We start from the raw sequence: 129,580 nt of genomic DNA on the forward strand, positions 1-129,580 counted from the left end.
CAGTCTCATTGTCAATATTAACAGCAACCAAGTTAAAGATCTAGAAAGGAGCCATGCAAAACAGAATAAATAATATCATAATATGAACACACATGTTCCCGAACCCAAGTCTGTCCATATTCCACCCAAATACATAAAAGCTACAGAACAGCGATACATAAGCAAGAGAAATAGAAAAAAGAGTGAACACAATGAACTGCTGGGTACGAATAGAAAAAAGAGTTTCAAACTTTATGGTTTTTTTTGTTTTTATCTTTAATTATCATGACTATTATTGTCATTTTGTACGAGAATATAACTGGTTTTTCATGCAAAATTAATTTGCTCGGTCTAAATAGATATTTGCTGGGTACATTTAGAAAGACCCATAAGAAAGCGTAGGATTCTAGTATTGTAACCCAGCCCAAATGTGTCTTGGGGGTTTCTTCTTGAAAGTTTATGTACTGATCCATCACGCTTTCTTGTTTACGACTTACGTTGTGTGTTGAGAAACAATTATGCATTCTCATGATATCATGCTTATGAAGTAAATACGTTCTAGCTTTGTCCATGGAGGTTAATCATTAAGTGTTTATTGTTCGTTTATTTTCCATTTTGTTGTGCCCAAGTAGTAGTAGTGTAACCCATGCCAGCGTGGGACTGTTGCACTCTTATCTTGGGTTTTGGGCTTTTACACTCTAACTCGGATTGTAGGTGCTTTTAGGGAAATCTCCTAGAAGTATTAAGAATAAATTGGGCTGGAATTTGGCCTGATCCGGTTTCCTTCCTGATAGTGTAATGTTCTTTTAGTTACTTGGTTTCAGTTGCTATCAAAGACATCTTTACGTAGGGTTCTAGTTTCTAGGGCTCTTAGCAGTAGCTCATTTCTGACGGCCCTTATAGAACGGGTTATTGTATAATGTTTGTCTCTTACTATTTTTAATGAATTGACACCCAGTTTGATATAAAAAGTATATATCTAAATATTTTAGTCTAGACAAATAAAATATTGACATGCACATATACTATTTATTCTGATGTGTATGTTTGAGGGTTAATAAGAAGTTCTCTTACCAAAAGACTTGTCCGAGTCCGACTAAGAGGATTTCGCCAAGCAAGGGTATTTTGATTTTTCTTGTGTGCAAAACAATAGGCCATTTTGGACATCAGGCTCTTTCTATTTGCATCCATATCAAGAATTTATTAAAAGATGAATAATTTTAGTGATCTAACCAATTTATTATTAGACCATCTTAGTGATCTCACGGTCGTAGTAAACAGATGAGACGTTTGTAGAGAAAATAATGTAATTTGTTAATATATTTTTCTTTTGCTTGAGAGAGGAGGAGAGTGTAGGATAGAAAGAGTGTAAGGACTTGGAGAAGTCTTTCAAACATTCAAAACGTCCAATGTGTTTAGACCCAAAATGAACATTTTGGCCTGACAAGGCATGTGTTGGAGAAATTGAGCCAATGTCAGTGGCTCAAGCTATATATTGTCGACAAGCTCGAAATATATATTTAGAGGCTAAATAAAGCCTACTATGGAAGCATGGAAGCATGAAAAGTTAACTTTAGCACATTTTCCTACTTCGGCTAGGAGAAACCGAGCTAAACAAGGAAGGAGGGGCGGCAGACTAACCAAATGAAATCTAAATGAGCTAAAACTTTCCAGATTAATACTAGACATCCCAAGGATAATTTCTTATGAAGAGTGACAGAGCTAGTTTTGAGTGGAAGGCCTTCAAACAATCAGTCCAATTTTCTACAGAAGCAAAACTGGAAAACTGGACCTGTAAGAGGTCCAGCAGCATTTCCGGCCCAACAACATGGAATAAAGCTCTGAAAATTTGTCAAGATGATCTACACTCATAGTGGAACATTTTTTATGAAGAAGTCGAAGGCTCATTCGGAAGTATTTGTGGAGAAATAATTGAAGGAATAAAGGGGCAGAAACTGACCTAAAACCAGCTCAACATTCATCATGTTCATGTTTCCTACCCACATGAAGAAAGCTAGATGCTTTTCTCTTTTTCCTTGGATATATTTTTCTTCTACAATCTCTTTAATAGATCATCATCACTTCCATGTTTCTGCACCTTCATGCTTTGCTTTCATTTCATCATTTCTCTATCTTTTCCATATTTTACAAATCACTTCCATACTCCACTTTCATTATTTTTCTTCCACTCATCATTTCACTCTTCTTTTTCTTCCCTATATAAACACATTCTCCTCTCATTCTAAAACACACATTCACAACATCAAAACATCTCTAAGATGATCTAAGTTCTCTCTAGAGCAACCTCTCTAAGAGCAACTCCTCTCCTTCTCTTTCTCTTACCGGTGATCACACTCCTAGTCCTAGTCTTCTCAGAAGCCGACTTTCAGTGCCGCCAAACCCTCTGTCAACGTACTTCGGTCCTAGTCTCCTCGAGAGCCGATTGTAGTACCACGACCAAACACCAACACCAACACACATTCACAACATCAAAACATCTCTAAGATGATCTAAGTTCTCTCTAGAGCAACCTCTCTAAGAGCAACTCCTCTCCTTCTCTTTCTCTTACCGGTGATCACACTCCTAGTCCTAGTCTTCTCAGAAGCCGACTTTCAGTGCCGCCAAACCCTCTGTCAACGTACTTCGGTCCTAGTCTCCTCGAGAGCCGATTGTAGTACCGCGACCAAACACCAACACCAAGACACACATTCACAACATCAAAACATCTCTAAGATGATCTAAGTTCTCTCTAGAGCAACCTCTCTAAGAGCAACTCCTCTCCTTCTCTTTCTCTTACCGGTGATCACACTCCTAGTCCTAGTCTTCTCAGAAGCCGACTTTCAGTGCCACCAAACCCTCTGTCAACGTACTTCGGTCCTAGTCTCCTCGGGAGCCGACGGTAGTGCCGCGACCACAACGGTTACAGAACCAGCCAAGCAAGGGTAACGCCCTAGCAACCCAGCCAAGCTAAAGTCACGCTTTAGCAAGATCTCAATACTTCCCGGTGATTTCGCTCTGCTCAATCTGCAATATTGAGTATCGACTTGTGAACAAGAAGAAACTTCAGCAAAAGTCCTCGCCACGAGGCATAAAGAATCCCACGACGAGGTTGGTGCTCTCCTCGTCTACAATTGCTTGAAAGAAGTCAGGTCAAGGGACACCCCCGACGACCGCACCCGAACGGTGCTGGCACGCCCGCGCAGAAAAGAGACTGTTGACCAGCTGCAACAAAATTGGAGCCAAACACAATGTTCTTTCAAAACCTCTAAAATCAATTCGTTAATGAAGAAATGAATGGAAATTTCATAAAGCATACAAAGTTCAAAATCGTATAACTCCAAAATTCAATGTGGAATTTGGTAAATTATGGTCGGTGCTCGTAGAAAACGCCACATTAATTTGTGTAAAAGATTTAGTATGTATCATACAACGCCAGTGTCACAATTTAAATAATATATTAAGCATAGCTGCGTAGGATTGAAGTATTGTAACCCGGCCCGAATGTGTCTTGGGCTTTCTTCTTGAAAGTTTATGCTACTTATGTTACTGTGTGTCTTGGGCTTCCATACACTTTCTTCTCGGTGCATGTGTCTCGTGTGTTTAGAAACAATTTGTGCATGTGTCTCGTGTGTTTAGAAACACTTTCTTCATGATTTTTTGATGTAAGACTTATTGTGGACTGTCGATATTCATCAAGTATTACAATAACTAAGCTGCATACTTACTAAACAAGCAAATAGACATTTCTAGTGTTCATTGGTTCATGTTAGATTTTCTATTGATATCAATACTGATTTAAGAGGTTACTTTGCTAAGGAGGTATATCTAATTGAATATGGAACTGGAAATAGGTTGGCCTAAATATAATAGGATTAGGGAACCTTTATGGGAGGTACCTAATCCTCAATGCCTATTTACAGACCTTGATCCCTGTTCTAACAATCACTTACAAGCAATCAAGTTCTTTGCCCCATTAGTGAGATTGCCTTCATCAAATTGTTCAGAGGAGAAGATCAAGCATGTCTTTTTCAGGTTAGTTTTGTTACTCATGAATTTACATCACATGTGTTCTTGTCTTAAGTACAATATATAACTGCATATATGTTTCTTAATATTCTTACATTTGAAGCAACACATCTACAGGTAAATTAGCTTTTCTTTGTTCATGGAGATTAATTAGTAACTTAATTTTGTTGTGCCCAAGTAGTAGTACTGTTACCACGGGACTGTTGGTCAATCACAATTCATCTAAATCCAAAGGTGAAAAGAAAAAAATAATAAACTCTAATGTAAAATTATTCACTTTCAACTTACAATTAATATATATTCAAAGAGGATTGATCAAAGATTAAGAGAATAAAGCTGAAATATTTGTCAAATAAATAGTATGATTACAAACCCAATACTAGTGTATATACTAAAACCCAAATCCAAACAAGTCTTTTTTATTCTTTTGGGCTAAGGGTAGCTTCTTCCTCTATTATTTAAACTTTGAAAAAATATGATGAGTCGAAATATAGCTGTTACACCAAAATGAAGCACTAGCAAGTAGCAACCATGACCAAGTCCGAACAATAACTGTTACACCAAAATTGGCGCAAATAACCAACCAAACTGACCTTGTCCAAAAGAGGAAAGAACAAAGTGCTTGGATTAAATTTTGGACCAGTAGCTAATTGTACTAGTGTATTACGTTGTTGTTTGACCATTCTGTTGTTCATTTTTAGGACAGAGGTAAGTGCAAATCATGATTGTAAACCAGAAGAGAGCATAGAGGAAGCAGATAGTTGATTTGAACCACAGAGGGAATGGAATAGTGACGGATATGAAGAAAGCGGTTACTCCGAAAAAGAGGCCAAATCGCTGGAGCACCGCAGCCACTCTGGGGAAGCTGGAATGAATGAAATTGCTTGCAAAGAAGCAAGCAAAGGCAAATAAGATAGCAAGCACCAGAAAGTAGAAGATGGTAGGAAGCTGTGTGTGTGAGTGGATTATAAGTTGGACGGATAGTAAAGCTATGTTTACTGCTGATGCTAAACAGAACACCACGATAATGTTTGCCCAATCCAAGTTAACGTTGTGGTTGTACTGTGAAACTTGACCCTCGATCTGCTGCTTCTGGGTCAGGAGGACCATCAAAGGGGTTAATTTCCCCAAGCAGTTGGATCATTTTTGTGATAGCTGCAGCGAAGCTCATGTTCCTATGTTTTTACGAGGACCAATATGTAGATATGGATTAAAGAAGAAACCAGTGATGAGAGAGAGGATTGGTTTTGGGTATATATGGAAGGAAGAAAGTGCTGCATCCTTTTATATAGTGATTAATTTAGGAGGCAGGTGGTACTCTTTCAAAAGTCTACACGCTACAATAACAGAAATAGAAAATGAACGGTCCCATTCCCAATACAGTTTCTATAGGGGATTCCATGATACAGTCGAGAAGGGTGCTCTTTCACATTTTGGATCCTAATATCATAATCAGTATATGTTAGCTTCAGACTCGCAGGAAGTGTCCCTTGAGCTAAATCAGTATCAGGTCAGAAGTTTACTTGTGGTTGCTTCCTTGTTTTACTCCCCTTTATTCAAAAAAAAAAAAAAAAAAAAATCCTTACAATTTATTTTCCCTTTATAACCCTGCACGTGATGGTCTTCTACTAATTTCTTCATTCTCTTCCCGCTGTGCTCCCCTGTCTTCCCACTTCCCAATAAGAGCTAATCCACCGCAGGGTATATAGGCGGGACGGCTGGTCACCAACTGCGATTTGTTTCCACCCATGAAATGGAGGCGGAGGTTTTTTGCGACGGACCAAACATGTAATTTCGAATGAGAGTCGTTATATGTAATTTCATTAATCAATGAAATGAGTTGATATTTTCTCTAAAAAACAAAAAAAAAAACAAAAAAGTGACGCATACACATTTTAAAAATAGTCAAATATAGTTTTTTAGCTATTTTAATTAAAATTTGACTAAAATAATTAAAAATGGTTTCGCTCGCTAAATTGAACGGGTCAATTCCTAGCCCAAAACTAAGTGCAAACTCATATTGGCCCAGCCCACTCCTCATCTTTCCCTCCACAAGTCCATATGGATCGTGTGGGTGACACTCCTGCAACTTTACTTCAGCTTCTCAAAAAGATCAAAAGAATGGCCTCTGTGGCACCACCACCACTCCCATTCTCATATCATCATCATCATCCCCTGCTTCCCAAACCAAACCCCAAACACTCCATTTTCACACCAAAATCTTCACTTTCTTTCTCTCCCGCTCAAACCACCTCTCTCCCTCCAACCAAAACCAACTCACTCCAAGACCTCAACCACCTCTGCAACTCCGGCAACCTCTCCGCCGCCCTCACCCTCCTCCAAACCAATGCCTTCCCCACCTCACAGCACCTCAAAGACGCCATCGGCGCCCTCCTCCAGGCCTGTGGCCGCCACAAGGACATCGAAACCGGCCGCAAACTCCACCACCTCGTCTCCCAATCCACCCACTTCACCCACGACTTCGTCCTCAACACCCGCATCATCACCATGTACTCAATGTGCAACTCTCCTTCCGATTCCCGCCTCGTTTTCGAAGGGTTACAGAGGAGGAACTTGTTCCAGTGGAATGCTCTGGTTAGTGGGTACTCAAGAAACGAGCTTTATGAGGAAGCAATTGGTGCCTTTATTAAGTTGATAAGCGCCGCGGAGTTTAAACCCGATAATTTCACAATGCCTTGTGTGATCAAGGCCTGTGGTGGGCTTTTGGATGTGGGTTTGGGGCAGGGGGTTCATGGGATGGTTGTGAAGATGGGTTTGGTTTCGGATGTGTTTGTGGGGAATGCATTGATTGCGGTGTACGGCAAATTTGGGTTTGTTGGGGATTCAGTTAAGGTGTTTGAGAAAATGAGTGCGAGGAACTTGGTGTCTTGGAATTCGATGATTGGGGTGTTTTCGGAGAATGGGATGTGTGAAGAGAGTTGTAGGTTGTTGGTGAGGTTTTTGGAGGGTGAGGAAGGGTTTGTTCCGGATGAGGCGACGTTGGTGACTATATTACCTGTTTGTGCTGGGAAAGGGGATGTTAGAATGGGGATGGAGATTCATGGTTTGGCGGTGAAGTTGGGGCTGGATAAGGAGTTGATGTTGAGTAATGCCTTGATGGGCATGTATTTGAAATGTGGGTACTTGACGGAAGCTCGAGTTTCGTTTGAGAGAAATGAGAGGAAGAATGTGGTGTCTTGGAATGCTTTCGTAGGAGGTTATTCTAGACAAGGGGATGTTAGTGGAGCATTTGATCTTTTGCGAAAAATGCAGATGAAGGAGAAGGTGAATGAGGTCACCGTCTTAAATGTGTTACCGGTTTTTTTAGAGGAGTCGGAACTTTTGAGCTTGAAAGAGCTTCATGGTTACTCATTCAGTCATGGGTTTCAAGATGATGAGCTGGTAGCCAATGCTTTTGTTGCAGCCTATGCGAAGTGTGGGTCGCTGAGTTCTGCTGAGCAGGTGTTTTATGGTATTGAGACGAAGACAGTGAGCTCCTGGAATGCAGTTATTGGTGGCCATGCCCAGAATGGAGATCCACAAAAGGCTTTAGATTTGTACCTTCAAATGAAACAATCAGGTTTGGATCCTGACAAGTTTAGCATCGGTAGCCTCCTTTTAGCTTGTGCCCACCTCAAATTTCTTCAATATGGTAAAGAGATTCATGGGTTTGTGCTACGTAATGGGTTAGAGTTGGATTCATTTATTGGTATTTCATTACTATCCTTTTACATCCAATGTGGTAAACTATCGAAGGCAAGAGCATTATTTGATAGGATGGAAGATAAAATTCCAGTGTCATGGAATGCAATAATCTCTGGTTACTCTCAGATTGGACTTCCTGATGAAGCCCTCGATCTCTTTCGACTAATGCTGTCTAATGGAATCCTACCTGGTGAAATAGCCACAATGAGTGCACTGGGGGCTTGTTCACAACTGTCAGCTCTGCGTCTAGGGAAAGAACTGCATTGTTTTGCTTTGAAAGCACGCCTAACAGAAGACCTGTTTGTTGGTTGTTCTCTCATAGATATGTATGCAAAAAGTGGCTGCATAGAACAATCTTACAGGGCATTTGACAGTTTAACAAAGAAAGATGTGGCATCATGGAATGTTATAATTGCAGGGTATGGAATTCATGGACATGGAAACAAGGCTTTAGAGCTATTTGGAGAAATGATAAGTTTGGGGCATAAGCCTGATGTCTTTACATTTCTTGGAATTCTAACTGCATGTAACCATGCTGGGCTTGTTAAAAATGGGCTAAAATATTTCAAAGAGATGCAAAGATTATATGGAATAGAGCCGAAGTTAGAGCATTATGCATGTGTAGTAGACATGCTGGGTAGGGCTGGTCAATTGGAGGAAGCTTTAAACCTGATAGATAGCATGCCTGAAGAACCAGATACTAGAATTTGGAGTTCATTGCTTAGTTCCTGTAGGAATTATAATGATTTGGGAATAGGACAGAAAATTGCTGAAAAATTACTAGAATTGGAGCCCGGAAAGGCAGAGAATTATGTCCTACTGTCGAACTTATATGCTGCATCAGGGAATTGGGATGATGTGAGATGGGTCCGGCAAAGGATGAAGGAGATTGGCCTTCAGAAAGAAGCTGGCCGCAGTTGGATTGAAATTGGAGGGCAAGTGTATAACTTTGTTGCTGGTGACAATTCTCTGCCAGAGTCGGCGGAGATTAGGAAGATGTGGACAAAAGTAGAGGAAAGAATAAGTAAACTCGGATATACACCCAACACAGATTCTGTGCTTCATGAACTGGACTATACAGAGAAGATTGAAATATTGAGGGGGCATAGTGAAAAGCTTGCAATTTCATTTGGATTGTTAAAGATGAATAAAGGTGCTACACTGAGAGTCTGTAAAAATCTGCGCATCTGCATTGATTGTCACAATGCTGCTAAGTTGATATCAAAGGCTGTTGAAACGGAGATAATTGTGAGAGACAACAAGCGCTTCCATCATTTCAAAGATGGCCTCTGTTCTTGTGGAGATTATTGGTAAATCAACAAGGAGTTCAGAAGTTCTTAGGGCAGATCATATCAAAGGTATCAGAGCATTCGAACTGATTGCTGCAGCCTGCAGCTTTCTAACATCTCTTTACATATATATGTACATCATGTAAGTGAAAACTATTTCCGATTTGAAATAGAAGCCACTACACTTTTTGTTACTGCTTAGTTCTGATCACTTGTCTCTGTGTTTAACTGTGACTTAAAATAAATGAATCACATAGAAAATTGGTCTTCGTCTGACAATAGTAAGTAGAAAAGTTCACATCAGTAGAAATGGCAATCAACAAAAGGGAGTGTTACAAAGGATTTGAGGTTCTGAGGAGAATCCACAGAGCTAACATTATTGTACTATACACTTATTCTCATAATTCGTCATTACTTTCTTCTTTATTTGCTCTGCTTTGGTTTTTATTATTATTTTTCGTCTTCTTTAAGCATAGAAGTAGTTACAAAATATTATTACAAGCCAGGACAGTGCATAGATGAAGCAGGTAGTACATTTGAACCAGACAGGAAATGGGACTGAAATAGATATGAAGACCGCAGTCACTCCGAAGAAGACACCACATTGCTGGAGCACCTGAGCTATTTCTGGACAGCTGGAATGAATGAATATGCTTATGAAAACAGAAGTAAATGCAAATAAGATTGCAAGCGCGAGAAAGTAAAAGACCATAGGGAGCGGGGAGAGAAGCTGGGCAGATATGAGAGCTATATCAATGGCTGATGCCGAGCAAAATACCACAATTATCTTTGCAGAATCTAAGTTGTGGTGCTTAGCTACTTCAACAATTGCTTCTTGGTCAGGGCCAGCAATGTGCCCAATCTTCTGGAGTAGTGGGATCATTTTTGTAAGGAATGACTTTGCAGAGTTCATTGTTCCTAATTTATGCCAAAATGATAAAACTTTAGGCTGCTTGCTGGTGTTAGTCAAAGCGATCGCGAGAGAGGATGGACAAATTCCTGTGCTACTGAATGTTTGCAATTGTAAGGAGAAGATGTATATATAGGTAATGATTAATTAAACATATGCCGTCTTTGAGCGGCCGATGTTTCCAATGGTTCTAATGTACATGCTTTCGATGGGGCCAACATAGTATCAGACGATGACGATTGTCCTTTTAAGTCGAGGTGAAAGCAGTATAGACAGATGGGAAGTGAGTATCTGAGCTAAATCCAAACACACTCCTTCAGTACTCCTGCTCCATGTGTACGTGGATTTTTTTCTTCTTACATTTTCATTAATTCAGCTCAATCAAGAATTTTCCTTTTATCCTTTATAGAGTTCTCTCTCTTATTTTCAAACATTTCTTATTGATTGTTTCATTAAAATTCAGCTCAAAACGTAGGTAGGGGCTGTACATCAAAGTATCATCCTCGTCTTCGATGTTATTTTCTATTCCAACTATGCGTCTCAATTTTCGTTATAATATATTGATCGAGGATGTTCCGTTTCTGTATCATCTAAGAATAAAGTTCCCAAAACAAAGACCGGAAACATTGAAGCAGCTAAATTTAGTTAGTCTTTCTCTTGAAGCAGCTACTCTTTACTATTTTACTTTAGATATGAATTTGTAGCATATATATTACGGTACATCTGTTTATAATCTGCATAGTAATATATTCTGAACTCTTGCTCTGTTATTTAACTGTGAGCTAAATTCAATCAAATCACTCCATTAAAGAAAATTGGTGTTTTGTTTGACTTTGATTGTGAAGAAGTCCACATGATCATTACATACAAATAGCAATGAACAAAAAAAGGTGTCTTACAACGGGCGAATCTGATAAGATCCAGAGAGCTAGTACCCTTGTATTTCAACACTTAATTACTTGTGTAATTCATTATCACTTTCTTTATTTAATTTGCTGATCGATATCCATCAGTATCCTTTTTTGAGCATAGAAGTACCTACCTACAAAATATTATTACAAGGAAGGACACTACATAGATGAATTAGCAGGTAGCTAGTGTATTTAAACCAGCAGGGGAATGGGATTGTAATTCTTACGAAGAAGGCACTCACTCCAAAGAAGACGCCAATTCTGTGGAGTGCCACTGCTATTTGTCGACAGTTGGAATAAATTAATGTACTTAATTACGAAAAAAGAAGTAAATGCAAACAAGATTGCAAGCGCCAAGAAAGTAAAAGACTACAGGATATGTCATCGTTGTTGATGATGGAATGATAGGTAAGAATCAGACACAACGATTTAACGATTGTGTTTAGACTTTAGATGATGTTGTTTGGAGACTTGAATGTGTTAAAAGTTTTGTGACTCCATATAAGTTAACAATGTAAATAAGTCTCACATTATAAAAGCAACATAACAAATATGTAGATGCGAGTGTTTCACATGTGGTGATTATATTTAGCATGTGATCAATTGGATTACTTCATAAATCCTCTTGTGAGAGATCAAAAGACATTACTTTTAATTTGCAGTAATTGTCTTACTTAATTACACAAACTTATAAATTGACTTACTGTGAAGTTTACATGTCAATCTAAAATCTTTGTTATTAATTAACTTATTAAATTTTATCAATTTTAATTTCCATTTTAAAGTTTTAAGAAAAACTTATTATGTTTCGGAATAAGTAATGTTGTAGATTATTACTCGTTAAGTTTTTTTTATCATCAAATCTAATGATTAAGATATTTGAAACTTCACATGAGTTTGTGATATTTGTAAACGAACAAAAAAACCTAATATTTATTTTGTTCTGTAGAACCTGCTTAACTTTTTAAATAAAGTTATAAAGTAATTTTTTAAATATTGATCTAGCCAAATAACTCTCTCTTTCATAACCGGAGATTCTTATTAAAGTCGAGGTTTTAAGTTCGAATCTCGTAATCGTCTATATTATTTACATAAAAAATAAAATCATAAAAAAAAGAAAAGGATAATGATTTTTCTTTTTATACTTTGTTTGCATAAATTGAAGCAGCAGCTAACTTTAGTTGTCTCGTTCTTGTCTAAACTCCAAATCCTCGATTCTTCTTCTTCATTTTTGTTGAGAGGCCTAGTCTTTGTTAGCAGCTCAAATTCTAGAATGGCCAGTCGGCCGTCTCCGTCGTCTCCACCGTCGTCTGCTTCCAACTCCGACCACTCCCCCACTCAACCCCCCTCTCTCACTCCCACAAATCCGCACCCACAGGTTCTCTCTCTCTCTCTCTCTCTCTCTATATATATATATATATATATATATATATATATAGATATATATAATGGTCTGTGTAATGATATGTTTATGGGATTTTCTTTTTCATTTCATCTTCCTAATATGTCAAAGGCCGAGGCTGGAATCAACAATGGGGTTCTCAATGTCGACGAGAAAAAGCCTGCATCTTTTGAGTGAGTTCTTCTTTCCTTTTCTTATATTCAATTTTCTTTTTCTTATTTTTGAACATGTCTCACTTCCATGTTTAAGCTCAAAGTGGATGAAATCGATTGCAATACGCGAATACCATTAGTTTTTGTTGATGCTGTTATGAGATTGTTTTTGGTAGTTATGTATGTTATTAGATGAGGATTTTTGTGAGCAAGATGAAGACTTTGAGAAGAAATAGTGTGTTAAGGAGTGGACTTTTGGACATAAGCTTATTTATGTGTTTGTTATATTTTTGGCTAAGCGCGTATAATTTTGGGTAGAAATAGAAGGAGGAACTAGATCAAAGTGGATGGGTCCATTAAAGTTTGCACCTTTGACAATTTTGGCGTACTCCACTGAAAATTAGCCAAACATTTGAGTAACTTCATGAAAATTGATGGATTGTATTGGAACAGCTTTTTAATCTTTGTTCATAGAGCACCATAAATAATGTTGAGTTAAATACTGTTAAATACAAAGATTTTCAAGATTCATCAGAGAATGGGAATATCTTGTGTGAAGTGGTTGAATTTTAGAAAGTAGTTGTACTAAGAATGGTAATTCAAGCTGTTTCATACACTTCCAAAATTCAGCTGGAAACTCTAGTCTTCTCTCATCTTCTGCCCTCCAATTTTTTCTTCTGTGCAAGAGTTTTGAAATGCCTTCATCTGGTTTTCATGAGTTATTGCTTTGCATTTTCAGCATTTTTTTTTCTGGCCTTATACTAACTTAGACATTTATGCCTTCTTCTCTCCTTTGTATATGCACGCACATACAGAAATGGTACTGTTTTGTCTTAACCAGAACAAAGTTTTCTAGTTTGGACTAGGGACGGGGGAGTAGTCTTCCAAATTACATCTTAAATGGGAGTCTCTAGTGGTAGCCACTTAGCCGTTTCAAGTCTCAATCAGCATAATTAAACCACTCATCTTAAGTTGACTGAGGAGTATCCTCGGATGCAGTATGTAATTATACCTCATGTCCCAGATCCTCAGATCTCCATTGTAAACACATTCAGATTGACGAAACTTGTCAGTAGGCTTGAACTCTCAGTCAATTATTCTTGTTTTGCTGTGATCTAGAGAGGTCAGACACTTTGGCTTATCACCTGGTAATATGGATATTACTATGAACTTATAATTAGAATTACAGCGACTGTGTGTCATCACTACTTGTTTGTAGACCACCCATGGTCTAGATTTGCGGTTCCTATCACTGTTACAACTGTGATCCATTTGATGCCTTTTTCTGTATCTGTTGTTCTCTGTGTGAACTTAGCAGAAAGGTTTTCTGGTGCTGCCGTCTTTAACTTTATATTATTAATCTAAAACTAGACTGAATTATCTCCTATGTTCTTTGTTTGTGTTAGTGAGCTTCATACCGCAGACCACATCCAGAAGTTCAAGAAGTATGAAGCTGACTACACTCGTTGGTTGACTGCAAAATACTTCTCCAAGAAAACTCTTTATGGAGGTGTGCAACAATTTTTTCAAATCTAAAACAGCTTTAATAAGTAAATGTAATTTACAATGAATGTAAATCACTCCACTATTCAGAACTTGATCTACTTCGTTCTTGCAGGCAACATATTTGATGAAAATATGATAATACAGGATGAGGTTATAAAGTCAAGCAGGTACAGATTCATAAAAGCATGCAGTTTTTAATTGGAATTTCCAATACTGTTGCAGAAGCTAATGGTTTTAGTTGTTCTCTGTATAGGTGGCCTTGTACCAGGTCATATGCAGACCCAGTGCAGGGCTTTGAAGACCAGACCAGCAGCTGCTCACCTTCTACAACTACAGCCGAAACCTCACCTAACTTATCAAATGGGAAGCATCCAGTAAAGTAGAGAAGTTTGTTTCATGGTTGTGTTCTTACATTTTTGAGGATCTATTCATAGGATTTTGTACATGGACAAATATGTTTTGCATGCTAACTGAAGGACATGGCCCACAAAATACTGAATATCTCTAATCCAGTTATTAGAAATTTCTCTCATCTGTTATTATTTTTATTGATGCTTTTCCATGAGTATAACTAGAAATCTCTATGCTTTTCATTATATAGTCTAGTTAAAAGGTTACATCAATGAGATCAGCAAAGGTGACTTGAAGGGAAGAAACTCTCTCTTTTAGCTGAGCATTCCCCTGAAGAATCTGCTGGTTTACCTCTAACATTTGGATAAGCTTCCCAGATAGCTGATTATTTGCAACATAGAGCTGCTCCACCTCATGCTGGAGCTCTTGAATCTGCTTCTTCTTACGCATTCGCGACCTTCGTGCAGATTCCCTGTTGGAAGTCAGTCTCTTGAGCCTTCTTTCATGGTTAAGGCTTTGCTCCGCTGCGGCAGTTTTATCAAAACCAGTGTAGGTGTATGGTGACAAGTCATTGAATTGTGACATGGGGAAAATCTGAGTATGAGAAATTGTGGAGAGGAGTTGAGATGGAATAGTTTGATTAGCTAAGTAGTGGTGTGGCTTTGATTCATTTGGATCCATGAACAACTTTTAGGTGAATAAGCTATGAGGGAAGGAGAATAAGAGAGAAGTATTCAGAATGGGTTTTTAGAGGAAGAACCAAAGTAATTCTTATAGTGAGATTCTAGCAGCTATATACATACAAAGAGTCAAAGACGCAATCATATCAAGAGTTTTGTCGTTACATGAAGATCATGAACATCAGAAGGCATTTCCTGCAAGATTGCATGATGTTACCAACAAGAAACAAAAAAACAAACCTTTGCAGTAAATAGAGGAAATGGAAGATAATATGCAGAAATATGGGAACCATTTTGCTCATAGTGCTAAAAGTGTTAGGTAAAGTAGGTTTTTATTTTATTTTTGTAGTTGGAAATTTTAGTATATACCTTCAGACTTATCCAATGCTTAGACCATCATTAAACAGCTAGCACCAAGTGTTGTCGTCAGTTCTCATAACTTCTGGGAAATGTGGGGACTGGGAAGCCTCTTTCTTGAGGGAAAGAATTCAATTTCAGATTCCGGGTCTCTGTTTGGACCTCGATTTCTAATGATATTCAGCCTGTATCATTTTTCTTTACTCGATTTGTTTTAGATGCTTAATGATTTTGTTAGTTGATTTTAATACATTGTTTTGTTTCTGGGGAATGCTTGTTCGGTTTTGACAAACCATGATCAAACCTATGAATCCAGATAGCAGTTTATTCTGTCTCCGGGAATAGGTAAAACGCTTCTGATACAAAAAGAGTATAAAAGCTACTTGCCATTGATCAAAACAAAAACCAACTCACAAAGAAAAAAAGAATAAAGACAACAATTTGACTACACCGCCATTTTATTACATCATATGCTTGAACATTATAAGGAATCATCTTCCAGCAAAAACAAGCATAATAAATGTCTAAATGTTCAAAAGTAGTTAACATGATAACCATGAAAAATTACTCGAGTCATTGAACAATCTTACGCTATGACCAAAACAAATAAAGCATCACGAATCATATAATCCTCACAAAGAAAGGTAAACTCTATCTCTCTTTAACCCAAAGAGAGATACACTCTTCACCACATCAGTATCTACATTTTAAAAAACCTAATGCTTCAAGAAAGATTTCAAAATCATATCTGCCCAAAGTTCAGTCCATGAGCTGTCCTCTGGCTCCTCCCACGCTCATAAGCAGCATCATCGGTAGGTAACTCATATCGACAAACTGGACAGGTATTCCTAATGCGCAGCCAGGGCACAATGCAATCGCCATGGTACCTATGTGCACAAGGCAGCTTCTTTCCTTGTTCCCCGAGAGTAATATCATCCTTGCATACCGCACAGAGTGCATTACCCTTCTCCACATCCTCCTGAGTCACAACCACTGAAGGAAGAGTCTCGACAAAAGAATTAGCAGCCGGAGGCCTGCCCATCACCACATTCTCATTCTCGGAAAACTGCCCAAACAACATATCATATTCGGCAGTGTAGATGTAGTCATCGTGATCACCAGGGAAATGTTCAGCGTCATGGTCCAGCTCCTGATTCGGCTCCCAATTGCGGGAATTCAACAACACTTCCCATTCCAAATTCCCCAGAGCTTCAACTCTCTCCACACTCACTTCCTCCTCAGGAGCAGCCATTGCCGAGAGAGAAACCGAAACAGACCCCGCTTCCTCCTCATTATCAGGATCAACCAACATTCCGAAAACCTCTTCCACCCTACCATCAACTTCTTCCCACTCAAACTCCTCATTACTCTCCCTCTGCTCCTCCAATCGAAGCGAATCCCAGCACAGAGGAACCCCCGTTTCGTCATCGAAATCACCATGAACATGGTCCTCACCATACTCCTCCTCCGAATGCAAATCAAGCCCAATAACCCCATTATCATCCTCATCAGACTCGGATCCAAACCCAACGAGCCTCACGCAGCTCTCAAACGGCTCCACCCTACCTACAGAAGACGTCGCCTCACCGGATTCCGACCCGGAAACCCTCCTTCCCACAAAGAAGTCATCTTCATCAGGATCATCAAAACAATTCCTAAAATCTAACCCTAAACTCAAATCCAGATCCAACCCATCATCCATATCGCAGTTCCCCTCCACAACCCCAAAATCGGAGTCGCCGGAGACCACAACGGAACGGGCCGTTACCTGAGACTGCTCGACGCGCTGCTGGAACAGATCCATGACGAAACTGACCTGGTTCTCGCGGTCCGACGACAAGTCGTCGGTGTTGGAAATGGAATTGGGCTCCGAAACGACGTCGTCGTCGCGGTTGTTCCGCTCGGCGTGGATTGTGGAATGGTACTGGGAAAAGATGTCGTCTTCGCCGTCGAAGTCTTCGTCGTCTTCTTCGTGGACGGTGATGAACTGGGCCGGCGGGAAAACGGGATCGGAGGAGATGTAGAGGTCGAAGTCGTTGGAGGACCAGTAGGGGAGGGATTCGAAGGCTGGGTTTTCTTCAAGGTCGTGGATTTGAAGGTAGGTGACTTCCGCCATTGGTGAAATTTGGAGTTTGGGGTTTTTTTTGGGGAATTGGGTTTTCTTCTCAGGCGGCTTGTGAATCAGAGATTTGTGAAGCGAAGCACATTTTCTGGGAAGGTTTTAACGGAGCGGGAGGGGAAATGACGGAAATGTCCATCTGGTTTTTGTGGTAATAGGCTTTGCGTGTTTTGGTTGGTGGATTTGAGTGCGCCGTCTTTTTCACCACTTCCGGGAACGAGGGGAACTAGAGATGTTTCCTTTTTTGTCACTACATTTGCCGACGGTGGGGACGTCCGGAAAATGTGCTCTATCATATTTTGCTTTTTCTTCATCGTTATTTCGGCCAACAACAACCGTTGATCTAAAAGTTCTCGTAGAGTACCTTAACATTAAGAGTCTTCATCAAAGACTATCCCTTACTGTATGAAACTGTCTTGCAAAGCAATTGCTTGAGGTGAAAAGTGTTCCGACGACAGTGTTATCATCAACAAAAAGTAAGCCCGATGCAAAGTGTGGTCTTTGTTTGGCTTGCGAAAGGAAAATCAATTCTTTTAATTTTTACATGCAACTGGTCCGGCACATAAGACATTTGTGAGTGCCGAATTAGACCTCAGGGTGTGCTTTTTTCTTTCTAGAAGGGCGTTGTATTTGTAAGTTTATTTGCTTAGACCTTAACATACTTGCTCTATACTTGACAACAATGACCAATCATTTTCTTTTCAATAAGCCAAAAAAAGAAGTGTGTATTACAATCTTATATATTAACAAGCTTGACGATTACATAATTCAATGTCCTCTTCAGTGCTCCGTTCATTAGCCTACATCTCACCTCTTCTATTGGCATACATGCAACTCTCATAAAAATAAAAAATAAAAAATTGAAAAATAGAAATAAAACTGATAAATCTTTGTCTGGGAGGGATTACTTAGAATGCTAACCTATGTTTATAATCTACTCACTTGACCGATTTCTTGAAGAACGGATTCGATGGGCGGTGAGCTTTCACCTGATCTACTTCTTCCTTCTTCTCTATGTCTTGACTGTTTGATCGCTTTAGAAATGGATTAGACGGGCGATGTGACTGTTGTGCCTTAGGCATTTCCCCTACCTTCTTCATGTCACCTGCTGCATTATTCACCTCTGCACCAGCAGTTTCCCTCTCAGTCGTCGTCGACTTCTCAAGATCAGTTTGTTTTTCTTGTGTTTTCGCTGTTCCAACATTAGCTTCTTGTGTTTTGGCTTTCTTTAGAAACGTAGGAGCTGACAATTTTGGTGCTGGTAATGGAATATCATTCCCTGATAACTTGCTTTTCTCGGTAGAGGATGATGCATTGTAGTTTGGGTTTGGGACAGTTGTTTGCAATGGTTCTTTACTATCATTGAGCAACCTTTCCTGTTTGAAGGCCAAGAGCATAAGAAACTGAAGAATGAATATGGAAACACACAGTTTCCAATGTGGCTAACTTTGGTGGAGATATGGAGCAGACTCATAGTTGGAATTGAAAGCTTACCTCCAATATGCTATTGAACCTTTCAGCCAAGTTAGGTAGCTTCAGAGAAGTAACAATCTTAATTGCACCCCTAACTGATTTTTCCAGGGATAGATGCTTCACAAGTTCAGTAGCCCTCACAAGCTTATCTCCTGAAAACAGCCACCAGAAGCAAAACCATAACTTTAAATAATTTTCTTTTTTTTTTCACTTTGTTGGAATCAAGATTATTGCTAGAGGTTAAATTGTAAAACAAAGCAAACACTCACCATGGCAGCAGGATCCAATAAGCCTCAATATACATTGATCTTGAGCTGTTTCCAATTTAAAAGCTTCATCATCAAGTGAACTGGTGTCTAAACCTGCAGCATCCATTTCTTCTATTTGCTTTTGAATCTGTAATTTAAATAAATGCAATCATCTCAGCCAGTGAACAGCAGTAGGTAAAATATGTATTATACCAAGCTAACGAATTGAAAAAAAAAATGTCATGCCAGCCTGATGAGTTCTGGAGGGAGAAAAGGACAAACCTGTACGAGATGCATGTCGTTTAGTATAAATGCATTTTCAAGGGCTTCTGCTCCTAGATCAGAGGATGCAAGAGGAATTGAAAAATTTAGTAGAGTGAGCACTGGTTTGGGCAACACCTGAAAAAGGAGGATTGTCAAGATATGATTTACAAAAGAAAAAATTTGAGACGACTAAGGTAGTGGCTATCTCTACCTGTGGATATAACTCGGGGCTTTTGCAAACTATACAAAATAGTTGTCTTGCATTCAAACCGATCACCCAATAGTTTTCATCTGACTTCTTGTCTTTACTAGCACTGCCAATCAGATATTTTCTGTTAGATCAAATGCCAAAATACAATACTGTCTGGGAGATTCATATATAAAGAATCATTCCATATAAGTTCTTTAGCTGAAGAATTGTAAACCTGAAGAGCGGGAACCAACTGCCACCATATTCACTTGTAAAAACTCTCAGCACACCCTGTGAACAAAAGAAAAAACAGTCATATTCAAGTTTAAAAAGCAATATATTAGTCATAGTAATAGCACAATTTAAAGGTAGAGTGAAAATACCTTGGAGTCATAGGAGCTTAATTTCCCTTCTTCACTAAAGCCAAACCATGTTAAACTTGAACCAGGAGTCAGAGGCAGACGTCCTCTAAGAGGCTGGCTACTATTATTTATGTTAAGTACCCTAAATTCAAGCACCTGCATGTTTCAGAAGATAAGAATTTTATATCAGAAATGAAAGTACAGTGAGAAAATAAGTGCAAACCATAAGCCAGTAAAAATGTATCTTCCTACTGCAGACAGCTCTTTAACAAGAGGATAGTTGTACTTAAAGGTTATGAATTATGGAAATGGAATCAACAACTTCAGGACTCAATAATGTTGGAATTTGCCTACATATCTTGGTAAAAAATGGTGACTAGAGTCAGCAGTCTAATAAACTGAAATGGAGTATCACTTGAAAATTAAACCTGTTCATTTGAGGGAAGACTGTCTGAAGCATGAGTGACAATGGCAAGCTCATCCATGAAGCCTGATGCAGTCACCACAGGTCCATCGAGGGAGAGAACATGTCTCTGCATTGAAATGCATTCAGCAAAATAGAATGTTGAGAAACTAAAATTACGACCATTAACAATTTCTTTCCCCCAAAATGAGCTTAATTAACTGTGGACTGAAATATGAGTATAAGTTTGTCAGCAAACCTGCAAACCACCAATGGTGAAGATGCGGATCAAGTTAAGACTAGTAATTGCTGCCACCCAAGTTGTACCAAGTGCCACAACCTTCACTTCTTCCCCTTCCAATCGCATAGACCACTAATTTCACATCACATATCAAAAGTCAGCATATACAAAAATTCTAACATTCATCATGGCAACGGTCAATACTTGGATAGGCCATCTGCATGTTTAAACTACCAGAATATTGCATGAAGAATACTTTTTGAATTTAAATGAAAGTATCTAACCTCGCTATTGTTTGCCCAGCTACTAAATGGGCGATACATGAGAGTGCTCATGTTCTTTTCACCCTTGCAGGGATTTGCAAAAACACTTCCATTCTCATTCAGTGAAGCCATTGTAAAACCAAAATGGTCTGTCATTGATGGAACTCGTGGACCTCGGCTTGTATCATGAAAATCTATCTGTATCCACATAATAAAACATCAGTATGAGATAAGGCACTTGGGCACTCCTAGTCCTGAAGTCCTGGCTAACAAAACAATTTTCACTGAAAGTGGCTGTGTTGGGAGGGAGAGAGTTTATCAAACTTAAGGCATAGGTTACCTCAATATGGGAGTACCCATCGTATTCAATCGTAGTTATAGCTCCAAGCATGTTGTAGCACAAAAAGCGCCTTTTTCCAGGCTGCACAGGAGTGGCCCCTGGCTGAAATGCCTCCTGCATTTTTGGCCTGGCAGATGACAGTCTGCTTCTTAATCCCTCATTCCCATTGTCAGTGCTTTCACTATGATTCCGACGTGCTTTTTTATGGGATTCAACTTTAGGGGACAGACCAAAGTCATCATTATCATCCTCATCTAAATCTCTCAGAGAGTCAGACTGCTTGCTTAGTCTTTTCCGGCTAGGTGGCTTAGACTCCTCATATGTATCTTCACCAAGATCACTTAAACTACCAGATGTACTAATATCCTGACCCTCGTCTTCGTCTTCATCAAACAAAAGTAGACCATTATTAGATTGATTCGGAACATCTTCAGTGGGAGATTTCATTGATGAAGGAATCACTGCTTCCCACACACCATACCTGCCCATACAATCAATTACAGCTAGGACATTGTCAATTGGCTTCCACGCCAAGCAAGTTATCCTCTCATCAAATTTATGCCTGCCAATATCCTGCTTCCGATCAACATCCCAGATGAGAACCTGCTTATCCAAGCCAGAGGTAGCCAAGTATTTTCCATTAGGAGACCAAGCCAAGGCACAAATAGACTGTGTATGTTCACCTCTCAATGTAAAGAGCTTCTCAGCAGTGTCTTTATCATACACCACAACATCATTTCTCACTCCTGGAACAGCTAACATCCGTCCATCAGGACTCCAGCTCAGTACATTCAACACAGAAAGGTCTAAACCAGAGTTAGGAGCTACGCTTTTAAGGGTGTGCAATGTGCTTCCAGATTGGAGTTCCCAGTATACTACAGTCCCAGTTGAATCGATGGATGCCATGTATTCACTTTGGGGATCAAAACCTAAGCCGGTTACAGGTCCTTTGTGTGCTTTGAGAACCTTTGAAATTGTACCGTCTACTGTGTTAATAAGTTTAATGCCATCATCATCACCAGCAGCGGCCAAGAGTGTCCCTGACTTATTGAACGCAAGGGCACGTATTGGCAGCGTGAATCTGGTAATATTAGTCTCAAACTCTCCACCTGACAGTAAAAAAACAATCCAACCAAAAATTCAAACAATCATAAGATGATTAGACATTGCCACAGAGTATGCAGAACCCCATTTCATCAAACAAATAAAACCCGAATTTTGTAGAACTTGGAAATTTATTCCTCTAACATTCACATCCAAGAGTGACACAGAGATTTTTAACAGTAAAATGCTTGCAATGAGCTTCAATTTTTTGAAAGATTTATGTACTGAGCTATTTAACCCAACAAATCCATGCAATTCCAAACAATTCACACATCAAATTAAATCTACCAAGTCTAATTTGACAACAAAAACTTCCAACACAAACCCTAAACCCTAAAATAGCCCCAATTTCTAAATATCCGTCAAGCACAAAATTGGCCAGAAATGGAAGAAAGTTGAAATTACTGACTAGGAAACTTGTAGAGCTTGACGGAGTGGTCGACGGAGCCGGAGGCGAGGCAGGTGGCGTTGGGGCTCATAGCGAGCGCCGTGACGCCGTCGCGGTGGTTGCGGAGGAGCTTCGGCGGACATGTGGAGAGTAGAGCGTTGTGGACGGCGATTGAGGCGTCGGAGGAGGAGGCGGTGACGGAATGGAAGCCTTGCTGGTCCCACACGACGGAGCAGAAGGACGGCTTTCCGGCGCTGCTCGCCGATTTGTGGATCTCGCGGAGTTTCACTTGCCGGACCTTCATGATTGGGCTTTCTGATGGATCTCGGAAATTTGGGGTTTGATGGCCTTCTCTTAGTTCGTAAATTCTTTTTTCGATTTTTGGTTTAGGGAAGCTAGTTGACACTTGACAGAGAAAGGTCAGTGTGGGTTTTGGCGGGAAAATGGGGTTGGGATTGCGCGGGTTTCTTTCGGAAATTTTCTTTGTTTTTTTATGGGCTGTAATGGGCTTTTGGAATTGTAGATCACTACAATGTTCCATGATCCAAAAGTAAGTGAGTCTACGTTCACAGAAAAAATGTGGTGTGATTTTTCAACACTCTTAACAATCGACGTTAGAACTTTTTAACAAAAATTGTTTTCTGTCAAAACTCATGATTTCACCCAAAATTGTGGATTATAGCACACAGTTTTTAGGCCAAAATTTTATCTTCTTATTTTCTCATCAAAATATTCTCATTAATAAATTATATTTTTTAAGTAATTCTATAATTGACGGATCTCAAAAATCTTAACCCGATTTTCATTTACAATTTTATAAAGACAGAAAACCAGAAAAGCCATTAAAAATAATTGAGACGAGATTTTTGAGGTCTGCTGCTTGGAGAAACTCATAAAAATCTTGTTTTACCAATTGTGATATTATGGCATAGGAGAATTTCAATAAATAAAAAGGGTGTTACAAGATTTGACGTGTTTTTGATATACCACGACATGTCCAAACGCGTAAAAACATGTCAAGACCATAATGGCACTAAACATGCGACCTCAATCTTAATAACAAGACCAAACCAACGTATTTTGGTTAATGCAATCCACTAGCTACATTGGATGATAGGAGCAACAATCTTCCAAAAGACGACTGCTACAATAGTGCAATATACTTTCCGACCAAAAACAAATGCCAGTTTCTCAGTGTTTTTTAGTGGAATAAAGCTCATAATTGTCGGTGGCAACAAAATATGCATCAGACCGGTTAGGTTTCTTAGTTTCCTACCATGCCTTTCTTTTTCTTTTCTTTTTTTTATAAGACTATGTTCTTATGTCAAACCATGCATTGGTACACACATTCGTCTAATTTCAAAACATTATAGCCCATATATTAAAGTTAATTGGTTCCATGTGACAGTGTTGTTACAAAGGCAAACCAACTTCTTCATTTGAATCCCTATGTCTGAACGCCAAACTCGCAAACCAAGCCAAAATGCTATTTCCCATTGAAATTTATGGTGCAAACTTTTCACATCCACATAACATTCAGAATCCCTACATACTTATAATTAAAACAATCTTACCGTACTTTCCATGTACAGTAAGATTGTTTACCAAGTCATGGCATATATTGGTATCGGAATGCGACTGAAGTTTACCAAGTCAAGTCTAGCAAGCACTGTAAGATCAAGAAGCTTGATGAATAGTTAAAAAAAAACACAAGTTGTAGAATTTTAAACAAAACACATGAAATTTGCAGCTCACACGAGGCAATTCAGTCAAATGTAGAATATGATAGCTAGCAGCCTTTTATAAAAGTTAACAAATAAACCAGAATAATCAACCTTTTTACACTTAAATATACCACCTCAAGCCTAAGATCGAGGACTACTGTGTTAAGGTGTGGCGCATGTGATTCTTTATGTCTAGTTAAACTCACTTTTACCTGTTCATTTTACACGCACCTTATATATTATATATGTGTATATAATATATGTATATATGTGGGTATAAATATTATATATCTACCCTAACTGGGTTTCTGTACGCGGTAACCAAAAGAAAAAGCGCAGACCCCGGCGGTTGCATGCATGGCGGCAAATCGACAGGCGCTGAACACCGTATCTTCCACATTCCACGCGATCGCAACCCTTTTTAACCAAACAAATAGTTATAAACTCAGAGAAGCCAATCGATTAACAGTATGCAATTTCAACTCGTCAATTTGAATGCGGCTTTGTTCTTGTGTTTTTGAACTAGCTATTTCGGGTCACTGTGTTCGACCCTTGTCCCCAGGTAACCACACTGGCCTGCCATAACATATATATTATAACCAGACACGGAGAAAAAGGCCGGTGTTGATAACTGTAACTTTGACCTGGGTTTTGGCGTCGATGAGACGATGACTCTATATATAAACAGAGGAGGCTCCTCTTGCCCTTCATACAATTCCTCTCCCTTTTGAAGTTAAACTGGCTAGGCGTGGCTCAAGCTCATAGAGGAAAATCATATATATATATCAACACAAAGATGGTGTCTTTAAGCTTCAATATTATCACCTTTCTAGTACTAATGGCGCTCCCCCTGCTACATGTAACTCAGTCAGCTAGCACTGCAGGTACGTACTTAATATAACAATATGCTTATTCATGCATCAGTTGTGTATATCTCTTGGTAGCTTAACTTTGCGTTTTAGTGTTGGTGGTGGTTCATTAGTAGGAGAGCTAGTGGTATATTACTAGTGTACGATGGTTTTAACTTCATGTGCTAATTAATTTACATTTCTATGCACATAATGCATATATGTAGCGATTTTTATTTATGCATTGACCGGTTGAATTATTACTCATCTCTAGAATAAACTGAAATTACTTCTCTACTTTGTAGATATGAGTGAAGTACCGGCTTCTGGTGATCATGAAACTATTAAACCAGTAGTTGTGCCAAGAATGGGCACCCTGAATATGAATCAACAGGTACCATTTATTGCTAATATTGCTGCTGATTTTAACATGTGGTCCTTGCTAGCTTGTGCGTGAGTTTTTGTATTTAGCTAATCCATCAACAATTCTGTAATAAATATCGACCCATTTGCAGGAAACCTATGAAGTTTCAAACAGGAGATTTCTTGGGAGGAAGATGATGTTTAAAAGGATTTTGGGAACGGTAAAAGAGGAAGCAGGATACTTAAATGGAGGACAATCTTCCAAGAGTACTGCTACTTCATCAGGTTCTGCGCATCCTGTCAAAAACAGTATCAATATCGATGTACGACCACAAAGATTGAGAAACATTAGTAGAGGACGTCCTCATACTCATCGCCGTGTGAAGGTGAAAATAGCTGGTAACTTTATACCTTTGAATGCTGATTATCATGTTCCGAGACCTCACCCGCCCAAGAATAACTAACTAACAGCCAGTAGTCCTCAGCAGTACGTAGTTGTATGAAGACTACCGAAAATTTTGTCACACACTTCATCTCATATCGTAGGTTTTTGGCAATGTTTTGCTACGTATGATTATCAAGAGTTTTGACATACGTACGTACTTAGGTTTTGGATGTCATACTTGTATGTATGGAGTAGCTAGCGGTTTCATGTTAATCAAAGATATTTTATTCTAAGTTCATTTTGTTTTAGGTCAAACTTCGACGGGTACAACCGTACAAGAGAAAAAATAATAATAAGCATGTGCTTTGGCTAGTCACCGGAAAAGTGAACCTCGTCCAAAGAATGGTCATCAAATGAAACAAGAAAAAAAAAATAGCATGGCCACAATTGCATAATTTGCATCAGTACAATTAGCGTGATAATATTGGTACAACCTTGCCGGCGAATTGCAATTACCTTAAGCACAACAAACGTAGAAGATAGGTTCTTTAGCTATCAGCTAGACATAGCCCCATAGGCACAGGATCAATGATTTGATGGCATATTAATCAGTTTTGATTGAAACCACTCATTATCAATGTTTTTTATGCAAATTTTAGTAACCGAAGTTTTAGTCACACCTACCGCTTTTCAAATTTTCTAGCCTACGAACACTCCCAAGCTCAGATTTCTCGCTTCGCAGGCTGCTGGTAGTTGTTCATTAGTTATTCGACAGAAAGGGACATACAATTGTTGTCGTTGGTCTCAATAAGTTCTTAACAGCACCGTTCCCTCTATTTTGAGACATACAAATTGCGTGCGAAAGAGACAAACGACTGGTTTTCTGTGAATTTAAATATAGGAATTAATATTGCACGTAAAACATGCGCATCAGATACGAAATTAAGTGACTGTGACCCTTCACTCACTTTCTTCTTTTCTCACCATCAAGTTGGAAGCTGTGAATTCCCTAAAACAGTCTTACTGTAGCGTGCTTTCGAATTTTCGAATTTTTACGAGAAGAAGAATATAAGTCAAGGAAAAAGTCTCAAATATTGAAAAGAAAAGAAAGGAAGGCCCACATAAATTATAGTACTGTTGTTATGAGATTTGAATTATTATATTAATCGAAATAAACTTTTCCTTCAATTTCCATTTTGTTTGGATTGCAAGTTATTACTTAACGCTGGTTGATTTGATCCACCAACCCGTCCAACTCCTTCACTGAACTTCCGCCCTCTCTGACGGTCTCCAATGCCGCTTCACGCAGCGCCTTCACTCGCTCCCTGATCCCGACATGCTTCTCACTCACCGAATCCGCCACAGCTCGTGCCAACGCATTTGCGTCGGGCACAGTCCGTGCACCCTCGCAAACCCTAATCCCTACTTTTAATTGTTCCACCAACAATGTGGCGTTGCTAAATTGGTCCGCCCCCATCGGCCAACACAGCAACGCCACGCCCGCCACGACCCCCTCGAGCACAGAGTTCCACCCGCAATGTGTCAGGAATGCACCGACGGCCCTGTGCTTCAAAATCACCACTTGAGGCGCCCACCCTCGGATTACGAGCCCCCTTCCCGCTACTCGATCTTCAAACCCTTGCGGCATCGCGCAATCCCCACCCTCCACGTGTCCTCCCTTGGTGGGCTCCTTCACACACAAGACGAAATGGACCCCACTATTCTCCATCCCCAACGCCAGCTCCCTCACCTGATCGTTGGTCAACACCGCCTGACTCCCAAAGCAAACGTAAACCACCGTCCGATCCTCCCGCGCGTCCAGCCACGACTTTATCTCCTCCACCGAAACCGAACCGGACCCGCCCCTCTGTACGGGCCCTGACGGGTCATCATTTTCCGGAGGGAGCAACGGCCCGACGGCCCAAACCCGATCGTGCCCCAAATCCTTCCTCAAATACTCCAAATAAACTCGCTCCAGCTCGGTGAACGAGTTCACCACCAGCCCCCAGCTCTCCATATTCCCCCAAAACCCTTCTTTGATAAATTCCGAAACCGGGTCTCCCGCCACGTACGACCTGTACACGGTGGAGAGCTGCCACCAGGGGTATTTCGGACAATTCGGAACCTCCGGGAACGAGACCACCTGGCTCTCATCATTAGGGTCGTCTTTTTTAGGCATGTTCCGCCACAGACCGTAAATAACGGAGAGCGCGAGCGCCCCGGACGGCGAGAACTCAAACCTTTTAATCCCGAGTTCTTGAGCGAGGTGGTGGGTCCAGCCGAGGAACATGTCGGAGATGATTGCGGAGGGAGGGTCGGGGTGGGACCTGAACCACTCGACTATGGGGCGGTGGAGATCATGCAAGGCGCACATCATGGAAACGAAGGCGTGGATGGGGAGGTCTTTTACGTTTTCGAAGCCGGGAGGGATGGAGGGGTGGGGAGGGAAAGGGAGAACTAGGGTTTTGATTGAGGGGTGTTTGGAGAGGATGGGGTTGAGGATGGGGAGGTTTTTGGGGGTGACGAGGATGGTGATGGAGACGCCGCGGGTGGCGAGTTGGTGGGTTAGATCGAGGAGAGGGAGCATGTGACCTTGTGCAGGGTAGGGGAACACCAGGACGTGGACTTTGGCGGTGGTGGTCATGGCGGTGATCGGAGTTTCTGTGGTTTTTGGTTCTGAAATATTGTAATGAAATGAGAGAGACAGGGAAGTTGGTTTGGGCTTTGGTGAAAGGGAAGGTGCTGGTTGTTGTTTATGAGAGAGGAGACACGTTGATGCTGGAAGAGTAGCAATCGGTCGTTATATTCGGTGGGTGTCGGCCGTGTCGTTGTCGATCACCTATCAATTTTGTCAGAAAAAAAAAAAAAAAAACTGATGTAGATATTTCGTTTCTTTTATCGAGTAAGTAATTAAGTCTAAGATTTGACTTGCCACAGAAAACAGATCTTGACAAAAAAGGGAAAAATCCTGGGATTTAATTCCTTTCTAGGTATATTAATTAGCCGATTGATGCATGACCATTACTAGGATTAGTAACTAACACATTTGTAATCACATCGATATGCTGGACTTGTGCGAAAACGAAAAGCTATGTTGGACAAAACGTTCTTGATTTACCATTATTAGATTACTATAAAGGTACCGTTTGATTTGCAAAAATAAAATTAATTTTTTAGTCTTTTTCATGGAAAAGAAAATTAAAGAAAGTTATTGAGAAAGTTGTGAAAAAAATTATAATTAATGCAATAAAAATTATGGAAAGTAAGTACTAAATGCAAGAAAATAAAAGGTGAAAATGAATAGTTCCCCCATATTTTCCCTTCCTTCGGGAAAATATTTCATTTTCTTTTGCATCCCAAAAACAAAAAATGATTGAGTTTCTTTTCTCAATGCTCCAATTCCATTAACCAAATGAGGTCTAGATATTGTAGGTGAAGGAATTTCTTGGTCTCCGTCGTTATTTCTTGATTCAATAGTAGTAAAAAATGAGGGACTGTTTGCCATTCAAAGCACCACTAAGTCTCCTAAAAAAATAAAAATAAATACACCACCAAGTCCAAAACACTTGAGTTGAGCATGTACATTCATGCCACCTGACGTTGTCGGCATAACAACTAGAAAAACAGGTCTTTTCACACGGATTGATTATGTGTAAATACATTGAAATACACATGGAAATCTGTGTGTATAGGTAGTTTCACACAGTACAATCACGGATTCACAATTTGTACATGTTGCGAGCGTTGCTAAATCACTTTCACACGGAAAGCTTATCTGTGTGAGCTATATTAGGTGGTCCCATATGAATCAATTATATTAATTTTCAAATTTACAAACATTTAATCATTAATTTGCAATTTCCAGGTTACATATAATTCATCAATTTATTGAATTGTTCAAATATTTTGATATTTATTTTTAGGTCCTCCATTTATTTTCATGTTGTTTTGGGTCCTTCATTGAGATTTTGCAAATCTGGGATCTTTCCTTCATCGTTCTTCATTGAGATTTGCAAATCTGGGATCTTATGGTAGTCAATCATACACAAGTGTTGTTGCAAATAAGATCCACTTTCAGAATTCATCTCGGCTACTCAATCGATCTCTGACGCAATATGGATCAGTAAGTTTGAATCCAAACAAACAACAAACCAAAAGTGATTATATATACCTTTATGAATCTCGATCTATTTGCCGAGGTCGATGGTGTCGATCTGTCTGAGGCGAGAAAGAATCACAAGAAAGAGCAAAGTTGATCACGAGCTCGAGACATCAATTGAAAACCCATAAATTAATGACAGAGTAAGATGATAACATAACACCCATGGATCTACAAGCTTGAATCTTAAGCAAGATGAAGAAGATGAAGATGAAGTTGCAGAGAGAAAAGGCTCCAGAAAATATCTTCAGGTCTTTTTGTATTAGAAAACCATAAAAGAAAATTATTTCACGCCACCCTATTTATATGCACTAGTAGAGTCCAAGCCAACTAACTTTCCTAACCAGTAAGCAATATTACAGCCTGTAAAGAGAGCAAAACACACAGTAAGTAAGTCCAGGGGAAAGCACTAGGCTTGGTTCTGTTAACACCTCCCCTCAATCTCAGTGGGGGTGAGCACACTGAGATTGCAACAATGCTCAATAGTTGCCGGAACATTCATGGCAGTGAATGAAGGTGGAGGAGCAGCACAGTGAAAAGAGCTGTTGGATTTCTGATGACAAATAGAAGCAACGTGCCCTCTTTTCCCACAAATTTGACAATCAACAATAGAGGTTGAAGCATTATTGTCAGTCCTCCAGTAGCAAATGACAGCTGTATGTCCTCTCTTGCGACAAATCTGGCACACTGGTATAACATTGTTTCCACTACTGTAACCACTAGAAACATTGTTACCATAATTCCTTCCTCTATCATCTCTCCTTTTATTATCACCAAAGCTTCTGTTGCCTTTGTTACCAGAGTTCCTACAGGTGAATTTACCATTGAAAGTCTCACTGTGGTAATTCCCATTGTTGCTCAAATTCTTATTTTGAATGTTACACCTGCCATGAGAGAATGAAGTATTTGGTCCCTGAGAGAAAGAACCTTGTTGCATTGGTGCATTACTGTATGTGCCACTGTTATTAGAGAATCCTTGCTTCTGAGAATAATTGTGCTGAGGAACAGAAACATAGCCACCATTTTGAACCATTTGACCACCATTTTGAATCATAGAATGACCATTCTGTGTTGCATAACCACAAGGTGGAGCAGATGCTGAAAATAAATTTCCATTTCCAACATTGTTGCTCAACAAATATCCAGAATTAGGTGCATATTGTGAAATACCAATACTTTGGGTGAATGGAACCATTTCTTGACAGTTTGGGGCAGCAGTAGGCACATTATGAATTGAGCTTGATATCATTTTGTTCTGTGGGATCCCAAAATGTGTAGTGGAAACAGGTGATGGAGCATAATAATGATGAACATTGGAACCAGAAGATGATGTGGTGAAACGATTATAAGTAGGTATACCAGATAGCACACTAGTATTGGTAACATTAGGCAAGAAACCTGACATTCCATATTGCACACTTCGAGAGAAACAGTTACTGAAATTGCCAGCATTGGAAGAGTTCTCGTTGAACCTTTGAGCAGACTGTGCAGTATGAGCAACCATAGTAGAAATGGTATTTTGAGTTGTTTGAAGCACCATTTTCTCAAAATCTCTCTCAACAGCCAACAATTGAGAACGAAACTCTTCCATAGAGACAGATCTGTCCATGGCTTTAATGACCACTCTGATGTTGTTATACTCGGGAGGCAAGCCGTTGAGAGCAATGATCGTAATGTCTTCATCAGCAAAGTGCACACCTATAAAAGCCAACTCATCTCTAGCATATTTGACACGTTGAAGATACTTGTCTATAGAATCATCATTTTTCTGTAATGTATGTAGATTTGTCTTGAGTTGCATGACATCAAATCTTGAAACTGCAGAATATTTGTTCCTCAAATTGAGCCAAGCCTCCCTTGAATTTCTACTGCCAACTAAAGAGGACAATACTTCATCAGATATAGTGGCAGAGATAAAACATAGCACTGCCTTATCATTCTTGTTCCATTCCTTAAATTCCCTAGTAATTTCAGTAGTTATCCCATCATCAGTAATCAAGAACTGAGGTGGAGGTGGACATGTACCATCAACGTATCCCATTAAATCAAGACTCTGGAGCAAATTTTCCATTTGAAAGAACCATGAAATGTAATTATTGTGATCAAGCCTCAGAGTAATCAAATTCTGCATACTGGAAAGAAGATAAATGACGGGCACTTGAATATCTCTGTTCATGATGAAAATGAGGACGAGCCAAGATGAAAAATGCAGGGATAGACTTCAGTTTTTCAATATATGTTTAAGATGAAATTTCTTCAAGAAACAAGTGACTCTTTGAGATCGAGATAAATGTCAATATTCAGTATCAATAATATCTTCAGCAACAAGATGGCATAAGGCATTTGACCTCAAGAAATACAAGAGGAGTGACCCTTTGTGGGATTGTGCTCCAAACTTTCACACTGAATCATCAAGAGAATCTACCCTTTGTGGGATGAGAATAATACGCCGGAAAGATCACCAAACTTATTATCCCAGACTAGCATTTATCAACAGTAATGTGATTTCATCTACTCAAACCTTTGTGAGATTAGCCTCAAAGAAATCAATTCTGCCAATCAACAATAGCAAGTACCTTCCTGCACTTATATTGCAAACATACCAAGGCTAGCACCACTTCAAGAAAACCTTCAATTATCTCAAGTTGTCTTGGCACTGAAATAGTATCACTTGTACAGCAAAACTATCAATGAAAACTGCCAGTTGCAGAATTATCACTTGGACACCAATACTGATAAGAATTGTTGCACTCCAATACTGTAATTACTTCAAACCAATACTTCAAGCTTCAATAGGAGTCACCAATTATGTCTAAACAAATAGTGAAGAGGAACCATCCTTTGTGCAATTTCAGAACATGTGTAGATGTCTCACTATGATATAGCATACCCTTCGTGGGATTTCTTAAATGGAGAACAACAATCATACTGAGAGTGAATTGATTTCAAATTGTGAAACTGTCACGGCTTCAAAACTTGTTATAAATCAACATATTATCCAGATTATACTCTTCCAGATGCACAACACACACAATCATGTTATCAGAATCTCACAACAGTATATGAATCAAATCAAATCATCCTTCAACAATCTCAATATCAGATATCACGAGCTATAGACCCAATAGTCCAGCAAACTTCAAAAAATAGAGAGAATCGATAAACCTGGAAGTAGAATCAGTTGTAGAGTCGTGTGTGATATGTAGAAGAAACTAGACATGAAGCACGAAATCTTGATTTGCAGAGGTGCAGTGAAATTGATAAATCGGAAGCAAATTGAGCTTCATAGAAGTAACTCGAACACAGGAGAAGCAGAGAATGAACCTCACAAGCTTGCGTTACAGAGAAGTAGCATGAATTGCAAATCTAGTGTTTCATTTCATCAAATCATGAAGAACTAGAGATGCGGAAGCGAGACGACGAAGCAAGAGCAGCAAAAGCAGAAGATGAAGCCCAGGATCAAGAGCCGAAGCTCTGATACCATGATAACATAACACCCATGGATCTACAAGCTTGAATCTTAAGCAAGATGAAGAAGATGAAGATGAAGTTGCAGAGAGAAAAGGCTCCAGAAAATATCTTCAGGTCTTTTTGTATTAGAAAACCATAAAAGAAAATTATTTCACGCCACCCTATTTATATGGACTAGTAGAGTCCAAGCCAACTAACTTTCCTAACCAGTAAGCAATATTACAGCCTGTAAAGAGAGCAAAACACACAGTAAGTAAGTCCAGGGGAAAGCACTAGGCTTGGTTCTGTTAACATAAGAGACAGATCGATTTAGGCATCAACTGAAAACCCAGACATTAAGGGAAAGTCGTTTTCAACGAGAATCACAGTTCAACCTCTGAGGAATTTCCACATTCGTTTAACCAAATTGCACCTTCCAACCATGTCAGACCCAAAACCCAGACTAGTCTGTTGCATCGGCGACGTCCACGGCTTCCACACCAAGCTCCAAAATCTCTGGTCCAATCTCGAAATCTCCATCCCTTCTTCAGACTTCGCCACCGCCCTCGTCATCTTCCTCGGCGACTACTGCGGCCGCGACCCTGACACCAACGAAGTCCTTGACTTCTTCGTCGCTCTCCCCTCCAGATACCCACGTCAGAAAGACGTCTTCATCGCCGGAAACCATGACTTCGCCTTCGCCGCCTTATTGAGAGTCCTGCCTCTGCTGCCGGACGGGTCCGAGTTCCGCGGGGGGTGGAAGGAGTTCGAGGACAAGGAGGAGAGAGAAAAAGATCTGGAGACAGAGAGAGGGCAAGAAGATGTAAAAAGAAAGAGAGACAAAAGAAAATAACAAAGAGGAAATGGGAGAAAGATATGTGAGAAAGAGAGAGCGATGGAGAGAATAAAACACAGAAATCTGTGTGAAAACAAAAATAAGAAAAGGATTCACACGGTAATCTGTGTGTAAACTGAAAAGAAAAATATTAGAATCATATGCTTTTACATATTCACACGGAACACTGTGTGTAAATTAAATTTACACTTATTTGACATGGCTAAAAACATGTACCGAAATCTTATTATTCATATTTTTACACAGATATCCGTGTGAAACAATATTTCACACGGAAAACAGTGTGAATTTTTAGTTTACCCTCTGACAAATTTACAAGATTCTCTGAATTGTACTTTATTTCACACGGACTCCGTGTGTAAATTGACTTGAAAAATATTGGGTCCCAGTTTGAACCTTATGTGGCCACAATAGTCTGTGTTGAAAATATATGCACACGGATTTCCGTGTGTACTATAGCACTTTATACACGGATAATCGTCCGTGTGAACCTCTGTGACAACATATCCGTGTGAAATGACCTATTTTTCTAGTAGTGCATGCAACAGAATTAGGTGATCCATTCGTATAAGGTGAGTGGTGTTTAATTAGGAGACTTCACCAAAGGTGGATTAGGAGAATTGTGTAGACCTTGATCTTAATTTTGTTGTCAATTTTCATCTTATTTATACTATTATTAAGAGAAGAGGGTTTGTTAGCCAAAATCAAAAATTAATTTTGACAAAAATGACTCTAAAAGATTAAAAAACTTTGAGAGCTAATTAAATTACAAGGACAATTATGACATTTACAAAATATATTTTTATTAAAAAATAAATATAAAAAAAGTCACAATCCAGTTTTCGCTCCCATGATCTTATGTCTGCAATAACCATTTTCTTTATTATTTTATGTAAAAAAAAAAAAAAAAACAATACTTGCATATGCAGAACATGTGTAGAGAAATTCTAGTTGTCCACTAATTAATTAAGTATGAACTTGACTCAATACAGAAAGTATATTGACAAATCTGTTTTTTTTTGTTTTCCTGCAATATTATTTGGAGTCAAATTTTTGACCCGACACTTCATTGTACACCCAATTTCTAAAAGAAATAGTAGGAAAAACTCACCCATATATTCTTTTCAATATACACTTAAAATATACCAATTAGGATACATATTATATCCTCATTTTTTTCAATAATACACAAATTGCCACTAATAGTCAAACTCATCTATGCTGAAATAGAGCGTCCAATTAGATTCACCTTATTTTGGGATGAACAAAAATTAGCTTATTTCGTGTATTGAGTAAGATTGGGCTTTCCTAATCAAATTTTTAGTTTGAGATTGTTATTGTGGTTTGGTTGTATCCTGTTTACCATAGGAATTGCAGCTTTGGAAATGGGTAAAAGTTATGTAAACATAAAAGATTTGAAAACACAACAATAGTTCATTCAGATAACGCAACGCAAGACCCAATTCATCGGGCCATAAAATTTTGGGTCCAGCCCATTGCTTATAGCCTTATATATCAAATCTCAATTTGGATTTTGGCGCAGGAAGAGAGAGAGAGGAATGACTGAGCTCCCAATGGCGCGTGAAACAGACGACTCGTCCTCTCCCCCAAGCAAACGCCTGAAAACCCTAAATCCCCAAATCGAATCCCAATCGGATCCAAATCAACCCGAAACCCCGCCGGAAACCGATGATTCACCGCCCGAACGCTGCGCTATTTGCTTCTTGGACGACGGCAAAGCCGCCCGAGGCAAAATCGACTGCTGCGACCACTACTTCTGCTTCTTGTGCATCAAAGAATGGGCCAACACCGAGTCACGGTGCCCAATGTGCCGGCGGCGGTTCAACACCATCCGTCGACCGCCGAAAGTCGGCGTCTTTGTCCGTGAGCGCGTCGTTAAGGTCCCGGTTCGAGATCAGGTCAGTATCAATTATGGTATTAATAAAATTATGTTTCTGATTTGGGTTTTTTGATTGCTGAATTGGGTTTGTGCTTTTTTGTTATTATGTTTACTGTAATGGTTTTTTTTTTTTTTTGTGTTTGCTGAATTGGGTTTATGGTTAGCTTAGAGTGTTCAATTTTAATCTGCAGGGGAATAAAATTGGGCATGTTGATGCTTATGAAGAAGTTGCGTGTAATGTGTGTAGCTCTATGGCAGATGATCATTTTATGTTGCTCTGTGATCTTTGCGATGGAGCGGCTCATACTTACTGTGTTGGGCTTGGTTATACTGTGCCTGAAGGTGATTGGTTTTGCAATGACTGCATTGCTTCTAGGCCTGATCTTGCTAATGTGAATGGTGGCGATGATGAATGTGGTATGATCCCAACAGAAGCTGTGCCTGTGCCTTGTGTCTCGGTATGTGATATTGTAAGAGAATCGAATAGCTCAGCTGTTGAAAGACCTATAAGAATCACTCCAAATCCAAATCAGTGTTCGGTTGCTCCTCAAGTTGCTAGGCCGGCAAAAGCGCCACCAAGGGTGGCCAGTATATCAGCTGAATCGGCTGCAAGAACATTGGATAGGTGTCGAAATGTGCAGACTCGCATACACACACTTCGTGAGAATTGGAATGGCTTCCGGAGTGGCGCATTGAGCTTCCCTGCCAGTTCATCGAAATTGAAAGCTAGCTGCAGCAGTAGTCAAGAACATAAAAATGGTGTAATGTCTCATGAAAGATCAGGCCAAACAGAATCTTCATCTTCTCCAACTCGTCAGCAACTAGAAAATCGAGATGGTTGTGACCCCCATGATATTGACAAGGCATGGAAAATGCTGGAAAAGGCAAAGTCAAAACAGTGTATACAGAAAAAGAACAGCAGTGGGGTTCAGTTGTTGCAGTTCTCGAAACTTCCTTCTAGCAGAACAAGTGCTTCGAAGGAACCAAATCCATGTCTTGATATATCAGGTCAACCACAATCCTCGTCTTTCACAGGTTGTCAGCAGCAGCAAAATCAAGTTGGTTGTGGTTCGCGTGATATTGACAAGGCATGGAAAATGATGGATAGGGTAAAGTTGAAACAACATGTTCACGAAAACACCAGCAGTGCCCTGAAGCTTCCTTCTAGAAAAGCAAATGCTTCAGAAGAAGCAAGTAATGTGAATTCAAGTTTCGATACAATGAAAAGCCAGCAACTTGGAGCTCTGAATCAGGGAAGACCGGGAATGGAGAAGGTGTACAAAGGTAAGGAAAGGCAGTCTAGGGTCACAACTCAGGAGGCTGTAGAGTCAATCCTGGGCATTTCATGTAGTAATTCTTCACCAGGATTATTTATACCTCCATTTCCTAGGAACATAAATAGGTCAGCTTCATTACAGAAAAATCAAGCTGCCCTAGGTATGGTTACTGAGCAAAACGGTTCTGCTTCTTCAATGATGGAAGGAACTTCAAATTCTTATTGTGGCAAACCTGAGCTCAGTACATCTTCTTCCGGAAACTTAGAAGAGGTCTGTGTGGAAAGCAGCAGAGCAAGAAAAGTTGACGATGAAGCCAAAAGTGAGATCCAGTCTCTTGTCAAGATGAACTTGAAGCTTTTAAGCAAAGACCAGCGCATAGGAATTGATGCATTTAAACAAATTGCAAGGGCTGCCACACATACCGTCTTGGCTGCATGTGGTTTAGAACATCATCACAAGTCCGCCGTGCATTCCTTCCCAAGCTTAGTATGCTGCCACACCGAGCAGCTTCAGCTGCCGCATAAATCAAATTTGATGCGTAAGGCCTGCCGAGATTGCTTTTATGGGTTTGTGAAAGATGTTGTCAGTTCGATTCTGCAAAATCATGATGGGTTCCAACGGCGGCATTCAAGTCACAAACAGAAATTATAGCCAAGTTTAATTTTGTTTATTTCTTAGGAGCACAATGTAACTGACTTGACCATTTTTTCTGTTCATAAACTTCACAAGCATGAATAAGATAGGACTGGTTTCCTACTTGTATATGTGCCGTTTCCTTGTGTAGCACACTACCCATAAAATATAATGTTTGAGGAAAAACGTAAATTAACAGGAATGTAGAGAGAGTAATATTGCAGAGAGAATGGAGATTCATGTGTGTTTATTTATCTCATACAAGAGGGTATTTATAGGAATACATTACAAGTGTGAAAGCTCAAAGATAATCTCAAGCTTGGTATCAACTTGATTTACAGCTGCAGCTCAATCATGGTAGCTGTGATGATGATAATTGTCATGCTTGTTACCCTTTGGCATAAAGCTTGTCACACAAGTCTCTATACCTATATTATACACTCAAGTACCTTATCTATACACTCAAGTGCCTATTTATACATGATATAGACATTTATACTATGACTCATATATACTACAATATGATTCATGTATACTACAACACTCCCCCTTGGATATTTCATGTTTAATAGCATTGTCTAGGCCGTGCGCTTCGAAATTGCCTCGTTAAAAACCTTGCCAAGTAATAAAACCATGTGGGAAAAAACAACCTTGGTCGAAGGAGAAAAAGAGCACAACGCGCGTTGAGTGTGGAGTATGTTTCTGGATACTCCCCCTGATTTAGATACTCCTCCTTGTGTCTCCCAAACGTGGTGTTTCTCTCGTTGCCTCATTAAAAACCTTGTCGAGTAATAAAAACCCTATGGGACAAAATAACCTCGGTCGAAAGGGAAAAAAGAGCACAACACACTCTTCACGTTTCGAGACAATATATGTAGACATCTCCCCCTCTGTTTGATCTTTTAGGAGAGTCTGTTGTTGCTGATTTTATGCTTGATGTTGTCGCTTTTGATGCAGCCTTGCTTCATTTGTTTCAAAACAAGCAGCATTATCTTAAATGCTTGTAGGCTCATCTGTGGTAGACTTCAAACCACAACTGTTCGAACATGCGTAACTATGGATCCAGTCCATATACATTCACGAACTACTTCGTGAAGAGCAATAATCTCTGCATTGTTCGAGGATATAGCGACTAAGGTCTATTCTGTAGACCTTCAAGGTATCGCGGTCTTACCCATAGTGAACACTTTACCAGTCTGGGAAGGCCTTTGTATGGGTCAACAGATACCAAATATCAGCAAAACTTTCCAAAACACTTCTGTCGTTTTGGGGTAGGAATAGAAAACGCAGGCCAGCGTTTGGCGGCGTTTCTGGTGTGTGATGGGTCTGATTCCATCATTTCTTTGTAGGGATAGAATAAGCCCATATCGATCGTACATCTCAAGTTATCGAAAGATATCTTTTTATACCAATCTAATGGCATTGCGTTGGCGCAGAGCTATACCTTTAGCTAACAAGTTTATGGCAAAGTGAGATGTCCAGTCTTGTGCATTGAGCTAAGTACAATAATGCGCTTTATTGTACTTGAGTAAGGCACTTCAGCCTCTCTAGCACATCTTCGTCCGATCATCCATTCAGACGAAGAGGATCCTTTTCAGGATCAAGACTACGAATGATCATGGGGTGCTTGAAGGCTTGACCTTGTCAAAATGCCTAAGCATCTATCAACACGGTGCTCAAGTTCAAAAACGAGGCTTAATCGTGTTTCCCCAAAAATCCTTCATCTCAAACTCGGATTTCAAGTGTTCAACGGTTTCCCTTAACTCTTTAAGGGCTTCTAATGAAGATCATGTTTAACATGAAAACCGTGATAGAATCCGAAACTTGTTATGGAAACGCAAGGGCATATCCCTTCCCAATCAAGTAGTCACTTTAGTGAGCGTTTCAATTCTATTGCAAACGCGCTCCGTGGTCTAGAGCCACTTGATTTGGGTAAATAAAATTTCACTATGAACTTTCATGTATATTCCGTATCTAGATCCCCATAGAGATACGTAGTGACCATATTTATAAGCTGCATGTTCAGTTATTTGGAAACTACCAAACTGAAAGGGTAGTGGATGTAATGTCATCCATTACGTGAGAATATGTCTCATCGTAGTCAATTCCAGGGCGTTTTGTGAGAAGCCTTGCGCCATAAGGCGAGATTGCCATCTCGTTTTCTCAACACGCTTTCTAACGAAGACCCATTTAATCAATAGGTTTTATGTAAGGAGGTGTTGGCATCATTGGCTCAAAGACCTTCCTCTTCGTTTAATCTAGATCGCATCTTTCCATTTAGGCTAAATTTCTCTACGTTGGTATTCATGCTTCAACGGAGCGTGGTTCGATATCATCAATCTCAACAAACTCATGCGCATCAAAATGCGCATCTACATCATCAATTATGATGGAGTTTCTATTCCACGTCTCATGTACACTAGTGTAATTTTCATAAAGCTCTATATTCTCAGGAATAGGTTCTGACGTTGAGGCGTCCCCCAACGATAACCATAATCCAGAAGATACTCATGAGACGGATGTTGAGTGTCGATGATCTAAGGATGCCAAAATATCCTTCGAATCCACGGGCTTCCCACGCATCCTAGCTGGGGCCATGGCCTGTAACGCCAGAGTGCCACTTTCTATGGCGTTAGCGCCTTGCCTACCTCTGTGTAGGGTGGCGCTACGTCCTTTTGTAGGGACATCCTTCCTTGCAGGCATTTTTGCAGCAAATGTGTGTGATCTCGTCACTTTAATAGGGATCGAGATGAGACATAGTGGGGACAGACCACGACAATTCCTGTCGTTCCTGCTGAACATTCGTGTTCTTATCTCCCCCTAACGACGGGAAGACTGTCTCATCAAAGTGACATCCGTAAATCAAACGGGAAAGAGATCGCCTTTCAAGGGCATTAAGTGGTGGACGATTGTTGGAGTCTCAATTCCAACTAAGTTGCTCACTTGTTTTTAAGGACCTACCATAGGCGCTGTGGCGTCGCAATTGGCACATAAATGGCTCACATTGGCACATAAATGACTCACTCGAATGTGCGTAAGTACAAAATATTTGTACCTAGTCACTAGCTGTAACGCAGGGATACATTGAGTGGCGGTAGGTCATAGAGGAATTAGCATAGTTGTATGCGATATTGCATCACCCTAAGCGGATATAAAGAGATTGGTGCGCATTGCCAATGTCTGAACTACCATCGTAGTTATTTCCATGAGACCATTTAGGTGTGTATATGGGAATGTGATGTCCAACATCACTCCCTTTGCAATAACCATCGAAAATCTTCGATGTATACTCACTAGCATAGTCAAAATCCAAATGACTAAATAGGATGATCCGGGAAGTGAGCCCGTTGTCATATTATATGTGCTATGAGTATAGCATAAGCAGCTTTTATAGATGGACAATGGCACAACACGTGATTAGTGTGTTTGCGTGTCAACCAACATCATGAGATATTTAAACGTCCGCAAGTTGGTTGAATAGGTCCACAAATATCACCTTGAATTCTTTGCAAGAATGACATATTTTCTTTAGTGTCCTTTTCATAGGATGGTCTCAATCCTATTTTTGCTAAAATAGCAAGCTTTGCAAAACGAATGATATCTTTTAGAAGTAACTCTTTGGACCAATCTTTGGTTCGTACTTCTTTTCGTTGTGAAGAATGGATGTCCGTGTGAAGTCTTTAATATACGGAGCATCATATCACAACCTGGATATCTCAAACGTTCTTGCCAAAGCCTATATGTGTCAGAATCCCATAAGTCATCTCTTATGACATGGTTTGATTCAATGGCTCGAATAGTGGTTGCATACAACCCACTAGAGTGACACATAAGTTTCTCTAATACTCGTTTATGTCCGTAGTTATTAGAGGTAATGCAAAGGAATTCTTGTCCATTCTCACAATGTGTTTCCACATGAAAACTATTGGCTCTTTATATAAAGTTCGGAATTTAACACATGTCCATGACATTGAATAATAATGCGACACTTTATTAATAAGGAAAATAGTCAATGATTACATCAAAGTTTTCCAAAGTCTATTCCATAATAAAATCAAACTTTAGACAAATTGTAGTTACTCAATCCGTTTGGTAACTCCAATGAATATGACCAGGAAAGTAGAGAGATGTTGGTGGAGCGAGGCTCGCTTAAGTACCCCGATCTCAATTACTTTCCTAGACATCATACTACATTGGATGCGCCACATGAGAAAAAGTTTTAATACAATTGTCATTTGACTAAGGCACATTTGCCATTCTTGGAAAATAGAAAGGACTATTCTAATCAAAGTCTGCGGCATCCTCGTGCTCTTTATCTGCAGCTTTGAAGTCCTCAGTGGTGAGAGTGATATCTTCACCATCTTCATCTTCAGCAAGATTGATATCTTTACCTTCAGCAAGATTTATATCTTCATCTTCAGCAAGATTGGTTTCTTGCTCTCTCAATTGCCTATACTCCTTGTAGCTTGCAGCTAGTTGGGTACTTGCATGGCATTGCTTGAACCAATGCTCAATTGATCCACATCGATGACACATGTCATTGTGGTTATATCCCTCCATTTGAGGTGCAGGTTGTGCACGTTGTGGATATTGCCTAGGAGGGTTGTTGTTACCACCATGTCTCATGGTGCGACCTCCACGGCCCATGGTGTTGCCATATCCACCTCTCCTACGTGTGGAATTGCCACCACGTGTGTCCGCTCTAAAGTTGCGGTTTCCTTCTTTATTGGGGCGGTTATATGGACCCATATGTCCTTCATGTCCCCTGTTATTAGGGTACCGCTCCTTGCGCCCTCTTTTGGGTGCATTATAATTCGCCTCACGAACGCTCTTGGTTTCAATGGGCCTTGGATTATAATTCTTTACAAGGATGTTGTCGTGCTTCTCAGCTACTGACAAAATATTGATGAGTTCATTGAACCTTGTAAGTCGTCCAGCATTAAATTCAGTGCGATGCTGCTTTGATAGTATAATTGCTTGGACGGGGAAGGTGGAGAGAGTTTTCTCAATTAGCTCTTCTTCTGTGAGAGGTTTTTCACAGAACTTCAGCATGGCCTTTAGGCGAAGAGCTTCTGAATTGTATTCAGCAACAGACTTGAAGTCTGAGAATCGTATATTGTTCCACTGAACCTTCAAGTCAGGGAGGAGGGAATCTTGGATATTACCAAAGCGCTCTTCTAGCGCTGCCCATAGGTCTCTTGCATCTTTGATTGACATGTATTCCAATCTGAGTGCTTTATCCATATGGTGTCACATCAAGATAATAGCTTGTGCGTGCTTTGTGGGTGTTCGTTGGAACACAAGACCCTCGTTAGGTGCCTGGATTATGGGTAATATCCCTCTCGCAATGAGATGGTTCTCAACGTCGGTTACCCAGCCATGGTATTCCGAGCCTGTTGAGTCAAGTATTGAAAAGTCGAGTCTAGGTTCATTCGACATTCTGAAAAATAAGAAGAGAATATATATTAGTTTCGGAGTTTAAACTTCCACGAAAACTAAAATAATAAGATTTCCGAGCTATGCTACCAAGAAATCAATTTCCAAGAATATTTGGATTAGACCAAAACAATGATGTTTGCGGACGCTCTTAGTCCGAATATTATGAACACTCTTAGTTCATTGATTACGAACGCTCTTAGTTCGTTTAGCGTGAATCCCCACGATTCCGCTTTTAGTTCAAAAATCGATGCTTGCGGACGCTCTTAGTCCGAATATTATGAACACTCTTAGTTCATAGATTACGAACGCTCTTAGTTCGTTTAGCGTGAATTTCTATAATTCCGCCTTTTTGATTACAAGTCCCTGAAAAGAAGAGAAAAGTAATACAAACTCAAAAAACAGGAACTTTTAATAAGAAATACCTTGAAATAGTGTCGCCGGAAAATTTGTCCGGAAAAGGTTGTCGGAGGTGACTTAAAAGTCGCTGGAAAAAATCGAGAAAATTGTCCGAAAAGTCACCGGAAAAGTGTCCGGAAAGTCGCCGGAAAAGTGTCCCGAAAGTCGCCGGAAAAGTGCCCGACAGATCTGTCGACAGATGTGTCGACAGATGTGTCGACAGCTGCTCGGCAGCAGCTCGGCAGCTGCTGCGCAGCTGCTAGGCAGGGGCTCGGCAGCAGCTCGGCAGATTCTTTCGGCAGCTCTCGGCAGGTGCTGTCGACAGCTTCTGCGCAGCTGCTCGGCAGGTCTCGGCAGATGCGCTCGGCAGCTTCTCGGCAGATCTCGGCAGGACTCGGCAGGGCTTCTCGGCAGCTTCTGCGCAGCTGCTCGGCAGGTCTCGGCAGCGGTCCGGCAGCACTCCAAATTTTCCGGTGGCCGGTTCAGGTAGTTTCCGGCCGGTTCTTGAGATTCTGAGGCCGGTTCTGAGCTTCTTGAATCAGGGGCTTTGATATTTGCTAGGGTTTGGAGGTTTTTTGTAGGTTTGGAAAAATGACTTTGATTGGATTATGAACTTCCTCTACTCTTGTCAATTTCGATTCTAATTCTAGAGCAATTTCGTGCTGATAACGTGTTTGAGGAAAAACGTAAATTAACAGGAATGTAGAGAGAGTAATATTGCAGAGAGAATGGAGATTCATGTGTGTTTATTTATCTCATACAAGAGGGTATTTATAGGAATACATTACAAGTGTGAAAGCTCAAAGATAATCTCAAGCTTGGTATCAACTTGATTTACAGCTGCAGCTCAATCATGGTAGCTGTGATGATAATAATTGCCATGCTTGTTGCCCTTTGGCATAAAGCTTGTCACACAAGTCTCTATACCTATATTATACACTCAAGTACCTTATCTATACACTCAAGTGCCTATTTATACATGATATAGACATTTATACTATGACTCATATATACTACAATATGATTCATGTATACTACAACAAATAATCAATTAAAATCAAAAGGATAATTAAGAATCCCTTGCCTACTAGAACATTCCTTCGTACTGCAATTTGGAGTTGACTTGTTCAGGTTGGAATATATACTTGAAACTTATACAAAAGACATGCCCTGGTTATATATTCTTCTCTTCAATTTAAGTCCCTCCCAAACCTGTGAAATCGAAATTCTGACTCTGTTTTCCAAGAGAATGGGAATCGGAGTAAGCAAACTAGTAAGAAGGAGAGATTCTTCTACCAGCAAACAAGTAATAGTACCATCTTCTGTGGCCGAGAATCAAGATCTCGTAAGAGAAATCCTCTCAAAATTACCTGTCAAATCTCTAGTTAGGTTTAGATGCGTATCAAAAGAGTGGTTTGCTCTCCTAAACCAAGAGTTTATTCTGAAGATCAACCGAAATTACCTTCCCAATCTTTGTTTACTCCGGTCAGAATGTTGAAAGTGGACATCTTCATCATCAGTTCTCATTGCTTGGCAGAAAAGTCGACACACTTTCGAGACTAGAGTTACCTGCATTTGTCCTGGATGAGTCGTTTGAGAAGATATATATTGTGGGATCTGGTAATGGTTTAGTCTGCCTTCATCTTCTTGGAGATGGAATTCAAACGGAGTTAATCGTCGTATGGAACCCAGTAACAAAGCAACATAAGAAACTTCCCAAGCCATTGTCTTTTGAAGAGGAGAATAAGATGATGAAACCGCTTGTAGGTTTTGGATTCATTCGGGACCATGGCATCAATAGTACCGATTACAAAGTGGCGAGGATTTCACGAAGCAAATTAAGGTCAAGGAAGACTTGGTTATGTAACCCAAGTCTTCACCCGAAGTGCAAAATCATGGAGAGTAGTTAAAGACTGTAACCCATCAGGTTATCTGTTTTATCAACCGTACGTCTTCCATTACTTTGAATGGAATGTTGTATTCCTTGGCATGGAATAGGATGGGATGGAGCGTTTTCTCATTCAATCTGCATGATGAGGTATTTCATAACATACAGTTACCGCAGTCTAATATATGTGTTGGCAGACACTCTGTATGGAATAATTTGGTTGCCTATTCGACATGGACCTATCATATTCCCCAGTATGATGTTTGGGTGATGACAACAGAATCTAGAGATGATACACAAATGCCAGCTAACTGGAATTGGACTAAACAAGTTACAATTAAACCTCTGGATGGATGGTATTATGGACATCCCTATGGAGTTTGGAATGATCAATTTATTTTTAACAAAAGCAGTACTAGAATTCACCGAGGATCCAAGTACTACCTATGTACGTATGACCTTGCAAATCAGAAAGAGATGATGCTTTTCGGACCATAAACTGTTTACTGTTTACTATTGCCGTCAAGTGGTAGATTACGTGGAGAGCCTAGTTCCAATCTAAGCAAATACTAGATTAGTATAGTAGTGTGAACTAGTACAAAAGAGAATATAGGACAAAATTGATGAAGATGCAGTTTTTTGAGTCTTGTACAGGGTCTGGCCGGTTTCCATCATAGTTCTATTTTGGAGGTGGAACCCCCAACAAAATAATGTAGGTTACAACATCTAGCTTTCTTTCTTGCAGTGTTCTTTTTCTCCTCAGCTCGTCTTAGAGAGCACTACCGTGATTTGTCCTAAAGTTTCATGTGATTAAGCAGTCAGTGAGGTCTTATATATGTTATGTGGATAATCTCACACATAAGTTCAATATGTCGATCTTCTTGTCCAACCATCCAGAGAGCAAACGAGTATGGATCAAGTTATTCAAAAAGCATACCATTTTTTATAAGTTAATTGAAGGAATGAATTCAGTAGTGGAATAGACAAATGTGTTCTAGTATTCAGTTAGCATATATGGCTTATAATAAAAAAATTTCTTCTTCTAGAATTGTAATAAACGTTTTCTGATGGACCTCCCATTCAGTTAGCATATATGTTTTTTTTTATTGCTTCTGAGGATATGGGGGGGGATAATAGAGGGGGAGAAGATGAATCAAACACTAGTATGTTTTGGACGCATTAAAGACCATGGCATGCATGAATACCTCTTACAAAGTGGTGAGGATTTCACTAAGTAATGGTATCCACGGTGATGGAGTTAGTTATCTAACCCAAGTCTTCACCCCGTGCAAATTCATGGAGATATATAGAGTATTAAAGACCGTAATCCATCAAGTTGTTATTTGTCAGATAAAACCGTATTTCAGTCGGTGAGCTGTGACTTATTGGTTAGCTAGCCTAACTAACACGGTAGTGGTCATGAGTCTAAATCTCAAGATCAGAGCTGGGGTGGGGAAAAAATTGTCGTTCAGATCGAATTTAAAAAAAAAAAAAAAAACTGTCTTCGATCCATTACTTTGATTGTAGTGTTGTGTTATTACTGATCTTAGTCCCCATGCCAGATATTGTTTGACATTACAATCAGAGAGGAAGCTAGCTACCATTGGATCAGCTAGCAATTGAACCTTGCATGCACGCATGCATCCATGCATGGAACACATAAATTGGCTGTTTATTCACCTTAAATTCATAAGTACAAGACCAACAATATACATCGAGGCCAGCCTTTTGAAAATTTTACAACATTCTTCTGCTTAGAGTTAAAACACAACGCATGGGATCTATGCATGTTGTTACACAACGTGCGTACCCTATCTTCCAAGTTCCAAGCCTACAGTTTTTTTTTTTTTTTGGTCAATACGCATCGATTCGCCCGGGCTGCTAACCCTTGCGCCATTTGTTCCACAAATCAGCAATAATCGGTAGCATATAGGGAAAGGCGATGGGTGAGGCCTGCCGAGATTGCTTTCATGGGGAGAGATGTTGTCGGTTCATTTCTGCAAAATCATGATGGGTTCCGACTGCGGCATTCAAGTCACAAACCGGAAGTGTAGTGCAGTTTAATTTTGTTTATTTCTTAGGAGCACCATGTAACTGGCTTCACCATTTTTTTGAAAAGGGCTTCACCATTTTTTGTATTCACAACTTCATAAGCATGAATACTTGTGGGCTTTTTCGGCCTTTCAGGATTGTTTCGGGCCTCAAATCTACAATTTATTATTTTTCAGCATTTTATGTTTTCTAATTCGATTTGGATTTGTTTTGTTTCAACCCATGAGTTTTAGGGTTTTTTTTTCTCGCACCTTAAACGGCTACAATACCTATCTTTTATCATATTATCAATCAAATTGAGAGTTTTTCTCAACCATCTCTTGTGGACTCAGAATTCTTGTTTTAAGGTTTATTGCTTGCAAACTAAGTAACTTCCGACTCCGTCATACTGCAATTTGGATTACTGGATATTGTTCCCTGGTTATATTTTCTTTCTCTTCCATTCAAGTCCCTCACAAGTTTCCCAAATCTCTGAAATCGTAATTTTGACTTTGTTTTCCAAGGGAATGGGAATCGGAATAAGCAAACTAGCAAGTGCCATCTCTTGTTTTACCAGCAAACAAGTAAGAGTTCCATCTTCTTTGGCCGGGAATCAAGATCTCGTAAGAGAAATCCTCTCAAAATTACCTGTCAAATCTTTAGTTAGGTTTAGGTGCGTATCAAAAGAGTGGTATGCTCTCCTAAACCAAGAGTTTATTCTGAACATCAATCGAAATTACCTTCCCAATCTTTGTTTACTCTACGGTCAGAATATTGTAAGTGGACATCATCATCATGAGTTCTCATTGCTTGGCAGAAAAGTCGACACACTTTCGAGACTAGAGTTTACGGCATCTGTCCTCGATGATTCGGTTGAGAAGATATATATTGTGGGATCTAGTAATGGTTTAGTCTGCCTTCATTTTCTTGGAGATCGAACCAAAACGAAGTCAATCATCGTATGGAACCCAGTAACAGAGCAATACAGGAAACTTCCTAAGCCATTGTCTTTTGAGTGGGATAAGCTGACCGAACCACTTGTAGGTTTTGGGTTCATTCAGGACCATGGCATGAATAGTACCGATTACAAAGTGGTGAGGATTTCAAGAAGCAAAGGTGATATAAGACTTGGTTTAATTGGTTATGTAACCCAAGTCTTCACCCGAAGTGCAAAATCATGGAGAGTAGTTAAAGAGTGTAACCCATCACGTTATCTGTTTTATAAACAGTCTTCCATTACTTTGAATGGAGTGTTGTATTCCTTGGCATGGACTAGGACGGGCGTCAACATGGCATACAGCGTTTTCTCATTCAATCTGCAGGATGAGGTATTTCATAACATACAGTTACCGCAGTCTAGTACTATCAGTGTTGGAAGACTCTTTGTATGGAACAATTTGGTTGCCTATTCGACATGGGCTGATCATAGTTGCCAGTATGATGTTTGGGTGATGACAACAGAATCTAGAGATGATACACAAATGCCAACTAACTGGAATTGGACTAAACAAGTTACAATCAAACCTCCGATTAGATGGTATTATGGACCTCCCTCTGGAGTTTGGAATGATCAATTTATTTTTTACAAGGGCCATACTCACAGTAAACGAGGATCTGAACTATATCTGTATACGTATGACCTTGCAGATCAGAAAGAGAGGATGCTTTTAGGACCAGAAACTGATTACTGTTGCCTTCAAGTGGTAGATTACGTGGAGAGCCTAGTTCCGGTCTAAGCAAATACTACACTATTATATATAGTAGTGTGAACTGTGAAGAAATCTAGTGGAATATGTACTGGTTCAATGTGTTTTAGTATTCAGTTAGCATATATGGATTGTAATAAGGGTTTTTCTTTTCTAGAATTGGTAATAGACGTTTTCTGATGGACCTCTCATCAAGTAACCTCGATCCCGTTCCAATGGTCAGCTGCTGACCATGGAATTTTTGCTCAATCACCGTCCGATTGAAATCGAACGGTTCACAGCTAAGTGATGAGAGGAGAAGAGAGTTGTGAACCGTCCGATTTCAATCGGACGGTGATTGAGCAAATGATCCCTGGTCCGATTTTTGCATGTTAATCTGCTGGGATATGAAGGGGCTTATAGATCGGGGAGAAGATGAATCAAACACTTGTTGGTTTTGGATGCATTAAAGACCATGGCATGAAGTAATACCTCTTACAAAGTGGTGAGGACTTCTGTAAGCAAAGGTATCCACGGTGATGGAGTTAGTTATCTAACCCAAGTCTTCCCATGTACCGCAAATTCATGGAGATCGAGTAGTTAAAGACTGTAATCCATCAAGTTATTATCTGTTTGATAAAACGTACAGTCTTTCATTACTCTGATTGGAGTGTTGTGTTATTACATGATCATAGTCGTTAAATACTGTAATCCATCAAGTTATCATTTGTTTGATAAAAACCGTCTTCCCTTACTCTGATTGTTGTGTTGTTACATGATCATAGTCCCCGGTTATTGTTTGCCGTTGAACCTTGCATGCACGCATGCATAGATCCATTGTCCATGCATGGAACACATAAATTGGGTCCTTATTCACCTTAAATTCATAAGTACAAGACCAACAATGCACATCAAGGCCAGCCTTTTAAAAATTTTACAACATTCTTCTGCTTAAAGTTAAAACATAACGCATGGGATCAGTGCATATTGTTACAAAACATACCTATCTTCCAAGAATTCCAAGCCTACTTATTTTGAATTTTTTTTTTTTCATACGCATTGATTCGCCCGGGCTGCTAACCCTTGCGCCAATATTTGTTCCACAAATCAACAATAATCCGCACCATATAGGGAAAGGCTATGGCAACCCATATGAACCGGCCGTAGAAATGATCTCCAGGAGGACTTACTGCGGCAACAGAAGCACCGTAGGTTGCTGTTGACTTGTGAGTCATGTTGTTGATGTGAACATGCAGATTAAGGCGGCAGCAGCAAATCTGACATGAAGATTATGGCTGCAGCAGCACACCTTGTGTAATTAATGTAGCCGTAGTTCTTGACTTATTGTATTCACACTTAGCTCTAGGAAATTTGTACCTCTATATATATCCTCCAGTTTGGAGAAGAACATATCAAGACAATTATACCATAAATCTCTATATTTAACATGGTATCAAAGCAGTTTAGCTCTTGAGACCGATACCCATATTCCGCTGCAAGAAATACCAAGAGAAGGACTCTGTTCTTCATCTTTTTACCCAGAAAATATATCCACACCAATATCATACCCAGGAAGCTTATTTCTTCCTTTTTTGTCTTGCACTTCTAGGCCTGCAAGTCTGCCGGCATTCTTTGTGCATGTCTCTCGACCTTTAGATCGATTACATTCCTTGCCAAGGATAGACTATTGCCCAGAATCAGACCCGGCGACCGATCCACCGTGGTATCTTGGAAGAGGACAGACTGAAAAGAGCTTCTGATCTATCGATCACCTCTTTCTCTCACTCTCTCTTTCTCACAAATCTTTAGCCTGTTGGCTTTGTTGGTGCCGGTACCTTTCTTTCTTTCTTCAAACAAATTGCACTCTCTGTTAAAATATTGTGCATACTTTGTTTGCATGCTTTGTCGGCATCATCCCATTCTCTCACCATTATCATAAATTAATACTTTTTCTGTCACGCCCCGGATTTTGAATAACAAATCCAAATCCGAAACATGAATTAATACAACTCACATAAATACAACCTGAATTTTTTTTTTTTCAAAACAACCACACCTCACATCGCTCGATATTACATAAACCAAATCTCAAATTTGTTTATTACAGCACACTCTCACCAAATTATATTGTAAGGCTCAAATGAGCACAACTCACCTCACAATTACAATTGCTGTAAAACTAAAACAAATTCTCTAACCCGCACGATCACCGTCCTGATTCTCCTGACCTGTAGGATTACCCGCTACACAATTTGAATAGTGTACCGGGATTGCAACAACACAAACCCGGTATGCTTTTGACAGCTCGTATGAGTAAATGAAAGGATTGCACGATTTAAAGTAACCAGATCAACTCAAGCATAAATTTAACTCAAGTATTTTCTTTGCATAATAATTGAAGTGTACAACGTCACTTCAAGCATCAATCAACTCACATCTCAACATGACTACTCAAAAACAAACAACTGTTTACTCAATATATACTCACAGGCTTATGATTTATTTATATAAATCATCCCATGCAGTATATTATACTTACAGGCTTATGATTAATTAGATTAATCACCCCATTCAGTATATCATACTTACAGGCTTATGATTAATTATATTAATCACCCCATTCAGTATGTCATGTCATACCCAAGGGCATATGATAACTCGTTTATCCCCCAAGCAGTATGATGGCAGACAGACTAGAGCTCTAACTGTATCGTAAAGTGTCACCTGGGCCAAGGTTCACCTTACGAATGACTGCTTTTCTCAATTCACTCGACTCCTCATTTAATTCATCTCAACGACTCAACTATCGCACTTTACTCAATTACCCATTATCATAGACAACACAACATCTAAGATAAATCACATATTCCAAAGGGTAATGCTCAAAATATAACTCAGTAAATTACACCATCCAATATATATTCCACGTAAATATATATATACGTAGTCACCCACACAAGAGTGACCACTAATACCAACTATAGTTCACATGCAATAAAATCTAGAAATTCATTTTTATAGTTTAAATACATTTTACTTACCTATGGACCGTAGTCGATCAAGTCCATATAATTTAAAACAAATATTTATTTTCATAAAACAATTTCCACAATTTCTCAATTAAATAAAATCACCGAATTTCGGTTCGTGAATGAACCATGTGCGATTTACTCACCTCGATATTCCCGCTGCGTCTTCAATTCAACACAATACACACCGAAACCGCTCACCCAAGGAAGACCGTCAATCACCTAGTCAAACATGACCTTAACTTAGCCAACAACTCAAAAACATACTCAAACAACAATCCAACGGTCGGATCGAAATTAAATGATGATCCAACGGTCGGATCCTCACGGATCGCCTTTAGGATCACCCTCCAAAAATCATCACGAAGATCCAACGGTCGGATCTTCCTGAATCGTCCTTACTAACATCTTCACAAATTTATACGAAAATCCGACGGACGGATTCTCACGAATCGCCTCCCTAATCACTGTTTTGCATTTATACGAAGATCCAACGGTCGGATCTTCGCCCATGACCACACAAAGCCACTGGGACAGTCATAAGATCATCATATCAAAACTACAAGTCCATCTGACGGTCCTAACTTCACAGATCACAAATCTAACGATCGAAATCGATCTAAACTTAAAAATTCATAACTTAATCATACGATATCCAAAAATTGCGTATAATATATCAAAATGATCGTATTGAAATATAGAATCTGAAAATGCACAGAAACCATATTTTTGATCCCCGGAGGTGGCCGGAAAGGGCCGCCGGAGTTAGTGGCAGAGCCGCCGCCGACCACCGCCAATGGTGTCGGGGCCGGGCTGCTCCTCTTCCTCTCATCATGCTTAACAACTTTCATAACTAGCATGAAGTCTAAAAACGAAAGGAAGTGGTTGGAAATTACCTAGAACAGTTGAAGGTGGCCGGAAATTTTCCAGAAACCGGCGAAGAAATGCAGAAACCGGCGAGCCAAGATTTCGACGTAAAAACTTCAATTTCAGGCCTCGATTCCTTCTAGAGAGTTGTTAAGAACATCAAGGCAAACCCACTGGTTCAAGAATCAATCAAAACGATGCACTACAACTCGAGATATCACGATCGAAAGGTTTTGATTTTCGATCAAAAACCGGTCGAGCTCCGACGAACGTGAAAATGGTCGATTCAGGTCTGGTTCTTCTTGGTGCTTGTTCAGAAAGTTGATGCGAATCATATGAGCCAAGAATCAAGAGTATTGGTGGCTTGTAGCTCAAGATATTGAGATTGATTCGAAATCGGCTCAAACGGAGCCAGGTCCTCCGCCGTCACTACAGTTCATGTTGCGGCGCAAGGATGCCACCGGCGGCTGCGCAAGGTCTAGGCGAAGCTACTGGAGGTGGTCCGACGTCTTGAGGTGGCCTGAGGAGAGAGAGGTCGGCAGGTGAATGGTTGCTCTGTTTTTCTTGCTGGGTTCGGCTGATAGAGAGAGTGAGAGTGTGAGTGGGAGAGAGGGAGAGTGTGAGTGAGGGAGAGAGAGAGTGTCGGCAATGTCGATCAATACAAACAATTAACCCAGCATAATCATTAAAGTTAAAGTAATCGAATCATGAAAGTAAAGCACACTGTTTGCTTTGATTAAAGAAACAACCGGGTATTACAATCTACCCCCCTTAAAGGAATTTCGTCCCGAAATTTAGGCGCAAGTTAATTGCTCTCGATTACGGTTAACCTAACCATCGAATCTCCATCTTTCCCAAAACTGTAGTAATCTACAAAGCCACAGCCCTTTGTATAAAAATACATTCCTATGGCCACTAAATCCTTTCATCACGATGTAAATTCTCAAAACAACTGCTCAACATCACTCCACATCAATTACACAAAATCATCACGTGGATCATCACATAGATCATCACTTAGATCTTCACAGAGATTATCTCATAGATCCTCACATAGATCATCACTCTGTACTGGCATACAAGCACAGTAAAGACTCCCACAAAGCGTTTCGCTACTCCATTAGCATCACGGTAAATCTCTATAGTAAAACTTAAGCATGCACTATTCTACACAACAATAGAGATGCATCACTCAAAACAAATCATCCCCAAAAGCACGCCAATAAAATATGTCACCCAGTGATGATGACTTGGGCTTGCTCAATCCTTGGGCTAAGCATTAGGGCTGGTCAATTGGGCCGAAGAAACCGAACCATCCACATTTCGAACCGGCCCGAACCAAATTGGGTTTAACATTTGGGCCTACCATTCGGGCCGAACAATTGGGCTTACTATTTGGGCCTACCAATCGGGCCGAACAATTGGGCTTACTATTTGGGCCTACCAATCGGGCCGAACAATTGGGCTTACTATTTGGGCCTACCAATCGGGCCGAACAATTTTCAGCTCGACTACGGTATGAAATTGTACATACCGTAGGTATACCGTATATATGTATGCATACCGTATAGACCGTATATACATATGTATACCGTACAAAACCGTATATACGTATGCATACCGTACAAACCGTATATACGTATGTATACCGTACATACCGTATATGCATCCGTATATCAAGCATATACGAAATCCAAAAATATTTGTAGGAGGTAAGGTTCGAACTCCCGACCTCGAACACGAAGGTTTTGCTCCCAACCACTGAAGCAAGAGCTGCCTTCATTAATATATGCCCACGTGTTATATTTATTATGTCATAAGCGACATAAATAAAATAACGGGGAAGGCAATGTTCGAAACCTTAACCTGCTGCACGAAACCTTTGTCCCCAACCACTGGAGCACAAGCTGTGCTTAATATAATGTGTACAAATTTTATACTTATTATGTCATAAACGAACATAATAAAAATAAACGAGAGGCGAGGTTCGAACCTCAGACCTCTTGTACACGAACTTTACACTCAACCACTCGAGCACGGCTGCTCACGTTATTATCCATACCAATCCTTTTATTTAAACCAACTGTTTCAACTGTTTCAACAATTCGGCCCAAAACATCCAAGACTGTTGCAGAAACCCAGCCCAACGTATCCAAAACTGTTACAGAAATCCGGCCCAACTCATCCAAAACTGTTTCAGAAACTCGGCCCATCATGTCCAAAACTGTTTCTGAAACTCGGCCCATCAGGCCTCCTCCCACAGCTACAGTGATGCCTTGATCCGAGATAGGCCCAAGTACGGCCCACTTGTGTCACGGCTTATCCCTTCCGTGATTTACGGCAGTCAAATCTGCTTTCGGCTACAGCTGTCTGCCACAGCGCCTCGAGATTCCCTCGGTCCCCTTACACGCTCTCCACGCGCCAACAACTTTTCCGGGTTTCAGGGCGACTTTAATCCAACGCGTAGAATGAATCACAGGAATCGTCCATCCAACGGTGGAGATCTGCTCACCTCGCTCTATAAATAGGCGCATTCTGGAGAAAAACTGTTCACACCAAAGAAAAGAAATTTTCCCCAGCCATTCTCTCTCAAACTCTTCAGCCTTCCTCTCGAAACTCAAATCCTTTCTTCATCAATTTCAATCCTTCTCCTCCCGATCTTCTCTTCCATCTGGTAGATTCAATCTCTTCTTTTCTCTGAACTTTCAGATCTCCAACCCACCATCATCATCCTTAATCCCTTTAACAACAACTCCTTCAAACACCCGACAACTTTACTCTTCGATCTTCACATCCCCTCAACCCATCACCATGGAACCACGAACTCTGCAACTGATGGAGCTACAAACCCAGCAACAAATCGAGGATGGAGGAAACAACCAAGCAGCCGGGAGTAGTGCCAACACAGATTTCTGGCGAAGCCGTGCCAGGTGGGTTCCTACTCCAGATCAAATAAGGATCCTCAGGGATCTTTACTACGACAAGGGAGTTAAGACCCCAACTACAGAGCAGATTCACGAGATCTGTCTCCAGCTGCAACAGTATGGACAGGTTGAGGGCAAGAACATTTATTTTTGGTTCCAGAATGTCAGGGCTCGAGAGAAGCAGATGAAGAGGTGCAATCAGGCTGCTCAAGTGCCCATGGGAACTAGTTCTCCTGGTACTGGTGGATCCATTGATCTCAATTTTGGGTCCACTGGTTCTACTGGTGCTGGTGGATCCATCGACATCAATTTTGGGCCAGCTGGTGGATCCATTGACATCAATTTTGGGTCCACTAGTTCTACTGGTGCTGGTGGATCCATTGATCTCAATTTTGGTTCCACTGCTTCTACTGGTAATGAAGGATTTATTTACTTAAATTTTGTTTCATAATCTTCCTCACCCTTCAATACTAATACCAGTACAACTCTTTTGGCACAACAGGAGGACAATCTTCCATGGAACAACGAGGAGGAGTTCGCCAGGAGTTTGAAACTCTTCCTCTGTTCCCCGTGCACGGCGAGGACGTCTATGGTAACCCGAAGACTACTTCCGAGGAAGGTAGCGCATATGATTACTATTTCGGTGGCGCAGGCGGTTACAACCGTGGATCTCCAGTTTCTCTTGAGCTCAGCCTCAACCCATCCGGAGCTACTGATTAGGCTTAGTATAGCGTAGTTCCAATTTCCTTTTTGTAATATTAAATCAATAAGATGGTGTGCATGTTCTCTTTTCTTTTTGTTTAACCAACAACAACACCAAGGATCGAACCTTGGTCACCCAATACTATTTTCAAAACCATAAACAACTCTACTGCACACATCTTTCATAATGATGCAATAAAAACAATCACTCAAAAAGAATCCAACAATCAATTAAGTCGCATCGAGGTCTAGCTAGTATCCTCTGAGTCAAACCAAACACAAACAATTTCATCGATAGGATTAGGGATTTATAAAGCTAAACACATCCTGAGTTAGCTAGGAAAAACCCACGTCTTTAGAGTTACTCTTACAAATCTTATAAAATCTCAACCATTTCCTCTATTAATTGCTCCATTAAACTTACCACAATTCATACCCTATGAATTTACGATTTAGAAACCGAATCAAACTCCATATCGCATAGTAATTCACTTGAACCACTATGGATACCCAACAATGTCACTACAATCAATACCCAAAATTGCACTTAACCATTTCTCCTAAAATCCATCACCACAGAAACACACCCTCATCTAATAACATTTACAGAGAGTTGACTCTATCTCCCCATTATTTACCGACCAAGATCAAACTCCATTTCAAAACTTTAAGTGTCCCGCCTACTTAAACTTAAAACACAAACAACCTCAAATTCACTTCAGTCCAACTCCATACTACGATCCAAAACTTAAGAAAACTAGTTCACAAAATCAATTTCCTTCACTTAAATAAAACTATGTCCACAAGTCATAGTCAGGTCAACAGACCAAGGTGTCCAAACGGAGAATTTCCAATCCAGTTGTCTTTGTGAAACGCAAAATATCAATCAAAATGATGCTCGCAACATCAACCACGTATACAAAACATGTTCCTCGGATCTCGATTTAAATTTAGAAATACTAAAACTACCACTAGTCCCACTTCAAATAGCCCTTAAGATTTTAGGTACTCGGAGAGAACTCAAATATATAGTCGTTCGTCTCAATCACTCAAACACGAGATCAAACTCCGTTCTCGCACCTCAAACTCTGCTCAACAACTTACAAGCACATGGAAGAATTAACCACAATAATTTCTTCCCTAACCGCAACACTACTCACAACTCCACATGAGTCTAGAATCTATTCAGATGCATCTGTATGTCCAACTTAAGAAGGCAAAATTACTATCAATTAATACTCGTATCCACATCAGATACGAGCATAGGTCCACACCATGCCTTCAACCAAACACTTCTACATACAAAAGGAAACTCATTTCCATAAACAATCCTCACTGACTCATCAGAGTTAAATCCGGAGGTTTCCATTCCTCGAAGATCACAACTCGCGGAAACTAAACTTATTCTAATACGAACTTAGAAGGCAACTCTACCGTCCTACGGACATACACGCTGTCTAGACCCCATACTAAGACATACCCAATGATTATACCAATACCGAAGAGTATATGATGGGGATCCGCTGCAGACGGGCCATCACTCGGGAAGTATTGATTATCACCAAATATGTACCTTACGCTCTGATACCAAACTGTCACGCCCCGGATTTTGAATAACAAATCCAAATCCGAAACATGAATTAATACAACTCACATAAATACAACCTGAATTTTTTTTTTTTCAAAACAACCACACCTCACATCGCTCGATATTACATAAACCAAATCTCAAATTTGTTTATTACAGCACACTCTCACCAAATTATATTGTAAGGCTCAAATGAGCACAACTCACCTCACAATTACAATTGCTGTAAAACTAAAACAAATTCTCTAACCCGCACGATCACCGTCCTGATTCTCCTGACCTGTAGGATTACCCGCTACACAATTTGAATAGTGTACCGGGATTGCAACAACACAAACCCGGTAAGCTTTTGACAGCTCGTATGAGTAAATGAAAGGATTGCACGATTTAAAGTAACCAGATCAACTCAAGCATAAATTTAACTCAAGTATTTTCTTTGCATAATAATTGAAGTGTACAACGTCACTTCAAGCATCAATCAACTCACATCTCAACATGACTACTCAAAAACAAACAACTGTTTACTCAATATATACTCACAGGCTTATGATTTATTTATATAAATCATCCCATGCAGTATATTATACTTACAGGCTTATGATTAATTAGATTAATCACCCCATTCAGTATATCATACTTACAGGCTTATGATTAATTATATTAATCACCCCATTCAGTATGTCATGTCATACCCAAGGGCATATGATAACTCGTTTATCCCCCAAGCAGTATGATGGCAGACAGACTAGAGCTCTAACTGTATCGTAAAGTGTCACCTGGGCCAAGGTTCACCTTACGAATGACTGCTTTTCTCAATTCACTCGACTCCTCATTTAATTCATCTCAACGACTCAACTATCGCACTTTACTCAATTACCCATTATCATAGACAACACAACATCTAAGATAAATCACATATTCCAAAGGGTAATGCTCAAAATATAACTCAGTAAATTACACCATCCAATATATATTCCACGTAAATATATATATACGTAGTCACCCACACAAGAGTGACCACTAATACCAACTATAGTTCACATGCAATAAAATCTAGAAATTCATTTTTATAGTTTAAATACATTTTACTTACCTATGGACCGTAGTCGATCAAGTCCATATAATTTAAAACAAATATTTATTTTCATAAAACAATTTCCACAATTTCTCAATTAAATAAAATCACCGAATTTCGGTTCGTGAATGAACCATGTGCGATTTACTCACCTCGATATTCCCGCTGCGTCTTCAATTCAACACAATACACACCGAAACCGCTCACCCAAGGAAGACCGTCAATCACCTAGTCAAACATGACCTTAACTTAGCCAACAACTCAAAAACATACTCAAACAACAATCCAACGGTCGGATCGAAATTAAATGATGATCCAACGGTCGGATCCTCACGGATCGCCTTTAGGATCACCCTCCAAAAATCATCACGAAGATCCAACGGTCGGATCTTCCTGAATCGTCCTTACTAACATCTTCACAAATTTATACGAAAATCCGACGGACGGATTCTCACGAATCGCCTCCCTAATCACTGTTTTGCATTTATACGAAGATCCAACGGTCGGATCTTCGCCCATGACCACACAAAGCCACTGGGACAGTCATAAGATCATCATATCAAAACTACAAGTCCATCTGACGGTCCTAACTTCACAGATCACAAATCTAACGATCGAAATCGATCTAAACTTAAAAATTCATAACTTAATCATACGATATCCAAAAATTGTGTATAATATATCAAAATGATCGTATTGAAATATAGAATCTGAAAATGCACAGAAACCATATTTTTGATCCCCGGAGGTGGCCGGAAAGGGCCGCCGGAGTTAGTGGCAGAGCCGCCGCCGACCACCGCCAATGGTGTCGGGGCCGGGCTGCTCCTCTTCCTCTCATCATGCTTAACAACTTTCATAACTAGCATGAAGTCTAAAAACGAAAGGAAGTGGTTGGAAATTACCTAGAACAGTTGAAGGTGGCCGGAAATTTTCCAGAAACCGGCGAAGAAATGCAGAAACCGGCGAGCCAAGATTTCGACGTAAAAACTTCAATTTCAGGCCTCGATTCCTTCTAGAGAGTTGTTAAGAACATCAAGGCAAACCCACTGGTTCAAGAATCAATCAAAACGATGCACTACAACTCGAGATATCACGATCGAAAGGTTTTGATTTTCGATCAAAAACCGGTCGAGCTCCGACGAACGTGAAAATGGTCGATTCAGGTCTGGTTCTTCTTGGTGCTTGTTCAGAAAGTTGATGCGAATCATATGAGCCAAGAATCAAGAGTATTGGTGGCTTGTAGCTCAAGATATTGAGATTGATTCGAAATCGGCTCAAACGGAGCCAGGTCCTCCGCCGTCACTACAGTTCATGTTGCGGCGCAAGGATGCCACCGGCGGCTGCGCAAGGTCTAGGCGAAGCTACTGGAGGTGGTCCGACGTCTTGAGGTGGCCTGAGGAGAGAGAGGTCGGCAGGTGAATGGTTGCTCTGTTTTTCTTGCTGGGTTCGGCTGATAGAGAGAGTGAGAGTGTGAGTGGGAGAGAGGGAGAGTGTGAGTGAGGGAGAGAGAGAGTGTCGGCAATGTCGATCAATACAAACAATTAACCCAGCATAATCATTAAAGTTAAAGTAATCGAATCATGAAAGTAAAGCACACTGTTTGCTTTGATTAAAGAAACAACCGGGTATTACATTTTCCCTCTCCTTTTCTCTCACCTTGTCGACATCATCCCATTCTCTCACTATTATCATAAATTAATCCCTCTTTCCCTCTCACCAAAGTCCACTTTCTCTCACCAAGCACTAAAGAAAAGAAAAGTAGCAGTTGCTACTCCAAAACCGAGTCATCACATTACATCTTTGGAAGAGAAAGTTGCTTCTCTTTATTTTTCTCCTTTTATTAAAGCCGATCCACTTCCCCACACCTTTATATTCAGTATTTCAATGGCTGGCCTTGATGCTCCACTTTTAGAAGGAAGGAATACCAGCAATTCTGGAATTCAGAAAATTGAAGTTTCCGTTCAACACCCAGATTCTTCTTCAAGTTCATTCGGAGGAGCAAAACTAAATGGACCTGGGAATTACAGGACATGGAAGAAGATGATTTCCGCTCACCTTCGTGGAATCCATAAGATGGGTCATGTCGTCGGTACCATTAAGGCACCGCTGAATGAAGAAAGTGAAGAATATGTCAAGTGGGAAGATGCTGATGGACTTGTACTATCAATTTTGTACAAAGCCATGACTGATGAGGTGATCCAATTAATCATTGGGTGTGACACTGCTGCAGAAGTTTGGAAGACACTCAATGATCTCTATCTGAATGAATCTGATTTTTCTCAAATCTATGAGTTGTTGTGCAAGGCAACAAGGATGAAGCAAGATAGGCAAGCAGTTTCAGTGTTCTACACTCAGCTGAAAAATGTTTGGGCTGAGATTGATCAGCGACGACCAAACAAATTGAAGAATGCTGAGGATATTACTTGGTACCAAAAAGAGAAGGAGTTGGAGCGTGTGCACCAGTTTCTGAGTGGATTAGATGCTAGACATGACAGTGCCAAAGGAGAGTTGTTGCGTCGGCAAGAGCCTCCTTGACAGGACCCGCCCCAGATTTCACACTGAAATCCGAAGTGGCCCTGCGGGGCCCACTTTAGAAGAGATTCTACCAAAAATTTGGCGGAATTTCCCCTAAAAGTAGGCTACCCAAAACCTGTAGGAAAACATTTACACTTCTAAATCATCCATCCTTAATCTTCTGGAGCCATCTGCTACCCAAATCACAACTCCAATTTCACAAATATCAGTCTCAACCCAAAAACAATATTAATCTCATAGGTTATCAGAGCAATACTAATCCACTAGGTAACAAAGAAAACAGAAATAGAATGAGTACGCGGAAGCAATGCTGTTGGCTATGCCTCGACTCCATGTACGCCCGACCTCAACTAATTTCGCCTGCAAACTGGGCATTTGAAACCGAAGGGCCCAAGGGAAAGTACATAAAAACGTTAGCGTGAGTGGACAAAAATAAATAATTTAAAACCAAATGTATTTTATACTTTCCCACATTTATTTCTTTAAAAATCCCGATGCATGCAACAATTTAAAGAAACACAACTTTAGTTCAGCTCAAGAAAACCGACTAGCCCCGCTAGCCACAACCAAGCAAAGAGGAAAGAACTCTGATACTCAAGAAAATAAGACCAGCCCCGCTGGTTAAGGGAATCGGACTAGACCCCGCTAGCCCAGCAATAATATAATGAGTAGGGGAAGATGATAGCCATACGAATAAGCCACTCAGGCTTGGGTGATAGCCTCCCAGGCTAAAGAACTCCCATAACTCCCGTAATATACCCTTACGCCACTAAGTGTAGCGATAGGATACTGGGCTACAGAATTACTGTCACAGAGACAGTAACCTGCGCCACAAAGGCGGAAGGGCTACGGTGATCCCATCACCGCGCCACAAAGGCGGAAAAATCAATGCTAGCATGATAAAATCACCCCTCAGTATGGCACAGGGAAACATAACCGAAAATCCAGTAAATCCAAAATACATAAAGCTTCCCCCAACTCTCGCAAATGAATTTCCAACGACGTGTCCCACACGCCAAGAATATCTCAAATCAATAGCAAAAATGCGAGAAATAATAATAAATCATAATCTCCATAATTCGAAACAAAACCAATTCCAAAATCATCATCAAGGCATTCCCAATGCCAAAATCCGAAAGTCGATAAATAAATAAGAAAGATCAATAAATTAACGGCGTGTCCCACACCAAAAATAAACTCATATTCAAAAAATAAATAAGAAATAATTCCATCGAAATCCCATTTCGAAAATCTTTCAGAAATCTCAAATCGATGAATGAAATTAAATATGAAACTCCGGAAATCAACATAAATCACAAACTCGAATCCGAGCATAACGAATTAATATCCGAAATTCATGACCGAGGTAAATCATAATCCATCTCAGAAAATCATTATTGAAAGCCAATCCATGAGATAAACCAATAATCAAATTCCGGAAACAAATAATACGCTTGAAAAGTAATACGATAATTAAATAAACCAATAATTTCAAAATAAATGCATGCATCATTTACTTAAAAACAAAAGTCCACTCACAGTACTATTCCGACGATCACGTATACAAGTTCATTCATCGAGCCAGGGCTCGGTACGACATCCTGTACACGATTATATTTCGTAAATAATTATTCAACAATTTAATATAATTCCTAAACTCAATTCCTCATAAATTACATCTCCCATTCTCCTCGGATTCAGCCCAAATTATATCACTAATACCAATTCGTTAATTTAAAGGTTCCAAGGCAGAACCGAGAGATATCCGACGGTCGGATTCTCGTAATTTGGTAATCGAAACCCTAAACTTCAGAAATTAATAATTAATTCCAAGTTTCTCCAAAAATTTACCAAACTTCACATACAAGCTCTACATAATTTATAGGATTTTAACTAGCTAAAAAAAAATAGAATTTAAATTACTGTTTAAAAGTCACCACTGTTCACGCATGACACTGTTCACGCATGGCACTGTTCATGCGCCGGCCAACTCCTCATCCGGCCACCAAATTTCAACCACATAATCATCTCAACATTCTAAGCATTTTTCATAACTGTGACCAAGTGAGAAAATACCTTGAAGTGCTCCAATTTTGCCGATGAACACAAACCCGAAAATCTCCAAACCCACCAATTTGGAAATCCTTCAAATTCACCTTCCAAACGTGGAAATTTCAGCTAGAAGTCTTGAGGGAAGATGATCAGTGACTCGAGGCGCTCCTAATAGAACTAATTTTCCCGCCGGAGATAGCGGAAAACTGGAGAATTTCACCGGAGAAGCAAATTACTACAGTAACAATGATTGCATAAATTCTGGGTTTTCCGGCCAAATCACCGATACCCACTGATACCATCGTATAGAGGAGGAAGAGACGGTCCAAGGACAACTGGAATCACATCAATCGGACGCCGGACGGTGAAGAAATCGGAAAAAGAAAAAGGGAGGGCGACGCGGGGAAGAGGAAGAGGAGAGAGAGAGAGGGTCAGGGTAAGTTCTGAAATGGGAACTTACCTCGGTAAGTTTCCTTATATATAGAGAGTTACCATGAACAGTAAATTCACATTTTCACTTATAACTTTCACATACGAACTCCGATTTTTACGCACCATATATGCACGCGCTCGGTTTAACGTCCTCTACGACTTCCATGAAGAACATTTTCCCAAATTTTGACCCGAACAAAAAGTCAACTTTTAGGGCCACTAAAGTTGCTGAAAAAGAGTAAAAGTAAAACAAATTACCGTTTACTGTCCAAATGACTAGTAAACCGGTGAATTTGGGTTCGGGACGTTACACTCCTTCCCTTACTGAGGCTTTTACCTACATCCGTAAGGATGAGTCTCAGCAAGACAGCACAAAGACAGTCCATTCTGAAATCTCCAGCCTGACAATCCAAGCTAAGCCCCCACGGGCTCAAGGTCCACCTCCTGGCTTCAGTACACCACGATCAGGATTACAACCCATAACTCAGGGTTCATATCCAGGCAGGTCTGTATGTCAACACTGCAAACTACCTGGACATACCAAGGAGACTTGTTATAAGTTGGTTGGGTACCCTGCTGGATACTTCAGCAAACCCAAGCCAACTGAACCTCGAGGCAGAGGAAAGGCAGTTGTCCATCTTGTTCAGAGTTCAGAGTCCTTTGGAGTCGTTGGGCAAGATTATACCACTAGCGGTGATGGCCCTCCCTCAGTCTCAATGGTTGCTAGACGTACTGGTAAGATCGGTATGGCTTTAAAAGTTTCTAACTTTGTTGGTTCAGATACTTGGATTATTTATTCTGGTGCTTCAGATCATATGACCTATGATAGGAAGTATTTCCTTACCTTATCCACCCCTAATGTGTCATATGTTACAAATGCCAATGGTGAATCATTTCCAGTCCTAGGTATTGGGTCCATACGAGTCACACCTACCTTAGTATTGCATGATGTGTTGTATGTGCCAGACTTGTCTCACCACCTAATCTCAGTTCCCCAACTGAATACTCAATCCTTGTGCTCTGTGACATTTTATCCCATGTATGTGGTGTTTCAGGATCTTCTGACCAGGGAAGTTATTGGCAAGGGGTATATGAGGGGAAGACTGTTTCATCTGGATCAAGCTTATGCCGGGGAGAGGCCAAGGAAGAATGTCCCAGTTGCTTTGACAATGGCTTCTAAAGAGCTCAATGAAATCTGGTTATGGCACAGACGCTTAGGGCATCCTTCATTCAGTGTAATGCGTAAAACTATGCCCTCTTTATTTTTCGGCATTGATGAGTCGACCTTACATTGTGAAACTTGTGTTTTGGCGAAAAGCCATAGAGTCAACTATCCATTAAGTCTTTCTAATAAAAGTTCTAAACTGTCACGCCCCGAATTTTGAATAACCAATTCAAATCCGAAACATGAATAAACAATTAATACAAATAACGTTCTGAATTTTTTTCTCACAAACAAACACACCACTCGCCACTCAACACAAAAACTCGAAAACCTCGAGTTAATTATTACAATTCACTCTTACAAAGTAAAATTGCAAAGCTCTAAATGAGCATAACAAACCTCACAATATAATGCTGTAATTCACATAACACTACTCTAAGCAGCCCGATCACCGTCCTGGTTCTCCTGACCTGTAGGATTTCCCGCTACACAATTTGAATAGTGTACCGGGAGTTGCAACAACACAAAACCCGGTAAGCTTTTTACAGCCAGTATGAGTAAACAAGAAAGAACTGTTGATTTTAAATTACAATTCTTATAACTCAACAACACAACCAACAATCTCAACATCCACGACGCAAACGTCAAACCCATTCAATATCACCACTTTGGTCCTATCTCACAACACTATCACCACTTGGGTCCCATCCCATAACACGTTAGAGCTCTAACTGCCTCGTTACCTCTGACACCTTGGCCTAGGGTCAAGCAACGGCAAAAATACTTCGGTTAACACTATAACCGTCGCGCTTTGGACATCCCCGTCCTCAGCACCATATACTTCGGTTAATAATAAACCGTCGCGCTTTGGACATCCCCGTCCTCAGCACACAACTTCGGTTAATAATAAACCGTCGCACCTTGGACATCCCCGTCCTCAGTACACAAACACTCCGGTTATCCTTAACCGTCGAACTTCGGACACCTCATCCTCAGAACCCTACATTCTCTGACTCTATACATCCTCCAATGTAAATCATGAATATTAACAAGAACTCATCAATCATGTTCATCACATATAAATATGGTAAGTCACATGTCAATTTATAATAATTTAATCATCTCAATTTCACACTCTTCAATGTCACGCCATTCACATATAATCACGTAAATATATATATACGTAATTATCCGCTCAGGGATAATCACTAATACCAACTATAGTTCACACAAGAAAATCGTGAAATTCATTTTGTATAATTAAAATCATTTTACTTACCTATGGACCGTAATTGATCAAGTCCATATGATTTTAAAACAAATATTTATTCCATAAATATTTTCACGCAATTACGACAAAATAAGGTAATTAAATTTATTCGGTTCGTAATATGAACCACGTGAGGTTTACTCACCTCGATAATCCCGCTGCGTCTTCAATTCAGCTCAAAATACGATCCACAATCGTCCACCAACTCAAACCGTCAATAACCTAATCCAATAATGATCTTAACTTAGCCAACAACTCATAAATGTAATTAAACGACGATCCAACGGTCAGATCTGAATATAATGATGATCCAACGGTCGGATTCAAATTAAACGATGATCCAACGGTCGGATCTGAATTTAATGATGATCCAACGGTCGGATCCTCACGGATCGCCCTTAGGATCATCCTCCAAAATTATCACGAAGATCCAACGGTCAGATCTTCCTGAATCGCCCTTACTAACATCTCCACAAAATTATATGAAAATCCGACGGTCGGATTCTCACGAATCGCCTTCTGAATAACTATTTCTCAATTATACGAAGATCCAACGGTCGGATCTTCGCCCGTGACCTCACAAAGTCATCGGGACAGTCATACGATCAACATACTAAAATTTGAAGTAAAACCGATGGTCTGATCTTCACAGATCGTAAACCGAAGATAAAACGTAAAAACCGTAAATAGTAACGTAAAAACGTAAATCCACTATTTATCAACTTTTTCTAACATGACCATGTTATATATCAAAACGCTCGTAAGGATGCGTAGATCATCACCTAGATAATAAAAACTCAAAATATGGTCGAATACGCCGCCACAAGCGGCGGTCAGTGGGCGGTCAACGGCGGTCAACGCGGCGGTCAACCACCTCCGATGCAAAAGTCGTCAACTACAAACTTGTTCAAAATGACGAGTTGATCCACTTTCATAACTAGCATGAAGTCTGAAAACGAAAGGAAGTGGTCGGAAATTACCTAGAACAGTCGAGGTGGCCGGAAAATTTCCAGAATCCGGCGAAATTTGCAGAATCCGGCAAGGCTTGATTTCGACGTCAAAACTTCAATTTCAGGCTTCGATTCCTTCTAGAGAGTTGTTAAGAAACTCAAGACGAACGCATTGGTTCAAGAATCACAGAAAAATATGGTCTGTAGCTCGAGATATACCGATCGAAAGCTTCGGTGGTCGGAAAATTTGCAGAATTTTGCAGAATCCGGCGAGGGCTCCGATCGACGTAAAAACTTCAATTTCAGGCCTCGATGCCTTCTGGAAAGTTGTTCAGATCCTCACTCTGAGTTCACCAGTTCAAGAAACACTCAAAACAACATCCTGTAGCGCGAGATATGTCGATCGAAGCTTTGGTTTTCGATTTGATCGGGTCTGGCTTCCAGCCGCCACCACGAGTAGCGCCGCCGTGCAAGGCCACTTCTGGGAGCTTCAGGACGTTGAGGTGAGCTTGTGGATGGAGTTTGGTGAGGAGTGGTGAATGGTAACTTGAGATATCAAGCTTGAAATCAAAACGGGGGTAAACCGGCCTCGTGCTCCACCGCCGTGTACGGCCCACGAGACGGCGAAAGGCTGTTACCGGCAGCTGCGAAAGGAAGAGACGAAGCTGTGGAACGTGGTCTGGGTCGATTCGAAGGCCTGTGGAGCGAGAACAAGCTTGGAGAAGGAATGCTCTGTTTTGGTTGCTGGTTTCGGCAGAGAGGGAGAGAGTGAGAGATTTTTCTTTCTTTTATTCTGGAGCTGGTACACCACCATCTATCAACATGTAGAGTAAAATACAACTAGTGTCGCACTACCTCTCTTAATGCTTGAAACACAAAGAGCACACCTCAATTTTTTTAAACAAAGTATTTGCCACTATAAATTTGTGATAAAACCAGAAAATTCAATAACTAGTAAGTGGAAGATGAGGTTATTACAATCTACCCCCCTTAAAGGAATTTCGTCCCGAAATTCAAGTACTCAACTCCCCAAAGAGCTGTGGATACTTCACTCTCATGTCAGACTCTAACTCCCATGATGCATCGCCCTCGTCATGATGACTCCACAGCACCTTCACAAGATTAACCTCTTTCCTACGAAGCTTCTTCGTAGACCTATCTAAGATACGAACAGGTTCAACCACAAAGGTTACATCCGTGTTTACCTCAATCGTACCATGATCAATTACATGGGACTCATCTCGGACGTACTTCCTGAGCATAGACACATGAAAGACATTGTGTACACCAGACATGCTAACTGGTAAGGCAAGACGATATGCCACTTTCCCAACCCTTTCTAGAATCTCAAAGGGTCCAACATACCTTGGTGCGAGTTTTCCCTTCTTGCCAAATCTCATTACGCCTTTCATAGGTGAGACCTTCAAGAACACGTAATCACCCGTCTTGAACTCAACTGGTCTTCTCTTTAAGTCTGCATAACTCTTCTGTCTACTTTGTGCTATTTGGATCCTATCCCGAATAGTAGTGATCTTCTCTGTAGTCTCCAGAACAAGTGCAGGACCAAAGAGTCCCTTCTCCCCTACTTCTGTCCAACAGATAGGAGTTCTACATGGCCTACCATAAAGAGCCTCATACGGGGCCATGCCGATGCTGGCGTGATAACTGTTGTTGTAGGCAAACTCTATCAATGGTAGGTGATCCGCCCAACTTCCCTTAAAGTCCATCACACAAGCTCTAAGCATATCCTCCATCACCTGATTCACTCTCTCAGTTTGCCCATCTGTCTGTGGATGAAATGCGGTGCTCATAGCTAAAGCTGTGCCCAATGCCTTATGGAATCTACGCCAAAATTCTGAAGTGAAACGAGCATCCCGATCAGAAACAATTGTAACAGGCACACCATGCAGCCTTACTATCTCATTCACGTACAACTTACACAACGCATCCCCTGAGTAAGTTTTTGCCACAGGAAGGAAGTGTGCAGACTTCGTCAATCGGTCCACAATCACCCAAATTGAGTCATAACCTTGCCTGGACCTAGGCAATCCAGTCACAAAGTCCATGGAGATATCTTCCCATTTCCACACCGGAATCGGTAATGGTTGTAGCATCCCTGCAGGCCTCTGATGTTCTGCCTTCACTCGCTGACATGTAAGACACTTCGACACATGTTCCGCCACATCCCTCTTCATTCCATACCACCAAAATTGTCTTCGTAGGTCCATATACATTTTAGTACCACCTGGATGTATCGTGTATCGAGATCTATGAGCTTCCCGCATGACCTCCTCCTTGAGGTTATCAACACTTGGAACATACAATCTTCCTCGAAATCTCAACCCCCCATCTGCTCTAGTAGCCCACTCAGAAGGGCCCTCCACATCAGGATTAGCAGTCATCTCTGCAATCCTCGCCTGGGCAAACTCATCAAGTGTCTGCCCCTGAATGATCCTGGAAATCAAGGTAGACTGTAAGGTCATACTACCGAGAAAGATTTCATGTCCACCTCTTGTGGGCATAAGATCAAATTCGGATGCAGCTTCCAACATGAGCCACTCCTGTACCATAAGCGATGCCATGATTACTCGGGGCTTCCTACTCAAAGCATCTGCCACTACATTGGCCTTTCCAGGATGATACTCCAAAGTGAAATCATAGTCTTTGATGAGCTCCATCCATCTCCTCTGCCTCATGTTCAACTCCTTTTGGGAGAATAGATATTTCAGACTCTTATGATCTGAAAAGAGTTCAAACTTCTCACCATACAGATAGTGTCTCCAAATTTTCAAGGCAAACACCACTGCAGCTAGCTCTAGATCATGAGTGGGGTAATTCCGCTCATGAACCTTCAGTTGTCTAGAGCCATAAGCAACAACACAACCATTCTGCATCAACACACACCCCAAACCCTGATGAGATGCATCACTGTAGATAACTAAACCACCTCTGCTAGTAGGAATAGTCAACACTGGTGCCGTAGTCAACCGGGTTTTCAGCTCGTTGAAAGCCTTCTCACACTCATCCGTCCATACAAACTGAGTGTCCTTCCGTGTCAACTTAGTCAAAGCTGAAGCGATACTAGAAAACCCCTCAATGAAGCGCCTGTAGTAACCTGCTAATCCGAGGAAGCTACGGATCTCTGTAACAGTAGTGGGGCGACTCCAACTCATCACCGCTTCAACCTTCGAAGGGTCCACAGAAACTCCATCCTTCGAAACTACGTGACCAAGGAACTTGACTTCCTTCTGCCAAAAATCGCACTTCTCGAGTTTGGCAAACAATTTCTTTTCTCTTAATGTCTGTAGTATAATTCGCAAATGCTTCTCATGGTCACCAGACGACTTTGAATAAATCAAAATGTCGTCCACGAAAACTACTACAAACTGGTCCAAGTAGGGACTGAACGTGCGGTTCATCAAGTCCATGAATGCTGCTGGTGCATTAGTTAGACCAAAAGGCATGACAAGGAACTCATAATGTCCATACCTAGTTCTGAACGCCGTCTTTGGAATATCCTCATCCTTCACCCTTAACTGGTGATATCCAGATCTCAAGTCAATCTTTGAGAACACAGTAGCCTCTCTAAGCTGATCGAACAAGTCATCAATCCTAGGTAAAGGATACCTGTTCTTGATGGTCACCTTGTTCAGCTGCCGATAATCCACACATAATCGAAGTGAATTATCCTTTTTCTTCACAAACAACACTGGTGCACCCCAAGGAGATACACTAGCCTGTATGAACCCTTGAGTCAGTAATCCATCAATCTGAACCTTCAACTCCTGAAGTTCAGCTGGAGCCATCCGATAGGGTGCTTTCGATACAGGGGCAGTACCTGGTATCACATCAATGGAGAAGTCCATTACCCTTTTTGGAGGTAACCCTGGTATCTCCTTAAACACATCAGCATATTCTGAAACTACAGGAATCCCTGTAATCTCAGAAATACTACTCCCTGACTCAATATGAGCCAAAATCCCTGCCCTCATGGCAACGTCGGACCTCAGACAACGGTAATGAAACACCGGTTGTCCAGGAATACGGAAGGATACAATCATCCTAAAGCAATCAATCAATGCATGGTTCGGGCTCAACCAATCCATACCCAAAATCACATCATATGTGTGATCCGGAATCACAATCAATGATGCAGAGAACTCTCTACCACCTATCCCAATAGGGCAATCATCACAAAACATATCCAGCTCAAGAGACACACCCAGAGGTGATGTAACACATAATGATCTAGTAAGAGGCATGACAATCAATCCCAACACATCCACTACTGAACTAGATATGAAAGAGTGGGAGGCTCCCGTATCAAACAATACTCTAGCAAGATAGTTATAAACAGATAAAGTACCTTCCACCCCAGTGCCTCTCTGACCGATTGCAAAGACTCTAGCTGGTACTGGAGGTAAGAGCCTTTGCTGATTACCCTGTCCTCCAACACGGGGTCGAGTACAGTCCTTGGCAAGGTGTCCAGTCTGTCCGCAACGAAAGCATCCCTTAGCCCTGGGTTTAGTGCAAGCCCTAGAGAGATGACCCAACTCATCGCAGTTATAACATCTCACAGGCGCTGCAGCTGCAACTTGTCTGACAGGTACGGCCCGAATAGGAGGAAGAGGAGCTGCTGCTACTCTAGCTGGGGCCTGATGGTGGAACTGAGTCTTTTGTCTCTTCCAGTATCCACCCCTAAAGTCTCTGGATCCACTGTTACCTGCCACTGCCTTTCCCTTTCCCTGAAAATCCCTCTCAGCTGTTTCCTTCTCCTTATGAATCAAGTTCTGTTGCTCAATGATCAGAGCCTTTGCTAGAATTTCCTTCATGACCTTCAGTTCCAAAATGGCCACATCACGCTCAATGGAAGCATTCAACCCCCGCTGAAACTTCTTGGCCAAATCCTCAGCATCCATTGATTTCACAAACCTATATAGTCTAGAGAACTCTGCCTCATACTCTGTCACCGTCATCTTCCCTTGTGTTAGTGAGAGGAACTCCCGTTCCAATTTTTCTCTCACTGAAGCTGGAAAGTACTTCTCTCGGAATAGTCTCACAAAACCATCCCAAGTCAGGGTGGTCACATCAATGGTCTTTTGCATACAATTCCACCACACCCTAGCCTCACCCTTTAGCATGAAAGTGGCTAACTTCCTCTTTTCAATCTCATTACAGTCCATCATCTCGAAATAATTCTCCATATCCTCGACCCATTGATCAGCCACCATGTAATCCATGCTTCCATGAAACTTGGCTGCTCCCAGATGATTAATGTCTCTAGCCAATCTCAACAGACGACCAGGGTCAGCCATTTCACCCATGGGCGGAGTAGGTTGTACACCGATAGAAGACTCTACATCATCATCATAAAGCTCCTCTATGGGACGGAACCTGTCCCTATCACCAGTTCTACCTTCTCTTACACCCCCACCACGACGTCTAGGCCCACCCCTCGGAATTTCCATTACCTAGGAAGCATAGTATGTTTGGTTAATACATGTATAACACTCAACATAGTATAAGTCAATACTAGTCCATATTAACCAAGTCGATACTACAAGAAAAGTATTCACGTTCCTAAGACTACTTAGCGGCCTAAACGACTCCTAACACTCACACATACCCAATGACTTAGCCAATACCGAAGAGCACACGATGGGGATCCGCTGCAGACGGGCCATCACTCGGAAAGTATTGACACATCACCAAATATGCACCTTACGCTCTGATACCAAACTGTCACGCCCCGAATTTTGAATAACCAATTCAAATCCGAAACATGAATAAACAATTAATACAAATAACGTTCTGAATTTTTTTCTCACAAACAAACACACCACTCGCCACTCAACACAAAAACTCGAAAACCTCGAGTTAATTATTACAATTCACTCTTACAAAGTAAAATTGCAAAGCTCTAAATGAGCATAACAAACCTCACAATATAATGCTGTAATTCACATAACACTACTCTAAGCAGCCCGATCACCGTCCTGGTTCTCCTGACCTGTAGGATTTCCCGCTACACAATTTGAATAGTGTACCGGGAGTTGCAACAACACAAAACCCGGTAAGCTTTTTACAGCCAGTATGAGTAAACAAGAAAGAACTGTTGATTTTAAATTACAATTCTTATAACTCAACAACACAACCAACAATCTCAACATCCACGACGCAAACGTCAAACCCATTCAATATCACCACTTTGGTCCTATCTCACAACACTATCACCACTTGGGTCCCATCCCATAACACGTTAGAGCTCTAACTGCCTCGTTACCTCTGACACCTTGGCCTAGGGTCAAGCAACGGCAAAAATACTTCGGTTAACACTATAACCGTCGCGCTTTGGACATCCCCGTCCTCAGCCCCATATACTTCGGTTAATAATAAACCGTCGCGCTTTGGACATCCCCGTCCTCAGCACACAACTTCGGTTAATAATAAACCGTCGCACCTTGGACATCCCCGTCCTCAGTACACAAACACTCCGGTTATCCTTAACCGTCGAACTTCGGACACCTCATCCTCAGAACCCTACATTCTCTGACTCTATACATCCTCCAATGTAAATCATGAATATTAACAAGAACTCATCAATCATGTTCATCACATATAAATATGGTAAGTCACATGTCAATTTATAATAATTTAATCATCTCAATTTCACACTCTTCAATGTCACGCCATTCACATATAATCACGTAAATATATATATACGTAATTATCCGCTCAGGGATAATCACTAATACCAACTATAGTTCACACAAGAAAATCGTGAAATTCATTTTGTATAATTAAAATCATTTTACTTACCTATGGACCGTAATTGATCAAGTCCATATGATTTTAAAACAAATATTTATTCCATAAATATTTTCACGCAATTACGACAAAATAAGGTAATTAAATTTATTCGGTTCGTAATATGAACCACGTGAGGTTTACTCACCTCGATAATCCCGCTGCGTCTTCAATTCAGCTCAAAATACGATCCACAATCGTCCACCAACTCAAACCGTCAATAACCTAATCCAATAATGATCTTAACTTAGCCAACAACTCATAAATGTAATTAAACGACGATCCAACGGTCAGATCTGAATATAATGATGATCCAACGGTCGGATTCAAATTAAACGATGATCCAACGGTCGGATCTGAATTTAATGATGATCCAACGGTCGGATCCTCACGGATCGCCCTTAGGATCATCCTCCAAAATTATCACGAAGATCCAACGGTCAGATCTTCCTGAATCGCCCTTACTAACATCTCCACAAAATTATATGAAAATCCGACGGTCGGATTCTCACGAATCGCCTTCCGAATAACTATTTCTCAATTATACGAAGATCCAACGGTCGGATCTTCGCCCGTGACCTCACAAAGTCATCGGGACAGTCATACGATCAACATACTAAAATTTGAAGTAAAACCGATGGTCTGATCTTCACAGATCGTAAACCGAAGATAAAACGTAAAAACCGTAAATAGTAACGTAAAAACGTAAATCCACTATTTATCAACTTTTTCTAACATGACCATGTTATATATCAAAACGCTCGTAAGGATGCGTAGATCATCACCTAGATAATAAAAACTCAAAATATGGTCGAATACGCCGCCACAAGCGGCGGTCAGTGGGCGGTCAACGGCGGTCAACGCGGCGGTCAACCACCTCCGATGCAAAAGTCGTCAACTACAAACTTGTTCAAAATGACGAGTTGATCCACTTTCATAACTAGCATGAAGTCTGAAAACGAAAGGAAGTGGTCGGAAATTACCTAGAACAGTCGAGGTGGCCGGAAAATTTCCAGAATCCGGCGAAATTTGCAGAATCCGGCAAGGCTTGATTTCGACGTCAAAACTTCAATTTCAGGCTTCGATTCCTTCTAGAGAGTTGTTAAGAAACTCAAGACGAACGCATTGGTTCAAGAATCACAGAAAAATATGGTCTGTAGCTCGAGATATACCGATCGAAAGCTTCGGTGGTCGGAAAATTTGCAGAATTTTGCAGAATCCGGCGAGGGCTCCGATCGACGTAAAAACTTCAATTTCAGGCCTCGATGCCTTCTGGAAAGTTGTTCAGATCCTCACTCTGAGTTCACCAGTTCAAGAAACACTCAAAACAACATCCTGTAGCGCGAGATATGTCGATCGAAGCTTTGGTTTTCGATTTGATCGGGTCTGGCTTCCAGCCGCCACCACGAGTAGCGCCGCCGTGCAAGGCCACTTCTGGGAGCTTCAGGACGTTGAGGTGAGCTTGTGGATGGAGTTTGGTGAGGAGTGGTGAATGGTAACTTGAGATATCAAGCTTGAAATCAAAACGGGGGTAAACCGGCCTCGTGCTCCACCGCCGTGTACGGCCCACGAGACGGCGAAAGGCTGTTACCGGCAGCTGCGAAAGGAAGAGGCGAAGCTGTGGAACGTGGTCTGGGTCGATTCGAAGGCCTGTGGAGCGAGAACAAGCTTGGAGAAGGAATGCTCTGTTTTGGTTGCTGGTTTCGGCAGAGAGGGAGAGAGTGAGAGATTTTTCTTTCTTTTCTTCTGGAGCTGGTACACCACCATCTATCAACATGTAGAGTAAAATACAACTAGTGTCGCACTACCTCTCTTAATGCTTGAAACACAAAGAGCACACCTCAATTTTTTTAAACAAAGTATTTGCCACTATAAATTTGTGATAAAACCAGAAAATTCAATAACTAGTAAGTGGAAGATGAGGTTATTACATAAGCCTTTTGAGATTATTCACTCTGATGTGTGGGGACCTTCTCGAGAACCCACTGTTTCTGGAATGCGTTATTTTGTCCTATTTATTGATGATTGCACTCGATTATCATGGGTAGCATTGCTTAAGTCTAAGGATGCTGTGTTTTCTGCTTTTCAAGCCTTTGAAAAATTGATTCAAACACAGTTTAATGGTCATATCAAAGTTTTTCGTTATGACAATGGAGGGGAGTTTGTTAATCATGATTTTCAGGAATATTTCCAAGAAAAAGGTATAATTCATCAAACCACTTGTCCCCAAACACCTGAACAAAATGGTGTGTCTGAGCGTAAAAATCGTCATCTCCTAGACAGAGCAAGAGCATTACTATTTGGTGCTCATATGCCCAAGTATCTTTGGGGTGAAGCAGTTCAAACTGCCTCACATCTTATTAATCGTCTTCCTTCCAGTGTTCTTCAGGGGCGCATTCCCTTTGCAGTCCTGTCAACCCATGTCTCTATTCCTTCCTTCCATAATCTTCCTGCTCGTGTCTTTGGTTGTGTTGCCTTTGTCCACATTCCCAAAAATCAGAGGTCAAAGTTAGATGCCCGAGCTCTCAAATGCGTCTTTGTAGGTTATGGTTCTCATCAGAAAGGCTATAAGTGCTATCACCCACCTACACGAAAGTTCTATGTTACCATGGACGTGTCATTTTATGAAGATATGTGTTATTTCTCCCCCAACAACACCTCTCTTCAGGGGGAGAATGAGTTTTTTGAAGAGATGTTTGTTGGTGGAGAGTTGAAGAAGAATAAAGACGCAGAAGAAGAGAGTATTGACATCCCGGAATCAAGGGGTCAAATTGCCCAAATCGACCCGTCGATAGGGGGAGTCGACCAGTTGAACGAGGAAACCAGCGAAATAGACAGAAATGTACTCGACCAGTCAAAGGATATTTTTGACCAGCCGATTTCTGAAGCTGAAGAAAACTCTATTCCGGCTTCCCCCTCATCTGATACTTCACCCCTTGATGCCGAACTTTCTGGTCAAGAAGCTCCATCTCAGGTATGTCCAGTATCTTCATCTAGTAACCCTATAGAGTCAGTCTCTTCTACATATGTGTTACCTAGTAGAACTACCCGTGGTCAACCAGCAAAAAGGTATGAACCTTCCATAACTACTAAAGCCAAATATCCAGTATCTAACTTTGTGTCACACCATAGGTTATCTAAACCTTATGCATCATTTGTGAATCAAATATCCTCTGTATCTGTTCCTAACAAAGTGCAGGAAGCTTTGGGAGATCCAATGTGGGCCAAGGCAATGGAGGAAGAAATGGAGGCGTTAGAAAAGAATCACACCTGGGAACTTGTACCACTTCCTCGTGGTAAAAAGATTGTTGGGTGTAGATGGATTTTTACTGTGAAACATAATGCAGATGGCACAGTAAGTAGGTATAAGGCTAGGTTGGTGGCTAAGGGATTCACTTAGACATATGGGATTGACTATGATGAGACTTTTGCTCCAGTAGCCAAGATGAATACTGTTCGGGTATTGTTGTCCCTTGCAGCCAATCTGAATTGGCCACTTCATCAATTTGATGTAAAAAATGCATTCCTTCATGGGGAGTTAACTGAGGAAGTGTACATGAGTCTTCCTCCTGGGTATGCATCAAATACACATGGTGATGTTGTTTGCAGATTGAAGAAATCCCTTTATGGACTTAAACAGTCACCCCGGGTATGGTTTCGCAGATTCACTCAGTCCATGAGACGCTTTGGATACAAGCAGAGCAATTCAGACCACACCTTATTCTTAAAGCACCAGAAAGGGAAGGTAACTGTGCTTATTATATATGTGGATGATATGGTAATAACAGGGGATGACTTGGTAGAAATTGGAAGTCTTCAGAAGAAGTTGGCTTCTGAGTTTGAGATGAAGAATTTGGGAGACTTGAAGTACTTCTTGGGGATTGAAGTAGCTAGGGGGAGAGATGGCATCTTCCTATGTCAGAGAAAGTATGTGTTGGATCTCTTGGCAGAGACAGGCATGTTGGATTGTTCTCCGATTGACACTCCAATCGAGCAAAATCACAAACTAGCAGAATATCCTGATCAGCTTCCAACTGACAAACCAAGATACCAGAGGTTAGTGGGACGTCTGATTTATTTGTCACACACTAGACCTGATGTTGCTTATGCAGTTAGTGTTGTGAGTCAATTTATGCACAATCCAAGTGAAAGGCATATGGAGGCAGTAGTAAGAATCTTGAGGTACTTGAAGTCAGCACCAGGAAAAGGTTTAATGTTTTCTAAATATCAACACCTAGATGTTAGTGGGTATACTGATGCAGATTGGGCTGGTTCTATCACAGACAGAAAGTCTACATCTGGGTACTTCACCTTTGTGGGAGGAAACCTTGTTACATGGAGAAGTAAGAAGCAAAAGGTCGTTGCAAGATCAAGTGCTGAAGCTGAATATAGAGGTATGGCACATGGAGTGTGTGAACTTCTGTGGCTACGAAATTTACTACGAGATTTGGGTGTTAAGCCTAAGTCAGCAATGCAATTGTTCTGTGATAACAAAGCAGCTATTGACATCTCACATAATCCTATACAACATGACCGAACAAAACATGTGGAAGTTGATCGACACTAGCTTCATTAAGGAAAAGTTGGATGCAAAGTTAATCTCCTTTCCTTTTGTTCCAACCGAGGAGCAATTAGCAGATATACTTACCAAAGCTGTATCTAGCAAGTTGTTCCATGACTCACTTGGCAAGTTGGGTCTTCGTGATGTTTATGCCCCAACTTGAGGGGGAGTGTTGACTTGTGAGTCATGTTGTTGATGTGAACATGCAGATTAAGGCGGCAGCAGCAAATCTGACATGAAGATTATGGCTGCAGCAGCACACCTTGTGTAATTAATGTAGCCGTAGTTCTTGACTTATTGTATTCACACTTAGCTCTAGGAAATTTGTACCTCTATATATATCCTCCAGTTTGGAGAAGAACATATCAAGACAATTATACCATAAATCTCTATATTTAACAGTTGCCGCCATACAACCCAGAGCACCCCATATCTCCGGAGAATATGGAAAGTTCCACACAAGGTAGTTTATTACAAGTGTAGCCGATGAAAAAGCTGTCGAGTTCAACAAGAAGAACACTCGGTATGTAGTAACGCTTTGAGTACCTAAAATCGACTTACCCGAATACTGTTTACGAGAAACGTTATCTTCTTGCCAAACTCCGCCAGGTGGGTTGATGCCTGCTGTAAAGGTTGCGGCTGTAATTAGGGCAGCCACCACCAACATGGTATTTCTTATGTCACTTTCCGAGTCTCGTCCTGGCTTAAACGTCAGATCGTATCTCGACCTAGAAGGTTGATTACCCGATGGCTGTGAATTAGAAGCAGCCATTTCAACAGCAATATCGCCCATTCTTAAATATAATAGTAATCAAGAATTAATCGGATAAATTTTTCTCCCATTTCTCAAGTTTAAATACAGCTACCATGATTCATGCATCGATTTCTCGATTAAGTATTTCACGCGACTTCCCCATGAGACCAAGACTACGTGAAAGGTCTCATTGTTTTTCTTTTTTTTCTTGAGAGAAGAAAAGTCTTATGGTTACTGTCCAGCTTATGAATTATAATCATGACTTTTCTCTTTGAAGATGGAGCTTTCATCAGAAACCTCGTCTCATTGGTCAATAACAGAGGTGATTAAGGTCAATTCAAAGAAATTTTTTACCATAAAAACATGGACAATACCCAGTTCTTTACAGCCCACTTTGCATGTCTGGTGTATTCCTTTTTCTTTTTGGTCTGGAATTTAAGATTTGTTTGGACCCAGATCTAAAACAAACTGTAAAAGCCCAATAAACAGTCGGTTTCAAATTATAGTAAGGATATTAATCATAATTCACGACTTTTCTCTGTCGAGTTCGAAGCTAGGGTTCTTTCTCTTAATCAATTTTCGAATTAGGGCTTGCTTGTTGGAGTTTTTGCACGGACAACCAAAATATGGGTAACGAGAATTAAATAGATGTATGATTATATGGTTTCTGTTGGCTGGACTTTTCTTATGAACTAGTCTTCTTTTTTTAAGTTAAACTTTGCATTGGAGTATTTGACTGATTTATTTCAGTATTTGGTTGCAATGGCTGTGTGTCTGGTTGATTATCATTTGTGATGTGATGTAGCAGGAAAGAACTTGTATTGTTAAACTTCAGTTGGAAAGAACTTGTATTATTTCAAAAAAAAAAAAAACCAGCAAGTAATACTCTGTGATCGTTTTAGATTGCAGTCTAGAGTAACACTTCTTTTCTTTTGACAAGTGATTTCTCATATGAATAATGAGATTAACGAGACAATTCTTAATTTAATTTTCATATCTTGCTTGATTAGTTTTCCCGTCTCTGGTTTTGATTATGTTTCCTAATCCTAGTTAGGTTATGTTTTCTAGTTCTAGGTGATTTTTATCTTCCTAGTTTGGTATATTTATTGTGTTCCTTATAATGATGGAATGGAGAACAATAAAACTGAAGACAAGTTAATTGGTTGTGATTATTTCTGGTCTCATACAATTACCTATGGTGTCGACAAATCGGCACATAATTGACAAATCGTTAGTGGCTCCATTTAAATCCAGGCAAGAGCATCGCAAGAACATTGAATTGGAAGAAGCGCGTAAGGCTGGGCTTGTACCTGCTGAAGTCGATAAGAATGGAAAGGAGATCAATCCTCATATACCCAAATATGTGGCTGATACACCTTGGTATATCAAAACCGAGGAGGGACCTAGTCTAGAGCATCAAAGAAAGCCCGAATCAAATGTGAATGGCAAGAAGAAATCACAGTATGACAGAGGTGCAAAGCTATTCCAGGCCCTTACATATAGGAAGGGTGCATGTACGAACTGTGGATCCATGAAACATGATGCCAAGTCATGTAGCGAAAGACCGAGGAAAGTTGGAGCAAAATGGACTGGCAAGTACATTGCTCCGGATGAGATGATAGAGACTCTTGGACTTCTCAGCTATGATGAAAAACGGGACCGGTGGAATGGATATAATCCATCAAGCTATGCCCATGTTATTAAGAGATATGAATTACAACAGGAAGCTCGAAACAAATACTTAAAGGAAGAACGAATCAAGAAATTAGAAGATGAGACTGATGATATCAGGGTAGATGAAGCCAAGGCTGATGAGAGCAAGCAAACAGACTTCGCAAAGGTCGAGAAGCGTGTGCGCACAACGGGTGGTGGCCGGAAGCACTGGAACTGTCAGAAACTTGCGTATTCGTGAGGACACGGCAAAATATCTTCGGAATCTTGATGTCAACTCTGCGCATTATGATCCGAAAAGCCGGTCCATGCGTGAAAACCCTAATCCAGATGCAGATCCGAGCGAGCAGTTTTACGTGGGAGATAATGTATTGAGAAACACTGGTCAAGCTCTGGAGTTCAGGCAGATGAACATTCATGCTTTGGAAGCATTTGAGAGGGGACAAGATGTTCACATGCAAGCAGCTCCATCCCAAGCTGAGTTTCTTTATAAAAATTATAAGGCGATTAAGGAGAGATTGACTTCACAGACGAATTGCACCATTCTAGAAAAGTATGGCAATGCAGCTAGTGGAGAAGAACTTCCTAAGGAGCTTCTACTGGGACAGAGCGAAAGAGATGTTGAATACGATCGAGCTGGGAGGATCATCAAGGGCGAGGAAGAAGCGGTTCCGAGGAGCAAATATGCAGAAGATGTCAGTCTCAACAACCACACTTGTGTGTGGGGTTCGTGGTGGAAAGGTCACCAATGGGGGTACAAGTGTTGTAAGCAGTTTATGCGAAACAGTTATTGCACAGGTGCTGCTGGAGTTGAGGCTGCCGAGGCTGCAATACATCTCATGGAGCCTTAATATCAAATACTACATGATCAGCTTCTTTTGAAGTGTTACATCTGTTCCCTATTGATCCATATTGATTCTCCAAATGTTGAATATTCTCTGGGTTATCTGGTTGTTTATGTTGTAGTATACATGATTATTGTTGTCATAGTTTATATGTCTATTTCATGTATAGGATATATATACTTGAGTATATAGAGAGATGCTTAAGTGTAAAGATAGGTATAGTGACTTGTATGATGAGCTTTATGCCAAATGGGAACAAGCATGGTTATCTCTATCATCACAGCCACAATGCCACATGAGAAAGCTAGAAATGGAGCTGTCATCCAAGTTGTATCATTTCTTTAAGCATTTCACACCTCAATTGTATTCCTATAAATACCTCCTTGAATGAGATTAATAAACACACTTGAATCTCCATTCTCTCTGCAACATTACTCTCTCTATCTCTCTGTTAATTTATGCTTGTCCTTAAACACGTTATCAGCACGAAATTGCTCTAGAATTAGAATCGAAATTGAAAAGAGTAGAGGGAGTTCAAAATCCGATCGAAGTCATTTTTCCAAACCAACAGAAAACCTCCAAACCCTAGCTCATATCAAAGCCCTTGATCCAAGAAGCCCAGAACCGGTTTTAGAACCTCCAGAACCGGCCGGAAACCGCCTGAACCGGCCACCGGAAAAACTGAACCGCTGCCGGACCGCTGTCGAGTCCTGCCGAAGTGCTGCCGAGTCCTGCCGAAGTGCTGCCGAGCCCCTGCCGAAGTGCTGCCGAGCAGCTGCCGAGACCTGCCGAGACCCCTGCACAGCAGCTGCCGAGATCTGCCGAGGCCCCTGCGCAGCACCTGCCGAAGCCTCTGCCGAGTCCTGCCGAGACCTGCCGACAGCACCTGCCGAGTCCTGCCGAAGCCCCTGCCGAGTCCTGCCGAGACCTGCCGACAGCACCTGCCGAGTCCTGCCGAAGCCCCTGCGCAGCAGCTGCCGAGCACCTGCCGAGGACCTGCGCAGCAGCTGCCGAGCACCTGCCGAGGACCTGTGCAGCAGCTGCCGAGCCATCTGCCGAGCAGCTGTCGACAGATCTGTCGAGTAACTTTCCGGCAACTCTCCGGCCACTTTCCGGTCACTTCTCCGGCAACTTTTCCGGACACTTTTCCGGCGACTTTTCGACAACTTTTCCGGCGACTTTTCGACAACTTTTCCGGCGACTTTTCTACAACTTTTCCGGCGACTTTTCGACAACTTTTTCGGTGACTTTTCCGGCAACTTTTGGGCAACTTTTTCGGTCATTTCCGACAACACTATTTCAAGGTATTCTTTACTAAAAGTTCCTGCTTTTGAGTTTTTATTTATTTTTCTCCTCCTTTTTCTTTTTGGGAACTTACAATTAAAAAGCGGAATTATAGAAATTCACGCTAAACGAACTAAGAGCGTTCGTAGTCAATGAACTAAGAGTGTTCATAATATTCGGACTAAGAGCGTCCGCAAGCATCGACTTATGACCCTATTAAACATCATTGTTTCGGTCTAATCCAAATATTCTTGGAAATTGATTTCTTGGTAGCATAGCTCGGAAATCTTATTGTTTTAGTTTTTCGTGGAAGTTTTAAACTCCGAAACTAATACATCTTTTTCTTCTTATATTTCAAGGATGTCGAATGAACCTAGACTCGAATTTCAAATCCTTGACTCAACTGGTTCGGATTACCATAGTTGGAAAACTGACGTTGAGAACCATCTCACATCAAAAGGGATATTGCCCATAATCCAGGAACCAAACGCAGGCCTTGTGTTCCAACGAACACCCATAAAGCATGCACAAGCAATTATCTTGATGTGACGCCATATGGACAAAGCACTCAGATTAGAGTATATGTCCATCAAAGATGCAAGGGACCTATGGGTAGCGCTAGAAGAGCGCTTTGATAATATCCAAGATTCCCTCCTCCCTGACTTGAAGGTTCAATGGAACAATATACGCTTCTCCGACTTCAAGTCTGTTGCTGAATACAATTCAGAAGCTCTTCGGCTAAAAGCCATGCTGAAGTTCTGTGGAAAACCTCTCACAGAAGAAGAGCTAATTGAGAAGACTCTCTCCACCTTCCCCGTCGCAGCAATTATACTATCAAAGCAATATCGCACTGAATTTAATGCTGGACGACTTACGAAGTTCAATGAGCTTATCAATATTTTGTCGGTGTTTGAGAAGCACGACAATATCCTTGTGAAGAATTATAATTCAAGGCCCGTAGGAACCAAAAGCGTTCATGAGGCAAATTATAATGCACCCAAGAAATGGCGCAAGGAGCGGTACCCTACTAATAAGGGGCATGTATACCCTAATAACAGGGGACATGACGGACGAATGGGTCCATACAACCGCCCCAATAAGGAAGGAAACCGCAACTTTGGAGCGGGCACACGTGGTGGCAATTCCACACGTGGGAAAAGAGAATATAACAACACCATGGGCCGTAACACTGTGGGCGGTGGAGGTCGCATAATACGCCGTGGTAGTAGCAGCAACAACCCGCCTAGGGAATATCCACAACGTGCACCTCAAATCAAGGGAGGCAACCACAATGACATGTGTCATCGATGTGGTTCAACCGAGCATTGGTTTAGGCAATGCCAGGCAAGTACTCAACTAGCTGCACGCTACAAGGAGTACAGGGAAACAAGGGAGCAAGAAGCCAACCTTGCTGAAGATGAAGATGGTGAAGATATCACTCTCACCACTGAGGACTTCAAAGCTGCAGATAAAGAGCACGAGGATGCCGCAGACTTTGATTAGAATAGTCCTTTCTATTTTCCAAGAATGGCAAATGTGCCTTAGTCAAATGACAATTGTATTAAAACTCTTTCTCATGTGGCGCATCCAATGTAGTATGATGTCTAGGAAAGTAATTGAGATCGGGGTACTTAAGCGAGCCTCGCTCCACCAACATCTCTCTACTTTCCTGGTCATATTTCATTGGAGTTACCAAACGGATTGAGTAACTACAATTTGTCTAAAGTTTGATTTTATTATGGAATAGACTTTGGAAAACTTTGATGTAATCATTGGCTATTATCCTTATTAATAAAGTGTCGCATTATTATTCAATGTCATGGACATGTGTTAAATTTCGAACTTTATATAAAGAGCCAATAGTTTTCATGTGGAAACACATTGTGAGAATGGACAAGAATTCCTTTGCATTACCTCTAATGACTACGGACATAAACGAGTATTAGAGAAACTTATGTGTCACTCTAGTGGGTTGTATGCAACCACTATTCGAGCCATTGAATCAAACCATGTCATAAGAAATGACTTATGGGATTCCGACACATATAGGCTTTGGCAAGACCGTTTGGGATATCCAGGTCGTGATATGATGTTCCGTATATTAAAGACTTCACGAACATCCATTCCTCAAAAACAAAAAGAAGTACGAACCAAAGATTGGTCCAAAGAGTTACTTCGTTTTGCAAAGCTTGCTCTTTAGCAAAGATAGGATCGAGACCATCCGATGCAAAGGACACTAAATAAAATATACCATTCTTGCAAAGAATCCAAGATGATATTTGTGGACCTATTCAACCAACTTGCGGACGTTTAAATATCTCATGATGTTGGTTGACACGCAAACACACTGATCACGTGTTGTGCTATTATCCACTCGTAAAAGCTACGTATGCTATACTCCTAGCACAAATCATATGACAACGGGCTCACCCCCCGTCATCCTTAGGTCAATTGGGTTTGCCTATGCTAGAGAGTTTACATCGAAGACTTTCGATGGTTATTGCAAAGGGACTGATGTTGGACATCACATTCCCATATACACGCCCAAAAGGTCTCGCGGACATAACTACGATGGTAGTTCAGACATTGGCGATGCGCACCAATCTTTTTATATCCGCTTGGGGTGATGCAATATCGCATACAACTATGCTAATTCCTCTATGACCTACCGCCACTCAATGTATCCCTGCGTTACAGCTAGTGACTGGGTACAAATATTTTGTACTTACGCACATTCGAGTGAGTCATTTATGTGCCAATGTGAGCCATTTATGTGCCAATTGCGCCGCCACAGCGCCTATGGTAGGTCCTTAAAAACAAGTGAGCAACTTAGTTGGAATTGAGACTCCAACAATCGTCCGCCACTTAATGCCCTTGCAAGGCGATCTCCTTACCGTCTGATTTACGGATGTCACTTTGATGAGACAGTCTTCCCGTCGTCAGGGGGAGATAAGAACACGAATGTTCAGCAGGAACGACAGGAATTGTCGTGGTCTGTCCCCACTATGTCTCATCTCGATCCCTATTAAAGTGACGAGATCACACACATTTACTGCAAAAATGCCTGCAAGGAAGGACGTCCCTATAAGAGGACGTAGCGCCACCCTACACAGAGGTAGGCAAGGCGCCAACGCCATAGAAAGTGGCACTCTGGCGTTACAGACCATGGCCCCAGCTAGGATGCGTGGGAAGCCCGTGGATTCGAAGGATATTTTGGCATCCTTAGATCATCGACACTCAACATCCGTCTCATGAGTATCTTCTGGATTATGGTTATCGTTGGGGGACGCCTCAACGTCAGAACCTATTCCTGAGAATATAGAGCTCTATGAAAATTACACTAGTGTACATAAGACGTGGAATAGAAACTCCATCATAATTGATGATGTAGATGCGCATTTTGATGCGCATGAGTTTGTTGAGATTGATGATATCGAACCACGCTCCGTTGAAGCATGAATACCAACGTAGAGAAATTTGGCCTAAATGGAAAGATGTGATCCAGGTTAAACGAAGAGGAAGGTCTTTGAGCCAGTGATGCCAACACCTCCTTACATAAAACCTATTGACTAATGGGTCTTCGTTAGAAAGCGTGTTGAGAAAAAGAGATGGCAATCTCGCATTATGGCGCAAGGCTTCTCACAAAACGCCCTGGAATTGACTACGATGAGACATATTCTCTCGTAATGGATGTCATTGCACTCCACTACCCTGTCAGTTTGGTAGTTTCCAAATAACTGAACATGCAGCTTATAAATGTGGTCACTACGTATCTCTATGGGGATCTAGATACGGAATATACATGAAAGTTCATAGTGAAACTTTAGTTACCCAAATCAAGTGGTTCTAGACCACGGAGCGCGTTTGCAATAGAATTGAAACGCTCACTAAAAATGACTACTTGATTGGGAAGGGATATGCCCGTGCGTTTCCATAAACAAGTTTCGGATTCTATCGCGGTTTTTCATGTTGGACATGATCTTCATTAGAAGCCCTTAAAGAGTTAAGGGAAACCGCTGAACACTTGAAATCCGAGTTTGAGATGAAGGATTTTGGGGGAACACAATTATGCCTCAGTTTGGAACTTGAGCACCGTGTTGATAGATGCTTAGGCATTTTGACAAAGGTCAAGCCTTCAAGCACCCCATGATCATTCGTAGTCTTGATCCTAAAAAGGATCCTCTTCGTCTGAAGGATGATCAGACGAAGATGTGCAAGAGGCAGAAGTGCGAATAGGCGCATTATTGTACTTAGCTCAATGCACAAGACTGGACATCTCATTTTGACAAAAACTTGTTAGCTAAAGGTATAGCTCTACGCCAACGCGACGCCATTAGATTGATATCTTTCGATACTTGAGATGTACGATCGATATGGGCTTATTCTATCCCTACAAAGAGATGATGGAATCAGACCCATCACACACCAGAAACGCCGCCAAACGCTGGCATGTGTTTTCTATCCCTACCCCAAAACGACATAGGTATTTTGGAAGGTTTTGCTGATATTGGGTATCTGTTAACCCATATAAAGGCCTTCCCAAACTGGTGAAGTGTTCACCATGGGTAAAGACCGCGATATCTTGAAGGTCTATAGAATAGACCTTAGTCGCTATATCTTCGAACAATGCAGAGATTATTGCTCTTCACGAAGTAGTTCGTGAATGTATATGGACTGGATCCATAGTTACGCATGTTCGAACAGTTGTGGTTTGAAGTCTACCACAGATGAGCCTACAAGCATTTAAGATAATGCTGCTTATTTTGAAACAAATGAAGCAAGACTGCATCAAAAGCGACAACATCAAGCATAAAATCAGCAATAACAGACTCTCCTCAAAGATCAATCAGAGGGGGAGATGTCTACATATATGGTCTCAAAACGTGAAGAGTGTGTTGTGCTCTTTTTCCCTTTCGACCGAGGTTATTTTTGTCCCACAAGGTTTTTATTACTCGGCAAGGTTTTTAATGAGGCAACGAGATAAGCACCCCGTTTGGGAGACACAAAGGAGATATATGTTGAAATCAGGGGGAGTATCCAGAAGCATACCCACTTGACCATCGTGTACTCTTTTTGTCCTTCGTCCAGGGTTATTTTGTCCCACTGGGTTTTGTTACCTGGCAAGGTTTTAACGAGGCACATCCTTAGCATGGTCGCCCCACTTATACTACATCCTGAAGATGTTTTGATTCAACATATATGCGTTGTGCTCTTTTTCTCCTTCGACCAAGGTTGTTTTTTCCCACAGGGTTTTATTACTTGGCAAGGTTTTTAACGAGGCAATTTCAAAGCGCACGGCCTAGACAATACTATTGACATGAAATATCCAAGGGGGAGTGTTGTAGTATACATGATTATTGTTGTCATAGTTTATATGTCTATTTCATGTATAGGATATATATACTTGAGTATATAGAGAGATGCTTAAGTGTAAAGATAGGTATAGTGACTTGTATGATGAGCTTTATGCCAAATGGGAACAAGCATGGTTATCTCTATCATCACAGCCACAATGCCACATGAGAAAGCTAGAAATGGAGCTGTCATCCAAGTTGTATCATTTCTTTAAGCATTTCACACCTCAATTGTATTCCTATAAATACCTCCTTGAATGAGATGAATAAACACACTTGAATCTCCATTCTCTCTGCAACATTACTCTCTCTATCTCTCTGTTAATTTATGCTTGTCCTTAAACAGTTTATTTTTTATTTTTTATTATTATTATTTTTTTAGAATTCTCTGGATTATCTGTTGATTTGAATAAATTACAAATTACTTAACATTGTGCACGATTAGTACTCCTCTTTATAACGTCTCACGTGTTTCGGATTATCACCGGTGCCCTTATGGTGCCTCCAAATATGCCATCCATGTCAAGCCCCTATAATCTCCCTTGCTCATGGGCGGAATGAATTGCTTATGCTTTCTTGTTCTTTTTTATAGCACAGATTAGGTTTCGAGATATCCAATTTATTAATCGGAAGCTACTGATGCAATACTTCTGACTAGTGCACTATTCATCACATTCATAGGGAAAAGTATATAATGGCTAAAAGATGTTTGAACAGCTCTACTGCTTCTAATATACTGCATCTGCCTAGCTATCTTTTTGAACATCGAGGAGTTGAACATTGATGGACTTGGCCGTCCAAGAATAGTCTGTACACTAAATTTATTAAAGTAAAATCTACTATTTATAGATCCTAGGACTGGTTTAGGTGTTCGATCGACTAATTTGTGTTTTTCTTTCCACAAGAATTTGGATTACTTAATACAGTTAAGATTTTCCTTTACTTGTGCTGCAAGTAGGAATAGGGATTGAATCTTTATATAAAGGACCTGTTTACCTAGAGACACCCAATAAACTAGAACTGGATTGGACTTCTTTTCCACGGGAATGGAGGCAGGCGAAGTAGTAAAGGTATCCTCTTCTTTGGCCAATAATCAAGACCTTGTAATAGAAATCCTCTCTAGTTAGGTTAATGTGTGTGTCGCAAGAGTGGTCTGCTCTCATAAAAAGCTCTCGTTTCATTGCAATTCACCAAAAATGCCTTCAACGCTTGAATCCTCCGAATCTCTGTTTACTCTATGGTCACAGTTCCGGAAGTAGATATGCTAAATATCCCAAGCACCATGGGATTTCATTGCTTGGCAAAGACACACATTTGGAGGGATTAGATCTGCCTGAACGTGTCCAGCAAGACTCTTATGATAGGTTGATACTTATTGCGGGATCTAGCAATGGTCTAGTCTGCCTTCATCCTCTTAACACTCCGAAGGAGATAATCGTCGTGTGGAACCCAGCAACAAGACAGCATAGGTATCTTCCTAAACCATTGTCTTTTAAGGGTAGGAAGGAGACTTCTGATGCACCACTGTTAGGTTTCGGATTCATTAACGACAATGGCAAGTATAATATTGATTACAAAGTCGTGAGGATTTCCCACAGCAAGGATCGTGATGCTGATGAAAAGTTTACATACCTAACCCAAGTCTTCACCCGAAGTGAAAAGTCATGGAGAGAAGTTAAAAACTGTATTCCACCAGGCGATTATAACTTTGAACCAGGCTCTTCGATTTCTTCGAATGGTGTGTTGTATTGCTTGGCAAGGACTAGGGGTGTTCCTTCTATTTTCTCGTTCAATCTGCATGATGAGCTAGTCCTTGACATGCCAATGCCGCCTCGTTACAGTCTTTTTTATGGCCAACGTCTCTTTACGTGGGAAAATTCAGTTGCATTTTTAACCTATGTCGACCATAAGTATGATCTTTGGGTGATGAAGAAAGAATCCGGTACACAAATGCCTACTTGGAATTGGACTGCACAATTTACAATAAAAAATCTCCCACAATCTATGTATTCAATCCTTGTATTCTGGTTTGGTTTATTTCTGTTTGTCAAAAGGCACGTCAAAGCTGGACAAGATCTGGTTACGTATGAATATGCTTCAGCCACAACCGAAGCGATGAAGGCTTTCAAACTTGCGACAGGGAACTCATGCCTTCAAGTGGTAGATTACGTGCAGAGCTTAGTTTCAGTATCTAAATGTGAGTAGGGTAGATGAAGGAAGTAGTGGAATATGTACTGGGTGCAACCGATATATCCAGTCTATATGATTGATCTTCAATTCAATATAGCTTGTAATGAACGTTTTTGATGGACCTTTCATCAACTCATTATTCTTAAGTTTTTACAGCCACTAATGTTTTTATTCTAAGTTTCTACGTTTTTAAGTCGTATAATTGCTATCTTAGAATGTTGTTGTTGGCCGACTCCTCATTGAAATTTTCATTCGAGGTGCTGCTTTCATATGAAAGAACAAAGCATACAGATAATGAGTAAGGTGCACAAAACTAAACTATTTACAGGCAAAGACTAAAGATGAATGGCTCCTTCTAACTCCATTTGGAGTTTTGAATGATAAAAACATAGAGGGCCCTAGTCTTGACAATATGTATGTATAAACATCCTTTTAACGGACCTTCCAGTTAGTCAGATTGATGAGCAGCATGATGTCGCTAATGGCAATCAATTCAAGTAAATAACTCAATAGCCAAAAAAATCACAATAGAAACAAATCCGTATATTTACTTTTTCCCCATTTCTATGTTTTTTTTTTTTTTGTACTTTTCTGATTTTTCTACAAGTTATTGCTGAGATCAAAACAACTAGAATAGTTCACAAGGTGAAGATAAGAGGGTTAACTAAACATAAGACAGCTAATCTGACTTCAAATTCTAGATCATAAATTGCTTCTTTCCACTATGACATTGTTCCTCAATGCTGCTGAACTTTATAGACTGCATCTCATACCTGCAGTCAAAAGGTGCATGATGTTCCAAGCCTCCTTTTCTGCCCAATGGTGGTAGACCTTCGTTTGCCAAGGGCGGGGTAAAGAAGTTCCCTAAACTTTTCAAGGAACAGAACCCATTCCTCCTCACACATATCAGCAAGTTTCACAAAGCTTGATGAGGTGGGTAACTGATCATTTGCACTTCTTCTGATTCCAGGTAAGGTACCCTTCTGCTGTAGCTGGCTTGTCTCATCCACATTTGACTTTTTCAGAGACATGGACAACTTCGAAACAGTTTCAGTTTTATACCAATTTGGCTGGGTAATGATTCCCTCAGCTTTGATTGCCCTTGTATCCAAGTCAACAATATCCTCTTCCAAACTCTCATCTAGCTTAGGAAGTAAGTAGTGACCATTAGCACCATCAGGTCCAAAGGGATATGAAAACTGCTTGAAGAGGAAACTTGGGATCTGAGGAGAAGGATCAAGCCCTGCTTTATCGCACTCTATATCAGACAGACACTGATTGTTGTCTTCTTCAGCCACAAAGTTTGACATGTTCGAATCTGTTATGATCCTCCTAGTCTCAAGGCATACAACCTCAAGTTCACTTGGCTTCTCCTCTTTGCTTCCAAACTCCCTGCTCATCATTTCACCTATCTCAGCAAGGCAAAGTCCAAAAGCAGCTGCTTCCTGGAGGAATATTGTGGAGAGGACCAGAACTCGAAGACATGCCTCATGAATCATGGGTAGTTCCATCTTGAGCATCTCGGAATCACGAATTGGATCAAGATTCTTTATATACTCAAGCTCGTCCTCTGAGAAAGGAATTGAAGCTTGAGGCCAATGAATCCATTCAAAATAGGGATCTTCCAAGTGCTCAGGCAAGCAAAGGCCATGATCTATGGGAATGAGCTCCACCTGACCAAACTCCCCATCGGGCATTTTAACAAGAATGTTTCCTGCATGCCTGTCAGTGTTAAAGATCCTAATATCTAAAATGCCTATTCTGTGAACACCAGCTACAGGAAAACTTGAGGTTCCATAGTCACCAGCATCAAAGTCATGACGGATGAACTGCTGCAGAGATGCAATTTTACTAACCTTTTTCTTCTGCTGAATCTTGTCTCCATTGACACCATAATTAACATTGAAGATTGAATGTGTCACCTTAACAAGAACAGTTGGAGGCACATTAGCATAGTGATTGACATCCAAAAGGTAGGCAGCAACTTCTCGAAACCCTGTTTCCCCAACTCTCACTGAATGCTTCAGGCCTGGCAGCCCAAGTGATGTGCCAACAAAGCCTTTGGGGTTGTTGGGTGCATATGGCTCCTCATCTGTTGGTTTCACAATGGCAACACTCTCACCCCTGATGTTCCTGAAGTAGTAAGCACCACCAAGACCACTATGAACAGGTATTGGTTCAACGCCCTTCTTGATAGCCACCACTATGTCCTTAATCAGTTCATCAATACTAGCAAAGTACTTTGAACACCCTAGAATCTCAATAGGACCACTCCGATCCCAATGTTGAAGATTTCTCCCAGTAGGTGAGAGACAAGGAGTGGAGGAGCTTCTATGCATGACATTCCTTGCAAGCAGTAGCGGGGAATGATTGCGGATGGCACTTAGATCGTTATTCAATATTCGATCCCCGAATGTCAAAGAGCTGTGGTCAGTAGGTACATTGAGGGCAAGCTGCAGCCTCCTTTTAACTGTGTTGGCATTGTCACCCCTTTCCAAGTCCATTCCCAAAACACAGCCAGTCTCAGTCTGCACAAAGACACACCTCCTCCGAGCAAGAATTCCTCTTGTGCTCTCACGGCACTCACCGTTGAGCAGACCACTGACAAGTCCCACAGCCATCTGCGTCTTAACGGGACTCTCCAACTTAGTAGGCATAACTAAGGATGAAGATGTTACTTTCAAGCAGGGGATCAAGGTGACAACAGGGTGCAGATCCTTCCGCTCTCTCAGCAGGTGCCAACGGCTGGCACCAGTTGTATGAGAGAGACAATAGGCTGCGAGTCAATCAACCATAAACTAAGCTAACACTACTCTAATTTCTTACAAACCATTCAAACAAGGCAGTAGTCACATCACTACATCAGGAAATCTTCTGTTTGACGCTACTAGATCAAGCCCTGCCAAGAATAGGTGAATAAATCTCAGTATATCCATAAGAAGAAGTCAAGAAACTACTTCTAAAAGAAGACGAAACAGAAAATGCTGCCTATTAAGGATTTTTATCACAAATAACCCCTGCTATCATACACAATCCTTGACAACATAACACAAAACCACAGAATTACCTGTCAGCAATCACATGGTTAATAGTTTTGCCAAAATGCCACCTCAGTACTAGTTTTACAAAACACAGTATTTTCCCTCCTAGAAGACTTAGTTTACATCTACTTCCAGTAGGCAAAGGAGGTTCAACTGCAAGCTCATTTCTCTATATGTTCAACCGATTAGCGAAATATGGAAGTAATTAAAGGTAACCAGAAGAAAATGCACAAATCAATCAATATCACAATCTTATTCCTAATGATCATCGACTAAAATTTCTGAAATCCATGATCACCTCTTTGAAAAATGGAGATAAAAACCAGTAAAACACTCTCAAAATTGACCGCAATTAATATACAGAACAAGCCGATCGATTTTTCCTATAGTACTCGTCTCTTTGCTAAAAGGCGAGCGCAATATTCATCCAAATTGAACCGAAAACGACGAAGACCTAAAACGAAGAAAAGAGTATGATCCAAAAACAGAGATTCAGGCTCTAAATTTATGATTATTGCAGTAAATTAAAGGTATCAAGATTCGAAAACTCACCGGACGTTAAATCTTGGAGGGCAAGATCATCGCGAGAGAGAGAGAGAGGAATCGAGAAAAGAGTCGGAGGATCGGAGGCGATGACGGAGAAGAATCAACGGCTACGATGAAGCTAGCCAGGCTCTTCCAGTTTCCGCCGGGACCTTCAATCTTCTTCTTTCTTCTTCTTCGGCTTCTTCTCCAAAGTTCCAAACTCTTCTCTCTCACTCTCTCTTCTGGAATTTGTCTTTCTTGTTAGAGATTTACAGGACCCAACCATGGTTAGTTGGTTCCCTTTATATTTGTGAATTTACGATACACACCTGGGCTTGACCGCCCTTTGAAAATGATCAGGACCCCCCATTTTCTGCGCTTTGAGTTTCAAATTTTGTAAGATGAAGAAGGAGGGCCGTCGATGGAGACAAGGACGTGATCACGAGCGTTTAATTGGTGACGCGGAAAATTTGTACGGAGAATCGCGCGATAACGCGACAGTGTCATTGTCAGCATATGTAGCAGGACTCAGCAGGAGAGACTAGACAGGAATTACAGCTATTATTGGGCCTGGGTTGAATTTCAATTTTCAATTTTCAATTTTTGCAGCTCCGGTGGCCCAACGCCTTAATATTGAAAATTTGAAATGTGTCTTTCTAAATGTACCCAGCAAAGTTCTAAGTATACCCAGCAGAAATTAAACCAACAGATTTTCCCAAAATACCCTAGAAAACAACATACCCAGATCTTTGAACAATAAACATTCAATTTCAAATTTCATAAACCAGGAGTCCGGGACATAAACATAATGAGGTATTATTCTATTCTCTTTCTCAAAAATCATCAAGTGCTGCACTCTTGAGGGAAATTAAACATATTTGGTAATCATAGTATCCCTTGCTGTAACAATTTCGATATCGATGGAAGCAGAATTCAGCTTGTGGTGTGCTCTCACCTATTGATTCCTCCATCTCCTCAAAATTCTCAATCTGAAAAGTTGAAAGACAAGAAACAAAGAACCCATATTTGATATTTCAGTTTCAATCTCATTTCAAATCTTAGAAGATAAACTATGAGATTTGGGGATGTATGAATTACCTTAATTGATGGTGTACCAGTGGCCTTCTTTTGCTGCTCCTTTTCTCTGAGAGACCGAATTGAAGAAAATCTTTGTTTCAAATCCAAGAGGCCTAAGCAAAAGATGAAACTAAGAAATGAAACTGAAATGTAAAAGAAACTGGAGCTTACAATGGGTTGATAATAGAGTTGATTCAATATGGGTAGGGCATGATGGGGATGAATGAGCATAAAGATTTGGGTAGTATGTTTTGTTTTGCTGGGTACATTGTCTTCTAGGGCATTTTGGGGAAATGAGTTGGTTTAATTAGTTATAAATTAAAAATTAAAAATAAAAATTATTCTGCTGGGTATACTGAGAAATTTGCTGGGTACATTTAGAAATACCCTATTGAAAGTTGAATTTCTAACAACAAATTAAAATTTTGCATCCATAACTATTTGGTGGAGTGACATAAATCATCCCTTTATAGTTTATAGTGAGCAATTCCCGGACAATCAATTATGTAATTCTTGTGTGTAATTTTATTCGCTATAGAAGTTTCGTGATTCGCACTTATAAATCGTCCCTTTATAAGTGAGATTTTAAGTTCAACTCCTGAATGATTAGTTGTTGTGTAATTCTTGTGTGATGTAATTCTAATCGTTATAGATGTATCTTGATTCGCAATTTAGTGTACTTAGTATTTACAATTTAGTCTATTCTAGTAATTTACATTACTAGTGTGTTCTTGACATCTTGTTGTCAATGTGCTAGTATGTGACCATCATAGATGGTTTGGTACTTTTGTTATGCGATATGTGACCATCACACATGGTTTGGTACTTTTTTTTCTACGGTATGTGACCATCACACATGGTTTTGTCCCTATGTTTGCTATAAGGATGTAAGCGACTCATGATTGGTTGTCTAGTTGTAGGGCATGAATCCCGATGATTATTTTCATTTGAAATTGGGACTTATTCCACTATGTATTCGTAAGAGAAATTCTTAATGTAAAGCGGCTGTATTATGTGTCTAGCACGGTTACTCAATCAAAATCTAGAAACTAGTGCGGCCTAGCTTCTTCAATTCCTAAACTACCATTTATTTATTAAATGAAATACCCAAAAACCTCATGTATGTGCACTGATTGGTCAGCCGTATAGATACGTGGTACGGCTGCCATATGTAAGTATCTTTCTATTTGTAATCGCTAATTTTATGTTTTTTTAATTTTAAAAAAAGGTAGTTCTTCCCATAGGATAGTGATCGCTTTTCTAGACGAATTACAATAGGTCTTAGGCTAGAGAAAAATTGGCTTACCATGAGCCGTAGCTATGTACTAAAAAAACTATGGGCTTTGAGAAAAGTTGCCTCATTATGCTTTGGAAAACTAACTCCCCAAAACCTCTTTTCAGGATCTTGGAGGGAGCAATCTTAGGCCCAAGCTCAAATGGTCTTGCTGTTAAACCCATACATACCCCATAGAAACATTTGAGCTCTGAAGATCTTTCATTTTTTTTATAGCGTGTGACATGAAATGAGAAGGCGGTGGTCCTAGGTCCTAATTTAATGTGCTAAAAACAGTGCCCCAAAATTGAAACAAGTGAAGGCAGAGGCCCTTGATAAAAGCTAGTCTAATCCCAAATGAAAATGGAGTACACTCACTCACAAAGAATCTGGGGCTGCCACGTTTGATGGAGACACTTGTCCCACCTCATCCGGGGCCACGTCTCACTCAATAGGGACCAGGCAAAAGCTCACGCTGGACTGCACGTGAGTGCTCCACGTCACCGACGCAACCCCTACCACCCGGCCCCACCTCTCACTTTCACATTTCAATGACCCATAAACGACAGGTCACTTGGGAAAGGCAAGCACATGCCCCCACTCATGCCCTTGTCACCTTTTTTTGTATTTTTTCCTCTCTATCGCGACGGGGGAACCTCCGGGTCCCACATCCACTCCCACGTGACACCGTCACGAGAAAGAGAGAGAGCTCGGCACCGCCTAACCAAACCAACCTCACAGCACGTGCTCTCACGCACCACTACTTCTGTAGCGCCCCGCCCCTACACGACCCTATATATATGCCCATGCTTACTTTCTTCTTTCGACAGAATTACATTTTACCCACTCACATTTTAAATCTATACTATTATTATTATTATTATTATTATTTTTTTTTTTTTTTTTTTTTTTTGAAACGGGGTTTGGAACCCAGCCTAACTGGGAGGCTCAGCCCCACGCCCGACAATATTATTATTAATAGGATAAGAATCATCATATACAGCGAGGGGGACATATTACCTACACCTCGAGTACCAGTACAAAGATCCTCATAGAGTGCATCCTGGATAATCACAGGTGCCTCATCTAGCCAATAAGCATTTAGGTAACCAACACTAGCAAGATGTGCCAATATATGGACCACATCATTTGCTTCACGATAAATAGAACACAGAGTGACAGAAGGAATGGCACGTATATATGCTTTGCAATCCGCAACAATACAACCAACCTCCGACAAGTCCTCCAAATCTCCTTGTAAGGCCGTGACCGCCATAGCGCAATCTGTTTCAATGTCCACAGCAGCAAAGCCTTGATGCACAAGAAGCATGAGTCCTGCCCGTAAAGCCTCTAGTTCCATCTGAAAAGCAGACTTCACATGGGAGAAAGGGCGAGCAATTGCAGCTAGGGCTGGTCTCGGGTCGGGTCGGGCCTGAAAATCAGTAAGACCGAGACCGAGACTGAAATTTTCGGTTCGGGCCGGTTCGGGCTTTTTTAGAAATGAAGACTGATAGAAACCGAACCCATTCGGGCCGGTTCGGTCTTTCGGGCTTTTCGGGCCCAATTTCCAGTTCGACAGGATTTGCCTGTTTTCCAAACTGCAGTTCTGTGATCGACTGAGAGGGAGGGACCTGTCACACCCCAAACCCGAGACCAATATTATACTGAAATATGGTACCCGAATTCGTGATGTGGGTTATTACAAATAAAACTTCCTCAATGGATAAATTAAAGTAAAAGAATTTGCAAATAAGTCTGAATAATACTTTTATTAGAAATTGAAATTATTATTTTTACAATACTAAAGCTGAACAAAATATATTACATTATTTCTTTTGAGAAAGCGGTAGAAAATAAAACATTCATTTATTTAGAGAATCGCCCCATTTTCCCCAAGCGTCTAATCGCTACCTGAAAACAAGAAGGTGTAGCATCATGAGCAACACAAGCCCAGTAAGTACACAACATACATTCTTATATTAATGTGTCTTATAGGAAATCAAAGTGAATAACCAAGTAAAAATGTACCGGGAACCATTTATATGTTCATACGAATTCTTAAATATGTATATGTATACGCACAATACACACACACATATATACAAATATATTCATCCGTGTGAATGGTTTATAATAAATCATATAGTCACATCTCCTTATTGAACCAACAATATATTGCAGCATTAATATGTGAAATAACCTCAAAGAAATGCATGCTCAATTCTCTTTTTCACTTATCATCGTAACATATTAATAATATATCGCAGACAGATATTTGATCGAAATAATATAAGTACACTTCTCTTCTTAGTGAATTTTCGGATTAACTGGCAACGAATCATAAATCCACGTACTAGGGTATGTCTACTATACCCAAAGCACGGGTAAGCCGTAGCATACTGAGGACACTACCAAAGTATGTATACCCAAGGTCGGCTACTTCCTTCCTATGAGTATAATAGTGCACTATCTATAGGGACTAGGGCCCAAGGCTAACTTCCACATAACACCAAAACACGTTTACCAGTAATTCACTTAAGCACGGGGTAGTACTAATCACCCGGCTTCACAATTGTACTTCTCAAACATAATCAAATCCTCAAAATACAATCTTTATGAATTATAGATCGTAATATATATGTATATGTACACACACATATATATAGAGACATATACTTAGGAATAATTTCATATGAAAACATATGTAACATAATTGTATAACACAAATAAGTAAATTCACTAGTAAACAACATAATAAAATAAATAAGCTTATACATAATTGAAATCAAGTAAAATATTAAAGCACAAGCATTAAATGAGTAAATATACACAATTAATAAGCTTGTAAATAACTGAAATAAAGTAAAATAATAAAGTACAAGCATTAAATAAGTAAATATACAGAATTTAACAAAATTATATTATAGTTAGTATTTCAGTTCTGATGTCCAAATCCATTGAAGTTCATCAAACTTCAAAATGTGTTATGATGTCCATCACAAGTCCGAATTAGTCAAATGAGTACACCATGTCAAAGGGTTTTTCACAAGGAATTCAATGGAATAAGTCATGTAGTCCAGATCAGAGGGATATAGTCCAGAAATGGTGAAGAACCATAACAGTGCAGAAACCGATATTTTTGTTACTGACCTTTGGTGTTTAAGTCTTTACGTTCTGTGTATTTTACCATTAATTCTCAAACTCTCCAGATCACAAGTAGAGGTCCTAAGCTTCAAATTGATATAAAGTTTGTAGAAAACGGATAAGAAATGAGGGAGATATGAATTTTTCAAGTTGTGATGGCTGTATGAGATTTCCAGCGAGTTTAAAAGTTGAAAACTTTGATTAGCCATAACTTCTTCATTTCTTAACCTTTTTTAGTGATTCAAAAGCCTAAACTGAAGAACTTTTGATGAGGAATTTAATACTGTAAATATTTTTAACAAAACAGACTTTTTTATATACGAAAATACAGGTTTGCAGCAAAGCAGATCCTTTTCCATTTTATCATTGATTATGTAGTTTGATAAATCTTAAAGACAAAAGAATATAGAAATGTATTCATGTACTTACTTAAGGAACTCAGAAGGTCTTGTGATCAAACTTTGGACTTCTTTCACAAAAGGAAACTTCTTAAGGGAAATAGGATGAAGGATTTGTGTGAGGAACTTTTAGTTGGGTTTTCTCTTCAACTAAGGGAGTTTTTGATCAAATTTTGCATTTGATCTTCAAGTTGAGTATGATCAGATCATAATGATATATATAGGCTAGAATTAAGCACTAAGATAAGTGAGTGACTAATATTGTAATGCAAGTGGCTAATCCACTTGTTAGGTTAAATGATTAAAAGGAAGAGTAAAATTAAAAGAGTAGTAAAAGAAAGAAAACATAAAGCAGCTTTGCCAATTATATATATATATATATATATATATATATATATATATATATATATACATGCACACATCCATAAATATATAGATACACATTTACCTAATTGATAAGTAAAGAACTTTAGTGCTTTCTTAAGGTAAAAAGAAAATATCAATAATTAGTACTAAAATGACATGCATCATAAAAATAATATGGATGAGAGTCTTGAGCTTAATAACAAAGTAAGACATTTCGAATATAACTAATAATATAGTACTCTATGGTTGACACTAATTTTCGGGTTATTACAGTCTACCTACCTTAAAAAAAATTCGTCCTCGAATTTTTACGTACCTAGTTCTATGAACAAATGTGGGTGTTTCTTCCTCATTTCTGATTCTAACTCCCACGAAGCCTCGTTTTCATCGTGTCGATTCCATTGTATCTTCACTAGTGGGATTTCCTTAGTACGGAGTTTCCGTACTTCTCGACTCAAGATACGAATAAGTGCCTCCTCGTATGTGACATCTTCTGAGAGTTCTATGGTACTATGGTTGATGACATGGAAATTGTCTGGTTTGTATTCCCGTAGCATAGATACATGAAAAACGTTGTGCACATTGGATAAGTTTTGGGGTAGATCTAGTCGGTAAGCTAAATCACCAACCTTCTCAAGTTTCGCACATAACTTGTGTTCCCTAAGCACTTGTAAAGTTGTCTCCAAGTGTTGTGTGTGATCCGCTTCACTTTTTGAATAAATCAAAATATCATCGATGAAGACGATAATGAATTTATCCAGAAATGGACTGAACACTCGGTTCATCAAATCCATGAATATGGCTGGTGCATTGGTTAATCCAAAGGACATCACCAACCACTCATATTGTCCATACCGTGTGTTAAATGCGGTTTTATGGATATCATCCTTCTTGACCAGAAGTTGATGGTACCCAGAGCGCAAGTCGATCTTTGAAAATATTCGAGCTCCCCGTAGTTGAACAAACAAATCATCGATTCGCGGCAATGGATACTTATTTTTGATAGTCACCTTGTTTAGTTGCCGATAGTCGATGCATAGTCGGAGAGATCCGTCTTTCTTCTTCACGAACAAAACAGGTGCTCCCCAGCTAGAAGCGCTAGCCCGGATAAATCCGAGATCAAGCAATCCTTTTATTTGCGTCTGTAACTCCTTCAATTCTTTTGGTGCCATTCTATAGGGAGTAACAGAAATTGGTCTGGCTTCAGGTATAAGGTCAATGCTGAATTCAATTTCTCGACTTGGAGGTAAATGAGTGATTTCTTGAAAAACGTCTTTGAAAGAGTTCACCACAGGGATTTGGTCTATTAAAGGTTTTGAACTCTTTAATTCGACGTTGGCAAGAAGTTTGGAAGGTATGAATTTTTTTGGGCAAGTCACACTGAATTTTTCTAATGGGTTGACCAGGAATAGAGAAGGTGATGGTTTTCTCACGACAGCCTATGAGGGTATTTGCTTAACCAATCAAATCCTAGAATTATGTCAAATCGCCTCAAGTTTATGACTATGAGGTCCATGGGAAATTCTGTATCTAGAACATGTATAGGACATGATTTGCATACTTTGGTTAAGGTGGTAGATTTTTCTAATGGTGTTGAGACTGTTAAAATTTCATCATGCTCACTTGGTGTCAATCCCAAAGTTGTGACAAATGTAGCAGATATAAGCGAATCGGATGCACCAGTGTCAAATAGTATATGAGCATGAGTACTATATGCTATCAGCGTACCTTCCATCACGATGTTCTCACAAGCTATGGCATTTAGCTGGACAGGACGAGGTGGTGGGTTATTGTTTCGCCTCGGTGCATTGCACTGTTTTGAGAAATGTCCAACCTTTCCACAATTGAAACGAGATCCTGGAATGCGACGTGGCTTTGGACAAGCATTAGACATGTGTCCCGTTTCCCCACAGTTGAAACACCAATTTGGCCCTCTTGCCACCTCCTTTCCTTTTTCAGTTGATGAGTCTCTCCCTTTCTGCTTCTTCCATGGTTGTTCGCTTTTCTGATTAGACATTGGATGACTTCTTTTTACTCGGAAACCATTCTCTCGCTCTTTCTCCATGCGGTACTTTTGATTCTCTTCTTCTTGAGTTAAGGCTTTGTCTACAGCTTCTTCGTACGTGATTCCACGCTGAGTGACCATTCTTCGAATATTGGAGTTCAGTCCTCCAATGAATCGTCTTGCCTTTTTGTCATCGGTATCTACTATGTGTGGAGCAAAACGAGAAAGTTTAGTGAACTTGGTCTCATACTCAATCACAGTCATCTTTCCTTGGGTAAGTTGAATAAACTCTAATTCTTTCTTGTCTTTCTCAACTTGTGGAAAATATTTTTCCAGAAATTTCTCTTTGAAGACAGCCCATTCCATGTGTTCCATTGCTGCAGGGAGTGTGACACGTTTGACCGTGTCCCACCAGAAACGAGCATCTCCTTCTAACAGACAAGTAGCCACTCTTCGTAGCTCTACTTGGGTACAGTCCATCATTTCAAAGTGGATTTCCAGATTGTAAATCCATTCTTCAGCCTCGTGAGGTTTCCCTCCAGTAAATTTCGTTGCCCCTAGACTCTTTATGTATGTTACTAGCCGTCCTAGCCTCCCACCGACTTGATTTGCCTCCATCCTTCTTGCGAAGGCTTCGACAAAATTGTCTGCATCGACAGGTGGATCTCTTCTATTGGCCATAGTCCTAATTTAAAGAAAATGATCTATATGGTTATAATCCAAACCAAAATATTCTTAAATATTTTATTATAAACATAAATTATAGTAAAACTAATTACACAATGGTTAGAAAAGGCTTTTAAGAGCTATTTTCTAACATCAACTTGATTACAAGCATTATTGAAACACAACGATCTTTTCATGAAATGAAAATACAAACAACAAATTTCTAGGGTCTCCCCTTATTTTAAGAACTACCCTTCTCCAGGACCACATTAGGACTAGAGGTATCTGTTTCCTCCATTCCATCATTTAAACCAGGAGTAGGCATAAAACCAAAAGGAATAGACACATGGGGGCGAACACTCATGTATGGCTTTGATCTAATATGTGTATGAACATGAGAAGATGATGGTGCAACAACATCTTTGACATGTTTAACACTAGGAGATTCTACTGACTCTTCAGATTGAGCTACTTGTTGGTAATTGGGTGGTCCCCAATCTTTCGTCCTAAGCATCCCATTTGCAATGGCCTCATCATGTAGAATCATCATGTTTTCGGGATTACTTAAAATCCATCTAGCTTCCATGTATAGATTAATTCCTTCATTAACATATAAAGTTGCCATGTAGTACTTATCATCAAGGTTAATGCCAGGGTTGTCTTGGGAGATGTCAATACACATGTTATATGCTAGTTGCCTAGCCTTGGCATGTAGTTCCGAATACTCATTCTCATATTGGACATCACTTCGCAAAGCTTCTACGTATCGATAATCCATACTGTTAAGTGATCATTGATAAATAGATACATAAGTAACAAAATTCAAACTAAAATATTAATGATATTAATATGATTAAAACTTCGAGATGCAAAGACTATATATAAATAAGAATTTATACACAACTTGAACAATACGCATATCAATATAACCCTCCCCGTTCTTGTTAAGTTTTACAAAAATAAAGGTTTTTTTTTTTTTTTTTTTTTTTCAAAACTTAAGAGAACGAAAGCTCTGATACCAATCTGTCACACCCCAAACCCGAGACCAATATTATACTGAAATATGGTACCCGAATTCGTGATGTGGGTTATTACAAATAAAACTTCCTCAATGGATAAATTAAAGTAAAAGAATTTGCAAATAAGTCTGAATAATACTTTTATTAGAAATTGAAATTATTATTTTTACAATACTAAAGCTGAACAAAATATATTACATTATTTCTTTTGAGAAAGCGGTAGAAAATAAAACATTCATTTATTTAGAGAATCGCCCCATTTTCCCCAAGCGTCTAATCGCTACCTGAAAACAAGAAGGTGTAGCATCATGAGCAACACAAGCCCAGTAAGTACACAACATACATTCTTATATTAATGTGTCTTATAGGAAATCAAAGTGAATAACCAAGTAAAAATGTACCGGGAACCATTTATATGTTCATACGAATTCTTAAATATGTATATGTATACGCACAATACACACACACATATATACAAATATATTCATCCGTGTGAATGGTTTATAATAAATCATATAGTCACATCTCCTTATTGAACCAACAATATATTGCAGCATTAATATGTGAAATAACCTCAAAGAAATGCATGCTCAATTCTCTTTTTCACTTATCATCGTAACATATTAATAATATATCGCAGACAGATATTTGATCGAAATAATATAAGTACACTTCTCTTCTTAGTGAATTTTCGGATTAACTGGCAACGAATCATAAATCCACGTACTAGGGTATGTCTACTATACCCAAAGCACGGGTAAGCCGTAGCATACTGAGGACACTACCAAAGTATGTATACCCAAGGTCGGCTACTTCCTTCCTATGAGTATAATAGTGCACTATCTATAGGGACTAGGGCCCAAGGCTAACTTCCACATAACACCAAAACACGTTTACCAGTAATTCACTTAAGCACGGGGTAGTACTAATCACCCGGCTTCACAATTGTACTTCTCAAACATAATCAAATCCTCAAAATACAATCTTTATGAATTATAGATCGTAATATATATGTATATGTACACACACATATATATAGAGACATATACTTAGGAATAATTTCATATGAAAACATATGTAACATAATTGTATAACACAAATAAGTAAATTCACTAGTAAACAACATAATAAAATAAATAAGCTTATACATAATTGAAATCAAGTAAAATATTAAAGCACAAGCATTAAATGAGTAAATATACACAATTAATAAGCTTGTAAATAACTGAAATAAAGTAAAATAATAAAGTACAAGCATTAAATAAGTAAATATACAGAATTTAACAAAATTATATTATAGTTAGTATTTCAGTTCTGATGTCCAAATCCATTGAAGTTCATCAAACTTCAAAATGTGTTATGATGTCCATCACAAGTCCGAATTAGTCAAATGAGTACACCATGTCAAAGGGTTTTTCACAAGGAATTCAATGGAATAAGTCATGTAGTCCAGATCAGAGGGATATAGTCCAGAAATGGTGAAGAACCATAACAGTGCAGAAACCGATATTTTTGTTACTGACCTTTGGTGTTTAAGTCTTTACGTTCTGTGTATTTTACCATTAATTCTCAAACTCTCCAGATCACAAGTAGAGGTCCTAAGCTTCAAATTGATATAAAGTTTGTAGAAAACGGATAAGAAATGAGGGAGATACGAATTTTTCAAGTTGTGATGGCTGTATGAGATTTCCAGCGAGTTTAAAAGTTGAAAACTTTGATTAGCCATAACTTCTTCATTTCTTAACCTTTTTTAGTGATTCAAAAGCCTAAACTGAAGAACTTTTGATGAGGAATTTAATACTGTAAATATTTTTAACAAAACAGACTTTTTTATATACGAAAATACAGGTTTGCAGCAAAGCAGATCCTTTTCCATTTTATCATTGATTATGTAGTTTGATAAATCTTAAAGACAAAAGAATATAGAAATGTATTCATGTACTTACTTAAGGAACTCAGAAGGTCTTGTGATCAAACTTTGGACTTCTTTCACAAAAGGAAACTTCTTAAGGGAAATAGGATGAAGGATTTGTGTGAGGAACTTTTAGTTGGGTTTTCTCTTCAACTAAGGGAGTTTTTGATCAAATTTTGCATTTGATCTTCAAGTTGAGTATGATCAGATCATAATGATATATATAGGCTAGAATTAAGCACTAAGATAAGTGAGTGACTAATATTGTAATGCAAGTGGCTAATCCACTTGTTAGGTTAAATGATTAAAAGGAAGAGTAAAATTAAAAGAGTAGTAAAAGAAAGAAAACATAAAGCAGCTTTGCCAATTATATATATATATATATATATATATATATATATATATATATATATATATACATGCACACATCCATAAATATATAGATACACATTTACCTAATTGATAAGTAAAGAACTTTAGTGCTTTCTTAAGGTAAAAAGAAAATATCAATAATTAGTACTAAAATGACATGCATCATAAAAATAATATGGATGAGAGTCTTGAGCTTAATAACAAAGTAAGACATTTCGAATATAACTAATAATATAGTACTCTATGGTTGACACTAATTTTCGGGTTATTACAGGACCGAGGGTGATCGACTGTGATCTTCTATCTGTACTCCACTCTCTCACCTCCCCATCTACTCCACTTTCTTCTTCTTCTTCTTCTCTTCCAAACTCATAAACTCAAAATCCACAGAGATCCCACCAACCACTTTCCTCTAGTTTCTGCTCCAAATCAAACACACCCAGATCTGGTGTTGTAACAGAAACTTCGTTTTCCAAAGCTTGCTGCCGAAACTGGGTTATTGATGAATTGATGATTTCTCGTGCTACAACCCAGAAAGCTTCACAATATCTCACCTAGACCTGCAATCGAGTAAGAAACGAAGCTCAGACGCGTCGGAAAAGTCGTCGGTGTCGAAGAACAGTGCCGGAACAGAAGCAACCCGAAAACGAAAAATGAGTTAAAGTCGATTGAATTGGAAAACCAGTTAGACTAACGTGTAGCGCACGACGAGAGGATGAGATTCCATACCAGATACAGCACAGATGGTGGCCGAAATTTGCAGAAACTCGCCGGAGAAGTCGAACATTCTCACCGTCAATTCTTCTTCCTCGTCTAGTGCATGGACGATCAGAGGCCACAGGGAGGTAGGCGACAACGAGATGAAGACGATGATGCCTGCGCGCCGTCGTGAGGTGGCAGGAGAAGCGAATTCCTATCGAACCCAGTCCGGGGTCGTTTCAGAGTCAGAGAGCTGTAGTCCTCTCTCGAGATTTCTGGATCACTCCTCTGATAGTCTGATCCTAGGCCCATTTATAAGCTCCTTTATTTTTTTTATATTTTACATATTATTATATCACCCAATCAAGGACTAACATGTGGCAACTGGTACATTCGGGTCGGTTCGGGCTTTCGGGCCCTGAAAATATGAAGCCCGAGACCGAACCGATTATATGAAATCGGGTCGGGCTTTAGACCGAACCGAAAATTCCTATATGAAAACCGAACCGAATCGGGCTTTTTTCCTCGGTTCGGGTCGGGTCCTCGGTCTTTCGGGTCCAAACGCCCAGCCCTAATTGCAGCTATGCACAGACCATCTTCATTTCGAATGATTGCCCCAACTCCACCTTGACCATCTATACTATTATTAAGAGGGGAGAGTTTGTCAGCCAAATCAGAAACATTTTATCAAAATACCCTTTAAATATTAAAAAAATATTTTAACTAAAATATTTGAGAAAGACAAAATGGTCAATTCACAAATAAAAGAAAAACAAAATAAATTTAACTAAAAAAATAAAAAACAAATTTCTCCACATTCTGTTAAATAACTTCCCACGTAATTATCCACACCCATTAGGGTGTGTTTGGAGTCTAGTATTATTTTAATGACTCAATTTTTATAATAATTTAATTTGATAATCCTATCAATTTTGTCCGATAAAAATTCTTAAATATCCACTTTCTTAAAGATGCTACAACAAAAAATATTGCATATAAACTTTATTTCTCTCGACCACATCTATATTATCCAATTTCAAGATACTCACAATTTTAATCAAGCTTCGAACTCGACTACACGTCTACTCGGTTATAAATAAATAAATAAAAAATGATAAGTACATGAAATCTTTTAATTTTTAGGTGACTTAAAAAAGTACTCTCAAATTTACCGATATTTATTTACATGTATGTCAACAACATCTAAAGTGAATTATAAAATTTAATTTGTGTGACTAAATTAAAAAATTGGTGACAAAAATATGGAATGAAGTATAATTCAAAATGACCATTTCTCCCTCTTCTTCATACTCTACCGAGGTCATTTTAGACACTTCACATCTTCAACGGCACGACGTGATGCTAGTGGTGCGCGGGGGAAAGGTCCCCACCTCACGCGAGACGGCAGAAGAGATGGGGATAAACGGCAGGGGATGGGGGCACGTGAGAGATTGCCTGCTCACGTGCGGTGCGTAGTTGTCGTTCTCTCACTCTTTCGCTCAGTAGTGGGGAGAAGGCAGGGGGGACCCGTCACGTCATTATAGAAACATACGTATGCAATATCACATGGCTCAAGTAAGTTCTAGTACAGTACTAGTAGTATTATACCACCCACCAAAAACCACTTTTGAGGTGACCAAATCCGCAAGACCCACTTTTGAGGTCTGTGTGACTAAACGACACCGTCCTGAATTTTTCAAAACGATTTATCGCGGTGCGTAACGTAACGGAATACGGTAACGGCGTCAGAGTGGAAACCGCTTTTGACGATCCCAAAACCGCCCTGTGATTATAAAAAAAGAGGGAGAGGGGAGAACGGGATCGCGTAAAATAGTGGTGGTGTGGGGAAGGAGGGGGTGGGGCCCGCCAACATCGCACGGTGAGTTGGCCACGTGATTTGGGAGGGCTGACGATGTGGTAGGCAGACATTTTCTATCACGTGATGGGGTTGCGGATTCCGCGGTGAAACTGACACGCGTCCACCCGGAAAAGTCGTGTGGGAGATAAAAAATAATTAGAGGGGGTGTGCCTCCTTAAGATTAAGTTTAAAATTAACGTTAATTAATTAAATCCATTATCCTGACACGCCGAAACGATTTGTTAACTAATCCCTAAACGGATTCCTTAAGAAGGGAATGTCCATGTTACGCCGAAACACCCTGTTACTAAACAACAAAATCACCCCCTCAAATTCCATTATTTTTATATTAAACCTCCCCACATTAGTTGTAATATTTTTTATTTTTTTTACAGAAATAAAAATATTAATGCTTTCTACACCCCTTTTATATTTAGTGGTTGAAAAAAATAAAATAAGAAAGTAGTTTTGAATTACCCCTTTATAAATTGTAAAACAAGATATTTTCAAGAATAATACTATTTATTTTAAAAATTAAAATATTTCACAGTTTACTATCTTAACATACAAACATAAATTTTGACATAAATTAGAACTTGTGATAAATGAGATTTAAGCGGTTAGATCTATATCGAAGAATGCATGCATGAACTACTTCTTTGACCCCTATGGTATTGTTATTGGCACTAAAATCAGTAAAATGAAAATAAGCTTTCCGAAAAGAAAAATATATGTTGATGTGCAAGGTGCATGAACCCAGTGCGCTGGTATTTTATTAATTATATATTGGAATCTTGAAGCACTTTGTTATATTATTTAATTTTCATACGCACTTTAGTATAAGTTGTTTAATATATGTAGGCTGTAGGTAGGGTAATAAAGAAGTGGTCACAGTAAGAAGCCATTCATATTCTTTCAAAGTTTCAAGCTATAGGCGCCCTTTCAAATGCACTGGATTTTATTATATATTCGATGTACTTAATTAATTAATATGCAAATTGTTTGAAGGTTCAATGATAAGGAAAAGGTCCTTTGGATAACATAGCTAATTAATTATGCAGCACCTCCTTGTTCATTGCTTGCGTCTGGGATTTACTGCAGAGAAGAATACTGGTGTTGTTTGCTTCATTTGAGAACAAAATCACGAGATGATTTTCAATGAAAAAATTATGACTAAATTATACGATAGATGTTTTAATTGGGGATGAGTTAAATGTTGAACGAACACTAATATGAAATAGCAGAAGCAGAACTTACATGTAAGTTTAGTCGGGTCGGGTCGGGTGGTGATGATCGAAAACTGTAGAGGGATTTGATGTTGGAATATGCACGTGAGCTGGGGGGGGTCACTTGTGGTTGGACCCATTGGCTCCGGTGAGTGACGACAAGCATGAAAGTGACGGCACATTACTTTTTCAGGTCACATCTCCCCGACTGATAAAATCTTCCTTATTTGAGCGGTTGTTTGAGACTTGAGCCACTACCAGTCACTACCACCCATTGTCCTATAATTCTTAACCCATAATTATTGTTTCTAATCACAATACTAATTGACAATTAGTGATTCCATCCCACTATATATCCTCATCTTTTCAAAGTGATAAATTAAGGGTTGATTATGAGATTACTCGTGTGAAAACACGAGTAGTAGATATTTATCTTCTCCCACTCGAACAACTTTTGTTCAAGCACATGAAAGCAAAAAAAAAAAATGCTTTTGTGTTTTAGCATAGTCATTCCAATAATTTCATAGATGATCGTAATTTCCAAAGCCTCGAAAGGTTTAGACACAATGAAAATTTTGTAGTTATTTAGTTCCAACACATAATTTAGAAGACGATTATGAAATTACAAACCCATGCACCTTAAGTTAGCACAAGGTTTGTTAGACGAATCCTAATGTTGAAAAGAAATTTGTGGTGTTGAATACAAACTCCAATGTTGGAAGCATGTGTTCCTCATACACAAGTAATTAAGAGAAAAGGTGATGTAATCGTTAACTTTCAATTATATAGATATTTATAATTTTACAGAGTGGTGGAATCCACCTGAGTTGTTACATTAATTCAATTTGAAGAACATATAACAAACAATAATTGTCAATATATATAATAACTCGCATTTTCTAAAATTTCAACACTTTCACGATATAATTTAGAAATTAAAACAAATAATTGTTTTAATTGATTATAATTAAGAAAAAGAGTGTCATTGATATCATCTCTAAGACAAGACAGCATTAGACGCATTAACGACTCTGGAGGAGATGCACTGCATGTGGGGTTCGATTTGTTGTCCACACAAAATTTCATCCTATCCTTTTCCTATCCCTATCCCTATCCCTATTCCTATTCCTATTCATAGGAGGATGGTCACGTGTGCAGACTTCTTTTTTGGACCCTCGCCAATATCAACTACAATTCCCCGCTACTTTGGCCATAACACCATAATACATGTACTTTATTTCCTACCAAGACCTAGGAGTTAACTTGAATTGGAGTATTAATCCATTGCCTATTTGTTAAATAAAGAATGGGTAACTATTTCTAATTATGTATCTTAATTCAAAACTATTTAAAAAATGGTAATAGTGTGAAGCTTTTATAAATTTTATTAGATGACACTCAGTTTGTCATTCAGGTTAAAAATCTATATTAGTATAACCCTGTAAGCATTTCATCTGTTCGGCCCACCAAAAGTGGAAGCAAACCAACAACACCATAACCTATTTCGTTCTTAGCTTAAATTTATAAACTTTGACAATGCATAATTATTACGTATAAACGAGATTATATACTCCTAACAATAATTAGGGCATAACGACATGGTGTGAGCTTCTAAGAAAACAGTAGTGCACTAAGCCAATTCTTAATTAATTGTCATACATGTGACTTTAACAAAGGTATTATCAATGTAAGCATCTTCTTAATTGGGTGGGTGTCACATGACCAATATTGATAATCTAAATCCTAGCTAGCTCACACAACATGTTCCCTCAACATGTATCACAATCCAATATACTTTGGAAAAAACCACATGTTAATTTATAAAACTTGTAAGTATAAGGATTGGTATAGCGGTGTCATGTTAACGTTTTAAAATAGAAGTGGGTAAGAGACTTCGGAGTAGAGTAGTGATAAACATATTAGGACGAGTACGACTTGTGAAATTGAGAGCCAATGAGCCATGTTCTGCCATTTTAATACGGTTTGTAAGAAAATACAAAGAAAGAGAAATAGGTGGAAGAGATATTGTCATGCCAAGCTGTGTCATCGTATTTATATATGGATCCCAATGTGAATGCTTGCCATGATTGTCGGAGATTAAAGAAAACCCTAAAGGATTCCCTCTAAACAAGATGGAAGAATAAGAATCCATGACAAGTATAGAATAATATGTTAATAACCCTAGCTAGCAATCACGTACAAAACCTATTTTGTATATGTAATTGAGATGACAAAACTCATCCCATAAAACTCAACAATAATTTCCATCAAGTTGACTACAAAGCCTTAAAACGCTCCATCGATCACACCAACCAATCAAAAAAGTTCTAGATGCCAAAAGATCAGAATCTTTGAAAATCCATCATAAACGAATACATTTCATTAGGAGTGAAGCTAAAACAAAATTCTAACTTCTCCCGTATCAAAATAAATTTTGGAAAACCCACTCAAATCAGGGATGTGGCAACACCACTTTCCAATACTCTAACTCGAGACACGAGACATACTAAGTAAACTTAGTTATTAACCACGAAGTTAAACTTTTCACTTCGATTGAACAAACTAAGCTACAAAGTTTTTTTGAAAATCCATCCTAAATGGATACATTTCATTGAGAGCGGAACTAAAACAAAGTTCTAATTTTTCCTGTATAAAAAAAAAAAAAAAAAAAACACACACACACACACACTCAAATCAGGCATGTGGCAACACCACTTTCCACAACTCTAACACTAGATACGTGGCATATTAAGTAAACTTAACTATTGACCACTAAGTTAAACTTGTCATTTCGATCGAACAAACTAAGCTATAAAGGTTTCAAACCCATGATCGATCAATCAGAAGAAGTTATAAATGTCAAAAGAACTCTGAATATTAACCCTAAACAAACACATTTCAATATGAGGCAAAGCTCCATCTATTCTCATAGCAAAACAAACAACACACTCAATCTACATCTATGGCAATACTACTTTTCAGGACTCTAACTCGATTACATGTGGCAAACAAATACCAAGTAAACTTAGCTATTAACTGGTACACTAACTATCCCAATATCAAATTAACGTACCCCAGAAGAAACAAAATTTTTACACAGTCAAGTGTAAAACAGTGGTCGAGTACATGGGCGAGTAGGGTAGTACACTCCCTCATCATGCTCCATGCACGTGCACTGTGGGCAAGCTCAGAGCGGACCAGAGCAGACCCAGTCTCTGGCTCTCTCTTTCTCTCTGCGTCTGTTTCTTGGAGTTAGGGCCAAATAACCAGAGGAGAAGACCAAGGCACAGTTAGTCTGCACACGTAAATGGCGTACAGAACTAGTACCAATGTACCACCACTACTCGGAGAGATAAGAGTCACGTGAGAGAGAGAGGGAGGTAAAATAAGCGTTGACTCAGGAACAGTAGAATGTTGACTAGATTAGCTACCCGGGCAGTTTAATTATGGGAGCTGATCTGATCCAGAATTTTAATTAATTAGTATTAGAGGTGCTGCAGCTGATGATTAGAGCACAGATCCCGATTAATTGGCTTTTTAAAAATAAAAATAAAAATAAAAATAAAAATATTACTGCTGCTGCATTGGTATCTGTGCCCAGAGCTCACGAGCTTTTGGCCAGTTTTTATGGTTGAGATGGAGAGTGTTGAGATCAGAAGGATGTTGGGGGTAACGGAGGAAATGTCACGTGACTGTCTTGGGGTCATCTGCGTTCATTTGCCAGGTAACGCGGGACCTTTTTATCCGTGGGCCGTTCCCCCCGATCCAGCAAAGTTTTTCATTTTGTTTTTGATTTTTACTAGTTTTGAAATTAATTTAGAGACAGAAAAAAGAATTTGATTTGGAATATACGGAGGGAGTTTCGGATAGAGGCGATAGAGTTGATTGATTTGGGTTGGCGGTGGTAAAAGAAGTTTCGCATCTATCTTCAATACTATTGGTGAATGAATTATTTAAGCACAACGGGTAAATTGTGTCTGTCAGTATGTAATAATCATTTGGCGCCAATATACAGTTAAAGATACTCGAAACTAACCGCCAAAATTTTAATTATGAATACCTAGTTAATTGGACAACCTGCAAACGAAGGGTACATGCAAGAAAATAAGTGGGTAAAGGTTCTAGGCTCCCACTACCATCCATGCAAGAAAAGAAAATTAACGATCAACGTAGCTCGTTATATTAAACACAAGCATTCAAGTAAAGACAGAGATGAGAGCGAACCGCACAAAATCCTCTAATCAAGAACATCCTTGAGCACCCAACTTGACAAAGCAACCTAACTAGAATATATTAGAATTGTTATGCTTTAATAAACTATGTGTTTTTATTGCGCTTACATTCATCAATCATCATATTCATTCGTATTATTAGAATTTATCCAAATTGAGATAGGTAATACATTTAAATTGACATAAATTTTTTTATATTTCCCCTGTTCATTTGGTGAGATCTTGATTTGTAACTGTGAATAATAATTAAGAGTAATCCTAATATTTTCTTTTTTTATTCTCTTTTTCAGAAAATGGCGAAATGCAGTTCCTTTCTTTTCATCCGTGGACACTGGACAAACGGACATAACAAAAACCTAAGCAAAAGAAAACTATTATTACTCGGGATTGCCAAATCAAATAAAAAATAAAACAAAATAAAAATAGGGATTGCCGAAAACATTTAGAAAAAGAAAAAATGGAAGCAAAAATAATTGAGTTCCGTGAAGCGTAATGCCTCACCCAGTTAAACAAAACGGCGACGAATAAGAATCAAACAAAGTCCCCCACCTCCCGTTGCATCGCAATAACGGCGTTAACCCCGCCGCAACACCGTTAGAGAAACGGCGGGTTTCAGCTAACGGAAAACAGCCGAAACAATTAAAGAAAGCAATCAAATGCAAACTGTGTATAAAACATCACCATCCAAAGCACTCACACACTCTTTCACAAAACAGAGAGAGAGAGAGAGACTCCTCGGAAGAAAAAAGAGAAAGGTTAGGCTCCGACCTCGAACCCCAACCCCGATTTCCGAACGGCGGTGACTGACACGAAATCCAGAATTCCTCGAAGCATTTTCTGCGGTCCTGGTTTTTCGCGTGTGAGCAGCTGAAACTTGAAGTGAATTGCTCGTAATTCAATTCAGGTTTGAATTTTTCTTTCTTCTTAATTGTTCGGTAAAATTTTTGATGTTGGGAACCTTTACTTGGGGCCGGTGCCGGATCCATACCGAGCCAAAGAGCTGGTTGTTTAAGACGTACATGAACGCAAATTTTGCGAGCTTTTAAATTTTTCGACCTCTAGCTCTTTGAATCGTTTTTGGTTACTGGCTTGGTTCCTCTTGCTCCTGTGAAATATATTTTTTAAAATCCGCTTGATATTTGGAATTTAAAGTTACTGTAATTATTCTGTGTTCGGCTTCAATTCAATAGTAGATTGTTCGGATTTTTGTTACGTGGTGGTGAAATATTTGCAGGCAAAGGAGCTGTTGGGCCGGAAAAGGTCAATTCTTGATCGGAGCTGCTGCTGCTGGTTGAGCAAAAGGTTTGGATTTTGACGACGGTGAATGTGCCTCCGATCTTATGTTGGAGGGCCTGTGCACGGATCTGTGAACAATTTGGCCGAGGAGAGATTATATCAATTCCATTCCATTAATCGGGGAAATTTCCGGACTTGATTTTCTGTCCGTACAAAAAAAATATGGAGCTGCCACAGCCCCGTCCGTTTGGAGGAGGCCAAGGTATTGATTTTTCAATAACAGAAATTTTCATTTTTTGGAAGCGGAAAATTTAGGTAAAATAGAAATTGGTAATGAAAACGTGTTTTATTTCTTAACCTTGATTTCAAAGTTATTCTACAGGAGGAAGAAAACCAACGCATGACTTTCTGTCGTTGTACACTAGTCATTCAAATGCCCAACAAGATCCAATACCACCTTCTCAAGGTATCCCTTTTCCCTTTCAATCTGCGTTTTAAATTAATCTTCATCCCCCTTGTTTTTAATTATTGATCGTGTGCTCCGGGAGGCCGAATTTAAGATCGATTTCAGTATTATTTGGTGTAGTGACATAAGTACGGCGAAAGCCACACGCACGCAAAGCCATAGAGTAATTGTTGTGTATTCTCGGATGTTGCTAGGCCGATAATCGTGGGCGTTTGAGGATTGGTTTGTTAAACAAAACATAAATAGGGGGGGGGGGGGTCGAGAAGAGATTATGCATGCACGTGATCGCAATTGGATGATGGATCTGGGCCATGGAAATTGTAGGCCAGCCCAATGGATAGGCTTTTGCATTTTGCAAAAAGGAGAGGGCTAGCGGTTCATGGGGGGGATTGTGGGACCCACGAGAGTGAGAGTTAGGCGTGAGTTGGACGGGTATCCCACCCTATGCAGGGGGGGGGGGGGGGGGGGGGGGCATGATCCCATGGTATTCACATCGAGCGTGGGCTGTGAAGTGATGGCTTGGTTGATCATGTGTATAGGACAAAGGGATGTGGTACTTTGTCATATTCATATTTTTTTTTTTTGTAAATCTTGGATCTGAAAATTATAGGTGAAAAATCAGATCACTGATAATTGTAGAGGTCCCATGCATGTCTGTGGTAGTCCTGGTCCAGCTTCATTTATGTTACGGATTTACAGTCATGAACTTGGTTAAATTTGATGACTGATTTTGGATTCTTATGGTGTAATTCTCCTTTCTATTATGGGTTCATGATTTTTTACTAGATATTACCTACACAAAGGTTGCAATAAATTGTAGAAATAAAAAGTTTACTAATGTGAAACTAAGTACGTACAGTGTCTCGATTTACAATGTTTCCTATTGGTTCCAGGGCAACATCTGATGAATAGAATTTTTTCCCTTTTGTGATCGTCAGGAGGTTATCTTGAAACTCATGATTTTCTACAACCACTTGAACGAATGGGAAAGACCTGTGCCAAAGAAGAAACCTCGGTTGAGATCATATCACCAAGTAGAAGTAGTGTTGAAAAGCCGCCATGTGTGGCGCAACGGCCAACTTCTGTGGAGCACATTCTTCCCGGTGGGATTGGGACTTACAGTATAAGCCACATTTCGTATTTTAATCAAAGGGTTCCAAAACCAGAGGAAAACGTATTCCCGGTTGCTCCTCAAGCAAGTAGTACCCATGAAAGGAATGATGAAAACTCAAACTGCAGTTCTTATGCCGGAAGTGGTTTCACTTTGTGGGACGAATCTGCAGCAATGAAGGGAAAGACAGGGAAGGAGAATGTGGTGGAAAGACCAGGTTTAAGAGGTAAATTTTGTATGTCTGCATGCTTTATATTTGTGCTGAATTTTCAGTTTGATCATTGCGTTCTTGCTTGACCATCCAACATAAAGAATTCACATATATTAATATTTTATACATAGTGGAGAATATATGTTTTCAATTTGTTGGCATGCGAATGCAGATATATGATGTACCTACTTGAATAGTTAGATTGTGAGTAGAAGTAGGGTTATCTTATTAAATATAGAAGGCAATATTCAACCAACCAAAAATCAATGCAATGCAAAAAACATGAAACTCATTGACGCTACTGGTGATTTGACAGGGCAATGGACGTCGTCAGAGAGGCCATCACAGTCATCTTCCACTAACAACCGCAACTGCTTCAGCTCTCAGTAAGTCTAGCTATATTTCAAACTCTAATATCAGTTCTTGTTTGTGAAATATCCGTATTACTACATTGGATGAGAAATGTGTATTTGATAATGGCTTTGTTGGAATTCTGAACAGGTCATCTGGGCAGAAGAACCTGAGCTTCATGGAGATGATGAAGTCCGCTGCCAAGGGTTGCACCCAGGAAGAAGAACTTGACGATGAGGAAGAGTTTGCTCTGAAAAAGGAGATGTCCACTACTACTACCACTGCCACTACCCCCTACAAGGGTATGTCTCACTCTAGCTCCAAGGTTCATTATGAACTAACAAATTTCTCGAGCTAGCATTTTTTAGTCATGGTGGTCTCTCTCTGTGAGAACTTGATCATGCGTAATAACAAACCTGCAAACCTGCTTTTCCATGGTCCAGGGCCTTTCCTTTTTTTTTAATTTTTAAATTTTTTTAATGCTTTTTCATCTTCACTGAAGAGTAAGTGGGTATACCTTTACAGGAGAATTACGGGTTAAGGTTGATGTTAAGAGCTCTGATCAGAAAGCTAACACGCCACGATCCAAACATTCTGCCACTGAACAGCGAAGGAGGAGTAAAATAAATGACAGGCAAGGATTCTTCCTTCACAAGTAATTTTGATAGTTTGGATGTGCTAAATCAGCAATAACATGTTTTATTCAGTATAACATATGCATCCTTTTGAAAGGATTAGATGATACAGAACCCAGATAAATTAATGCCCACTTTCAGAAGTTTTATGGCTTTCAAACCTTATTTGACTTATTGACATATTTTGGCCTCTGTATTTACTTGGTTGATCTTCCCAACAACTAATAGATCAACCCTAAAAATAATTATTGCAGATTCCAAATGTTGAGAGAGCTCATTCCTCATAGTGATCAAAAGAGAGACAAGGCATCATTTCTATTAGAGGTATGTATATACATAAATGCATATGTCTTCAATCTGTCCTTCACCTTACATTACAACTTGTTGAATAATTGGGTTTTAAGTTTTCTCGTTTTTGCTTCCCAGGTTATCGAATACATTCAGTATTTACAGGAAAAAGTAACCAAGTATGAGGGTCCATACCAAGGTTGGAACCATGATCCAGCAAAATTGATGCCTTGGGTAAATCCCTTTTACTTCTCTTTACATATCGTGTTTTGCAATGTGGAAGCATTGTCCCTTGTGGGACGTTAAACTTGTAGCCAAATGTCGATTGGTTGACATTTGTAGCATGATATCGAACAGGGAAACAACAAGCTTGGGGAAAGTTACTGTGATCAATCTCGAGGTATGAATGGTGGATCTGCTCCTGCATTACTGTTTGCTGCTGCAAAATTTGAGGAGAAAACTACTTCAGTGTCTCCTACTATTCCTGGAAGTGCTCAGAACCTGGTAGAATCTGATACGAGTACTGAAACTACATTCAGAGGTAAGGATTACCCCAATGGAATAACAAACAAGGCAAATCCCTTTCCTCTGTCAATGCAGTCGAACTTCTCGACACCTGTCAGAAGTGGTAGTGCAGCACCTCATCTTCCACCTAGATTGCCATCTGATGCAGAGAACACATCATCTCATCCTCGCTCCATGTTATTCCCGACAAAATCATGTACTGCTGATGCTGGTGCCATTAGTGATAAGCTAAAAGAACATGAACTTACAATTGAAGGTGGAAGAATTAACATCTCAAGTGCGTACTCTCAAGGGTGAGTTTGCTTTTGCTCCATCTTGCATTTTTAATTAATCGATCTTAGCATTTTCTTTGGACCACTTATGGTTATGTAATCTAACCCAACAGACTTTGCTGCAATTGCACTGACAATAAAACTTGACTGTATGTTGTAGTTCGTAGTTGATAACTTGATATCATACAACTGTTATGATTACAGGATAGAGAAACTTGAGAGCACGACTTTGAAAATGCATGTTGGTTTATGAGTGGATAACATAAACAAAATTTGGTGTTGTGCAGGTTATTAAATACTCTTACACAAGCCCTGCAGAATTCTGGTGTGGATTTGTCACAGGCCAGCATCTCGGTGCAAATCGAGCTTGGGAAGCAAGTGTGTAGTAGAACGGCTATACCCAAATCCATTGTCAAGGTATCAAGTTCATGCATCCGTGTTATGTCATGCCATTCATTAGTAATTGCTTCTTTTCCACTGAAGCACATACTAAATTTCCATTTGGTACAATCTCACCTAAACTTTTCTGTCATCCTTCTGTAGGAAAATGAGATTCCCTCTATGACTCCAGGGAAAAAGCACCCTAGAATTTCAGTCGGTGAAGACTCAGAACAAGCCCAAAAGAAGCTCAGGACAGGCAGACACTAATATGACAAGTCTAAAATTTATAATTATTATTATTAGTCTTATATAATTAATTCATTTTTTGGGAGCCCCCTTCGATTTGAGTAAAGGGGTGTTTACTCAAGTCATCTGCTGGATTATAACCTACCCAGTGGGGACTGAGATTGATTGTAAATGTAGAGTCTTCTCTTACAGTTAGAATTTCTTGGGATCCATATATATTTCCCAACTCAATATCATTCTGTTATTGTTCATCGTTATTGAGAAGCTGCTTTTTCTGTTTAAGGCTTCCTTCCTGGTGTAAAGTCTCTTGCAGTTCTATTATTATTAATGATAAACTTCTACAGTATTATTTTCTGTTTTATGACTTTTTCGTAATATTTATTTTTCTTTGGCCATATATTCATTTCTCATAAAAACTTTTGGGCAAAACCGCATTTTCTTACTTTCACGCGAGTAATGTCTCGTTAAGATTTCTCTGTAACTGATGGAACAAGCATTTTAGCTTGCAACGAAAGCCTAAAGTAGCATACTAACTTGTAACAGAAGAAACCAACTGGAATGATTAAAACTTAAAAGTCAAATCTCTTGATGAAAACAAGATTCAATCCGAGATTACTTGTGTACTTATCACAGCTTAATTTGTATACCCTATGATTATTTAAGAAATAATTTTCTTCCCAACTCGCTAACCGAGTTCAACACTAATCAAATCGTTGGATCGGGTGCTGCTAAAGATTAAGACATCGGATCCCGCGAATGAGATCATCATCATCTACCTCAATATCTGAGGACTTTCTCCTCTCACAGTTCAATTACCCAAGAGCTTCGTAACCTTAAAACCAATAGAAAAGTTCAATTTGCTCATCAGTTTACATATCACTAAATATATAACCATCAGGAATTTTTTTTATTATTGACTTAAAGTTCAAGCAACAGGTTGCTGGGTCCTTTGTTTTATGTTATCAATAGCATTCCTACTCAATAAGATCGGAAAGCTACTTTAGTTAAACTTGAGAGTCAATTCCAAGGACTTTTCAGGAGCTCTTCATCCAGTGTGGATTTTCTTGGATCATCCAATAAACAATATAGGGTTCAGGGACAAAGAAAAGCTTATGCAGGCATCTGCATCATCAATTGCTTATTTATTATCGATGCGAGACAAAATAATAATGTTTAAAACTAGGAAAATGAATTAACTTTTGTGCTTAACAGGGATTTAGAAAGGGTATCAAAAACAAAGTTAATGGACAACGGGTTGAAACCCATTTTTATTAGGTAAGTAAGAAAGCTACAACGCAACCAGAATATTTTTGAGGTCAATAATTGTGATAAAACCTGGAATGATTATTCCAATCATCCAAAAAGAAAAAGAATTTTCTTCACTATCAGTAGGTTACGCAACTCACGAGTTTCCAATTCCTACATATAGAGGCGCACCAAAAAACCATGGTTCTGCTATCACATGCTTTGCCCTTTATGTATGCAAATCAGACCCCAACTTAAGAGAGAAAAAAAGGTTGCCCTAAAAAGAAATGAATGTTACCAACTGTTTCCTGGGGAAGAAAACATAACCAAATATAAGATGGGAATCCAGGACCACATGCAAATCATTTGAAGCAATCCTGTATAAAATTTCAATATCTTTTTCTATTCCTCAAATTAGTAAAGTGACCAAAGTCTATTTTAATATTGTTCCAAGACAAAACAAAGTGGTTATCAAACATGGGAGTCAGTCACACATATGAAACAAGCAGATCACACCAAAGACAATGAACCCAACCACCTTAACCATAATGATTGATAACAAAGTAACAAACAATTAAGGGTTGACTGGGCTTGTTTACTAGACTTGTCATTGTCATATGAGGTATCATCAGATCACAAGTATAACAATTGCCCATATATACACAAAAACTCGAACACCAAAACTTGAAGTGAATTAACCACTCTTGGACATAAATTTCCGGAGTAATTTGTAAAAATACATAACCATCTCTACCAGTCATTCTCTCTGTGCTAACAGGAAATCTGAAGGGATGTAGTAGTATATATGCTAGAGAATCACAACATCATAGGTCGAGGATCTAAAGGAAACGAAGAGTACAAAAAAATTTAAGGAATAGGGGGTTGACCTTTCGATGATTTGCAGAGTTCCCAAGTAAACCAAACCTATTTGCATTCCTCCACAGATACAATGCAAGGCAGTTGCAGTTTAATTTGCTCTCACCCTGAATGGCAGGGTAGCTTGGCTTCTATACATGATGATTTGGATGGATTATTTTGGCTTATATTAAAAAGATAAAAGAAAAAAAAACATGTCCTCCTCCAGCTGAGATACCATAAGATCCTTGGTAGGGTTTGGCTTTCTTCAAGTTTTAATACCCACAATAATCTTTGGGCCCTTCATCTTCATATCAAAATCCTTCATTATCACTATACCTCCCCCTCTCTGTAGAGAACTTTCATAGGAGATCTGTGGAAAAATAGCCAACACTGCAGCACATTTCATGAACCCCACAATCTTCTAACCATTATGTAAAATCACATACTACTCAATAGCCCATCTGATAATTGCTCATCATCTGACAATTGCAAACACTCTTCTGGGTTGGCATAGAAATAGTCCTCCTCTTTAGGTCTGTCTTGGATCATCAACCTTTTAGTTGGGTTACCCATGCGTTCTGCATGAGCTTCCTTCACTGCAGAAGAGAATTCATCCCAATTCAATTCTCCACCATTGTACTGGTCTATCAAATCAACAAGAAGCCTTCTGTCCAGCAGAATTGTCTTCTTGAACCCGAGAAATCTGAAGGAACATCAAAACACAAGAAAGCCTTTTAATGACAATTTTCACCTTGAATAAGACGTAAGGACACGCACTCGGCAGTAAACTGAGAAACCTATCATGAATCAAATCCTAGAGCAGACAACATTATGAATCGATTAACCTTTGATGACAGGATGTCTTGACATCAAAAATCAACAGTCCAAAGCCAAACGAAATTGCGAACAACACTGTTAGCATAAACTACCTGCGATGGCCTTCAACAACTTTAGCCATGTTTCCATCATATGTGGGAACAAAGATATCACTCTCCAACGAGACGAGATAATCCAATGCCGCCATTTGGGAGGAGTGGTTTTGAAAGAACCTGAGGTCTGACGGTTCTAACAGTGTCTCCTTTCTGACCTGTTTGAAGAAATCAAAAGTCACCATGAAAAAACAGAAAACACAAAGTAATCAAATACTGCATAAAGAAGGTGATTTCAGCTTTCATCAACTCACCAATTTTGGAAAAGCCTTTGCAAGACTTGCCATTCTCCTCTCACCACCGTAGATTTCACCAGCGGCAATATAGATCTGGATGTTGGGATCAATTTCAAGTGCACTCAGTGTGAGAGCAGTTTCTTCTGGTGTCAAAGGACACAAACCATCTTTCCTTTTCAGGTCAGAGTTTATTATTTTCTCCTTCCACCAGGGATAAGCATATCTGTGAGAAAATGAAGCCATAAGACAAATTAATATTAAGTTTTGAATGCATTGTACATGCACAGGTTATCAAGACAGTATATATTACCTCATCCTTGTCAGCTCTTCCACCTCCTCAGCATTGCAACCTTGGGTACAGCCAGAAAATGCCAACATGTCCATTTCATATCTAAGATGAAGAACTAGGAAAGGACCATTTGCCCTAAGAAGATTTATGACCCTTCTACCCAATTCCTCTATTTGAGAAGTGAATCGCAGAGCACTAAAATTTACTCGGCATCGAAGTTTCTGGATCTCCAAGGGTTGTCCATTATTGGCCAGTCTAGCATCAGTTTTATTCAAATGTACAACTTTGTATTTTTGTATCAGAGGAAGAATCTGTATGAAACATAAGAGCACAATATTACTTTAAGAGAAGTTTCACAAATACATTAACAAAACTGAGAGCTTTATGGATGTTTAAGAATTGCAAGAGAGACCTTCTTGCCTAGCCATATAGAGTGAGGGAAAAGAATGAAAAGAACTCACCTGATTATGATAATAAGATATGTCAGACCAACTAACTGGTGGCATGGTATAAACCATTCCTAGTTCCACTCTTCTCTTAACCCTGGGAGGCAACTCTTTCAATATCCGAACCTCATCTCTCAAGGATGTGATGAAATGATCCACATCAAATATGTCTTGAAACTCACTGCCACACCAAGCGCCACAGTAATTTACAGGTAAGTACTACAAACTACTGTCAATAGTCAGTGCAAGAAAGAATTGTCAACATAAATAAACTGGCGCGCACCTGGGATCAGCCCAAAAGGACGTTTTATCAAGTTCGGGAACTACGAGCGTGACATTCAAATACCTTGCAATAGCAACCATGTCGCATATCTGCAGAGATCACCACCAAGAAGGAAAATAAGAAACTGATAACTAGGAGCATGTACAAAGAAGCCGTAAAGTAGTTTGATAAGCAAAAAATGAAGTCAATGCTATTATGCAGGAGCCAAAACATTGCGCAACAACTCACCGCTGCTCTCATTTGATTGAGTCCCCCATTGCACGAAACCATCAGGTAGCCATTGTTTTTGTAAACCCCTAATGCCAGCACAGAAATTGAGAGTGAATAACAATCAACCAATAACCAAATGAGTGAGTCGAAAACAAGAAGAAGAACTCATGACAAACACGAAAAAAAAGGAGTACCAAATCCTGATAAAGTTGAAAACTTTCATGAATTTAACATGTGTTAATGGCCAAGTTCAGAATTGGAGTTGAAGCAAACAAGCACAAGGGTCTACTGATAAAGCAAAAACCCACATTGAATCACAAATACAGAGAAAAGCAAAGACTCACTCTTTGGCGGAAGAACTCTGGCCGGAACGGAAATCATCCGGTCCTGCAAAACCGACGAGGCCACGGCACTCTCCTGAGAGAAGCAGGACGGCCATCCCTTCAAAACCCTAGGCCCCCACATATCCCCCAACGCCGTCAATTGCACGACGCACGTCCACAGCAAAACCGACGTCGTCGCCCTTATCATCCACAGCTTCATTCTCGACCTCGAAGACGAAGACGACGTCGTTTGCAGCAGCGAGTTCTTCAGCTTATCACCTCCTCCTCCTCCCAGCCCCTTTATCCCCATCACTCCTCTTCTCTCCTTCTCCGCCTTGCACATCAATCTCAGATAGTCTCTCTCTCTCTCTCCACAAAACGCTGCGTTTTCAATCAATGCCGGATCCACAAAATCGACCTCTCTTTCCTTTTTCAGCTCCCCCGCTATATTTAGAAAGATCCGAAACCCGTAACCGCTGCCCCTTACCACATTTAACCTCCAACTATTCCGCTCCCAAAAATCTGATCCAGAACACTCCAAAATCAACACCGCTCCGATCTCCGGTGAGGCAAACTCAAACCGTAATGCGGGCCGGAATCCGCCCCAAGATCCAGCCGAATTCTGCGGCGGCACACTTCGCCGGCCGGCGATTACTAAACTCGAGAGGAAGAGGAGGAAGAAGGAGAAGGAGAAGGAGAGAGCGGTGGAGTCATGGTTGTGAAGATAGTGAGAGGAGAGAAGAAGCGAAGAACGCGTGGTGGGGTGTGCGTGACGTGCACCGACGGCTTTGTGTGGGCTGAGACTCTGAGACTGATAAAAGCCTCTTTGGGCTTAGCGAAGGCCCTCCAATAAATGACAGCCAGCTGTTTTATCATCCCCCCGCCGGCCCCACAAGAATTATGTCCCTCAACACGTGTCATGGATCCCTGGCGTATCGGACCTACACCGACATTATCTCGCGAGAAATTGGCGGACCTTCTCGTTCCGGCACGGTGGATGTGTTTAGGGAACCGTGATTAGTGCGGGCGATCAATCACTAATCACTATAGAGATTATGCAGTTTTGTTTTTTTTTTTTTCTTATTGAGAATAAGACATCTATCAATTCACCGATATGTATTTGCACCATCAGAATTCAGAAATGAATGGTCGGATAATATTAAGAATATTTTTTATTAAAAACATGTGAGAAAATTTTTATATATAACGGTGTAAGAATTATATTTTCAATAACAAAAAATTATATTTGATGTTATTCATATGTTTATTTATGTTGGTGCAGGTGTACGTCTGTACACTAAATACTCTCTTGTTGAAGTAGAGATTAAGATTCTTTAAAAAAAAAAAAAAAAAACTGAGATTAAGGTTCGCTAAAAAAAAACTGAGTAATTCAGTTCAAGATCTTCGAATATTAAAGTATTTTGGAGCAGAGTGTCGATTGCGGAGAGCCCTTAGAGTAATTGAGGTTGTTTGGCATTCTCCGATCATTGGGTGGGTGAAGATTAACTCAGATGGTACTTGGAAGCATGCAGAGGGAGGTTTTGGTGCGGTATTTCGTGACTTTAATGGTCATGTTCTGGGTGCTTTTTCTTCCAACATTGACATTCCTAGTTCTATAGCGGCGGAGGTTTTGGCAGTGATAACGGCTGTTGAGCTTGCTTGGGTTCGTGATTGGAAACACATTTGGTTGGAGGTTGACTCATCACTTATGCTAGACTACCTGTGCCCTCCTTTGCTTGTACCTTGGCAACTTCGTGTTCGTTGGCTTAATTGTTTAAGTTGCATCTCAAATATGACATTTTGCTCTTCTCATATTTTTCGTGAAGGGAATAAAGTTGCAGATGCATTGGCTAATCATGGTACGTCGTTAACTCAATTGGTGTGGTGGCAGGGGCGGAGCCAGAAACTTAGGGTTACTGGGGCACAAAAACAAAATAATAATATCAAAATATAAAATATCTAGAAAAATAACAAAAAATTTGTGATTGAGTTTAGAGTCGATACATGTTGCAACTATGCTTTTCTATTTTGTAAGAGGAGAGAAACTTGCGTGGGGCACCCGTACCACGTGTCCCTACGGCAGACCAATCACCTCCCAGCAGGGGGGTGTTTTGGGTATTGTATATTTAAGGAGCAGGGGTGTTTTCGGAAAAGACAAAAAAATTTCTTCCTCCTGATTGGGCTGCCGTAGGGACACGTGGTGGGGAAACCCCCACCTAAGTATTTGCCTTGTAAGAGTTTTCTAAATCACTGAAAAGTAACACCAAGTGACAAAGCTAGATCTTCATCCTAGGTAAGGACCTTTAGAAATTGAGAAGAAAAAATTTAGTACTCAAATTATGTATCAGAATTTTTAATGAAAATTTCTATTAATAATTTTTGATAGAAATATTATAATCTAGTAGTAAGATTAATTTAAGGTAAGAATATTGTTAAAATTATGCCAAGTTTATAATAGCAAGCCACATGAAAAAATTAGTAATAGAAAAAACTAGTAAATAGTAATAATAATTAGTGCTGCAAGCTAGGATTAAACCTTGGAAAAAATCTATACAAAAAACTCTGAAGTAGCCTGATTCGAACCCAAGATCTGGCATGCCAGTGTCAAAGTGCCAGACCACTGCACTATCCTAGCCATCTGTGCTATGTGGTAGCTTAATTATATATATCTAAAAGTTTAATGGGGCACGGGACCCAGTGTGCCCCAATGTGGCTCCGCCACTGTGTGGTGGGATGTGCCTCTTTTTTTTATTTTGTCATATTATAATAGTGACATTGACTCATTTCAGTTTCAGTTTTGCTAGGTTTGTTTAATTGTTAGTTTGTTTCGAGAGGTTTTGATTTTGTCCCCCTCTCTTGTTATCTACTTTTTCTTTGATTAATTCATTAGAGTGTTAGGGAGGTTACTCATCTCTTTCGCTCATCTTTCAGCCAAAAAAAAGGTTCGCTAATTACTATGGGGACGGTAATTTTGGCGAGATTACGGCTTCTCCAACGTGTTGCCGTTAATGGGCGTAAAGCACCGTCCTAGTGTCGGTTGCTTAGACGGCGTCGTTTGGGAAAGTGTACCGTTTACGTAGATCCTGGGGTGGTATTATGTCGGCTACGTGTCACGACCAAGATGAGTAACAGGGAAAGGTGGGTCCTGCCTGGTGTTAGAGTACAATCAAGCTATCACAGTTGGGGATATGGACATTGCACGCGCCAGTCGAGGTCTCGGGTACTAGTGGCCATTGGAGCGTGGGCGCACGCGATCCCACTAAAAATAGGTTTTCTTGTGCTGTTTTCGATACGATCCCAGTAAAAGTAGTTTCTTCAAGAGGTAATAGCTAGTTAATTTCAGGGTTCTGTAAAACCTCTGAAATCTAGATGAAGAATGTGACAATGATAGAAAATTAGTTGAGAAGATTCGATAACTCTCTTAAGAATACAGTAATTCATTTGGGGAAGGTTATAACACGGTTTGGCTATATA

The 129,580-nt window shown here is 39.9% G+C and overlaps 16 protein-coding genes, 2 long non-coding RNA genes and 2 pseudogenes across 19 annotated transcripts; 9 read left to right on the forward strand and 11 right to left on the reverse strand.

Moving 5' to 3' along the window:
- LOC133745033 (uncharacterized) overlaps positions 1-551 on the reverse strand; it is a 1,060-nt pseudogene extending 509 nt beyond the window's left edge.
- A 5,557-nt stretch (positions 552-6,108) lies between these two features.
- LOC133707011 (pentatricopeptide repeat-containing protein At1g18485) lies at positions 6,109-9,198 on the forward strand. The gene has a single exon (XM_062132557.1). The coding sequence runs from the start codon at positions 6,127-6,129 to the stop codon at positions 9,022-9,024; it is 2,898 nt and encodes a 965-aa protein (XP_061988541.1). The 5' UTR covers positions 6,109-6,126; the 3' UTR covers positions 9,025-9,198.
- Positions 9,199-11,989: 2,791 nt separating this feature from the next.
- Positions 11,990-14,428, forward strand: LOC133743284 (uncharacterized). Its single transcript, XM_062171151.1, has 5 exons — positions 11,990-12,198; positions 12,334-12,395; positions 13,781-13,884; positions 13,993-14,047; positions 14,134-14,428. Exons 1-5 carry the CDS (start codon positions 12,094-12,096, stop codon positions 14,261-14,263), a joined length of 456 nt encoding a protein of 151 aa, XP_062027135.1. The 5' UTR covers positions 11,990-12,093; the 3' UTR covers positions 14,264-14,428.
- A 58-nt stretch (positions 14,429-14,486) lies between these two features.
- LOC133745034 (basic leucine zipper 43-like) lies at positions 14,487-14,912 on the reverse strand. Its single transcript, XM_062173036.1, has one exon. It carries the CDS (start codon positions 14,910-14,912, stop codon positions 14,487-14,489), a length of 426 nt encoding a protein of 141 aa, XP_062029020.1.
- Positions 14,913-15,696: 784 nt separating this feature from the next.
- Positions 15,697-17,528, reverse strand: LOC133743283 (uncharacterized). Its single transcript, XM_062171150.1, has one exon. The coding sequence runs from the start codon at positions 17,382-17,384 to the stop codon at positions 16,011-16,013; it is 1,374 nt and encodes a 457-aa protein (XP_062027134.1). The 5' UTR covers positions 17,385-17,528; the 3' UTR covers positions 15,697-16,010.
- A 565-nt stretch (positions 17,529-18,093) lies between these two features.
- Positions 18,094-23,075, reverse strand: LOC133745517 (protein ENHANCER OF LHP1 1). The gene is made up of 12 exons (XM_062173603.1): positions 22,685-23,075; positions 21,172-22,280; positions 20,853-21,029; positions 20,587-20,700; positions 20,353-20,457; positions 19,946-20,080; positions 19,798-19,853; positions 19,584-19,686; positions 19,391-19,507; positions 19,130-19,256; positions 18,882-19,012; positions 18,094-18,763 (listed from the first exon to the last, which is right to left on the reverse strand). The coding sequence occupies exons 1-12, from the start codon at positions 22,965-22,967 to the stop codon at positions 18,326-18,328; spliced, it is 2,895 nt and encodes a 964-aa protein (XP_062029587.1). The 5' UTR covers positions 22,968-23,075; the 3' UTR covers positions 18,094-18,325.
- A 2,053-nt stretch (positions 23,076-25,128) lies between these two features.
- On the forward strand, positions 25,129-26,239 carry LOC133742825 (uncharacterized). The gene is made up of 3 exons (XM_062170506.1): positions 25,129-25,271; positions 25,541-25,629; positions 25,751-26,239. Exons 1-3 carry the CDS (start codon positions 25,184-25,186, stop codon positions 26,060-26,062), a joined length of 489 nt encoding a protein of 162 aa, XP_062026490.1. The 5' UTR covers positions 25,129-25,183; the 3' UTR covers positions 26,063-26,239.
- Positions 26,240-27,046: 807 nt separating this feature from the next.
- Positions 27,047-28,755, reverse strand: LOC133707274 (UDP-glycosyltransferase 89B2). Its single transcript, XM_062132836.1, has one exon. The coding sequence runs from the start codon at positions 28,625-28,627 to the stop codon at positions 27,203-27,205; it is 1,425 nt and encodes a 474-aa protein (XP_061988820.1). The 5' UTR covers positions 28,628-28,755; the 3' UTR covers positions 27,047-27,202.
- Positions 28,756-35,973: 7,218 nt separating this feature from the next.
- On the forward strand, positions 35,974-38,382 carry LOC133745783 (uncharacterized). The gene is made up of 2 exons (XM_062173914.1): positions 35,974-36,367; positions 36,540-38,382. The coding sequence occupies exons 1-2, from the start codon at positions 36,008-36,010 to the stop codon at positions 38,274-38,276; spliced, it is 2,097 nt and encodes a 698-aa protein (XP_062029898.1). The 5' UTR covers positions 35,974-36,007; the 3' UTR covers positions 38,277-38,382.
- A 10,157-nt stretch (positions 38,383-48,539) lies between these two features.
- On the forward strand, positions 48,540-49,748 carry LOC133745035 (putative F-box/kelch-repeat protein At1g12870). Its single transcript, XM_062173037.1, has one exon. It carries the CDS (start codon positions 48,540-48,542, stop codon positions 49,746-49,748), a length of 1,209 nt encoding a protein of 402 aa, XP_062029021.1.
- A 5,719-nt stretch (positions 49,749-55,467) lies between these two features.
- On the forward strand, positions 55,468-57,866 carry LOC133707293 (protein WUSCHEL-like). The gene is made up of 2 exons (XM_062132850.1): positions 55,468-56,930; positions 57,020-57,866. The coding sequence occupies exons 1-2, from the start codon at positions 56,405-56,407 to the stop codon at positions 57,235-57,237; spliced, it is 744 nt and encodes a 247-aa protein (XP_061988834.1). The 5' UTR covers positions 55,468-56,404; the 3' UTR covers positions 57,238-57,866.
- Positions 57,867-66,305: 8,439 nt separating this feature from the next.
- On the reverse strand, positions 66,306-77,012 carry LOC133741782 (uncharacterized). Of its 2 annotated transcripts, XM_062169503.1 has the most exons (4): positions 76,077-77,012; positions 75,242-75,318; positions 72,653-74,311; positions 66,306-66,551 (listed from the first exon to the last, which is right to left on the reverse strand). In XM_062169503.1, the coding sequence occupies exons 3-4, from the start codon at positions 73,752-73,754 to the stop codon at positions 66,502-66,504; spliced, it is 1,152 nt and encodes a 383-aa protein (XP_062025487.1). In that variant the 5' UTR covers positions 73,755-74,311; positions 75,242-75,318; positions 76,077-77,012; the 3' UTR covers positions 66,306-66,501. The 2 variants fall into 2 exon arrangements, 1 of the variants encoding a protein (XP_062025487.1); XR_009862138.1 differs by lacking the exons at positions 72,653-74,311; positions 75,242-75,318; positions 76,077-77,012 and adding exons at positions 67,482-67,558; positions 68,317-68,936.
- Positions 77,013-81,603: 4,591 nt separating this feature from the next.
- On the forward strand, positions 81,604-82,930 carry LOC133745036 (pre-mRNA-splicing factor SLU7-A-like; annotated as a pseudogene).
- A 7,763-nt stretch (positions 82,931-90,693) lies between these two features.
- On the forward strand, positions 90,694-91,767 carry LOC133745038 (uncharacterized). Its single transcript, XM_062173038.1, has one exon. It carries the CDS (start codon positions 90,694-90,696, stop codon positions 91,765-91,767), a length of 1,074 nt encoding a protein of 357 aa, XP_062029022.1.
- A 507-nt stretch (positions 91,768-92,274) lies between these two features.
- LOC133741781 (phosphatidylinositol 4-kinase gamma 7-like) lies at positions 92,275-95,678 on the reverse strand. The gene is made up of 2 exons (XM_062169502.1): positions 95,346-95,678; positions 92,275-94,651 (listed from the first exon to the last, which is right to left on the reverse strand). The coding sequence occupies exon 2, from the start codon at positions 94,407-94,409 to the stop codon at positions 92,532-92,534; it is 1,878 nt and encodes a 625-aa protein (XP_062025486.1). The 5' UTR covers positions 94,410-94,651; positions 95,346-95,678; the 3' UTR covers positions 92,275-92,531.
- A 3,740-nt stretch (positions 95,679-99,418) lies between these two features.
- Positions 99,419-101,388, reverse strand: LOC133741783 (uncharacterized). Its single transcript, XR_009862139.1, has 2 exons — positions 101,242-101,388; positions 99,419-99,579 (listed from the first exon to the last, which is right to left on the reverse strand). It is a non-coding gene; the product is annotated as an uncharacterized LOC133741783 (long non-coding RNA).
- Positions 101,389-103,005: 1,617 nt separating this feature from the next.
- LOC133745039 (uncharacterized) lies at positions 103,006-104,262 on the reverse strand. Its single transcript, XM_062173039.1, has one exon. The coding sequence runs from the start codon at positions 104,260-104,262 to the stop codon at positions 103,006-103,008; it is 1,257 nt and encodes a 418-aa protein (XP_062029023.1).
- A 1,127-nt stretch (positions 104,263-105,389) lies between these two features.
- LOC133743564 (uncharacterized) lies at positions 105,390-107,359 on the reverse strand. The gene is made up of 2 exons (XR_009863151.1): positions 107,213-107,359; positions 105,390-105,550 (listed from the first exon to the last, which is right to left on the reverse strand). It is a non-coding gene; the product is annotated as an uncharacterized LOC133743564 (long non-coding RNA).
- An 8,899-nt stretch (positions 107,360-116,258) lies between these two features.
- On the forward strand, positions 116,259-121,648 carry LOC133743879 (transcription factor BIM1). The gene is made up of 12 exons (XM_062171947.1): positions 116,259-116,469; positions 116,800-117,063; positions 117,184-117,267; positions 118,206-118,604; positions 118,906-118,975; positions 119,091-119,242; positions 119,466-119,574; positions 119,830-119,899; positions 120,002-120,097; positions 120,221-120,681; positions 120,948-121,077; positions 121,204-121,648. The coding sequence occupies exons 2-12, from the start codon at positions 117,024-117,026 to the stop codon at positions 121,306-121,308; spliced, it is 1,716 nt and encodes a 571-aa protein (XP_062027931.1). The 5' UTR covers positions 116,259-116,469; positions 116,800-117,023; the 3' UTR covers positions 121,309-121,648.
- Positions 121,649-123,202: 1,554 nt separating this feature from the next.
- On the reverse strand, positions 123,203-126,926 carry LOC133743199 (rhamnogalacturonan I rhamnosyltransferase 1-like). Its single transcript, XM_062171050.1, has 8 exons — positions 126,128-126,926; positions 125,802-125,869; positions 125,574-125,662; positions 125,306-125,471; positions 124,866-125,155; positions 124,574-124,778; positions 124,320-124,477; positions 123,203-124,093 (listed from the first exon to the last, which is right to left on the reverse strand). Exons 1-8 carry the CDS (start codon positions 126,447-126,449, stop codon positions 123,829-123,831), a joined length of 1,563 nt encoding a protein of 520 aa, XP_062027034.1. The 5' UTR covers positions 126,450-126,926; the 3' UTR covers positions 123,203-123,828.
- Between the last annotated feature and the right edge of the window lie 2,654 nt (positions 126,927-129,580).

The sequence above is a fragment of the Rosa rugosa genome, chromosome 4 (genome assembly GCF_958449725.1).
Source record: "Rosa rugosa chromosome 4, drRosRugo1.1, whole genome shotgun sequence".
Taxonomy (NCBI): Eukaryota; Viridiplantae; Streptophyta; class Magnoliopsida; order Rosales; family Rosaceae; genus Rosa; species Rosa rugosa.

Excerpts from the sequence above, each read along its gene's own strand:
- LOC133707011 (XM_062132557.1), top strand. The coding sequence starts at position 6,127 with ATGGCCTCTGTGGCACCACCACCACTCCCATTCTCATATCATCATCAT.
- LOC133743283 (XM_062171150.1), bottom strand. The coding sequence starts at position 17,384 with ATGGCGGAAGTCACCTACCTTCAAATCCACGACCTTGAAGAAAACCCA.
- LOC133741781 (XM_062169502.1), bottom strand. The coding sequence starts at position 94,409 with ATGCCTACTAAGTTGGAGAGTCCCGTTAAGACGCAGATGGCTGTGGGA.
- LOC133745039 (XM_062173039.1), bottom strand. The coding sequence starts at position 104,262 with ATGGCCAATAGAAGAGATCCACCTGTCGATGCAGACAATTTTGTCGAA.
- LOC133745034 (XM_062173036.1), bottom strand. The coding sequence starts at position 14,912 with ATGGATCCAAATGAATCAAAGCCACACCACTACTTAGCTAATCAAACT.
- LOC133745038 (XM_062173038.1), top strand. The coding sequence starts at position 90,694 with ATGTGTGTGTCGCAAGAGTGGTCTGCTCTCATAAAAAGCTCTCGTTTC.
- LOC133745783 (XM_062173914.1), top strand. The coding sequence starts at position 36,008 with ATGACTGAGCTCCCAATGGCGCGTGAAACAGACGACTCGTCCTCTCCC. Across the intron at positions 36,368-36,539 it reads AGGTCCCGGTTCGAGATCAG|GGGAATAAAATTGGGCATGT; the intron begins GTCAGTATCAAT and ends TTTAATCTGCAG.
- LOC133741782 (XM_062169503.1), bottom strand. The coding sequence starts at position 73,754 with ATGGAAATTCCGAGGGGTGGGCCTAGACGTCGTGGTGGGGGTGTAAGA. Across the intron at positions 66,552-72,652 it reads GAGAGGCACTGGGGTGGAAG|CGGGAAATCCTACAGGTCAG; the intron begins GTACTTTATCTG and ends CAAATTGTGTAG.
- LOC133743879 (XM_062171947.1), top strand. The coding sequence starts at position 117,024 with ATGGAGCTGCCACAGCCCCGTCCGTTTGGAGGAGGCCAAG. Across the intron at positions 117,268-118,205 it reads TCCAATACCACCTTCTCAAG|GAGGTTATCTTGAAACTCAT; the intron begins GTATCCCTTTTC and ends TGTGATCGTCAG. Across the intron at positions 118,605-118,905 it reads GGAAAGACCAGGTTTAAGAG|GGCAATGGACGTCGTCAGAG; the intron begins GTAAATTTTGTA and ends GTGATTTGACAG.
- LOC133743199 (XM_062171050.1), bottom strand. The coding sequence starts at position 126,449 with ATGTGCAAGGCGGAGAAGGAGAGAAGAGGAGTGATGGGGATAAAGGGG. Across the intron at positions 125,156-125,305 it reads TATCTTATTATCATAATCAG|ATTCTTCCTCTGATACAAAA; the intron begins GTGAGTTCTTTT and ends TGTTTCATACAG. Across the intron at positions 124,779-124,865 it reads GAAGAGCTGACAAGGATGAG|ATATGCTTATCCCTGGTGGA; the intron begins GTAATATATACT and ends ATTTTCTCACAG.
- LOC133743284 (XM_062171151.1), top strand. The coding sequence starts at position 12,094 with ATGGCCAGTCGGCCGTCTCCGTCGTCTCCACCGTCGTCTGCTTCCAAC. Across the intron at positions 13,885-13,992 it reads CAAGAAAACTCTTTATGGAG|GCAACATATTTGATGAAAAT; the intron begins GTGTGCAACAAT and ends TCGTTCTTGCAG. Across the intron at positions 14,048-14,133 it reads GAGGTTATAAAGTCAAGCAG|GTGGCCTTGTACCAGGTCAT; the intron begins GTACAGATTCAT and ends TTCTCTGTATAG.
- LOC133745517 (XM_062173603.1), bottom strand. The coding sequence starts at position 22,967 with ATGAAGGTCCGGCAAGTGAAACTCCGCGAGATCCACAAATCGGCGAGC. Across the intron at positions 19,854-19,945 it reads TAAGCTCCTATGACTCCAAG|GGTGTGCTGAGAGTTTTTAC; the intron begins GTATTTTCACTC and ends TTTTGTTCACAG. Across the intron at positions 19,508-19,583 it reads GCCCCGAGTTATATCCACAG|GTGTTGCCCAAACCAGTGCT; the intron begins GTAGAGATAGCC and ends CTCCTTTTTCAG.
- LOC133745035 (XM_062173037.1), top strand. The coding sequence starts at position 48,540 with ATGGGAATCGGAATAAGCAAACTAGCAAGTGCCATCTCTTGTTTTACC.
- LOC133707274 (XM_062132836.1), bottom strand. The coding sequence starts at position 28,627 with ATGACCACCACCGCCAAAGTCCACGTCCTGGTGTTCCCCTACCCTGCA.
- LOC133742825 (XM_062170506.1), top strand. The coding sequence starts at position 25,184 with ATGGTGTCTTTAAGCTTCAATATTATCACCTTTCTAGTACTAATGGCG. Across the intron at positions 25,272-25,540 it reads TCAGTCAGCTAGCACTGCAG|ATATGAGTGAAGTACCGGCT; the intron begins GTACGTACTTAA and ends TCTACTTTGTAG. Across the intron at positions 25,630-25,750 it reads CCCTGAATATGAATCAACAG|GAAACCTATGAAGTTTCAAA; the intron begins GTACCATTTATT and ends ACCCATTTGCAG.
- LOC133707293 (XM_062132850.1), top strand. The coding sequence starts at position 56,405 with ATGGAACCACGAACTCTGCAACTGATGGAGCTACAAACCCAGCAACAA. Across the intron at positions 56,931-57,019 it reads TGGTTCCACTGCTTCTACTG|GAGGACAATCTTCCATGGAA; the intron begins GTAATGAAGGAT and ends TTGGCACAACAG.